A 124,753-nucleotide genomic window follows, 5' to 3' on the forward strand; every position below is an offset into this window, starting at 1 on the left:
ATTTTCTTTTTTTTTTCTGCTCAGATTTTTAAAAGGCATTCCACAAAGTTTCACATAGAAATAATTATTACTTAGTAGATGTTCTGAAAGTATATTTTTGTACTTTTCATATTTTCATATTTCTACTGAGTGGGCATTCTAATGGAGCTTTTGTTCTGCTAGGTAATTGTATCTGATTGGAAGCAGAGAACAGGATGATATGAAACATTTTATGTTTGGATACTCCCTTTTTTACATTTTTTTTCACTTTTTGTTACAGAGTCCTTGTTTTTGTTGTTGTTGTTGTTGTTACATAAATGAATTAAAAATAATTTGTCCATTTGTCAGTCTTTCAAATTATCATTTAGTTTTTATTTGTTGACCTATTTCGTTCTCATCACATTTTTGTAATGAAAAATAGGTTGTTAATAAATTATTTTGCGCCATAGTTTTCACTAACAAAACTGGTGTACATATTCCCAGCTCTTGTACTTTGGCAAATCTGACATCACTATGAAAAAAATGGTTATGCCCAACTTAAGTCGAACTGAAGAAAACAGAAGAAAAAGTCATTTCAAATCTCTCAACAGAAAAAACCCAACTACATTCTCCCTTTGCCAGTTCATTATGAAAAATTACAAAACTACATATAATAGAGAAATGAAAAAATCATGAAAACAAGTAGAGCATGGTTTTAAATGATATGCTTAAATTATAGCCTAGGTGCAGTGAGCTAAAAATGGCACAATTCAAGCACTGAACCCTTTGTTTTTTTTTTTATTTCGTTTATTAAGTTTTGTGAAGCTGCATTCTACAAAAAAAATTTTTAGTTTTCTGGACCAAGTAGTAAATTAACAATAATAATCTTTCTTACATTCTGTTCCAACTTATCCTTAACGATTTTTTGAATAAGTTCAATTAAAAAAACAGCTTTCTGACTTTTTTAAAGTTAAAACACCAAGGCTTTTTCTCTACAGTGTGTAGCGGGACAAGGCCATCAAAAGCACCTAATTTCCCACTTACCATAAGACACGGGTATTTTAATTAAATTCAAGTGAGGGCTTGACCATGGTCCAGGGAACAAAGCCGGATTGAAGTTTTTCATATGCACACCATGACAGAGATGACTGTAATAAAGGGTTATTTATTGATAGAGGTATATAAACACAAAGCAATCAATTACAAAGGTATATAGGCACTAAATATTGGATTACTAGTTATGGAAAGAAACCAGAGATTCAAAACTACTAAGATTAGCTGATTTTCCAAATTATGTGGCTTTTGTGCAGCAAGCACAACAACCCTAACACTAGTGTAAAGCTTGCCTAAGTGTCAATAAAGAAAAGCAAAATCACAGTGAGACTGAGACCACAAAAGGGCAGTGCGAGTGAATCTACGACCTGGATGCCTCAGAGCTGCGGTGATGCACGTGTCGCGTTGAGGGGAAGAGAGGTCACTGCTGGCATGGGCTGGAGCAGGGTCCGCAGGTCAAAGGTCAAAGCTGCTGGACGCCTCAGAGCTGTGTTGATGCGCGTGCCATGTCGAGGAAGAGGAGCCGCTGGTCACACAGGCTAGGAAGGGTCTGCAAGTCAAAGGCAAGGCCTCTAGAAATGCAAGCCCTCGGTCAATGCTTTTGACTGGACCCCACTGGCAAGGCAGGCTTCTTGCAATGCTTGGTGGCCTCTCCGGTGAGGAGCGCAGATCTTCTGCTTGTCGATGGAGGCAGGCAGTGATTGGAGCAGGCTCTTGATGTGGATATCTCGCTCCCTTCAGGGCCAACTTTCCCTGTCTTTCTGTTTGTTCTTCTCATTCTCCCCCCTGTTTCTCTTTCTTGCTGGCTTTAAAGAAAGAACTTTGAGGGGCAGAGCTAAGGCAGAGCTAAGGCGGGCAAAAGGTTTTGGTTGGTTTGTTAGGTTACATATAATGAATATGCAATTTCTTTGAATGCTGCTCAAGTGTCACATAATCCTTTGGAGATTCTGGGTGTGGTTACACTTAAGTAAAAGAAACTTAGAAGCATGCAATTTTACATATAAAACATTATTGTTTCCATAGTGGCTATTACAAATGACTATGGAGCTTATAGATCATTATCCCTTAATGTATACCAGGATATGGTTACATACAATAAGTTGAATCCTTAACCATTCTAGTCATATAAGAAGTAGGAACTACTTAGACAAAAGAATTAAATTGTTAAGACAGTTTCGAGGTTATATGTCACATTACTATTTCTAAACAATGCTTACATGAACGGTTACATAATAACTCAGAGTAAAATAAGTGAGTTCATAATCATCAATAATTCTGTAGATATGTTGGCAGAAACTCTATGATTAAAGTGTACATAGTCACACAAGCTACACACTTTAGAATCGTACTTCTAATAACACTACAAGAAGACTTGCAAGAAAAGCAGATATATAAGATTAACGGTGGTCACAAAACATGAGTTGTTTCTCAAACAAAAGAAAAAGAAAAATTGTATAATGGGTGAAATGAACATAGTTGTGAATGATCAAAGATCAATATAATAACCTAGATCAGTGAAGAAGGGTTACAATTCAAGAATCAAAATAACTACTAGAATATAAAAGAATATAGTGTAGAAAGTTTGGTATTAATTCCCTTCAGCAGGGATTAATCAATTCATGCCTGACAAGGCAACATGTTAACAGTAACAGAGGTGTTCTTTGCAGTTTGATAAAGGAAAGGCATTTGATTGATACTTGATTAAAGATCACATTGTGAATAATTTGCCAGAAAGCAGGGCTCTCAGGAGCCTAGCCTCTGCACAGACCCCAAATTTATGATACTGATGGAATACACTTAAGAGTATCTGGCCACACCGAGGGGTCTGCTCAGGGATTCGTGAGGTCTCAACAGTCCCCTCACCCAGAGTTAATTGGTGGGCCATCTTTGGCCTTTGTTTTAGGTTAGATGTCTCTCTTTGTGGGGGAAGGTGAGCTGTATGGGTGTGAGAGAGAGAGGGAAAGAAATTTTCAAAAGTCACAATTTATCAGTATTCCAAAATTTACTTCAGTCATGTCCAAAGGTCTCTTCAGGACGTTTATAAAGGGGTGGCATGACGTTCCACTACGTTGCCCTTAAACTGTTAGGCAAAAGAAAAAGAAAGTCTTCAGACCTCTGGGTCAAAGTAGGTCTGTTCTGAGGTGAGCCACCCCCCCTCCCCACTTCTGCACCAGGTTGCCAAAGTGGGGGGGGGGGGCAAATGGGGGTTGTGAGACATGTCTTTAGCAGTATAATTTTACTATTTGTCCTTCTAAACATCCTGCCGCATGCAGATGCAGATCTCACTTTCCTCAAAAAGTTCTGATCAGTTTATGAATTAAAAACAGCAAAGCACGCTACAAGTGTATGAAGGAAATATCACCCCAGTCTGATGGCTTCTTTATATGGTAGTTGTTTGTGATTTTATGGACGTGGATTATGCCAATAACATGTTAATTGTGAAGAGCAGTTGGCATTCATTAACATACATACTCTAATAAACAAATCTGGTGTTTCTGTAGTGTATGTGGTCCATTTTACTCAAGTACGCTTGTGAATTTCCATGGGTGTCATGAATGAGTCATTAGCCCAAAGCCCAAACCCTGTTAAGTGGCTATTCTGTCACACCCACCCACAGTGAGGTATCAAAACCAACCTTAAACCCTGCATAGAGCGGCTCACTGAATGTGGAGTGGAATGTGTGTATGTGGGTCAGTCGGTGTGGGTTATATGAGACGCTGTAGAAGGACAGGGTGCCAGCCGCCCAGTCCAGATACACTCCTACTCTGATGGACTTCATTGGGATTGGGAGCCCAAACACATTTACACACCTTCCTATTCTGCTGGAGATGTAGTAAAAGGGACGGACAGGTATGGTAATACTCTGATTATTGTGACTGACAGTGCATCCGTTACTAAAGCCGATCAGACTCCAAGACTGATTATTGTTTCCGAACCCACAGTCATCACTGTTTCCTTTTCTTTCTATTCCTCTGTATGTCACAGCTACTTCGCCATCCATCTCCTCACTTAACTCAGCCTCCCAGTAACAGCGTCCAGTCAGACTCTCCTTACACAGAACCTGAGCACAGGAAACAAATCTGTCTGGATGATCTGGATATGGCTGCTGCTCAATTTCCTCAAAGTACACCTCTCTGGTCTCTTCACACAGAATGAGACATGTGGCTGCCGTGTTTGGGTCCAGAGTGAGATCACGGGCATCTACACACAAAAACACAGATTAGAGGAGAGAACAAACTGTGTGTGTGTGTGTGTGTGTGTGTGTGTGTGTGTGTGTGTATGTGTGTGGATCTTACATTTTTTCAGCCCTGGTTTCATCCTGCTCTTCCCTCCATGTTCCACTCTAAAGAAGCAAACATACATACACACAATTTTTTCACATCTATTTCAATGCTATTACATTAAACATTAACACTAAAAGATACTAAGAGCAAGATTTACTAAACATTTATGCGGGTGCTACTGCATCTTGCATGTTGTAAAGAGAGAAATTAAAGCATTTTAGATAGTAACACTGTTGAGATGCAAAAATAGTGGGGAAAGCTGTGCAAGTTAAGCCAAGCTTCTGTCTTCATTTCTTGAGATACAAAGCGTAAAGTTCTATTCATTTCTTAGGATTACCTCCATTTTTCTCTGTTAAGCAGGTTTCTTTCATTGTTTCTTTCATTTTCATTCTGGGTCACGTGTCAGATTTTCCAAGGCATACATTTCAAAATCCTCTCCTCTTGGAAACTGAACAACTAAAAAATTAACTGTTCTATGCATTTTGTTAGAATGCATAGAACAGTACATCCAGAAGTGATCTTGACCCTGTTCCTACTTCATTTCTTAAGATGGTTTTTGATCGTGTTCACAATGATTTTTTAACTATTGTAAATTGTTCTCTGTCACTAGGTGGTTTTTTCAGATGCTTTAAAACAGCCCTGGTGAAGCCTCTGCTAAAAAAGAGTAGCATGGATCCTTCCATAATAATAATGAATAATTTTAGACCAATTTCAAACCTACTTTTTTAAGTAAAGTCCTAGAAAAGTTATTTTTAAAACAATTAAATGCGCATCCAATATCAAACAAGTTATATGAGAAGTCGGGTCAGTCAGGTTTTCTTTCTAACCATAGTACAGAGACAGCATTGATTCACATTATGAGTGACCTCAGGCACAGAGCTGATGCACAAAATCCTTCTATTTTGGTTTAATTATATCTTAGGTCCACAAGATTTTAATCCAGCATCTCAAATGCTGGGTCGGCCTCTCGGGCACAGTTCAGAATGGTTTAAATCATATTTAGGTAACAGGCAGTTCATGGTTTCAATGGGAATTCATTCATCAGAAAGATTTGCCATTTCTCGTGGAGTCCCTCAAGGTTCAGTCTTAGGGCCTTTGTTTTTTTCTTTGTACATGCTAGGCAATGTTATTAGGAAGTATAATATAAATTTCCATAGCTATGTTGATGACACACAATTATACATTTCTATTCCTTCTGATGATCAAGACTGTAGACAGACAGAACCAGCTGTATGTCAGATATTTCTCCTTGGATGTTGCAAAATTTTCTACAATTAAATCACGAAAAAAGGAAATATTGAGCATTGATAAAAAAAAAACTCAGAGAAAGCTGCTTAATGAGAAACTTGATTCTTTAGCTTTATTTACCAAATCTGCAGTAGAAATCTGGGTCTGATCTTAGACTCTGAGTTCTGTTTTATCCTGCATGTAAACACAGTCACTAAAGTAGCTTTCTATAATTTGAGAAATATTGCTAAAATTCAGCCTTTTCTCTATCAGAGTGATGCAGACAGACTTGTTCATACATTTGTTACAAGCAGAGTTAATCACTGTAATGATCTTCTTACTGGACTTCCTAAGAAAACAACACATGCTTTACAGCTCGTACAAAATACATCAGCATCCTAACAAAAACAACACAGAGAGATCAGATCACTCCCATTTAGAAAGAGCTGCACTGGCTGCCTGTATCATTTTAAAGTTCTGCTACTAGTGTGTAAAGCTTTAAATGACCTTAAAGCACTGCTTACATCACAAAGTGTCTGTTTGTTTATGTTCCAGCATATGATCTTAGGTCTGCAGATACTGACCTTCTACAAATACTCTCTGCAAAATACAGAAAACGTGGAGAGACTCTTTCTGTTATTCTGCTTCTAAATTGTGGAACTCAGTTCGCCTTTTATAAGACAGTCAAGCTCAGAGGTCACTTTTAATAAACATCTGAAAACGGAGCTCTTTAACTCCCTTTAACATTTAATTAAAACTTTAAATCTAGTGGTATTTATCATTGAATTTGATTTATCTTTAAATTTGATTTTCTATTGCAGATTTGAAGGAGATAAATTCACACCTCTCAGTCATTCCAGCTCAACTGCATCAGCCTCCATCACACTGTGAGCAAACCCCCTCCCTTCCCCCCATAGACACTCAGTCTGCACCAGATTTATGAAATGGATGTGAGCCTCTCTTTCAGAGGCAGGTCAGAGAAGCCCTGGTCCAGATGGTGTTTCCCTCTCCTGTCTTAAAGCCTGTGCTGACAAACTTGCTGTAGTCTTCACACAGATCTTCAACAGATCCCTCTGTTGTCATAAAGTCCTTTGAACAACTGATGTTGGCCGACCTGAAGGATGTCAAAGGACACCTGCTGGACCTCCTACAGTTTGCCTACCAGGCAAGGATCCTGTTTGCGGAATTCAGCTTAGCGTTCAACACTATCATCCCAGAAATCCTCTCCTCCAAGCTCTCCCAGCTCACTGTATCCATGGCAATCTGTCAGTGGATCAGCAGTTCCCTGACAGACAGAATATAGCAGTTGTCTCTAGCAGATCAAAGAGCCTTGTTCCCAGGCTTGAAGGCAGTATTACATGCTCTCAAAAAGGTATGTACCTCTCTGGTGAGCCAGGGCTTCTGTTGGCACGTGTGGTAATATTCTTGATAACGGTCACATCTTCCACAAACTTGGATATGAATCCCGTCACAAACTCAGCACTGATGTGTTGGTTGACAATGTTAACCTCTCTGAACACATTCCAGTCAGTGCATTCAAAACAGTCCTGAAGTGCTGAAACTGCTCCCTCTGGCCAGGTCCTTACCTGTTTCACAGATGGCTTGCTTCCCATTAACAGTGGACTGTATGTTGGAATTAGCATAACATACAGATGGTCCGAATTTCCAAGGTGGGTTGGAAATTATTTTTAGATGTATGTGTAAACCCGATCTAGTGTGTCTTCTCATGTGGTTGCTAAGTCCACATGTTAGTAGTAACTTGGTAGTATTGACCTTAGGTTGGCCTGATTAAAGTCTTCAGTGATGATATAAACACAGTCTGGATTGGCATTTTGCATCATGCTGACAGACTGGTATAGTGTGGATGGTGCATCTTTTGTGCTACCCCAGGGGGTAATGTAAACAGATGTGATGCTAATGGCTGTGAACTCCCTTGGCAAATACAATGGCCAATATTTTAGCATCAAGAACTCTATATCTTCTGAACAGTGACTCAGGACAATATTAGCGTTATTGCACTGGTTGTTGTTGATGTAAATACATACACCCCCTCCCCAAGATCCAAAGTTTACTACTGAGGGTGTGACTTCTGTCTGCATTTTAATTATGTTAGCCCATCCAAGCTAATGGTGCTGTCGGGAATAATGAAATTAAACCATGTCTTGGTAAAGATAAGGGCACAATAGTCTCTCACCTTGCGTTGGGTGGCTAAATCCAGTCTCAAACTGTCCATTTTGTTTTCCAGTGAGCGGATATTTGACAGTAGAATAGATGGAGATGCAGGTGTGTGGGGGTTAGCTTTTAGCCTAACGCTAATACCTGCTCAAGTACTGCATCGAGTCTCTTGCACCACTTATGTCACTACAGGCAGCCATCAGTGATGATAGATAAGACCGATGCTGTGCAGGCCTCTGGGGTTTGCCAGTGTAGGATTTCCAGTTTGTGGAGTGTTTTGGGTTCCAAAGCCAGTAAACCACAAGGTAAGTTGCTAGATGTGTCGGATGCACAGTCCGAGCAGAGAGTACTGCGACTACAGACTAATCTCATATTTGACTGTGTCGGAATAAAGAGTACATTCAACCTAAAATGCACATCGCTAATGGTAGCTGGAGTAGCCATTGCCACACAAGGTGCCACCATCTTAGAAGTGTAGATGGAAGTCTAGAAGGCCCCTTAGTTCCAGTGGAGGGTGATGTTAAAGCTACAGCTTACAAAGACATTTTAAACAGGTTTATTCTTTCAACTTTTGAGGCAGCAGTTTGGGGAAGAGTCTGTCCTGTTCCAGCATGACTGAGCCCCTGGGCACCTTCAAGATGTACTGCAATGTCATATATGAGCCAGGCCTTCCTGTTCAATATCAGTGCCTGACCCCATAAATGCTCTTTTGACTGAATGGGCACAAATTCCCACAGAGAATTTGTTCTCAGAAAGCCTTCTCAGAATAGTGGAGGCTATTATAACCTTAAAGGTCCAAGACCACATATTAGTGCCCATGGTTTTGGAATGGGTTGTCCAGCAAGCATGTACTTAATAACAATTAGCAACTCTATTTCTTTATACTTTATTTCACTCCTCTGCTTAGGCCACTGTGCACAGTACTGCACATTTACAGCAATGGAGAATGAGTCAAAGGACAACAGAGACATGGAAAACTGTTACAATGGAAAAGGAGGCATTCATTCAAGTAGTTGATCAGCTCTGCTGAGACAACAAGCTGAAAGACATATGCACAGATGCACATTGGCAGATTGCACTGATGGGTAAAGGGTCTACTGTTTTTTTTCTGTGTAGTGATGGCCTAACTCCAGTCCATACCAGTTTTCAGCACAGTTAAGTCATTTTCAGTCTTCCACAGACCACTTGGTAATTCAGTTGAATCAGGAGTGTTTCAGCAGCGAAATCAGCCAACTGTGTTGGACATCGATCTTCAAAAAGAGTTGTGCATCCCTGCTCTAACCCATGTGAAGATAAACATGATTATCTTTATAAACAATCTTGAGTCTTGGTTCCTCTCAAGGCTTCTTTTTCCTGCTTTTAAGGAGTCTTTCCTTGCCACTATTGCCATTGGCTTGCTCCTAGGGGCTTGGACCCATATTTTTTCTGTAAATCTGCCTTATGACAATGCCTGTTGAAAAAAGCATTACATATATTTAACTAATGGCCAGGCCCAATGAGAGACAGGTACAAGTATCATGGAATATTCAACTCCTTTGATATGTGGCATGGGGCCAAGAATCTAGAGACTCCATGCTGTAAGTGACCACTACATGTCTCATATTTAAACTTTAATTTCTGTACAAATGTGTTGTGATTATAGGAGTTAGGGTTAAGGTTTGAGTTTATGGGATCCTGAAAGTATCCACATCTATGTGTGCTGCAGACATTTTCCATCAGGTAGGTTGAAAAGTTAAGTAATTCTCTATATCAGCTTTTGCAAAGTTTTGTGTGTTTATTCCAAGTTCTGAACCATAGGTTTCTGGTGTTCTATCTTTTTGAGCTGCTTGTTTCCTGGTTTTTGTGGCATGAAACTTTCTGTTCCTGCCTGCCTGTGTACTGTACATACAGTGCAACATCACACTGCAGCATCACAGCACAATGTCACAGCTGAACCTTACACTACAACATTGCAGGGGGAAATTCAGCACACCTTTATAAAACAATATCGTAGCACATCATTAATAAGGTTTCCAATATTTAAATTAATCAGTTTAAGCATTTTCTGTTCTTAAAATCTTAGGGTCATAGGGTCAGTGACCTTTGAGACTGAAATAGGCTCAGACAACAAAACCTGTGAGAGCAAGTTAGACCTTATAGTACAAAACAAGCTAAAACAATTAAAAGTTCCAAAGTCATTAAATTTTGACAATAATCTTGGAGAGGTGCATCATTACAGCACAACATTACTCTGCAACATTAGACGGCAACATTATAGTGCAAAATTACATTGTAACATTTAAGTACAATATTACAGCACAATAATCCAGTACTACAGATCCTCAATGCAACATTAGAGTGCAATATTACAGAATAGTGTTGCATTACAGTATACTCTCTTATTGGAAATACACATGGAGCAAATGAATTTGGTAATAATCATGGTAACATACAAGTGTGTGTGTGTATGTGTGTGTGTGTGTGTGTGTGTGTGTGTGTGTGTGTGTGCGCATGTGTGTGTGTGTGTGTGTGTGTGTAGAGATGGTAAGTTAATAACTCACTGTAATGTCTCCAGTCTACAGTGTGGATCTTCCAGTAGATCAGACAGCAATTTCACCCCAGACTCTCCTGGGTGATTATAGTTCAGATCCAGTTCCCTCAGATGGGAGGGGTTTGATTTCAGAGCTGAAGCCAGAGAAGAACAGCCTTCATCTGTAACCATGCAACCAGACAATCTGCAGAAAGGAGGGAAAAAGAGGGACAGCTAGTATTTATACAGTGTATTTATACATATATATATATACACACACACACACACACACACATGCTATATTTCTAAAAGTGTTCAGTCACCCATCTAAATCATTGAATTCAAGTGTTCCAATCACTTCCATGGCCACAGGTGTATAAAACCAAGCACCTAGGCATGCAGAATGCTTCTACAAACTTTCTTTTTCTTATTTAAAGTCAGAGGTTTACAGGTACAACATTTCAAACATAAAACTCAACAACAATCTCCGTTTACATATAAAAGGCAGAATGATCAGAGCCAAAGGTCTCAGTTCACCTCGCTTACTCGGGTGTAGTAATTCCATTTCATCCAGTTTTTTTTCCCTCTCTCCTTTTGAAGACGTACAGAGTAAGTCAACATTTTGATGGAGCGAATATAAGTAACAATTTCAACAAAAAGGTCCACAGTTGGGGGGTTTCTTCTGAGCCAGCACTTAGTAATAGCTTTCTTACAAGTGACCAGAAATATATTCAAAAGGTAGCCATCACTCTTACTTAAGCCTTCAGGGGTTACACCAAGATACATAGAGTTAAATGACACCTTCACATTAAAACCCAAGATCTCAGAAATAATTCTCCCCATATTAATCCAAAAGGGTTGAATTTTTGGGCAACACCATAGTACATGTGCATGGTCTACATCCATTGCCCCACACTCCCTCCAGCAGGGGAAGTGGGCCCCAGTTAACCTTAATTTGAGTTTGAGTGTTATAAAAAAATCTGATCAGACTCCTCCAGCAAAAATCCCTCCAAAACAATGAATTAGTGGAAGTACAATGGTTTTCCCATACTCGTGACCATACTTCCTCTGTGATCTTTTGCTGTGTATCTTGTTCCCAGTGAAGTCTCACATAATTAGTAGAATTTTTATTCATTAAACAGATGGCTTTGTACAGTTTGCCAATAACCCCTTCATTTCCTTCACCCTCATATGCATCCATAAAAAACTGAGTCAGTCATGAGAAAGGAACCGGGTTGGGGCCTTTAATCTCTTTCATATAGAAGTGACAGATCTGTAAATATCTAAAAAAAATCCTGTTTACCAAGGTCAAGTGAGTCGCATAATTTCTGGAAACTGTCAAATTCCCCATTTGACACCATTTTACAGAGGGCAGTATTACCACCTATAGACCACTGTCTGTACCTATAATCATACAATGCTGGAGTACAATATGGGTTATAAGCTGGCCAAATCAGTACTTTAATTTCTCTATGAAGCTGGAATCTTTTAATCACCTCAAGCCAGATTTAAAAGGAAAAACCAACCCATTGATTCTGTATTTGCAGTAATTCCTTAGTCCTGTCAAGACAGCCTAAAACTGACTGTATTGGAATATCCATTAGTGAAATTCTATATCCTTCCATTTCGCTTCATAGGTTGGATTGCACCAAAGTACAAGTGGTCTTAGTTGAGCAGCAACATAATAATCCCTTAAGCATGGAAGCACCATGCCTCCCTTCTCTCTTGGCAGCATCAAGGTCCATATATGTATACATGTTATTTTTTTTTATATATATATTTTTCTTTATTAAGCTGATTGTTAAACGAACACCAAGATATTACATGTATGAAGAGTGCCAATTAAAGTTATACCTATTTACCAATTCTTTAGAGGGGCTAAAATTAAATGTCAAAGCTTGTGTTTTTTGAATATTGAGTACATATCCAGAGTAATTACCATATATTTTCAAAATATTCATCAATGATGGTACACCTGATCCTGGGTTTAGTAATGTCACCAGCACATCATCGGCATACAAAGCAATTTTATATTCTGCGCCCCCAATGTTTATATCTTCTAAACCTCTGTCCTGCCTGATGATTTGGGCCAAGGGCTCAATGTACAAGTTGAAGAGAGTCAGACTAATCGGACATCCTTGTCTACAGCCTCTCTGTAGGGCTATAGAGTTAGAAAGAGACCCATTAATTTTAATCATAGCAGACAACGATGAGCATAGTGTTCTGATACATTGTATAAATGTTTTATTAAATCCAAATCTATCCATCACTTGGTATAAGAATTCCCAGCCAACCGAGTCGAAGGCCTTTTCCGCATCCAAACTAAGAATAATTGCACTACATTCCCTCCTGTTAATAACATCAATAATATGAAGGGCTCTCCTTATATTATCGTGAGTTTGTCTGTTTTTTATAAACCTGGTTTGATCCTCTTCTTCTTCTATCAAAAAAGGCATCAACTTCTCCATCCTTTTGTCCAGAATTGATGCATACAATTTATAATCTACATTGAGAACACTTATTGGTCTATAAGACCTACAGTCCATCCTCCAGGCTAGTAATTTTGCTGCTTTTGGTCCCGCCTCATAAAGTTTTTGTTTCATATATATTATTTTATTTTCAATCTCTTCGCTATGAATTTAAGATATTTCTCATTTAATTGGTCTCATTTGTTGGAGGACAGATGGGTCTAGAGTTGAACTATGAAGTCTTCCAGGTCTCTAAGTTTATCTTCCAAATTCTGCAGTTTTTGAGTTTTTAACTTCTTAATAAAAGCCATTTAAGACTTTGGCTGCATCCAACAATATAGCTAGATTGACCTCTCCATTATTATTATGAATTAAAAAGGACTTCAATTCATCTGCCATTGTGGCCTTTTTGTATGTATTTTGGAATTTTGTGCCATTTAGCATTCCCATGTTTAACCTCCACAGGGTTTTCTTAGGAGTACTACCAAGATCTAATTTTAAATATAAACTAGAGTGATCTGATAGGTCTAGGGACTAGCCTTTCCCCAGTGTCACTTATAGTTGGATCCCGTCAATTGTCACGGGTGGGAGGGGATTAGTCCTCCTCATTCTCTTGCTCTCAATTTATCCTTTCAAAACTGCAAAGTTTCTTCCTTATACCTTCTTGGAACTTTAATTTATTCCCCACTTGACTCACTTCTACTGTGCTCCAAGGAAGAAGCCTAGCCAGGGACTCCATCGTGATGTCTTCCTCTTTTTTCACCCGAATATATCCCACTGGAATTCTTCTCCTCACCAAATCCTCAGCTGCTTCCAAAGCACTGTTATAGGTAACCATGCTTAAGTCAAGGTGCACCTGCAACTTGGTCACTGGAGTTTGGAAGCGGATTTTGTTTTCCTTGAGTACTTTCTTGATCGTGACGTACTCTTTTCTCCTCCATTGCCCCTCCTCCGCATAGTCATGATCAAAGAACACCCTTTTGTCTTGCACAAAAATTTTCCTCTTCCTCTTGCAGCCTGTATGACTTTCTCCTTGATAGTGAACTGCAAGAACCGAACCACAATCAAACGTGGTTGTATGCCAGCTAGATGCTTAGGGGCCAGCGCGCAGTGGGCTCTTTTTATGCTGAGCTCCAAGTCTGAAAGGTCACCCAATTCTGTTTTGATTAAATCAACTGTGCATGGAGGTGCCCTCGACATCTTCCGGTACACCGTATATTCAAATGTTATTCCGCCGGGAGTTATTCCACAGTTTAGCCTGCAATGTTCGTTTGTTTTTGATGAGCTAGATTAAGGAGTCTTTAACTCCAATATCTCACCTCTTTGTCTCTGCCATACTTCTCTCTACTTCTCCAAGACGCTGCATAGTCTCCCCAATCTGGCCCATAGCATTTGATATTTTCTGGTTAAATTCGGTAGACAGTTCATCCAGTTGCACCTTCATATCATGTCTAAAACTTACCTGAAATTTGGATAGCTCTTTTCTCATGTCCAATTTCAGGTCAGACACAGCTTCACATACAACTTTGCGAATTGCGAAGTGTCGCAATTTTCCCCTGATAGATATTCTGCCGCGAAGGCTTCGACTTCTTTCTCCGTTTCTTGCTCTGTGACGCTTCTTAACCGCAACCTCGTTTTTCTATTTTTATCCCCACTCATTTTCCTTTCAGTTTAAATTCAGTTTAAAGATCAAAGTTTCTTGAATTTCAGGGATTTCATTGGCCAATACCGGAGCTGTAACTTATGCTGCCATACGGTTTCTTGAGCCACCGGAAGTCCCTGCTTCTACAAACATTTGTAAAAGAATGGGTCACTCTCAGGAGCTCAGTGAATTCCAGCATAGTACCGTGATAGGATGCCACCAGTGCCACAAGTCCAGTCATGAAATTTCCTCGCTGCTAAATATTCCACAGTCAACTGTCAGTGGTATTATAACAAAGTGGAAGCAATTGGGAATAACAGCAACTCAGCCACAAAGTGGTAGGCTACATAAAATGACAGAGTGGGGTCAACGGATGCTGGGGCACATAGTGAACAGAGATGGCCAACTTTCTGCCGACTCAATCACTACAGACCTCCAAACTTCATGTGGCTTTCAGATTAGCTCAAGAACAGCGTAGAGAGCTTCATGGAATGGGTTTCCATGGCCGAGCAGCTGCATCCAAGCCTTACATCACCAAACGCAATGTAAAGCATTAAATGCAGTGGTGTACAGCACACTACCACTGGACTCTAGAGCAGTGGAGACGTGTTCTCAGGAGTGATGAATCGCGCTTCTCCGTCTGGCAATCTAAGGGGCGAGTCTGGGTTTGGCAGTTGCCAGGAGAATGGTACTTTTCTGACTACATTGTGCCAAATGTAAAGTTTGGTGGAGGGGGATTATGGTGTGGGGTTGTTTTTCAGGAGTTGGGTTCGGCCCCTTAGTTCCAGTGAAAGGAACTCTTAATGCTTCAGCAGATCAAGAGATTTTGGACAATTTCGTGCTCCCAACTTTGTGGGAAGAGTTTGGGGATGGCTCCTTCCTCCCTCCCCAGCCTAAAGCCTACTGTGATCTGATACTCTTTATTAAAGGACTCAGATCAGATGATGGGGCTAACAGGTCATGTTGTACCAATAAACTAATTCAGAACAGCCTGCCACCCAAAACTGTCCTGCCGACAGCAGTCCTATGGTCAGAAACTAATCACTTAAAGGAATAGAGGACAGCAAAACTGATAAAGTCAAACAAAGTAGCCACATAAACATGCAGCCTGATAATCTGTTAATAATCCAACTAATAGCTCAATCAAAAAGGAATATGACTATGTGTACACCTCAATCAAAACAGACAAGCCGGATTAAGGGCATTCTGAACACAATTTCTGTCTGATTGAATGAGGTGGGTAATATTGTAAATAATCCACCATGTAAATGATTACATTCCCAATAAGAAAAACTTGGGTAAAAACATCATTCCAGATCCGACAACAAGAACATGAAGCTGGTTCTTTAGCAATGTACATTGTTTATTTAAGGTAGAGAAAGGCAGGAGAACACTCTATACTTGTTTTGTTGTATAATACGTTTTGCCTTTTTGTGTTTGGACTGTTTCTGGATTTCTGGTTTTTCCCTTTTGTCTTTGCCCTCTGGTTATGGTTGCCATTTTGTACCTTTTTGCTGTTTTGGATTTGACCCACACCTGTTTACTGACCATGATTCTTGTCAAACCCTTGGATGTTAAAGCCTCATCTCTTGGTTTTTACTGCAAACGTCTGGCCCTTTCTGTCTCGTTACATCAGGTCTTTCAAAGTTTCAGGTTCAAATTGACGCAAAGTAATGATGGATTTCTCAAGCTTTTGACTCACCATAAGACATTATTTCCACAAAGTAAAATACATAATATGTTAATTTTTGGCTGGTGTGAAGAGCTAAATTTGAAATTTGTGCAGATCGCATTTGGAAACCATGTGATCTTGTACAAAACTTGTTTCCAAAAAAGTTGGGAAACTTGTTAGCAGTGATGAGAAAGTTCTATTTGACCAAAAAGTATAAATATAGCCACAAGAGGCAATTATAGGGGTCCAAGCACTATCAGCCTTCTTTAGCACTATAAGCCTCTTAAATTTATTTGTTCTTGATAATTAGTAATAATCAGCATCTTACAAGGCTCTCAAGATACAAACTTCACATTGATGCAAGTTGTCCTTTACTTTCAAGACACAAACTTCACATTACTGCAAGTAGTCCTCTGCCTGGGCAAAAACAGCTTAAGCAGGATTTGAACCCAGAACCTTCTGATTGGAAGGGGGGAGTTTTCATGGTGAGACACTAGCATCATGTGGCAACAATATGTTTTTGAGACAATTTATTGATAGAGAGCAATAAGGAACCAAGCAGCATTTTAGGAACTAGTTCCCAGCTTTTCAACTATTGTTTTTTTGAATAATATAATTAAAACTAATTCAAATACATCCTTAGTTTGTAATTTTGTATTTTTTGTTGTCTCTCATAATCAATCATTGATGTATTTGTAGATCATTAAGAAAAAATAAGCCAGATGGAAGCTTGGTAGAAAGCATGACTTTCAGAAATATCTGCAGCGCAGCAGCAATTTTTGAAACAGTTTATTGGAAGAGAGCAGCAAGGAACTACTCACCATTTTAAGACAAAGTAGTAGCATAAACAAATTTCATGTCACTGGTTTTTTAAGAAGACACTTTCTTGAGATTAAAATAAATAAGCACATATCCACTTATACAAGTTTCCACTTAATTTCTACTTAAATAAGTACATATAACTTGTAGAGCACGGTCTAACACCTATTATGAGGAGTCAAACCCGCAACCTTAATCTTCAAAAGCAGAAGTCTTCAGGGTGAGCTACAAGAGGCCCACTGCAGAGCTGTTTTTTGAGACAATTTATTGGTACAAAGCAATAAGGAACCAAACACCATTTTAGGAAATAGTTCCCACCTTGCAATTATTGTTATTATTGAGTACTTTAATTGAAAAATAAATCATTGTTTACCCTCAGTTTACCATTTTGTATGCTTGTATGAAATTGGTTGATATCCCATTCTTGATCCATAGGGTCTAATATGAAGTCGGCCCATCCTTTGCAGCTATATCAGCTTCAACACTTCTGGAAAGGCTTTCCACAAGGTTTAGGAGTGTATTTATGGGAATTTGTGACCATTCGTCCTGAATCGCATTTGTGAGATCAGACACTGATGTTGGACGAGAAGGCCTGGCTCGCAGTCTCCGCTCTAATTCATCCCAAAGGTGTTCTGTCGGGTTGAGGTCAGGACTCTGTGCAGGGCAGTCAAGTTGTTCCACACCAAACTCACTCATCCATATCTTTATGGACCTTGCTTTGTGCACTGGTGCTCAGTCATGTTGGAACAGGAAGGGGCTGTCCCCAAACTGTTCTCACAAAGTTGGGAGCATGAAATTGTCCAAAATCTCTTGGTCTTCTGAAGCATAAAGAGTTCCTTTCACCCCACACCATAATCCCCCTCCACCAAACTGTACACTTCGCACAGTGCAGTCAGGCAAGTACCGTTCTCCTGGCAACCACCAAACCCAGACTCGTCTGTCAGATTGCTGGACGGAGAAGCGTGATTCATCACTTCATAGAACACGTCTCCACTGCTCTAGAGTCCAGTGGCAGCTGAGTTGCTGTTGTTCCCATCGCTTCCACTTTGTTATAATACCACTGAAAGTTGATTGTGGAATATTTAGTAGTGAGGAAATTTCATGACTGGACTTGTTGCACAGGTGGCATCCTATCACGGTACCACGCTGGAATTAACTGAGCTCCTGAGAGCCCCATTTTTTCACAAATGTTTGTAGAAGCAGTCTGCATGCCTAGGTACTTTGTTTTATACATCTGTGGCCATGGAAGTGACTGGAACACCTGAATTCAATGATTTGGATGGGTGGGTGAATACTTTATAGTGTATATAGTAAGTGGAGCTGATAAAATGGATAGTTAGCATAGAAATAAGGAGGTGGTCATAATGTTATGTCTGATCAGTGTATATTTGCAATCAATAAATATGTATTATTTCAAACAACTCATGTTTTTATTCAATCTTAGATAAGAATAATTACATTTTAGATTGTAAGGCAGTACAGTGAGAATTGTAAGAGCCAATTTAAGCTGATTCAAGCCAAATGTTATACATTTTCTCAGCTAATAATTGTCAGTGTACATTTTAATTTTGTACAATATCAAGACATACCTGACAAATTTGTGGTTCCTTGTTTCAGAATAGGCTAGACCAAACTGATTCATCCACAACTTGTAATAACACTGTGCTTAAAAGGCAGGATTTTTAAAAATAATTATTGACCTCGAGACTTCCACGGTTGTTTGGAGACCATGTTTGAGAAAATGCAAACACATTTAAGGAAGACATAGCAAAATACCAGTTTTCAAACTCTGATGATTTATAGAAAAACAATAGAGTTTTTTAAAGGACTTATATTAGCAAAATTGCCACATTCGGTGGAATAAATAAATTGAGAAACTTTCTTTGCCATAAGGTAGATAATGCCAAGCCTATGACCATAAGTATGTTTGAAGTCTTAATTTGCATTAATGCAAAGATATTACCCTTACTGATTCTGTGGTCAACATGGGTCGAATTTCAAAAGATTAAACGATTAAAATGAAGGAAGATCCTAGCAAAAGCAATAGGGTTCCATGCTGTGTTACATCACCTTTCCTTTTGACAACACCATCTGCGGACTGAAGACACCAGTTGACCCAGTTTTAAAACAGAATCATAATAATATAAAAAATCATACTGTGCAACCCTTTGGGGAAATTCACCACACATTTTACACATAGGCAGGCAGGCCAGTTTACAGGGACACTCTGTAATTCATGTATGTTCAGTTTTTAGTTTAGCAAGACAGGCACAACATTTAATACCAGCTCACAGCCATTAATCGTCCAACACACAGATAAAATACTTAATATTTATTGACCAATCAAAACTAAGATAATTATACAAAGAGGTGAAAAGTGCTACCTTTCTTGAGTGATGAAGTTTAGTTTTTGTATATTTGGATTTCTTTCTACAATATCTTTTTAAAAGTAGGTGAAAAAAGGTTAACATGTAAATAGTTATTGTTGGCAAACAAGACTTCAATTTCTGGCCAGAAATTGGTGTAGACTTGTTTAGTGTTATTGACTGTCATAACTGCTATAAGAGCTAAACGACTGTCTATATAGGAAGTGACCAAGCACTATGGTCAATGTTATGGAGCTATGTTTGTTTGGCCTTTATAAGGCCTTGATTTGTATTAGATGTGGGGTCTCAAAAGGGGATTTCGTACTCAATTACTTTTTGATTTAGCTATAGTAACAACAGATTTTTAACAAATAAATCAAAAATACCTAGGAAACTTTAAAATACTTGGACAGTTATCATCCTAGAATGGGAACTCAAGAGAATGGTGTAATCCTTAATGACAGGGTTGGTGTTGTCTTTAAAGCAACTAGATGCTTAAAAAAAGTACAAGAGAAAATATAGTGCTTGTGACTAATTTTTTTTTGTCTGTGGAGCTTTTCTTTCAGTGTCAATGGCGCCTTCGCAGATGTGGAAGTTACCCATGGCACAGGAACTAATACATCCGTATATCCTGACATCCCCTGGCTTCTGGACTGCGCTTGTAACAATCTGGGTCACACTTTATTTTGAGAAGTCCTTTGTAGATGATTAATAAAACCCTTAACAGAGTATCAGTAACACATCAACAACATACCTGTGAAGTAGCAGTAGCGTATATATGTCTTGAAGATGCAACAATGATTCAGTACTTACATTAACTAATATCTATAACAGCTTGTTGAGGATATTGAGATTGTTTATATTAGACATGTTACATGTTCAATGAGGTCTCCAGTTAACATCTACAAATATGAATTTGGACACTCCAAGTAAAGTGAAAAACAACTGAATTCGGCAGATTATAATTATTTACACAGTTAATTAAAAATCTCTTCATAATCTACTGAATGTATTGACTGCTGCTACGTCATTGGTATGTTGATATGTTTAGTGCTTACTTGGTTCTTTAGCTTCATATACCAAACCTGAAGTACGAAACCTGGATGTGATCTTAGACTCTGAGCTCTGTTTTATCCCGCATGTAAACACAGTCACTAAAGTAGCTTTTTATCATTCTAGAACAATTGCTAAAGTTTGGCTTTTTCTCTCTCAGAGGGACAAAGAGAAACTTGTTCACGCATTTGGTACAAGCAGACGTGATCACTGTAATGCTCTCCTTACTGGACTTCCTAAAAAACTATATATCCCTTACAACTCGTACAATATACAGCAGCGTGCATCGTAACAAAAACAAAAAGAGAGATCACATCACTCCCATTATGAAAGAACTGCACTGGCTTCCTGTATCATTCAGGATAGATTTTAAAGTTCTGCTACTAGTCTTTAAAGCTCAAAACGACCTAGTATCTGCTTACATCACAGAGTGTCTGTCTTTTTATATCCCGGCATGTAATCTAAGATCTGCAGATAGTGGTGTTCTACAAATACTCTCTGTAAATTACAGACAACAAAGAGACACTTTCAGTTATTCTGCTTCTAAACTGTGGAACTCAATTCTACCTTTTATTAGACAGTCGAGCTCAGTGCTTACTTTTAAGAAGCATCTAAAAACACATCTCTTTAACTTAGCATTTAATTAAAACTGTATGTCTCGGTATTTATTTTCTAATTTGATCTTTTTCCATTTTCTTCTGATTCTAAATAAATAATAATGATTTCTTGTGTAATGTATGACGGTGTTACTCTTGGAGGGAGGCAAGCCAATGAAGAAGTTCCAGGGAGATGTGAGACCATGGTGCACAGGGATAGGCAGCATGTGGAGGAGGGCATGGGGCCAGGACCTTGTTGTGTGAGTGCATGTGTTGCAAGATGCAATAAAGGCACGGAGGTCTGTCTCCCTGTCTGCCTGCGCAGAAAGTCCAGAGTCCTAGTTACCCTTGGATGCCCCAAAAATGGGGAGGCATGCCCCCATAAATCACTGCTGCACTGCCGTGGGCACATACACCTTTCCAGGACGGCTGCCTTTGGGATCCAGTGCCAGGAAATGTTAGACCAGACAGAGGGAGGTAGAGTGGGCCAATTCCACCAAAGCTTTGATTTTGGCTGGTTTCATGTGTGAGAACACATGGAACACCAACTTTTCCAGCTTAACATAGACTTAACATACAAGCAGGGATCTGCCTGAGATGCCTGATATGTTCCTTGAGGGACCAGCTATAAATGAGTATGTTGTTGAATTAGACATATGCATACTGAACCACAGTCTCCCTCACTGTTCACAAGCCTGAAGGGCACTAATACCCAGTAGGAATGATGAAAGTTGCCTTCCATTCATTCATTGTAGGCACTGCACAAGATCAGCTTGGTGAATAGGGTGGCTTGCTGTAGTGCCTCAAGCACTGTCAACATGAGAGGCAGGGAGTAAGGATCTTTGACAATGATGTCATTAAGACCCCAGTGATCAATGCAGGGAAGTCAGAAGTGTGGGATAAGGGCCATGGTCCATGCTAGGCTAAAAGCTTACCCTAGCTGACCAGCTCTACCATCCCTCTTACTCTCCAGTGTCTGCTCATTGGACAATAAACTGGACTACATCAGACTCCAGCAGAATACCCAGCAAGAGTTCAGCGACTGTCTTTGTTTTGTGCCGACAGTAGCGCAGCTCTGGTGGGAAAAACACACAGAGGAGGCAACACGGAATGCGGTAATAACTCTGTGCTTGTTGCAAAGTACTGCTCTCCACTGGTGGAGTTTGTGATTGTCAGATGCAGACAATTTTATTTGCCACATAAATTCTTTTCTGCGTTTCTAACAGTGGTCTATATTCCTCCCAGCATGAATGCCAGGGAGGCAGTCTGTGAACTGTATGGAGCCATCAGCGGACCGCAGAACATGCATCCAGACGGGCTGTTTATTTTCACTGGATATTTTAATCATGCAGATCTCAGGTCAGTGCTCCCAAAATTCTACCAACATGTGGACTTCAAGAAAGGGGCGTCAAGAAACGTGGTGTCAAGAAAGGGGCGAATGTGCTGGACCTTGGTTACACAAACATTTTCAACACATACTGGGCAGAGCCCTCCCCCCACCTCGCTTACTCAGGTCATATTTTTGTAATGCTGATGCCCAAATACAGATTAATCATCAGACACTCCAAACCAGACCAGAAATTAGGTGAAAACCTGGCAAGCAGGTGCCATCTCTGCTTTTCAAGGTTGTTTTGAGGAGTCTGCATGGGGCGTGTTTAGGGAGGCTGCCACTGACAGTGATTCTGTTAACTTTGAGGAGTGTACAGCGTCAGGGATTGGCAATATTGATGATGTTACTGTTTCCAGGACCATCACTACATGCAAAACTCAGAAGCCGTGGATGACTGCTGAGGTGCAGACGCTGCTGAAGGCCCATGACTCAGCCTTTAGGGCAGGTGACAAAGCGGCCCTAAGGACACAAAGGGCCAAACTGTCACAAGGTATCAGAGAGGTGAAGCACGCGCACACTCAGAGAATCCATGGACACTTCCAAGATACTGATGACACGCATGTGGCAGGGCAATCAGGCCCTCAGCAACTACAGGAAAAAATCTCCCACCACACGCTGCATCCAAAAAGCTACTAGCATTGTAACTGACCCCACACACCCCTCACATGAACTGTTCTCTCATCTGCCATTTGGAAGAATGTACCGTATCTCCAGCTCACTTTGAGCTTATTCTTACATTCTGTAGTTTTCTCCATTTCTTTTTTAAGTATTTATACTTTTTGATTGTTAACTCAGGACACGGTTGTCACTTTGGACAGCTTTCAAGTCATAGGGGCGGACAGGACATCAGAGAGTGGTAAGAGAAAAGGAGGGGTGCTGGCAGTATTTGTGAACAATAGATGGTGTAACTCTGGGCACATCACTATTAAGGAGCAAATCTGCTGTAAGGACATTGAACTGTTCGTCGTTAGCATGATGTCATTCTACCTACCAAGGGAATTCCCGCATGTCATCGCAATAGCTGCATATGTTCCCCCCTCTTCTAATGCTGATGCTACAGTACAGAGAATTGACCCTGGACTTTGTGGACTGGTGTCTAAGGAACCACCTCCTTATCAATGCTGGGAAAACCAAAGAGATGGTGGTGGATTTTCACAGACACAGTCACCTCCTCCACCAGTGAACATCGAGGGAATGGACATTGAGAAAGTGGGCTCTTATAAGTACTTGGGTTTTCACCTTATCAATAAACTGGACTGGTCAGAAAATACTAGTACACTTTATAGGAAAGGCCAGAGCAGACTCTACTGCTCAGAAGACTGAGGTCATTTGGAGTGGAGGGGGCACTCCTGAGGACCTTCTTTGACACTGTTGTGGCATCAGCCATCTTTAATGGAGTGGTCTGCTGGGGTAGCAGCATCTCAACTTCGGACAGGAAGAGACTTGACAGACTAATTAAGAGGGCCAGCTCTGTCCTAGGAAGCTCCCTAGACCCAGTGCAGGCGGTGGGAGACAGGAGGATGTAAGCCAGACTCCAGCTCCCACCCCATCACTGAGACTGACAGCACTGGGAAGCTTCACCTCAAGTGTGTGAAGGAGGCTATCACAGGTCCTTCCTTCCTGCTGCTGTTAGACTGTACAACCAGCAGTGCTCCCAGTAGAACCCTCCTCCACCTCCCATTAGACCTCACACACCTACAATACAGAAACTGTGGAATTCATCACCATTTACTGTGTGCAAAATAATCAACACTCCATGTGGAATAAAATATCTCTATAGTATAAAGAATTTTTGTTTTTCTATTTTTTGTGCAATACGAATGCAATGTGAAATTCGGGTAAAATATCTTTAAAGTGTAAAGATTTTGGCTTTTATTTATTTCTCATTCTTTATATTGTTAATTTTTGTGAAGGAAAAAGTATATATTTATCTTTTTTACTTTTAGTGTCATTTATATTGTCTGTATAATTACCAGTAACAAACTGTAAAAACCTTGTTAAGTAATTAACAAGGTTAATTACTTGCTTGTTAATTCTTTTCTTGTTACTTCTTTTCCTGAGTGCCTTGCTATCCCTTTGCTGCTGTAGCACTGAGAATTTCCCCATTGTGGGACTAATCAAGGATTCTCTTCTCGTCTCTTATCTTAGCCTGTGGGCTTCTGGGAACTGGAGTTCCTTGAGCTAATAGAACCTTGCTGTCATCACCCTCTGCTCGCAGCCAGTGGCATGGGCTGGACCATTGTCTTTGTACTGTTCAATATTCAAATGCAGGCCAAAGTAGATGTATAAATCACTGTTTTCTGTTTTTGTTAGCATTTTATCTACTTTACCAACTTTTTTTGAAATTGAGTTTGTACTTACAGGCCTCCCCAGGTGGCTCAGAGGCCCTAAACAACTGCTTATATTATTTATAGCAAGAACAGTTTTTACTCTCAGGACATCAAAATCTTTTCGACATTCTCAGTAACCTAACTGTGCATCATCTCTTCTGAATATCACTGAATATCAAACCTTATGATTTAAGATCAAATTGACAGAACAATCACCTGAGTTTTTGCAGTTTACAGTGTAAACTCTTCAGTCCATCAGACAGCAGCTTCACTCCTGAATCCTGTATGTCATTGTTACTGAGCTCCAGCTCTTTCAGGGAGGAGTTTGCTGATTGTAGGGCAGATCCCAGATTTTCACAAGCTTTTTCTCCGAGATTACAGATCGCTAATCTGCAAAGAGATTACAATATCCTCACAATGGATTTTTGAATGGACTAATAGAAAAAATCCTTTGTCTTGTTTGAGACTAAATACTAGAAACATGTATTAGTATATTTAATATTACTGGGATTGGAGTGAGAGATACCATAGAACTCAAAAACCACAGGAAATAAATAATACAGTTAGTATCTCAAAGAGCAGTTTATTGTTTCATGTCATCTTAACTTTGTCAGTCAAGAATAAATTCACAGAAAACTGACCTGAGTGTCTCCAGTTTACAGTGTGAACTCTTTAGCCCATCAGAGAGTAGCTCCACTCCAGAATCTTGCAGATCATTGTTACTGAGGTCCAGCTCTTTCAGGGTGGAATTTGCTGATTGTAGAGCTGATGCTAGTTTCCTACATGAAATTGTTGTGAGATGACAGCCAGCTAGTCTGTGAAGGCAAGGTCAATACAATACATGGTACAGCTTACTCAGGGAAACCTGAATGTGATGATTACTCATCAATTTATCTTTGCATCTAAAACAGGTATACAGAATATTCAGCCTGATACCTCATCCTCATGATCCTGTTTAAAACAGTAAACCTGGGCATTGTTTTTTTCTCTAACTATATGCTACCTTTATATAGACATACACTATATTGCCAAAAGTATTCGCTCGTCTACCTTCACATGCATATGAACTTAAGTGACATCCCATTCTTAATCCATAGTGTTTAATATAATGTCGGCCCACCCTTTGCAGCTATAATGGCTTAAATGGCTCATCCATGTCTTTATGGACCTTGCTTTGTGCACTGGTGCGCAGTCATGTTGGAACAGGAAGGGGCCATCCCCAAACTGTTCCCACAAAGTTGGGAGCATGAAATTGTCCAAAATCTCTTGGTCTGCTGAAGCATTAAAAGTTCCTTTCACTGGAACTAAGGGGCTGAGCCCAACTCCTGAAAAACAACCCCATACCATAGTCCCCCCTCCACCAAACTTTACACTTCGCACAATGTAGTCAGACAAATACCGTTCTCCTGGCCACTGCGAAACCCAGACTTGTCCCTTGGATTCCCAGACAGAGAAGCATGATTCGTCACTCCAGAGAACACCTCTCCACTGCTCTACAGTCCAGTGGCGGCACTTTACACCACTGCATTCGACGCTTTGCATCTCACTTGGTGATGAAAGGCTTGGATGCAGCTGCTCGGCCATGGAAACCCATTCCATGAAGCTCTCTACACTGTTCTTGAGCTAATCAGAAGGCCACATGAAGTTTAGAGGTCTGTAGCGATCGACCCTGCAGAAAGTTGGTGACCTCTGTGCACTTTGCACCTCAGCCTCCACTGACCCCACACTGTCATTTTATGTGGCTTACCACTTTGAGGCTGAGTTGCTATCGTTCTCAATCACTTCCATTTTGTTATAATACCACTGACAGTTGATTGTGGAATATTTAGTAGCAAGGAAATTTCACATACTGGACTTGCACACGTGGCATCCTATCACAGTACCATGCTGGAATTCACTGAGCTCCTGAGAGCGACCCATTCTGTCACAAATGTTTGTAGATGCAGTCTGCATGCCTAGGTGATTGGTTTTATACATCTATGGCCATGGAAGTCATCGCAACACCTGAATTCAATGATCTGGATGGGTGAGTGAATACTTTTGGCAATATAGTGTATATATATATATATATATATATATATATATATATATATATACATATATATATATATACATATATATATATATATGGAGATTCACTCAAAAGAGGCCCCAAATATTCTGTAATAACTCTCACTAGGACGAAGCAATCTGAAGGAAACAAAAAGCAATGTGCTCCTCAGTTCATGGAGCTTCGAACAAGCTGGGATGCCCCTGCATCAGAGCGGTAGGGTAAGCGCTGGACAGCCGTCGCAATGTTTAAGGGAAATCACCTCCAGCATTGCATGTAATGCAATCAATTAGACATAGGTCAAGGTATGTAGCGTATTTTTTAGGTCCAGATTGCTTTATCCGAACAGGAGTTACAACAGAATATTTGGGGCCTCTTTTGAGTAAATCTCCTTGTACATGTACATATAATATTTATTTATTTATTTATTTAAGACACAAAGATAAAGTTTAGAACAGAACTATATACTGAAAGAAAAATTTGTGAATTTGTGAAAGAAGTATATTATATTTTTCAGACAGCATATCATGCTGTTCCAGTGTACTGAAACAAGCATTAATGAATGGAGTAAGAAAAAAATGTTATCAGTGGCTTCTAGAATTAAATTACAAAAATATTACCTGAGTATCTCCAATGTACAATGCAAATTATTGAGACCAGCAGAGAGCAACTCCACTCCTGAATCCTGTAGGTTATTGTTGCTGACATTCAGCTGTTTCAGGGGGCAGTTGGCTGATTGTAAAGCAAAGCAGAGCACTTCACAGGAGTTCTTAGTGACATAACAGCCATCTAGTCTGCAAAGGAATAATAAACTCAGTACAGTTAAAACAGTTGATGTGAAATCAAATATCACAGAAATTGAGTTTTTACTTGTTTAATTTTTTATGCATATAAAACATTTTTTTTCCTAATTTAAACTGCTATACAGACAAATGTACAACTTTTCTTAAATAATGAAAAGTTTTGTGAGAATTTTGTCTACTTATGAGTTTGTCAACACTGTTGTTTAATTAACTTATTGCTAGTCTGTCTGAAAATACAATTGAAATTATTTGTCATATAGTGTTGAACAATGAAACTGTAAGACTGCACCTATTTCAAATGAGTTTGCTGCAATGTTTTGGTTTTTGGTTGTTAAAGCAATTTAAACCATGGTTGGTGTCTGAGTACTTAGTCAGAGCATCCCATCCTCATGCCCAATCAGAATATGCATATGCAGGCAATGAGGTCATACCAAAGGACAGTCAGCAAACAGTATCAGCTTCATAAAATGCTGATTGACATAAATGAATATATTATTGCAGTATTTCTTTCTTGATGATTGCAGTTAATGGAATGATACTGTGAAATGATGAAAGTTTATAAAATTGTTAAAGTGGTTTAATATCAAAGTATGCTCATGTGAGAAATCTGTTTATAGTAGAATGTAAATATTTAATATTGGCAGATCCAGTAAACCCAGTAATAGGTGTGTGATATGCTGGTGGGTTAAGTGAGAAATGTGAACGATGGAGGCAGGAGTAGAGATGCAGAGGCAGTATTTTATTCATACATACATACATACATCATCTAAACCGCTTATCCTTCTGGGTCGCGGTGGGGTGCTGGAGCCCATCCCAATTTAGCATGTCCAATTAGCTTAACTGCATGTTTTTGGACTGTGGGAGGAAACCCACGCAGACACGGGGAGAACATGCAAACTCCACACAGAAACGACCCTGGTCGCCCGGCCGGGAATCGAACCCAGGCCATTCTCGCTGTGAGGCAACAGCGCTACCCACCGCGCCACTGTGCTGCCCTTTATTAAAACAAAAATCATATATTTTGAGCTTCCTACTCTCAAAGCACAAAATAAAGCCTGTCAAGCTTTCAGTTTTCTCTCTGGCTTGTCTTTTCCTCTGTGGTTTTATGCTTCCTTTCTCTCAGGTCTCTCTCTACTGAGAAAAATAGAGACATATTAGTAGGTTGAGAAAGAAATACACACAGATAAGCACTGCAACTAACCAGTCTGCTGTCTCACTGGCCAGCTCCTCAGCCCACAGACAGCAACCCAGCCAAGCCCTTGCTGCCACAAGGTGCGAAAATCAATGACTTAGGATGGCCCTCCTTCTCACCCACCACCCAAGTGTGATGTTAGCCAGTGTGGGTGTCTGTTAGCCAATGTGTCCATAAGCATTCTCCTCTAAGTGCACTGGGCTGTTCAGTGACAATGTTTTAGCAGCAGTTGATGAAGTGGTGCTTCATGTAGCTTAGAGGAAGCATGTGCTATGATTCACCGTTCTACTGATGGTAGCATTGTGTGATTGTGGGAGACCTAGTTAGTAGTTGGAATTTGATATGGCTAAATTGGGGAGACAATTGAGGAAACAATGCCAAAATAAAAGAAACTGACAACAGAGTTAGAGACATGGAATATTGAGAGAATATACAGAGACTTTTTAGCAAAGCTTCTCTGCATCTTTTAGAGTCCCAGTGCTGTAGTCTATGGAAAGAAATGTATGTGAATGCACATCTGAATAAAGTGGTTCATGTCCTACCCTGGTTTATGAGCACACTTACTGGGTAAACATTGTACAGCCTACTTATTAGACTGCAGTGTACACAGATCAAAGTTCAGCAGCCATTTTTTATGAATTTTTGTTATATCCTCTGGCCTTACTCTGAGTTTTTACAGGAATTTACTGACCTGTTATCTAGTTTAATAACAATCTCGAATAAAGTAATAATTGTTGGAGAGTTTAATATCCACATAGACAAACCACAGGATCTGCTAAGTAAGGCATTTGTGTCTATTTTAGACTGTTTTGGCTTCACTCAAAATATTATGGGGCATACTCATTACTGTAACCACACTCTAGACTTAATATTGACCTTAGGTATAGACATTAAGCATTTGGCCATCCATCCTTAGACCACAGCAGTGTCAGATCACCACTTAATCTCATATGAAATCAGTTTTAGTCATAATATATGTCCATTACATTTACATTTACATCATTTAGCAGACGCTCTTATCCAGAGTGACTTACAAAAAGTGCTTTGTCTATCCAGAGAAAGTATCTTCGCTAGTAACCAATAGGTTAGTTACCATCCACACGCTATAGTGCTATGCGTACTATAACATCGTCTACACCTAAAAGCTTTATTGAAAACCTTCCAGATTTTCATCCTTAATTAGTTGTCCGTCTGAACATAATGAATTAGATATGCTGACTAAATGTTTGGAAGACACTTTTTGCTCTACTTTAGATAGTGTGGCTCCACTAAAAAGTAAAAGAATAAGGCAGAAAAGGCTCGCTCCATGGTACAATGATCAAACTCGAGCTATGAAACAGACTGTTAGGCGATTAGAGCGTAAATAGTTTTCCAATCTGCCTGGAAGGAGAGTCTTACAGACTATAGGAAAGCACTAAAGTCAGCACATTCAGCTTATCTCTCGTCAATGATGGAAAATAATAAGAATAATCCCAGACTACTATTCAGTACAATCTCTAAATTAACTAATAATCAAAGGAAAACATTATTAAAGGAAACATATCCCTACTGGTTTTACTTGATCTTAGTGCAGCTTTTGACACAATAGACAATTCCATTCTATTAGACAGGCTTGAAAAACTAGTAGGAGTGACAGGTAAAGCTCTTTCGTGGTTCAAATCTTACCTTAGTGATCGCTATGAGTTTGTTAATGTAAATAGTGAACCATCAGCTCCCACAAGAGTAAAGTATGGTGTTCCACAGGGCTCTGTCTTAGGATCTATATTTACCTTATATATGCTACCACTAGGTTCATCATTAGAAAACATGGCATCAGTTCATCATTAGAAAACATGGCATCAGTTTCCACTGCTACACTGATGATACACATTTATATATTTCAGCTAAACCAGAGGACAAAATTGAACTTAATAAGATAGAGGACTGTGTAAAAGACATTAAAGAATGGATATCAGGTCATTTCCTTTTACAAAACTCTGACAAAACAAAAGTTCTTCTTCTGGGTCCAAAAGCTGCTAGGGATAATCTGCCTACTTTTAATCTCAATAGTTTCTCAATTGCACCAGGCACATCTGTAAAAAGCCTTGGTGTCACGATTGATCGCGATCTGGCCTTCGGTGAGCATATTACCAATATTACCAGAATCGCTTTCCTCTACCTGCGTAACATCGCTAAATTAAGAAATGCACTGTCACTACAGGATGCAGAAACGTTAGTTTACGCCTTTAACATGTCCAGATTAGATTACTATAACACTCTGCTTTCTGGTTGTTCCAGCCAAAACCTTAACAAGCTTCAGTTAGTCCAGAACGCTGCAGCCAGAGTTCTCACCAAAACCAGGAAATTTGACCACATTAGCCCAATTTTATGTACCTTACATTGGTTGCCAGTCAAATTCCACATTGAGTACGAAATTCTTCTGCTGACGTATAAAGCTCTGAATGGTTACGTCAGGGGAAAGAGCCTTTTCATACAAAGCCCCACAGCTTTGGAATAGCCTACAGTCAGTGTTCAGGACTCAGACACAGCCTCCATCGTTAAGTCTAGGCTAAAAACTTACCTGTTTAGCCTTTGGTTAATTAGTTTTTCTGTTAGAAAAGGTGCAGATCTGGGGGTTCACGGACAGAGAGTCTCATGGTAATCTGGGAATGTTGGTGCTGTCGTCCCACTGCTCTTATGCATTTCACTCAAGTTTGTTGATGATGGAGCAGAGGGGCGCTGACTTTTCAGGGAGCCCTCATGTCCTTGTTACCTTCTGGCTCTCCCTCTTAGTTATGCTGCCATAGCCAGGCCTACCGCTGCACTCTGTCAACTCTCTGCTCTGTTCGGTCACCCATAACAGAACTAACTATCTGTCCCCCTTATCCCCCCCTCCCCGCTCCCCCTCTCTTTTATTGAGATGAGCAGCTGCTCGTCCCAAGAGGGTCTGATGTGAACACCACTCAATCCCATCCCAGGGGGGTCTGATGCGGCCGGCCCTCCGTCCTGTGTGGTCCTGTTGCTTCGTCTGCCAGGATTGGATGGCCTGCTCGTGTGCATCGTAGAGCCTTGTGCTGTGTGGATCCTTCCTTGCAGTGTGGTCTTCACTGTACAAAGGACTCTTAACTCCATACCCAACACTGTACAGAACTGTAAAATTGTATCCATTTATACTGTTTTGTGTCTGTGCTGTTATCCGGTGTCGACCAGAGGAGGATGGGTTCCCCTTTTGAGTCTGTTTCCTCTCGAGGTTTCTTCCTCCTGTTCAGGGAGTTTTCCTTGATACTGTCACCATGACTTGCTCACTGGGGGCGTGGACCCGGATTCTCTGTGAAGCTGCTTTGTGACAACAGCTGTTGTAAAAGATGCTATATAAATAAATTTGACTTGACTTATATAATAAGGAGATTAAATATACCATTCAGCGGAAACCTTCAAAGCAGGGATTTAGCTTTAAAGATAACCCCCAAAACTGCTGACTGCAGACACAAAGGTAGCACATTGAACTATGTCTAGCAAATTACAGTGTGACTTTTTTTTTCCAAGATGTGTGCAGAAATTCTACAATTGCTTTTCAACAGCAGCGATGAGGAGGCTGGAGTGTGTTGTGGCCTGCTAGATAGCAGTATATAAGCTCCCCGAACAAAAATTTGTCACCTAGCATGTTTAAGCATGTCAACGCTCAGACCGACAACCCAGTGCTATCTTCTTGCTATCGTCCTGCTAAGTTCCTAAATCAACCAAAAGCAGTAAGTTCCTGCAATATCATGGCTACTGCTGGTTTCTTTGCCTGCTCAGAGTGTGGCATGTTTAGTTTAATTCCCTTTTCCACCTCTAGCGATAATGATAGTGGCTGTGTTTATGCTAAGTGCCAGCTAGTTAGCTTCCTGGTGGATAAGGTGGACCAGCTAGAGGTGCACATCCAGGATTTATTAAGGGACAGACAGTGTGATTCACCACTAGCAGCCCCGGGTGCCTTAGCGAGAGTCAGCACCCCCTCGACTCTGGCGTTAGAGCCCTCACAGCAGGGTGAATGGGTGACGTCTCGGCGACATAGCCAGAAAGCTAGGGCTAATGCTAACGCTGAGGCCAAAGCTAGCCCACCAGAACACCACACTCCTCCGATTCACGTGTCAAACAGGTATGCCCCGCTCAGCAAAACACCTGCTGAGGAGCCTGATAAAAGTGCTCTGGTTATAGGAGACTCCATAGTTTGACACATGAAATTAGCTACTCCTTTAGGGGCGCCAGCAGTAACAGTTAGCTGTTTACCGGGAGCCAGAGCGCTGGACATTAGACTGTTAGCTAATAAGAGATATTCGAGGATAGTCATTCATGTAGGGGCCAATGATATTCGTCTGCAGCAGTCTGAGGTAACTTAGGGTAATATTAGAGAGGTGATTAAACAGGCCCAGACGATGTCCGATGCCGTAATCTGCTCTGGTCCCATCCCAATGCGGCGCGGTGCTGAAGCCTACAGCAGACTTTCAGCGTTAAACTGCTGGATGTCCAAGTGGTGTTGGGAAAATGAAGTGGGCTTTATAGATAATTGGTTACATTTCGAGGGCAAGCCTGGTCTTATAGGTAGGGATGGTGTCCACCCCACGCGGGAGGGTGCTGCTTTACTTTCTTGCAGCATAGCACATAGTCTTTTAGTTAGTCGGCAGAGTAGTGTAAACGGCTGCTGACAATCCAGAGCCGGGACCAGGCTGCAAACAGACAGGCTAAACCGACCATCTGTGAACCGCCTTGAGGCGTCACCTAAGTTCCACTGTATTGAGACTGTGTCTTTGCCCCAAATTAAATCTAAATCTAAACGTAGAATAACTCAATCAGCCCGTTTCAACAACCTAATCAATATTAAATCGTATTCAGATGATAGCAGCAACACCTCAATTCTAAAATTTGGGTTATTCAATATAAGACTGGATCAGTACAGGTAAGTATAAATAGTCTCAGGCCGCAAGGCCACAGGACTATACTCCTTTTAGCTTAGCTCTTACTCCCCTTTTCCCTCAGTCTCCTCGCAATCTGAGGTGAGTATCCTTGAGCTAGCCCCCTTCTAAACCCTTCCCCTGCCTCTTATAGGGTTAGCCCCACCCCTGCATCACCTGAGCTGAACCATTCCACTCTGCAGGGGTGTTGCTGTCCTATAAGAGTGGATTAAGAACAAGGATGAATAAAATCATAATTAAATCTCACAAGGCCTTAATGCGTGAAATTACCGGTGGGACATTTCATACAGTGCGCACATTTACTAGCCTGTCTCACTCTGTCTTCTGTGCCCTAGGTAGAGACATCACCCCTCTCATGAGCTAGCCGTGGGCCCTCCGGCACGCTCATGAGTGAGCTCCGTCTGCTCTGCCTCCCTTTTGCTGCTGGTGTTAGGAAACAGACAACAGGTGAGTATTACAGGTAGGTGTTCAGGTAAGTATCACACACACAGTCCTCTGGTGATGGGCAACACGTTTGCCTCATCACAGTAACAAGACTCGCTTTATCAATTCATTTTAGGTGAAAATACTCCGGTGTCACAGTAAACCGATCTTTTAATAGAATGACATTTAATTAGTGACACTGATGTCTATTAAAATTATAATAAGCACAAAACACTGAAGGCAAACAATTTTCATCAGGTAGAACTGAGTGGCTCTGAAATCACTTTTTACAAACAAGCAAAGTTTCAGTTTAAGATTTATTTGCAACTTAGTTACAAGTTTAAGTTTAATAAAAACTTGCATTAATTTCAGGTTCACAAATGAGTTTTCCTTAACTATATTGCATCTGTAGGTTTCTGTTCATAACTATAAACTAGCCAAAACAAATTTACTATAAAATGAAAGTGTTTGTATAAATTCAGAAAAAAGACACGTCAGTCACAACTGCATATGTGTACATATTTCTATATTTCTATATTGTGGTTTATTGGACTCTCCTGGAATTTTGTGCTGCTGTTTGTATAAATTCAGAAAAAAGACACGTCAGTCACAACTGCATATGTGTACATATTTCTATATTTCTATATTGTGGTCTATTGGACTCTCCTGGAATTTTGTGCTGCTGCACTGATGTTGAACCGTGTGCTGCACTGAGTCGGTATGACCAACAGGTCAAAACAAGCTCAAAACTAAGTTCCCCTGTGCCCTGATTGGTGTACTTACTTCACGCTTCTTTCATTTTGACATGTTATGTTTTTATGCACACATAAACCAAAAGGAACGACAGATTTCTCATAATGCAGTCGAGTAAAAAGTAAGATATTTGACTCTGAAATGTAGTGGAGTTAAAGCAAAAAGACACCCAAAATGGAAATACTTCAGTAAAGTACAGATACACAAAAAAAACTACTTAAGTACAGTAATGAATTATAATACACCTTGTTACTGTCCACAACTGTACACTACACAGTTATCACCTTAAGTGCACGTAATTGTTATGCATGTTCCACAGCTAAATCATTTCTGACAACAGCATCATTTCCACCTCTGTTAAATGATTTCAATTGTACTTTGTGCCTTCTGTCCTTACTTCCTAGTAGGGCAGTTCCAAATGACTCAGTCTGTGTTAATATGCACTGGAAATTCCCACCATTTAGGAAAACAGGACACGTGCCACCCATTTTTGAGCCTGCTAAAAGCAACTACATATTTCACCCAACAGAACGATGCAGGGCGTGATGTGGGTAACTTCCCACATTGTGCAGTGATGTACAATATGACTGACTTTCCACCATTGAACTTTTCAACCATGACAGTTTCCAGAGCTGACCTTTGGTGGTATTGTAAAGTAACCACCTTAAGACCAACCTTACCCAAGAATCGGAAGGGCACATGCGCCCTTACAATTCTTACTATGCCAGTAGCTATAATTACTTTACATGACAACGCAACTCACTATAGGACCAAGAGATCAATGACTGTTCCTGGCAGCTTCGATAACATCATTTACACCGATGCCATAGGGGTCCCCAGAGGGCTCCCTGAAGAATTCAAGGCAAGAAATCAAATAGCAGCAGGCTTGGAATCAGTCTTATTTTGGTGGTCAACCATTAACAAGAACATAGACTGGATTAATTACATCTATTACAATCAACAGCGTTTCATCAACTACACTAGAGACGCGGTGAAAGGATTGGCTGAACAACTGGATGCCACTAGCCTGATGGCATGGCAAAATAGAATAGCACTGAACATGCTCTTAGCAGAAAAAGGAGGAGTATGTGCCATGTTCGGCGCTACCTGCTGCACGTTCATTCCAAACAACAAGATGGTTCAGTTACAAAGGCCTTACATGGCCTTACTGCCTTGGCCAATGAACTCACAGAGAATTCAGGCATCAACGATCCATTTTCCAAAATGCCTGACTCCTGGTTTGGGAAATGGTCAGGATTGGCCAAATCCCTGCTAGTGGCCGTGACCACAGCTGCAGGACTTTTGGTAACTTTGGTTGCTGCATCATTCCATGTGCGTGAGGCCTTCTGAAGAGGCTCATCGAAACGGCCCTAATGAGAAAGGACGCAGGAAACGTATACAAGATGATGACGTCTGTTGAGCAAGACGACGATGACGACAACACATATGAAGCCCCATCAGATCTGCCCCTAGAAACCTATGATGTCTGATTGCTCTGTTACATGATTGGGCAGAGCTGATGTACTGGTTGACCTCTCGCTCTGCCCACTACCTGTCCCCTCAACTGACGTAAAGTCACTGGGGCAGAAGAGCAAGATCCTGTATCGTCTACAACTGTTTGTGTTTTCTGCAACTATGTAACCTCATTAATCATTCTTATTAATTGTCTTCATTTGATCATTAGTTGCTCAACCATTTAGTTATTCAAAAATGTATTCTGCATCTATTCTTCAGTTATTACATTCTTATACTGTGTGTACCTTTATTTTTTTTAATCCTCATTTAATCTCCCCTTGGGTGCCACTTCCTTGTGTCTGAGGACCCTAAGCCATTGGCAGTCATTTCCTTGTTACATCTCCTTGAGTCTGGCTTGTTTTAATACCGGTTGCCCAGTCGCAAGGAGTTGGGGCTTGGACACTGGTAAAAGCTATTAAGGCTGAGATGGGACCGGAAGGGTCCACCTTGGGACCGGAAGGGTCCTACTTGGACAAAATGGCTTCTCTGGGACACCTGATCTATTGTGGTCATTTAAAGCTCATATAATGGGGTCATAAGGCTTCATGAGATAGGACGGACCAATTAAGCTGTGCCCCTTATTACTGAAACTTGCCCATTCCTTTCAAGTTCGCCAGACTCCTAATCTGGACTACGAATTTATTTAACGTATGTCAGTTTTGTTTATTGTTATTATATGAGGTCTGGGGACACAGGGTGTGGTCACCCTTGAGGAGGGAATATGGATGTGGATAATCTTAGAAATGGGATGATTTAGTCTTAGAAATGGGATGATTTAGTTTGACATATACTCACAAGTAAGCCTTATACTCACAAGTAATCCTTAAGTCTTATATATCAGTATACTTATGATACTCACCATATATTATTCATGAGAAACCAACAAAATTTTGTGGAGCTCATGGTTAGGGAACCATGAAACGGGGGAATGTGGAGTTTTAATAAAAATTTTCCTTAAAATTACTACGTTAAGCATTAAGAGAAGTATAATCATACAAAGCTGATTAACAAAAAAGCATACTCATCCTCGCACAAAGGATAGGCCTTGAATTGGGTTTGCTAGGGTTTTTTTTGCGTTGGAAAGTCCTTGAAACAGACCACCAAGAAAGCCGGTAAGGACCTGTAGAAACCGGTTTTTGGAAGCCGTTAATGAAGCAAGGGTTAAAGGGCCTTGGGAACCGCAAGTGATTACATCAGATTATATTTAGAACAAAATCTCAGTACAGAATATTTTAGATTATTTTAGAATTTAAACCTCATTATGTCGGGGCTTTGGGCAAGGAGAAAATAGCTCTTGGTCCCGACAGTACAGTGCAGTGAAAGTCTTGTTCGATGCGTGGAAAATGGCAAAAAGGAGTGACTGCATTTGGCCATGCCGAAGGCCATAGTGTGAAGGAAATAGCTGAATTTGCAGGTGAATCGAGTGTATTGTCATACCGGTTGATCAGCAATGGCAAAAATCCTAGTCTACAGGAAATTCTCGTCAGAATTGTGGCTGAATGACAAAGTTGATGGACAGGGACGTCGACTTATTTCATGGGTTGTGAATAAAAATTGCTTCACTTCCAGGCAAGGATTGCTTCTAGAAATCAATGCAGGTTCTTTACAACCACTCCTTAAAGAATGGTCCGCAGGGAACTGCATAAAATGAACATACGGAGCAGAGAGGCATGCAAGGGGCCTTTGCTCACTTCTGCTCACAAAGTTGCCGGTTACAGTGGGCAAAGAGACACAAACACTGGACTGTGTTATGTGAATGTGTTATCTGGTCAGATTAATCTGGTTTCTGCCTGTATGTGAATGATGCTCGGCGTCATGTTCATCGTGGACCTCAGGAAGCCTTCAGTGAGGACTGCACACAAGGTATGGTTCAAGTCGGAGGCTGTGTGATGTTCTGGGGGTGTTTTAATTACATGGAAATGGGTCCTTTGGTTGAGGTGACAATAAATTTGACCCACAGTGCCAACACTGAGCTGATGGATAAGCAGCCTTTTGCTCATCATCATACGAGGAACATAACATTCCTATCCCTGTATTCCAAGATGACAATTCTCACGTTCACAGGGCTGCAATTGTAGCTGATTGGCATGATAAACATTGAAGAGCGTTCACACATCTGGACTGTACATAAACTAAAAACTCTTACAGTGCTAAGAAAAACGGTCAAACATGATTTTTTTTATTTATGTGTTTACAGATTTTTTGTCTTGAATATTGAAACTTTGTGTAAATAATCAGGGCTGTCATTATTTTTAGGTAATCATTTTTATAAAATCATTTCCTTGACATTTCCAGTCCATTTTCCATGACTTCCACACATGCTTACATGCTTCTCATGTAATGTCATGTTAGAATTAGACTTGTCTTGCTTGTGTTCAACCAGTCAGTAAAGGGTCATTAAGAGTTGTGTTGAAAACTTTAATGTTAAGGATGTTGGAAGATGCAAGTATACTTCTTGTATGACCTTCTCAATATAACTGCATCACACACCCAATTCATATGTTTTGTTTATTGTGACATAAGGGTATGATTGTGAAAGTTAATAATAGTGGAAAACTGTTTTGCTTAGCTTACATCAGTGATGCACAACTCCAGTCCGGGAGGGCTGATGTCCAGCAGAGTTTGGTGATTTACCTGTTCAAACACATCTGATTACACTCATCTGTTAAGTGCCAGGTTTAGTGGATGTTTTTGAGAAGGGCAATTACCAGACTGTGCTGGACACCGGCCCCCAAGGACTGGAACTGTGATCAGTTTACAAAATTGCTATCAGGCAATTATTTAATAACTGTGATAGGCAACAGAGTAGACTAGTTTAGTTATCAAAGAAAACTGCCAAGTTCAGAATCGCAACAAGGTAATTTAATATCCTTATTTGCATTCCTGGAATGAAATATAGTGCTAGGAAAGAAAAGTGACATAAAGAAAGCAAGAAACCAAGTGAGAAAAATAAAAAAGAGAGAAAGGAAGGAAGAAGGAGAAAAAAGAATGAAGGAAAAAGGAAGGGTGGAAGAAAAAGATAAGAAATAAGTAGAGAGAAAACAACAAAGAAACAGAGAGAGACCCTTTAAACAAGCAGTCATTCAGCTTCAAAGACTTTTTTATATTATCAGCTGTAACAATTGGAATTCAAATTGTCACAGGATTCCACTATACAAGTCCATGGGAAAATGAACTTTTATTTAAAATGTTTTAGTATCATAAGTTGTGCTAAAGTAGCATAAGTAGTGTTATAAAAATAAAAAAGAGAGTACACATCACACTGACAATAGCTACTAAATATAAAATAAACTGGACTGTAGGAAAAATATTTTCTCCTTAAGGAAATACAGTGGTTGCTGTAAAAGAGGAGTGCACATAAGCAATGTTGTAAAGAATGGGTCATAAAATTCAAATGTAATAAAATGGGAGAAAACTAAAGGAAAGAAAAGAGGAGGCATAAGTTTGACTGATTTGCAGAGTTAAAATATGTCTGAGACAACTTAATTAATTCACTCATTGAGCCTATAACATCACTGAAAATGTTAGTGTCTGGCAATCAGCTGGGTCATTTGGAGGAAGGAAGAATCAGCAATCAGCATTCTATTCTAGAATAGAATTTGCACATGCCATTCTGCAGGTTAAGCTACATTAAGTAGATAGTGATTTAAGTAGATACATTATCTATATTGTAGGTGACCGTAAATGCAGTCAGTAAAACCTAAAGGAGATAATACAGACAGGAAATCCAGGGTTCCAGCCATATTTAGTGACAGATAGGTAACTCAGGCACCAAGTTGGGGCACCACAGTGAATACTTGCTTAAGTTTCAACTAACTATGAAAAGAATGTTAGTCCTCTGACTGTACATTCACTGGCCACTTTGTTAGAAACCAATGACTTGTGCTTCCAATCACTGGCCACTTTATTAGAAACCCCGACATTGTGCTTCCACTTACTGGTCCTTGTAGTTCCACTGTACAGGTGTATAATTACAGACTGTATTCCATCTGTTGCTGCTCAATTCTTCTCCTAAACGTACACCAAAGAGATCCTAACAGAATTCTGATATGTGCAATAATTATGGATTTTAATCTGTTCTTTTAAAATAATTTGAAGCACTCAGAGAATGCTGTCCACTGCAGTTTGTTGTCAGGTCCTGACACCTATAGAATTAAAAAGCTAAAAACAAACTTCTTGGCAACACGGACATCACTGCATTATGAATATTACATTGTGGGTATTTGCCTATTGTCTATATTATCTGATGAATCAAATTGCTAAAAAATATTGCTAAAAACATCACAGTACTAATCAACAGATGAGTTACATTCTCTAACTATACACCAAGGTTACTAGATGAGTGACTAGGCAGTAGCTAAACTTTATTTGTAATGTTTTAACTGATCAATTGTAAATGTTTAAATATTAATGTATGCCATATTAATATAGATATAATACTCACCGAGCTTTCCTGCAGGCAGTCACAGCTGGGATCAGTCTCCTATAACCCTCCTCTGATATGTTGTATTTCTTCAGGTCCAGCTCATCCAGAACCTCCTCTGAGCTCAGGATCATATAGGCTAGAGCTGAACACTGTCCAGGAGAGAGATTCACCCCTGAGTGTCTCTCTGAGTTTAGATACTCCTGAAGCTCTCTGGAGAGAGACTGGTCATTCATTTCAGACAGACAGAGGAACAGATTGATGGATCTCTCAGTGGAGATGGGATTTTTTTTATTTCCTTTGATTAGCCCCTGGATGTGCTCTCTGGTTGTCTCTGAGCTGCGCTGTCTTGGTGTCAGTAGACCCTGTAGGAGTCTCTGATTGGACTCCAGTGAAATGCCCAGCAGGAAACGGAGGAAAAGATCCAGGTGTCCATTCTGACTCTTTACTGCTTTATCCACTGCTCCCTTCAGCACCTCATTCAGTGAAATATCCTCAGACCTCTCTCTGTACCATGAGTTTAAAAACTCCAGTGGATCATTCTCAAATCTCTCACTGTCCAATGGGTTTAACATCTGCAGTACTGTCATCTTCTTGCTCTCATAGCAGTGAAACACGTAAACAGCAGCCAGGAACTCCTGAAAGCTCAGATGAACAAAGCAGTAGACCTTCCTCTGGTAAAGCACACATTCCTCCCTAAAGATCTCAGTGAAAATCCCAGAATACACTGAGGCCTCAGTGACATCAATGCTGCTCTCTCTCAGGTCCTCTTCATAGAACATCACATTACCCTTCATCAGCTGTTTGAAAGCCAGTTCAGCCAGTTTCAGTATTATGGTTCTGTTGGACTCCAGCAGGTTCTTTGGGTCTCTCTCATCTTTCTCCTCATACTTCTCATTCTTCATGTTGGTCTGAGTGATCAGGAAGTGTGAGTACATTTCAGTCAGAGTTTTAGGGATTTCTGTATTACGCTGTTTCATGAACCTCTGAAGAACAGTGGCTGAGATCCAGCAGAAGACTGGAATGTGGCACATGATGTGGAGGCTCCTCGCTGTCTTAATGTGGGAGATGATTCTCTGGGCTTGTTCTTCATCACTGATCCTCTTCCTGAAGTACTCCTCCTTCTGTGGGTCACTGAATCCCTGAATTTCTGTCACACGGTTCATGTATTTAGGAGGGATCTGATTGGCTGCTGCTGGTCGGGAGGTTATCCAGATTAGAGCAGAGGGAAGCAGCTCTCCTTTGATGAGGTTTGTCATCAACACACCCACTGATGATGTCATGGTGATGTCAGATACTTTCTCACACTGTTCAAAGTTCAGTGGAATTCTGCTTTCATCCAGACCATCAAATATAAACACAGCTTTGATCTGATCATAAATCTCTGGGTCCAGATCTTTGAGCTCAGGATGGAAGTCACACAGAAGTCCAAGAAGACTGTATTGATCATCTTTAATCAGGTTCAGCTCCCGGAACGGAAGCACAAACATGAACTCTACCTCCTGATTGGCTTTTCCTTCAGCCCAGTCCAGAATGAACTTCTGCATAGAGACAGTTTTTCCAATTCCAGCGATGCCTTTAGTCAGAACAGCTCTGAGCGTCTGCACTTTTCGTCCTTCATCATTACTTTCTTTGTGTCTGAGAGTGTTAGTCACCCCATCACCCACCCCAATGTTCTCTTCCTCTATTTTGCCTTCAGGACCTTGTAGACGTTTAAAGATGTCTAAGCAGTTGATTGGAGAGTCTTGTAAGTGTCTCCTGGGTGTTTTCTCCATCTGTAGAACCTCATGTTCTTCATTCACTCCTTCACTCTCTCCCTCTATGATGTAGAGCTTTGTGTAAATCCTGTTCAGGAGAGTTTTATTCTCTTCTGTTTTGATTCCCTCAAAGAAGATCTCATACTTATTCTTCATGCTGGTTTTGTGTGCCTGTAAGACTCTGTATAGAACATTATCTGCTGGTTGATATGAATTCTTTTCTATGGATGCTTTGTGTGGATGGAGAACTGGATGTGTTCTAGATCGCTTCCTACACTGAGGACAGATGAAGGTCTCCGATAAAGCAGAATGGTCCCAGAAACTGCTGATACACTGCCTGCAGAAACTGTGTCCACATGTGATTGAGACTGGATCTTTCAGAAGGTGGTCACCTAGTCCACATGTGGACTCCTGGAGCTGCCTATCAGTCCTCCAGCTAAGAGAGACAAAGTAGAAGAGTGAATATAAGTTTCAGAGAGACAGAAGAAATGTCACACAAACACAACTAATAATGAGAATTTCATTAAAATGTTACCATGTTAAATTTGCAAACAGAAACTACAGAAACTGCACAAGTATATTAATAAGAATAAACATATAGAACTAAGGGTGACTTTCAGTGAAACACACTGTGACAATACATGTCTGTTTTTCAGGCTGCATTGCTCTCCAGTGTTTAGCACACATAGAACACTGAACACATAGATCCACTGTTAGTAGACTTATTGAAAGAGGAACCACCACAGAAGGTAGGAACCCAGTCTAACTCTGTAAATTGCTAAATGTACTGTGCTGTGGAATAGGACTGGCTCTGTTTCTTGTTCCATCATTTATGTACTTAATTCCTCTTTTTTCCTAACAGAAATTTCTTGGAGATTAGGAATTAAGCTGAATTCCTGACCTAAAAGCAAACCTCTCAAAAGCTAACCTTCTCAGCTAATTAAAACAGTTTTACTGTTTATTAGAGGTCCAAGCACTGTACTGATTGTGGAGAAGACACCCTAAGTCATCCAAACACCAAAGATGGAGGGTATGTGTAGTGTTCCCCCACTACTGAGGCACGTAAAATGACTCCAATTGGCCTCATGGTGGTACTATATAGCAAAATTTAACTTTTTTGGCTGATGTGTCCTGAACCATGTGGCCTACAGTGAAAATCCTTGCTTCTACATAATCCTTGGTTTATTCCCCATAAACTCCTCATTGGGTCTTTTAAGCTCCACCCTGAAATTGTGACACAACTACATACAATCCTCTCGATGCAAGTGGTTTGCTTTGTAGATTACATTTATTCTTTTAAAAAGGCTACAATCTACAATAGTCTATCCAAGTGCTTATTGGGAGGACACAGGCCGCCAGTCCATTGTTACATATTTTATGTATTTATATGTATTTTATATATTTATATATATTTCATGATTCAGGTTTAACAAAATGTATATTCTAAGATTGCTGCTGTTCCAACTGTTTTAGAATGGGCTATTGTATTTTAGAATGTGTATTTACAAAAACGATAACGTTTATGAGACAATACATTAAATATTTTGTCTTACTGTTTTCACTCAAGTACAGGTCAAAGTAAATTTATACATCACTGTTTTCTGTTTTTGTTTGCAATTACTACTGTCACAACTTGTTTTTGTATTTGGAACTGTATGTTACATAATCTATGCATATTTCAAACCATTTTAATGATGCAATGTTTAAGTAGTAACAATGTCCAATTTGTAGATGTATTAAAAAAGAAGACCTGTTTGAAAATAATCTTAAAGCAACGTATGTTGACATCAATGCTATTTAAACACTGGATTGGATTTACATAGTACAGATACTTTTATAATGCATGTGTGCATTATAAAAGCATAACTATAACTATACAGCAACTTCAGTTAGCCTGTTAGAGACAACTATAACTGTACAGCAGCTGCAATTAGCTTGTTAGAGCTGACTATAACTGTACAGCAGCTTCAGTTAGCCTGTTAGAGCCCAATATAACTGTACAGCATCTTAATTTAGCCTGTGACAGCTGACTATAACTATACAACGTCTTCAGTTACACTGTTAGAGCTCACGAAAACTGTACAGCAACTTCAGTTAGCCTGCTAGAGCTGACTATACCTGTAGAACAGCTTCAGTTAGCCAGTTAGAGCTCACTATAACTGTACAGCAGCTTCATTTAGCCTGTTAGAGCTCACTAAAACTGTACAGCAGCTTCATTTAGCCTGTTAGAGCTCACTATAACTGTACAGCAGCTTCAGTTTAGCCTGTTAGAGCTCACTATAACTGTACAAAATCTTCAGTTAGTCTGTCAGAGATCACTATAACTGTACATCTTCTGTTAGCCTGTTAGAGCTCACTATAACTATATAGCATCTTAAGTTAGCCTTTTAGAGCTCACTGTAACTGTACAGCAGCTTCAGTTAGCCTGCTAGAGCTCACTATAACTGTACAGCATCCTCAGTTAACTTGTTAGAGCTCACTATAACTACAACATCTTCACTTAGCCTTTTAGAGCTCACTATAACTGTACAGCATCTTCACTTAGCCTTTTATAGCTCACTATAACTGTACAGCATCTTCAATTAGTCTGTTAGAGCTCACTATAACTGTACAGCATCTTCAGTTAGTCTGTCAGAGATCACTATAACTGTACAACATCTTCTGTTAGCCTGTTAGAGCTCACTATAACTATATGGCATCTTTAGTTAGCCTTTTAGAGCACACTATAACTGTACAGTAGCTTCAGTTAGCCTGCTAGAGCTCACTATAACTGTACAGCATCCTCAGTTAACTTGTTAGAGCTCACTATAACTTTACAACATCTTCACTTAGCCTTTTAGAGCACACTATAACTGTACAGCATCTTCACTTACCCTTTTACAGCTCACTATAACTGTACAGCATCTTCAATTAGTCTGTTAGAGCTCACTATAACTGTACAGCATCTTCAGTTAGCCTGTTAGAGCTCACTAAAACTGTACAGCAGCTTCAGTAAGTCTGTTAGAGTTCACTATAACTGTATAGCATCTTCAGTTAGCCTGTTAGAGCTCACTATAACTGTACAACAGCTTCAATTAGTCTGTTAGAGCTCACTATAACTGTACAGGATCTTCAGTTAGCCTGTTAGAGCTCACTAAAACTGTACAGCAGCTTCAGTAAGTCTGTTAGAGTTCACTATAACTGTACAGCGTCTTAGCCTGTTAGAGCTCACTATAACTGTACAGCAGCTTCAGGTAGCCTGTTAGAGCTCACTATAACTGTACAGCGTCTTCAGTTGGCCTGTAAGAGCTCACTGTAACTGTACAGCAGCTTCAGTTAGCCTGTTAGAGCGCACTATAACTGTACAACAACTTCAGTTAGCCTGTTAGAGCTCACTATAACTGTATAGCAGCTTCATTTAGCCTCTTAGAGCTCACTATCACTGTACAGCAGCTTCAGGTAGCCTGTTAGAGCCCACTATAACTGTACAGCATCTTCAGTTAGCCTGTTAGAGCTCACTATAACTGTATAGCAGCTTCATTTAGCCTCTTAGAGCTCACTATCACTGTACAGCAGCTTCAGGTAGCCTGTTAGAGCTCACTATTACTGTACAGTATCTTCAGTTAGCCTGCTAGAGATCACTATAACTGTACAGCGTCTTCAGTTGGCCTGTAAGAGCTCACTGTAACTGTACAGCAGCTTCAGTTAGCCTGTTAGAGCGCACTATAACTGTAAAGCAGCTTCACTTAGCCTGTTAGAGCACAATAGAACTGTAAAGCAGCTTCAGGTAGCCTGTTAGAGCTCACTATAACTGTATAGCAGCTTCATTTAGCCTCTTAGAGCTCACTATCACTGTACAGCAGCTTCAGGTAGCCTGTTAGAGCTCAATATAACTGTCAGCATCTTCAGGTAGCCTGTTAGAGCTCACTATAACTGTACAGTATCTTCAGTTAGCCTGATAGAGATCACTATAACTGTACAGCGTCTTTAGTTGGCCTGTAAGAGCTCACTATCACTGTACAGCATGTTCAGTTAGTCTGTTAGAGCTCACTATAACTGTACAGCAGCTTCAGGTAGCCTGTTAGAGCTCACTACAACTGTAAAGCAGCTTCAGCTAGCCTGTTGGAGCTTACTATAACTGTACAACAGCTGCAATTAGCCTGTTAGAGCTCACTATAACTGTACAGCAGCTTCAGTTAGCCTGTTAGAGCTCACTATAACTGTAAAGCAGCTTCAGGTAGCCTTTTAGAGCTCACTGTAACTGTACAACAGCTTCAGTAAGCCTGTTAGAGCTCACTATAACTGTACAGCATCTTGAGTTAGCCTGATAGAGCTCACTATAACTGTCAACATCTTCAATTAGCCTGTTAGAGCTCACAATAAATGTATAGCAGCTTCAGTTAGCCTGTTAGAGCTCACTATAACTGTACAGCAGCTTCAGTTAAACTGTTAGAGCTCACTATTACTGTACAGTATCTTCAATTAGCCTGCTAGAGATCACTAAAACTGTACAGCGTCTTCAGTGGGCCTGGTAGAGCTCACTGTAACTGTACAGCATGTTCACTTAGCCTGTTAGAGCTCACTGTAACTGTACAGCAGCTTCAGTTAGCCTGTTAGAGCGCACTATAACTGTAAAGCAGCTTCACTTAGCCTGTTAGAGCACAATAGAACTGTAAAGCAGCTTCAGGTAGCCTGTTAGAGCTCACTATAACTGTATAGCAGCTTCATTTAGCCTCTTAGAGCTCACTATCACTGTACAGCAGCTTCAGGTAGCCTGTTAGAGCTCAATATAACTGTCAGCATCTTCAGGTAGCCTGTTAGAGCTCACTATAACTGTACAGTATCTTCAGTTAGCCTGATAGAGATCACTATAACTGTACAGCGTCTTTAGTTGGCCTGTAAGAGCTCACTATCACTGTACAGCATGTTCAGTTAGTCTGTTAGAGCTCACTATAACTGTACAGCAGCTTCAGGTAGCCTGTTAGAGCTCACTACAACTGTAAAGCAGCTTCAGCTAGCCTGTTGGAGCTTACTATAACTGTACAACAGCTGCAATTAGCCTGTTAGAGCTCACTATAACTGTACAGCAGCTTCAGTTAGCCTGTTAGAGCTCACTATAACTGTAAAGCAGCTTCAGGTAGCCTTTTAGAGCTCACTGTAACTGTACAACAGCTTCAGTAAGCCTGTTAGAGCTCACTATAACTGTACAGCATCTTGAGTTAGCCTGATAGAGCTCACTATAACTGTCAACATCTTCACTTAGCCTGTTAGAGCTCACAATAAATGTATAGCAGCTTCAGTTAGCCTGTTAGAGCTCACTATAACTGTACAGCAGCTTCAGTTAAACTGTTAGAGCTCACTATTACTGTACAGTATCTTCAATTAGCCTGCTAGAGATCACTAAAACTGTACAGCGTCTTCAGTGGGCCTGGTAGAGCTCACTGTAACTGTACAGCATGTTCACTTAGCCTGTTAGAGCTCACTTTAACTGTACAGCAGCTTCAGTTAGCCTGTTAGAGCTCACTATAACTGTACAGCAGCTTCAGGTAGCCTGTTAGAGCTCACTATTACTGTACAGTATCTTCAGTTAGCCTGCCTGAGATCACTATAACTGTACAGCGTCTTCAGTTGGCCTGTAAGAGCTCACTGTAACTGTACAGCATGTTCACTTAGCCTGTTAGAGGTCACTTTAACTGTACAGCAGCTTCAGTTAGCCTGTTAGAGCTCACTATAACTGTAAATCAGCTTCACTTAGCCTGCTAGAGTTCACTATAACTGTACAGCAGCTTCAGTTAGCCTGTTAGAGCTCACTATAACTTTACAACATCTTCACTTAGCCTGTTAGAGCTCATTATAACTGTAGAGCATCTTCAATTAGTCTGTTAGAGCTCACTTTAACTGTACAGCAGCTTCAGTTAGCCTGTTAGAGCTCACTATAACTGTATAACAGCTTCAGTTAGCCTGCTAGAGCTCACTATAACTGTACAGCAGCTGCAGTTAGCCTGTTAGAGCTCACTATAACTGTCAGCATCTTCAGTTAGCCTGTTAGAGCTCACTATAACTGTACAGTATCTTCAGTTAGCCTGCTAGAGATCACTATAACTGTACAGCGTCTTCAGTTGGCCTGTAAGAGCTCACTGTAACTGTACAACAGGTTCACTTAGCCTGTTAGAGCTCACTTTAACTGTACAGCATCTTCAGTTAGCCTGTTAGAGCTCACTATAACTGTAAAGCAGCTTCAGGTAGCCTGTTGGAGCTTACTATAACTGTACAACAGCTGCAATTAGCCTGTTAGAGCTCACTATAACTGTACAGCAGCTTCACTTAGCCTGTTAGAGCTCACTATAACTGTACAGCAGCTTCACTTAGCCTGTTAGAGCTCACTATAACTGTAGAGCATCTTCAGTTAGCCTGTTAGAGCTCACTATAACTGTACAGCAGCTTCACTTAGCCTGATAGAGCTCACTATAACTGTCAACATCTTCAGTTAGCCTGTTAGAGCTCACTATAAATGTATAGCAGCTTCAGTTAGCCTGTTAGAGCTCACTATAACTGTACAGCAGCTTCAGGTAGCCTGTTAGAGCTCACTATTACTGTACAGTATCTTCAGTTAGCCTGCTAGAGATCACTATAACTGTACAGCGTCTTCAGTTGGCCAGTTAGAGCTCACTATAACTGTACAGCAGCTTCACTTAGCCTGTTAGAGCTCACTATAACTGTAGAGCATCTTCAGTTAGCCTGTTAGAGCTCACTATAACTGTACAGCAGCTTCACTTAGCCTGTTAGAGCTCACTATAACTGTCAGCATCTTCAGTTAGCCTGTTAGAGCTCACTATAACTGTATAGCAGCTTCAGTTAGCCTGTTAGAGCTCACTATAACTGTAGAGCATCTTCAGTTAGTCTGTTAGAGCTCACTTTAACTGTACAGCAGCTTCAGTTAGCCTGTTAGAGCTCACTATAACTGTAAAGCAGCTTCACTTAGCCTGTTAGAGCCCAATATAACTGTAAAGCAGCTTCAAGTAGCCTGTTAGAGCTCACTATAACTGTATAGCAGCTTCAGTTAGCCTGTTAGAGCTCACTATCACTGTACAGCAGCTTCAGGTAGCCTGTTACAGCTGAACATAACTGTACAGCAGTTTCAGTTAGCATGTTAGAGCTCACTTGACAGTACAGCAGCTTCATTTAGTCTGTTAGAGCTCACTATAACTGTACAGCGCCTTAAATTAGCCTGTGAGAGCTTACTATAATTTTCATCGTCTTAAATTAGCCTGGTACAGATCACTATAACTGTACAGCGTCTTCAGTTAGCCTGCTAGAGATCACTATAACTGTACAGCAGCTTCAATTAGCCTGGTACAGATCACTATAACTGTACAGCGTCTTCAGTTAGCCAGTTGGAGCTCACTATGACTGTACAGCAGGTTCAGTTAGCCTGTTAGAGCTCACTATAACTGTACAGCAGCCTTCAAATTAGCCTGTGAGAGCTTACTATAACTTTTCATCGTCTTAAATTAGCCTGCTACGAGTTCACTATAACTGTACAGCAGTCTTCATTTAGCCTGCTAGAGATCACTATAACTGTACAGCAGCTTCAGTTAGCCTGGTACAGCTCACTATAACTGTACAGCGTCTTCAGTTAGCCAGTTAGAGCTCACTATAACTGTACAGCAACTTCAGTTAGCCTGTTAGAGCCCACTATAACTGTACAGCAGCTTCAGTTAGCCTGTTAGAGCCCAATATAACTGTAAAGCAGCTTCATTTAGCCTGCTAGAGTTCACTATAACTGTACAGCAGCTTCATTTAGCCTGCTAGAGCCCACTATAACTGTACAACAGCTGCAGTTAGCCTGTTAGAGCTCACTATAACTGTACAGCAGCTTCATTTAGCCTGCTAGAGTTCACTATAGCTGTACAGCATCTGCAGTTAGCCTGTTAGATCACACTATGATTTTCAGCGTCTACAATTAGCCTGGTACAGATCACTATAACTGTAAAGCGTCTTCAGTTAGCCAGTTAGAGCTCACTATAACTGTACAGCAACTTCAGTTAGCCTGTTAGAGCCCAATATAACTGTAAAGCAGCTTCAGTTAGCCTGTTGGAGCTCACTATAACTGTCAGCATCTTCAGTTAGCCTGTTGGAGCTCACTATAACTGTACAGCAACTTCAGTTAGCCTGTTAGAGCTCACTATAACTATAAAACAGCTTCAGTTAACCTGTTAGAGCTCACTATAACTGTACAGCATCTTGAGTTAGCCTGTTAGAGCTCACTATCACTTTACAACGTCTTCACTTAGCCTGTTAGAGCTCACTATAACTGTACAGCATCTTCAGTTAGCCTGTTAGAGCTCACTATCACTTTACAACGTCTTCACTTAGCCTGTTAGACCTCACTATAACTGTAGAGCATCTTCAGTTAGCTTGTTAGATCTCACTATAACTGTACAACAGCTTCAGGTAGCCTGTTAGAGCTCACTATAACTGTAGAGCATCTTCAGTTAGCTTGTTAGAGCCCACTATAACTGTACAGCGTCTTCACTTAGCCTGTTAGAGCTCACTATAACTGTATAGCAGCTTCAGGTAGCCTGTTAGAGCTCACTATAACTGTACAGTAGCTTCAGATAGCCTGTTAGAGCTCACTATAACTGTCAGCATCTTCAGTTAGCCTGTTAGAGCTCACTTTAACTGTACAGCGTCTTCAATTAGCCTGCTAGAGATCACTATAACTGTACAGCGCCTTCAGTTGGCCTGTAAGAGCTCACTGTAACTGTACAGCAGGTTCAGTTAGTCTGTTAGAGCTCACTATAACTGTAAAGCAGCTTCAGGTAGCCTGTTAGAGCTCACTATAACTGTCAGCATCTTCACTTAGCCTGTTAGAGCTCACTATAACTGTCAGCATCTGCAGTTAGCCTTTTAGAGCTCACTATCACAGTACAACAGCTTCAATTAGTCTGTTAGAGCTCACTATAACTGTACAGTATCTTCAGTTAGCCTGCTAGAGATCACTATAACTGTACAGCACCTTCAGTTGGCGTGTAAGAGCTCACTATAACTGTACAGCAGGTTCATTTAGTCTGTTAGAGCTCACTTTAACTGTACAGCAGCTTCACTTAGCCTGTTAGAGCTCACTATAACTGTAGAGCATATTCAGTTAGCCTGTTAGAGCTCACTATAACTGTACAGCAGCTTCAGTTAGCCTATCAGAGCTCACTATAATTTTCAGCATCCACAATTAGCCTGTTACAGATCACTATAACTGTAAAGCAGCTTCAGTTAGCCTGATTGAGCTCACTATAACTGTACAGCAGCTTCAGTTAGCCTGTTGGAGCTTACTATAACTGTACATCAGCTGCAATCAGCATGTTAGAGCTCACTATAACTGTACAGCAGCTTCATTTAGCCTGCTAGACTTCACTATCACTTTACAACGTCTTCACTTAGCCTGCTAGAGCTCACTATAACTGTCAGCATCTTCAGTTAGCCTGTTAGAGCTCACTATAAGTGTACAGAAGCTTCAGTTAGCCTGTTAGAGCTCACTATAACTGTACAGCATCTTCACTTAGCCTGTTAGAGCTCACTATAACTCTACAGCAGCTTCACTTAGCCTGTTAGAGCTCACTATTACTGTACAGCATCTTCACTTAGCCTGTTAGAGCTCACTATAACGGTTAGCATCTTCAGTTAGCCTGTTAGAGCTCACTATAACTGTACAGCATTTTCACGTAGCCTTTTAGAGCACACTATCACTGTACAACAGCTTCACTTAGTCTGTTAGAGCTCACTTTAACTGTACAGTATCTTCAGTTAGCCTGATAGAGCTCACTGTAACTGTAAAGCATGTTCAGTTGGCCTGTAAGAGCTCACTGTAACTGTACAGCAGGTACATTTAGTCTGTTAGAGCTCACTTTAACTGTACAGCAGGTTCAATTAGCCTGTTAGAGCTCACTATAACTGTCAGCATCTTCAGTTAGCCTGTTAGAGCTCACTATTACTGTACAACATCTTCAGTTAGCCTTTTAGAGCTCACTATAACTGTACAGCATTTTCACTTAGCCTTTTAGAGCTCACTATCACTGTACAACAGCTTCACTTAGTCTGTTAGAGGTCACTATAACTGTAAGCATCTTCAGTTAGCCTTTTAGAGCTCACTATAACTGTCAGCATCTGCAGTTAACCTGTTAGAGCTCATTATAAGTGTACAGCATCTTCAGTTAGCCTTTTAGAGCTCACTATAACTGTACAGTATTTTCACGTAGCCTTTTAGGGTTCACTATCACTGTACAACAGCTTCACTTAGTCTGTCAGAGCTCACTATAACTGTACAGTATCTTCAGTTAGCCTGCTAGAGATCACTATCACTGTACAGCGTCTTCAGTTAGCCTGATTGAGCTCACTCTAACTGTACAGCAACTTCAGTTAGCCTGTTAGAGCCCACTATAACTGTAAAGCAGCTTCAGTTAGCCTGTTAGAGCTCACTTTAACTGTACCGCAGCTTCAGTTAGCCTGTTAGAGCTCACTGTAACTGTACAGCAGCTTCAGTTAGTCTGATAGAGCTCACTATGTCTGTACAACAGCTTCACTTAGCCTGCTAGAGCTTACTATAACTGTACAGCAGCTTTAGGCAGCGTGTTAGAGCTCACTGTAACTGTACAGCAGCTTCAGTTAGCCTGTTACAGCTGATTATAACTGTACAGCAGCTTCAGTTAGTCTGTTGGAGCTCACTGTAACTGTACAGCAGCTTCAATTAGCCTGTTAGAGCTCACTGTAAGTGTACAGCAGCTTCATTTAGCCTGTTAGAGCTCACTGTAACTGTACAGCAGCTGCAGTTAGCCTGTTAGAGCTCACTATAACTGTACAGCAGCTTCAATTAGCCTGTTACAGCTGAACATAACTGTACAGCAGTTTCAGTTAGTCTATTTGAGTTGACTATAACTGTACAGCAGCTTCAGTTAGCCTGTTAGAGCTCACTTTAACAGTACAGCAGCTTCATTTAGTCTGTTAGAGCTCACTATAACTGTACAGCAGCTTCATTTAGTCTGTTAGAATTCACTATAACTGTACAGCATCTTCAGTTAGCCTGTTAGAGTTCACTATAACTGTACAGCAGCTTCAGTTAGCCTGTTACAGCTGATTATAACTGTACAGCATCTTCAGTTAGCCTGGTAGAGCTCACTATAACTCTACAGCAGCTTCAGTTAGACTTTTAGAGCTCACTATAACTGTACAGCGCCTTAAATTAGCCTGTGAGAGCTTACTATAACTGTACAGCGCCTTAAATTAGCCTGGTACAGATCATTATAACTGTACAGCGTCTTCAGTTAGCCTGATTGAGCTCACTATAACTGTACAGCAGCTTCAATTAGCCTGGTACAGATCACTATAACTGTACAGCGTCTTCAGTTAGCCAGTTAGAGCTCACTATAACTGTACAGCAGCTTCAGTTAGCCAGTTAGAGCTCACTATAAATGTACAGCAACTTCAGTTAGCCTGTTAGAGCCCACTATAACTGTACAGCAGCTTCAGTTAGCCTGTTAGAGCCCAATATAACTGTAAAGCAGCTTCATTTAGCCTGCTAGAGTTCACTATAACTGTACAGCAGCTTCAGTTAGCCTGTTAGAGCTCACTATAACTGTACAGCAGCTTCATTTAGCCTGCTAGAGTTGACTATAACTGTACAGCAGCTTCATTTTGCTTGCTAGAGTTCAGTATAACTGTACAGCAGCTTCATTTAGCCTGCTAGAGTTCACTATAGCTGTACAGCAGCTTCAGTTAGCCTGTTAGATCTCACTATGATTTTCAGCGTCTACAATTAGCCTGGTACAGATCACTATAACTGTAAAGCGTCTTCAGTTAGCCAGTTAGAGCTCACTATAGCTGTACAGCAACTTCAGTTAGCCTGTTAGAGCCCAATATAACTGTAAAGCAGCTTCAGGTAGCCTGTTGGAGCTCACTATAACTGTCAGCATCTTCAGTTAGCCTGTTAGAGCTCACTATAACTGTCAGCATCTGCAGTTAGCCTGTTAGAGCTCACTATAACTATAAAACAGCTTCAGTTAACCTTTTAGACCTCACTATAACTGTACAGCATCTTGAGTTAGCCTGTTAGAGCTCACTATCACTTTACAACGTCTTCACTTAGCCTGTTAGAGCTCACTATAACTGTAGAGCATCTTCAGTTAGCCTGTTAGATCTCACTATAACTGTACAGCAGCTTCAGGTAGCCTGTTAGAGCCCACTATAACTGTACAGCATCTTCACTTAGCCTGTTAGAGCTCACTATAACTGTATAGCAGCTTCAGTTAGCCTGTTAGAGCTCACTATAACTGTACAGTAGCTTCAGGTAGCCTGTTAGAGCTCACTATAACTGTCAGCATCTTCAGTTAGCCTGTTAGAGCTCACTTTAACTGTACAGTATCTTCAGTTAGCCTGCTAGAGATCACTATAACTGTACAGCGCCTTCAGTTGGCTTGTAAGAGCTCACTGTAACTGTACAGCAGGTTCAGTTAGTCTGTTACATCTGACTTTAACTGTACAGCAGCTTCATTTAGCCTGTTAGAGTTCACTATAACTGTACAGCAGCTTCACTTAGCCTGTTAGAGCTCACTATAACTGTACAGCAGCTTCATTTAGCCTGCTAGAGTTGACTATAACTGTACAGCAGCTTCATTTTGCCTGCTAGAGTTCACTATAGCTGTACAGCAGCTTCAGTTAGCCTGCTAGAGTTCACTATAGCTGTACAGCAGCTTCAGTTAGCCTGTTAGATCTCACTATGATTTTCAGCGTCTACAATTAGCCTGGTACAGATCACTATAACTGTAAAGCGTCTTCAGTTAGCCAGTTAGAGCTCACTATAACTGTACAGCTACTTCAGTTAGCCTGTCAGAGCCCAATATAACTGTAAAGCAGCTTCTGGTAGCCTGTTGGAGCTCACTATAACTGTCAGCATCTTCAGTTAGCCTGTTAGAGCTCACTATAACTGTCAGCATCTGCAGTTAGCCTGTTAGAGCTCACTATAACTATAAAACAGCTTCAGTTAACCTTTTAGACCTCACTATAACTGTACAGCATCTTGAGTTAGCCTGTTAGAGCTCACTATCACTTTACAACGTCTTCACTTAGCCTGTTAGAGCTCACTGTAACTGTAGAGCATCTTCAGTTAGCCTGTTAGATCTCACTATAACTGTACAGCAGCTTCAGGTAGCCTGTTAGAGCCCACTATAACTGTACAGCATCTTCACTTAGCCTGTTAGAGCTCACTATAACTGTATAGCAGCTTCAGTTAGCCTGTTAGAGCTCACTATAACTGTACAGTAGCTTCAGGTAGCCTGTTAGAGCTCACTATAACTGTCAGCATCTTCAGTTAGCCTGTTAGAGCTCACTTTAACTGTACAGTATCTTCAGTTAGCCTGCTAGAGATCACTATAACTGTACAGCGCCTTCAGTTGGCTTGTAAGAGCTCACTGTAACTATACAGCAGGTTCAGTTAGTCTGTTACATCTCACTTTAACTGTACAGCAGCTTCATTTAGCCTGTTAGAGCTCACTATAACTGTAAAGCAGCTTCAGGTAGCCTGTTGGAGCTTACCATAACTGTACAACAGCTACAACAGCTGCAATTAGCCTGTTAGAGCTCACTATAAGTGTACAGCAGCTTCGGTTAGCCTTTTCGAGCTCACTATAACTGTACAGCATTTTCACGTAGCCTTTTAGAGCTCACTATCACAGTACAACAGCTTCACTTAGTCTGTTAGAGCTCACTTTAACTGTACAGCAGCTTCACTTAGCCTGTTAGAGCTCACTATAACTGTATAGCAGCTTCAGTTAGCCTGTTAGAGCTCACTATAACTGTACAACATCTTCAGTTAGCCTTTTAGAGCTCACTATAAGTGTACAGCATTTTCACGTAGCCTTTTAGAGCTCAATATAACTGTACAACAGCTTCACTTAGTCTGTTAGAGCTCACTATAACTGTCAGCATCTTCAGTTAGCCTGTTAGAGCTCACTATAACTGTCAGCATCTGCAGTTAACCTGTTAGAGTTCACTATCACTGTACAACAGCTTCACTTAGTCTGTTAGAACTCACTATAACTGTCCAGTATCTTCAGTTAGCCTGTTAGAGCTCACTATAACTGTACAGCAGCTTCAGTTAGTCTGTTAGAGCTCACTGTAACTGTACAGCAGCTTCAGTTAGCCTGTTAGAGCTCACTATAACTGTACAGCAGCTTCAATTAGCCTGTTACAGCTGAACATCACTGTACAGCAGCTTCAGTTAGTCTGTTAGAGTTGACTATAACTGTAAAGCAGCTTCAGTTAGCCTGTTAGAGTTTACTATAACTGTACAGCATCTTCACTTAGCCTGTTAGTGCTTACTATAACTGTACAGCATCTTCAGTTAGCCTGTTTGAGCTCCCTACACAAGACTGTGTGTTAATTTGTTACTGAGGTCTGAGATTTTGTCTAGATAACTTGATTTCCTAGGATTGCCTATATTTCAGGGTTTATCATGGACCTGTCTCTGCATGGTTCAACATGCTTTTCGTGAAGCTATTAAACTCAACTTCAGTGTCTTTGTAAGTCAGCGTTTGATGTTCTTTTTAAAAACTTCACTCATTTTTAAAAACATTTTTCATAAAACAATTTAAAAATTCTTTGACACAAACAATAATCATATTTCAGATGAATTAAAATAATTGACGTATCTAATTAAGTAGATACTATTTTTTTTCTTGGTTCAGAAACTTACTTGCCGTCTTGTCCTTGTACAAAGGGGCACATTGTGCATATTGTGTGAGAAATAACTGGATTTAAAAAAGGCAATTATGATTGATAAGAAAACTAAATAGAAAATGAGCCTCAATTTAGACTTTTTTAAAGATATTCTAGATATTAAGACTAGTCACTCTTCATAGACACAGCTGTGAGCTGGAGATGCTGCATTTTTTATCATTCATTCTAACTGACAGAAAGTTTCTACTATAATCAATATAATCTTCTACTCCATATAATCAATATAATCGGTACTCCATGTGCAATATGTGTAAAATATCTCTACAGTGTAAAGATTTATTGCTTTTCTATTTAAAGTGTTTTTATTGTTAATTCATCACCATTGCCACATGTAATATAATCAATAATTCATGTGCAATTTTGGTAAAATATTTAAAATATTTTGCTTTTTTATTTATAAATGTTTATATTGGTCATTTTTGTGAATAGAGTTTATGTGAAAGATAGAATTAACATTTTTTAATCTTATACTTTTTGTCCTTAGTATTACAAAACAGATAATTCTGGTTAAAATCTGACTGGCTGAGCCACATTCAACGCCATTGTAAAATCCACAATATACCATGGCTTTAACCACCTCACAGCGACTGAACTCTGTCATGGAAAACCCTTCTGTTCTTAATAGATTAATCTTTGACCCTAATGCTAATCTCACAGAGCACCGAGTGTCCTGATGAAGTAAGAACCTGATTCTGTTTAAACTGAGGGGCTGAAAACTTATTTTCTTATCTAGAACTAGGCTGGTCAGCTAGCTAATAGGCTAAAAAATAGCAAACATGCTAAACAGCTCCATCATTAATATGACAAGCTTGAATTAAAGTACTTACGATATGATTCACTGAAAAATGGCAACATAAAAGTCTAAAGAATGTCATCTGAATGTTTTACACACTTCAAATGTTCGTGTTTCAGTCAGAAGTTGCGTCAAACCCAGACTGAATCCCAAAAGGCTCCATAGCTAAATAGTGCACTGTGTAACATTAAGTTTAGAAATTCTAGCTTCTGCTGTCAAATAGCGACTGCCTGTCGAGTATGAAAGTGGATGAATCCCAAATGACCATTTTAGCGGTATTTTGCATTGGCATTTAAATTCCTACGTAGTGCACTATGTAGGGAGCAGGAAGCTGTTTGAGATTCAGCCCCAACGTGAGAAAAGTGGCGTCATAAGACAGGCAGACGACTTGCAGTGGAGATTTGGTGACCAAAAGTATTTGTATTAAACAGTGCTGTGTTATCATATGTTCACTGTTATATGAAAAAAGTTGTAAAATCATGGAATGTCTGCAGTTTACAGCGATAGGCAACCGAACATTCTTCTCCTCATGCAGCAGTCAATGGACGCTTAGCTATGATAACATACTCTACAGGATCTACACTTCTTGGCAAAATACTTGTTTATGTCAGTTGTTATTAAGAATAACTTAAATAATTATCTAAAACATTGTGCATTTTAATATATTTTTTGTTGGCCGCCGTTTTATAAAAGCAGCAAGCCACCCGAGGCAGTGTGTTACTGAGATTTTATCACAGGGAAAGGAGTTTTACTACGCTTCACGTCGTGCCAAAGAACACCTTCCCCATGATAAAATCAGCATAACCCACCGCCTCGAGTGGCTTAGTGCTTTCATTATATATATAGTGTCTATATACTAACAAGCAGCAAACTGTAATCTTGTTAAGTGATTATCAAAGTTAATTACTTTGTTTATTCTCTTCTTGTTACTTCTTTTTTTGAGTGCCTTGTTGTCCCTTTGCTGCTGTACCACTGTGAATAACCCCACTGTGGCACTAATAAAGGATTATTTTACTCACTTTCGACTGGATGTTTGTCCTTCACTGCTGGAGTTATAAAGCTCCATTGTAGAGTTTTACTCTTCACACACACACACAGCCAAACTGCTCTCTGTGAACAATTCATCCATGAAGAGTTATGTGTAGGACACTGAAACACTGATTATAATCATATTAATGGCATGGTAAAAAAAACTGCAGTTAAAAACAAATTACACTTTACAGTAAACTTCACAACATTTGTCTTTGTGGTTTACATATATATGTTTTTACATATATATCACAATTAGAACTGCACATGGCCTTTTATACAGCAGAAATATACATAAAACACTCCCATTTACACTGTGCTGGTGCCACCACAAGGTGTGACACAATCTGACCCCCATTAAGAATGTAGGATGTAGGCATGAACTGATCAGTTTTATCGAAGTTAAGACAAAAACAAACACAGCAAACAAAACAAAAGGAACGACCGAAGACAAAGACAAACTGAACCACGAGAGCTGCTTATACCAAAGACAAGAATAGAAGAAGGGGTAGCAAAGCCCCAACAGGGATACACTAATTATCAGATGGGGCTACAGGAGAAGAGATAGGAGAGGGTGGAGCCAAGAACAGGACACTGTGACATCACACTAGGGGCTGCAAAATTAACTTGTATGTCATTTGTAAACCACAATTAAGTAATGACTTATATGTTTCTCACAAATAAAGATTTACATTAATTATGTTAACAGGGCAAACCTTTTTTTAATGGAACATTTAGTTACAGCATTTATTTATATCAGTGTATTTACAACAGCACTTCACTCTTTATTAAAAGGATTGCTGTGGGCAAAATCTCATTATATCATCATTATTATCATTATTTTCTGTTTACTCCTAGACTTGGGTTTGGGTATAGAGCCAATACATGTAGCACGAAAGCCCTGTTTCAGTACTTTTTTAATCAACTTTGACACACCACTTGGAAGTGTGCCTCCCTATGTTACGTTATGTAGTCCCTCACGGCACAAGGGTAGCAAGGGTAAGCCCTTGGTTAGCCACAGTGGTAACTGATTATATAGCCATGCAAATGTTGTAATGCAAAAATGCTGAACCTCTAGATGTGATGGCACTTCTGAGATGTTTCCAAGCCATGCTACTCGCTCAGGCTATGTGAATGCTCTAACTCAGGACCCATCAGTTCTGGCCCTGGAGGGTTAGTGTCCAGCACAGTTTGGTGATTTTTCTGCTTTAACCCACCAACTAAATCTGGTCACTGGCTGCTAAGCTGAAACAGATGTGTTTCGAGCGGAAAAATATCCAAACAGAGGCCTCTGGTCGTCTAGGACTGAAATTAATTGCTTGGACCAGATTATCACAAGCAATGAAACAAAGCGAGGCATTTAATGTTACACCCTACAGGGTGTCTGTATGTTTCCTAAAAATGGTTTGTCAACATTAGCTAGCAGCTAGCTTTGTTTGAACATGGAGAAACAGCCCGAAGAAGTGGAGATAAAACTGCAGCATGCTTTAAATTCTGACAAATATTTATTTCGCAAAATAAAATGTAACTCAGTTTGCTTTTCCTACTAAAACTAGTTTTACAGTGTTTTCTACAGTTACTCCTGTTCATACACACATTTTGCCTCCATGTGTCTGAGCCATTTTCTGCCTTAAATAAGCCTGAAATAAAGAACAGTTCTGTAACTATCACTGTGAGAAAAGCATGTTCTTGGTTTAAGCTCCACACCAGTGTAGCATATCTCTGTTAACTATGAACTTACAGTGTTAAATCCAATCCAATCCAAATCTCTGGTCGCTGTAATCTTCTTTCTTTCTCTGTTAAAGTTACTCTCAGTCCTCTTCCTGCATTCACAAGAGGTGTGTCCCAAACAGCCACATAAGCTTCCTCATATGACGTCAACAATGTGCACACCAATTGGCAAGCCTCGAGGGTCTAGGGTTAAACGTGTGGCTTTGGACTGATTGTGTACATGACTGTAAGCTACATGGGGCAAAAAAGAAAAATAGAGGCCAGTTCATCAGGCATGCAAAACTTTGGGCCCCTTGTTGAAGGTGAACTGATCTGTAAAAGCCAAAAAGCAAGTGAAAGATGAAACATTCTTTTCAACATTTTAGCAAGATTAGTGTTAGGAGAAGGGATTGATAGAGAGTAACAACATTCTAACCAGAATTTCATTGACCCAATTAAACAGCTCAGTGAGGAGTGACTGGGGGGGTGTGGGGCCTGTGAAGTGCCGACGCCCACTTGAACATGATAGTGGGGTATTCAATAGCCGACCAGAACTTGACTGCCTGCTGCTTCCCGAGTGCTACAGTCACAGATATCAAAGACAAACTCCCTGAAACTCTAGCTGATCACCGATTGGTTAACCACATTGTTACACACATAGAGAAGAAAGATATTCAAAGAGAAGCCTCTGAAATTCTGAAAAGGAACTTCTGTGACGTCATGGACTCTATCAGCAAACTTAACATTGATGTATTCATCATGGCCCGGTGCCAGCTCGTGGAAATGTTTTCATGTCTGCTGGCACTAAATACCTGGATTCAAAGAACCTGTAGCTTAAAGGGGTTGACCTACATTGACAACTTTAATCTATTTTGGGGACACAAGAATTTTTTTTCTCTCATGGTGGCACCTAGAAACAAAAACAGCCAGACAGTCCTTCTTTTCGGACATTATATACAAGAATATAAACGACTCTTGCACTCTGTTTGCCACTGTTGATAAACTGACAAAGCCCCTATAGTTCTAGATCCAGAGTTTCTCTCAGTGTCTAAGTGCGATGAATTTGCTGCCTTTTTTAGAGACAAGATAACAAGCATCAGACAGGCCATAGTGACGTCAATGCCAGTAAATGAAGCTGCTCCTCACATAATGCAGCGCAGGAAGAATCTAGTTAAAATGTCTGACTTTTGTATTAACAGAGACAAAATTCTCGAGGAAAACGTGTTAAACTTAAAGCCGCCCATCTGCTTCGATGTCTTACTTGCAAAGTTCCTCAAAGATGTTTTTAACTGTTTGAAAACAGACCTACCGCAAATAGTAAACAGCTTATTAATCTAAGGTATTTTCCCAGAATCCCTGAAGATTGCAGCTGTTAAACCACTTTTAAAAAAGAAGGATCTAGATCTTGCTGTCCTTACCAATTACAGGCCCATTTCTAATCTCCCTTTTTGGACAAAATCATAGAAAAAGTTGTTCTTTCACAGCTTAACCACTTCTTATGCTCAAATAGCTGCTCTGATAAATTCCAATCTGGCTTACACACATATTACAGTAAGGAACCTGCTTTAGTTAAGGTCCTAAATGACTCTGAATGAATCTGTTTAAACTCCGCCTCTGCAAAAATCAGAACAAAATTCCCCTGAACTTGTGGAGTCCCTCAAGGATCGATTCTTGCACCGCTTCTCTTTAAATTATACATGCTACCAAATTCTGCAGGACCATTAAATCGCCAACCATAGCCATGCAGATGACATCCAGTGTCACGACTCCCTTTGACTCTGAACTCTTTGTGGATTCTGTTTTCACTAGTAAAGCCGCTTATTCACTTTTACCCGCGAGCATCAGTCATTCTATCGCGTTACACCCAGATTTACATCACCTGATGACAGTCCTGTAGACTGCTTGCGTAAATGCATTGAACTTATTGACAACTGGATGCATCTTAATTTCCTTCAGCTAAATAAAGACAAAACAGACGTAATAATATTTGGCCCAAATGAAGAAAAATGTAAGGTGATAGCTCATCTAAGTTCTAAGGCTTTAAAAATGTTCTGATAATCTGCTACATTTTACCACCAATTTTGACCAAATTTCTTGCGCTGCTGTAGTACAAACCTTCCCACCCAGCAAAACAAAGAATCACCTCCGTGCTTAATGCCAATGATGATGTGTTTCTCTTGAATCCTCTGTAAAAATAGCATTTACAGCTGTGATGTTACATTTTTGTCTCATTAAGTTGCTTTTATTCCAGAAAACTTGAGGTTTCTCTACATACTGTTTGGCGCACGGTGAACAGGCTGCTTTGTGGTCTGGTAGCAGTAGCAGCGGTCTGTTCTGAAACAGCCACTGTTTGAACATCTCAGTTTTTCCTGGTAGATGTCAGTCAAACTTCATCCAATTTGTTTACATCAGGTGATGTCACAAAGCAGGTTTACAGCAAAATCCAGGTGTGAGCCCCCATAAGCGTCGCCATTAGCGACAGTTGTTAAAGTTGTGTATATGTGTTATTTGTGTTATTCTGTGCGTGTGTGTGTGTGTGTGTGTGTGTGTGTGTGTGTGTGTGTGTGTGTGTTTGACGGGGAATCACCATGAGGGTGAAGCCTGGGGCTAATGGTCACCTCCCTGTGAGTTCAGTGCTCTGTCTGCCTTTTCTGCTGGTCTTTCAATAAAAGAGCACTTCTCACAGCAGAATCACGGCCTCCTCCTGTAGATAAATATAGTTTATGTTGTCATTTATTGTTGAACATATTCCAGTCGTCCTTGTTCCATTATGTTATGTCATATCTGTGTAAACTCATAACCGTTGCTGTAGATAAACAGGCATTGATGAGTCAGTGTGAATCAGAGTGAATCTGAATCTGACTCTCTGAACTGATGGAGAGTTTAAACCTGAAGGCCGTTTTTAGCCGTTAACTGTTGGATTTTTACAGATTTAGACGAGTTTCTGACAGCAGTGCAGTGTTGAAGTGTCCCGCTGTGCTGAACTGGGATAAAACCCTCCCGTTAGATCTTCTCTTTCTAACCGCTCTAGATCCTCTGGTTCTGGTTGCTCCGGTAACGAAAACCGCTTCTTAACCAGCCAATCAGCGGACTGCTCTCATGAACTTCTAGGCAATCGTAGCGCAGGAGGCGGGGTTTGTCGGAATACGGGTTGGTTTAGAAAAATAACACCCATACTGTCACAGTGACAACGCGGTTCCGGTGTGAGTTTCCCTGCAGACCAGGTGGGGGCGCTAGTTCTAAGACTGTGGTTCTCCAAATTCAACAAAGCAGAGACGAAGAAGAGCAAAAAACGACAGGTAAAGATAAAGGTAAAGACGGTGAAGGTAAAGAGCTGTTTATCACTTTTTCACTCTGTTTACACTGTTTATAACTCACTCTTACAGAAACAGAGAGACGTACATACATAAAGAAACTCTGTTGTAACCATGAATTATTAAGTATGACTTTTCTAAGAATTAACATTAATAAATTAATTAAAATGAAGTTTGAAGTCTAGGCCTGATTGTGGTGATTATTAAAAAATAAATAACCTGTGATAATTAAAAAATAGGTTAAAAGCTAAGTTCACTATATGTAGTTGATGTGATTCCATAGTTAATCCCACTCCGCTGTGCTGGTTCTCTCTCTGTAAGCACTCAGGTTTTGTCTCAGGGTGCTGCAAACTGTATTGCTGAGTTTCAGCCAGGTCTGGGAAACACTGACTCCGTCTCATTTGAACATTGTCTAAGAACCTGCACACACTGAGAGACCCAGTTTTGACCATAACTTGATGTTTCACTCATTTCATAGACAAAGCATATATTTAACACTTTCTTGTTTAGTCACAGTTGGGGACGATCAATAGATTCCAACTTATTTTGAACTTTCTTGATCAATGAAAGATGGATAAGGGGAAATGTTAATTGATGTAGTCAAGAGCATAGCCAAGTGTGTTTTAACAGATAATGGTATAATCAAATGCAGTAGCTTAAGGCAGGTGATTATTATTACTTATTATGTAAGGAAATATGAATGAATAGAACTGAAATGTCTGATGAAGGTTTAGGACGCGTCAATAGTTGTTCTAGCGAGCTAGTTAGCCAATGTTAATGTGAAAAGTCTTCCTACTTAATGTTGTGATCTTAAGAGAACATTTCCAAACAGTTTTCTGTTCTCTGCAAACATTTTCCACCACTTGCAGTCAGTTTCAGGAGGTACGGTTTTAAAAGTGTTTACACAAAATCATTCAAATCTAACTGTTCATAGAGAACAACTTTACCACAACTGTTTGCCACTTTCCCTTCCACTCCATCAGCACATCTGCTCTGCAGCGGAATATCTGCTCTCAGAGAGATGCTGACCTTCTTCTGTTTCACGAAAGACTGTGATTGTAGAATTTAGTTTCAGCAGAATGTAGACAGACAGCAGAGCACAGACTGCAGTTTAAATTTAACATTTAAATTTAGATTGATTTGTTTTACTTGATTAAAGGAAAACTGATTTAATTTTGTTATATTTTGTTGCTGCTACTTTAAAACCACGTCCTTGGTTTTAGATTTTGACAGGAAAATGATATTGGAGTTTTATTTATGTTTTGTATTAGTAGGAAAGTTAATTAATTTATTCATCTTTATTTTCTTCATTGTAAGTTAGCAAATGCATAAAAGAACCTCAAGCTCAATTTAAAAGCTAATAGGTACATAAGAGTGATTTGGTAATGTAATAATTCATAATCTGAATAATAGATTATTTGTTTTAGTAACCGATATATTAACTATCACATTAGTCATTTGTTTCAGCCCTACTAGGTACAAGTAGTGAGCAGCACCTTGTGATCTAAGTAGGTGTGATGGTTCATAGTGAGAGAGAGGTTCACTCAGGTACTGAGTGGCGAGTCCGTTTAGAGCTTTATCGGTCAGTAAGAGAATTTTATAATGCGAAATTTAACTGGTAACCAGTGTAGGGTTGATAAAACTGGGCTGATATGGTCAAACCTTCTGGGTTCTAGTTGCAGCGTTCTGGACCAACTGAAGCTTGTTAAGGCTTTTGCTGGGACATCCAGCCAGCAGGGCATTACAGTAATCTAGCCTTGAAGTAATAAATGCATGAACTAGCTTTTCTGCATCCTGTAGAGATAATGCATTTCTCAATTTAGCAATATTGCGGAGATGCAGGAAGGCTGTTCTAGTAATATTAGTTATATGTGCTTCGAAGGACAGATCAGGGTCTATAATGACACCAAGATTTTTTACAGATGAACCTGATACAACTGAGAAATTGTTAAGTTTAAGTGTTAAATTAGACAGTTTGTTTCTGGCTGCTTTTGGACCAAGAAGCAGAACCTCTGTTTTATCCGAGTTAAGTAGGAGAAAGTTATTCGACATCCAGTCTTTTATGTCTTTTATACAGTCTTCAACCTTGCTAAGTTGAATTTTGTCATCAGGTTTGGTTGATATATTTAACTGTGTGTCATCAGCATAGCAGAAGAAATTGATGCTGTGTTTACTGAGAATGGTACCCAGTGGTAGCATATCTAATGTGAATAATACAGGTCCTAAAACAGAGCCTTGTGGAACACCATACTTTACTTTTGCAAAAAGAGATGATTCACTGTTTACATTAACAAACTGATAGCGATCAGTTAGGTAGGATCTGAACCAGGAAAGAGCTATTCCTGTTACCCCTACAAGGTTTCTAGTCTATCATATGAAATATGATGGGGTCTAAATATGTTTATGTATGTGATTCCTATGCAAATTGATTTTCTCTGCTTATCAAAGATAGATAGATAGATCACTTTATTAATCCCTGAAGGAAAGTTCTATTGCAGCAGTACAATGCACAATAAAGAGGAAAACAAGAGCAAAATGAACAGGAGCAAAGTATTGTCATACACTGTTTACTGATACATAAATAGAAAGTAAAGATAAATAATAAAATTAAATATACTAAAACAATGAAAATAATGTGCAGTAAAAAAATAAGAAGTAAATTGCATAAATTCTATGCAGTTGATGATGCAGTGGTGCATGTCCCCTCCAGTGAATGAACTAGCGACTATGTACAGTTGTGCAATATGACATTTATAGATACATAAACAAAGGGGCAGTGCAATATGGAATATGTATAAATATATAATCAAAATGGCAGTGCATAGTAATATGAGTGGAGAGATGTAGTAACGTCCAGTTGGTGCCCAGTGAGCATGTCCTGTCAGTGGCTCAGTATACAGTGTGATCGCCATGGGTACAAAGGACCTCCTGTACCATTCATCACTACAGTGGAACTGAATTAGTCTTTTGCTGAAGGTGCTCCACTGTCTGACCAGTAGGTCATGGAAGGGCTGTGATGTGTTGTTCAGGATAGCAGTGAGTTTATTGAGTGACCTCCTTTCAACCACCATCTCAAAACCATCCAGTGAGCAGCCCAAGACTGACCCAGCCTTCTTGATCAGTTTGTTGAGATTATTTGCATCTCCCCCTTTGATGCTGCCTCACCAGCAGACTGTTGCACAGAACACAGCACCCCCAACAACAGACTGGTAGAAGATCGCCTTCTCAGACTGGTAGAGGACCTGAGCCTTCTCAGAAAGTAGAGTCTGCTCATCCCCTTCCTGTACACAGCTTCCGTGTTGGCTCTCCAGTCCATTTTGTTGTCAAACAGGACACCCAGATATTTGTAAGTGTCTACCAGCTCAACGTTCTGACCCATGATGGTAACGGGACTGATCATGGTCCTCTTCCTCCTGAAGTCCACCACCATCTCCTTGGTCTTGGTCACATTGAGGATCAGGTGGTTCCTCATACAGCACTCAACAAAGCTTTCCACAAGGTTCCTATACTCTCCTTCCTGCCCATCCCTAATGCACCCAACCACCACAGAGTCATTAGAAAATTTCTGAAGGTGGCAGATGTCCGACCTGTATTGGAAGTCTGTTGTGTGCAGGGTGAAGAGGAAGGGGGAGAGCACAGTTCCCTGAGGTGCTCCAATGCTGCTGACCAGATGATCTGACAGGCAGGTTCTCAACAACACATACTGGGGTCTTCCAGACAGGTAGTCCAAGATCCATGCAATCAGGGACTTGTCCACCTGGATTTTCTCCATCTTCTCCCCCAGCATGAGAGGTTGGATGGTATGAAATGCACTTGAGAAGTCAAAGAAAGTGATTCTCACTATGCTTTGTTCTGGTCCCAATGGGAATGTGCCTACTGCAGCAGGGGGGCAGAAGATCTTTGTTTCTTCACACATTCTGCAAAACGGATACCACTATTTCAACCTTCTCCAATATTTCAACCATAATTCTTGCAAAAATAGGCCTTCTGAACACTCGCTCCATAACTAATAAGGCATCAATTATAAATGACTTGATCGCTCAGAAAAATCTGGATTTGCTCCTGCTGACTGAAACTTGGCAACAGCCTGGGGACTGTCTGCGCTTAAATATGTTAGCACCATCAGGATATTCATTTATGTCTAAGCTTTGTCTCACAAGCAAACAGGGAGGTCTAGCTGCAGTTTTACCCAGCAGTTTGAAGGTTAAAGAAGTGCCTTTTCACAATGTTTCTTCCTACGAATATATGGCTTTGAAAGTTTCCTCCCCCACTCCATTGCTTCTGTTGACCTTCATCTGTTGTCCAAATCTGTTTAGACTTCTCTTCTTTCTGACTTTTCTGATCTCTCCTCTTCTGATGTCATGGTTTCACTTTATAATGAGACTACTTCTAGCATATTTAACTTTCATGCTCCTCTCAAAACTAAACTGGTTCCTGTTTCTCGTACCCCCCCATGGTTCACCCCTGAGCTCAGAGCTATGAAAGCTAATGGAAAGTGTCTTGTGCATCTGTACAAGAAAACTGTGCTTACTGTTTATCACTTGCTTTTTAGGCAGCATATCTGTAGGTACAGGGATGCCCTAAATGCTGCCCGCTCTGCCTACTATTCAAATATTATAAATGGTGGCAGCTCTAGACCCAAAACTCTGTTTAGGACTGTACATAAACCTCTCCAACCCCCCTCGTCATCTGCTCCCTGTTTCCCTGCTTAGTTGTCATGCTTTTCAGGATTTCTTTAAGAATAAAATTAACAGCATCTACCAGTAGTTCCCCACTGTAGAGCAGTCCTCTTTCTCTGAAATTAATTCAAAGTGTTGACAGTCTATCTGCTTTCATTCCTGTTAATTCATGTACAGTCATAGAGATAATTTCTAGGTCTTCTTCCTCCTCTTGTCAGCTTGACCCTGTCCCTACTGCTCTTCTCAAGTCCTGTCTTTCTGCTATTTCTTCTCCTATAGCTCAACTTATTAGTCAGTGTTTTTTTCCTCAGGTTCTGTCCCAACTTCTCCCAAAATAGCTGCTGTGTTTCCCATTCTTAAGAAACCTGGGTTAGATACTTCAATACTTTCCAATTATAGACCCATTTCAAATCTCCCTTTTTGGCTAAAGTGATGAAAGGGGTGTGGCCTCTCAGCTTTAGAATTTTCTCAGCAGAAATAATCAATATGAGCCTTTCCAATCTGGTTTTCGCAACTTGCACTGTACTGAGACTGCCTTGTTAAGAGTGGAAGATGATCTTTTAACCAGAACTCTGCTTCCACTCCTGAGATCAACAATCAACTTCTTGGTTTTGCCAACATTGAGGAGGAGGCACCACTCTGTAAGGAGCCTATATGATCTCTCATCATTGTTAATGTTGCCAATTGTTCTGTTGTCGGCAAGCTTGATGATGGTGTTGGAACTGTGTTTTGTGAGGCAGTTATGGGTGTACAGTGTGTAGAGCATGGGTGCAAGGACACAGCTATGTGGGCATCCTATCTGGAGGGGATGATGCTGTTGTCAATAAACAATATTGAAGTCAATAAACAGCATTCTGACATAGGTGTTAACTCCATCCTGGTGGCTGAGCACACTGTGCATTGCTAGGGAGACCACGTCATCAGTAGATCCGTTTGCATGGTAGGCAAACTGATGGGGATCCATAGTGCTAGTAAGACTGCTCTTTATGTGAGCTAAGGTCAGTTTCTCGAAGCACCTCATCACTATGGGAGTGAGAATGATGGAGCAGTAGTCATTCATGCATGAGATGGTGGGTTTCTTTGGGACTTGGATGATGGTTGTGGGTTTTAAGCAGGCAGGAATGGTAAACTGTGCCAGGGAAATGCTGAAGATGTCCATGGAGGAGGCAATCAGCTGATTGGCACACGCTACCCATCTGGCCACCTGGACCAGCTGTTTTTTGAGTTGAGACCTTCATCAGTGCACTCCTGACCTCATCTGTAGCCAGCATGAGTGCTGGCTCCTCTGTGGAAGGGAGCAGGGCAGTGGTGGTTAGCTGAGCCTGAGCAGTGGTCTCAAAGTGGGCAGAGGAAGTGTGAAATAAAAAAACAGGACAATTTTCCAATTCTTCTCAGTCGATCTTAAATTAGCTTGGGCCCAGAGAAGGAGGCAGCGTCATCTTGGATTTGTGGATGCAGCGACAAACTGTGTTCAGGCAGTGATTTTCAGAAGTGTTCCTGAGCCCATGCAGTGACAGAATCATGTCTGTTTTAGTGCAGTGCTCTCTGAGGGCCCAAAGATCACAGCCAGCCAATGTTGATTTTCATCCTTGTCCCTTACATAGAGACTTCTCTGGATTCTGTGAATCTTTTAATGATATTATGTACTGTAGCTGATGAAATCCCCAAGTTCTTTGGTATTTTATGTTGAGGAATTTTATTTTTGAATTGTTGCACTATTGACCCAGGTAGTCTTTCAGAGAGAGGTGAACCCCTCACCCTATTTACTTCTGAAAGACTCAGCAATTCTGGGATGCTCTGTTTATACCCAGTCAGGTTACTGACCGAGTCTAAAAGTATGACCTGCTCCCTCAACCCTTCCCCACTCCATTAGTCAAAGCCTTTATGTCTGCTTTGGTCCCCCATCTCACTTCTTTCATTAACTGTTCATTGTCCTCTGGCCATGTTCCCTCGGTGTACAAAATAGCTGCTGTTACTCCAGTCCTTAAAAAAAACTGGCCTTGACAATTTTAACTTTAATAATTGTTGTCTCATCTCAAATCTTCCATTCTTATCTAAAGTTGTTGAGTGTGTTGCTGTCCAGCTCAAAGCTTATTTGGAATCAAATAATCTTCTAGATTCCTTCCAGTCTGGTTTTCGGCCTCATCATAGCACTGAAACAGCTCTGGTTAAGGTTGTTAATGATCTGCTGGTGACAGCTGATGCCGGTGCTATTAGCATTTTCGTGCTACTCGATTTAACCGCTGCATTCGACACAGTCAACCATTCCATCCTCCTCTCTAGACTGAGTGAGCTGGGTATTGTAGGTTCTGCTCTTGACTGGTTCGCTTCCTATCTCACAGATCATAAACAATTTGTTACTCTCTCTGGGCATCATTTCTCCACTTCCACTGTCAGCCCTAGGGGTCCCGCAAGGTTCAGTACTTGGTCCATTATTATTCATTATTTACATGCAAGAACAATCTTGGCAAGATTATTCACCATTTTAATCTTGATTTTCATTGCTATGCGGAAGACACTCAGATTTATCTTCAGACCAATTCGGCTGTTAACCCCCCTCTTGGTAATCTGGAATTGTGCCTCTTAAAAATTAGGAACTGGATGAAGCACAACTCTATAATGCTTAACAGTGATGAGACTGGACTCTCATTGGTTCTAAATCTGCTCTCAATAAAACTGACCTCCCTCCTCTGTGGTCCATAATCTGGGTGTCATCCTTGACTCTTCACTTAAACTAAACTCTCATGTCAGCTCCCTTGTTAAAACCTCTTTCTTTCACTTATGTAATATAGCTGACCATCTCTCTCCCAGTCAGCTGCTGAAACTTTCATTTCAAAGAATAAAAAAAATCTTAGTTTCAACATTTGATATGTTGTCTGTGTACAATTTTCAATTAAATATAGTTTAGGGGGCGTGTTTGACCAGACAAAACTACCAAACTGTGCTGGACTGGTGATGTGTACCCATGTTAAGATAATGAAAAGGAAATGGTAAACAGACATTAATAAGAATAAGATATGTTATGCATTGCACATTTAAAAAGCAGTTAGTGGTGAGTTGTTGAATTCATTACTATTTTGTTGCATTTGGCATTTACTTTTTCCCCTTTTTCTCTTCCAGAAAGGACTGACCTCCTGTAGCAAGTTTTCATCTGCTACTGGTGTCCACTTTGCTGCTAAGTTGTGAATTACCTGCACAAATACATACAAAAATGCCAGCAAAAAGAATACATAATATTGCTAACATTAGAAAAGATGAAATGTGAGGACATAATGTCCAGAAGATCCAGTACTAAGAAGACATCCTCTGCTGCTCTCAGCACAAACACACCTCCCAGACAAACACAAAAGACTAAAGATAAAGAAAGAACACACCACTGTTCAGAGTGTGGGAAGAGTTTTACTGTACAGAGTCATCTCCGAATACACCACCGCATTCACACAGGAGAGAAACCGTATCACTGCTCAGAGTGTGGGAAGAGTTTTAATACACAGAATAATCTTCAAACACACCAGCGCATTCACACAGGAGAGAAACCGTATCACTGCTCAGAGTGTGGACAGCGTTTTACTGTACAAAGTCATCTCAGAACACACCAGCGCATTCACACAGGAGAGAAACCGTATCACTGCTCAGAGTGTGGAAAGAGTTTTACTCAACAGAGTAATCTCCAAACACACCAGCGCATTCACACAGGAGAGAAACCGTATCACTGCTCAGAGTGTGGACAGAGTTTTAGTAAGCAGAGTTCTCTCCAACGACACCAGCGCATTCACACAGGAGAGAAACCGTATTACTGCTCAGACTGTGGAAAGAGATTCAGTAGACAAAGTTATCTCCAAACACACCAGCGCATTCACACAGGAGAGAAACCGTATTACTGCATCGAGTGTGGAAAGAGTTTTAATGCACAGAGTAATCTTCAAACACACCAGCGCATTCACACAGGAGAGAAACCGTACCTCTGCTCAGAGTGTGGAAAGGGTTTTAATCGACAGAGTAATCTTCAAACACACCAGCGCATTCACACAGGAGAGAGACCCTATCACTGCTCAGAGTGTGGACAGAGTTTTACAAACAGTCGTTCCCTCAAGATGCACCAGCGCATTCATACAGGAGAGGAACTGTAGCCCTGCTTGGAGAGGAAAGCTTCAGAAATTCTAATTTAAAGATAAACAAATGCATTAAGAGGTAAAAAAGATTTGCATGTCAAATTAAAAAAAAATGTCAGTACATTTTCCTTTCATATCTTTTAATGTAATGTTAATATGTAGTTTCAATAATTTAAAATATTTTAAGTGCATTGTTTTTTGAGGTGCAAAACAAGTAAGTAGGCTGTTCCCTAGTGTTGTAAAACCTAAGGAAGTAGGGCATATCAACAGCCAATAGCATCCATAAACTATTAAATAAAAAAAGATTAAATAAAATACAAGTGCTTTCCAAAATACCTCAATTGTGTTCAGTTGTTTATTTTCTGCTGTTTAATAATTGTCTCTTGAATGTCCACTTGATAATTGTGAAGAATCAGTTTTGGCTGACTAAAGAGGGAAAAAAATCTTCATGATTTGTATGTTTTTCCCTGTCCTATATAGAGAGGAGATTTGAGAACTGAAGAGACCTGTTCGACCTGTTACCAGCTCTGTAAGAAGGCGTCTTGATCCATCCAAGCCTCTTACCAGGCACACAGTGTCAAGTGATTCAACTCAGGAAAAATAAAATGCATCCACCAATCAGCAAGCTGTTCAAGCCCAAGCAGACAAACAGAAGCTGCAGTTTCATCTTCTGAGTATAAAAAGATATAAAAAGCCACAACCAGCTCTGCAGTACTGAGGGAGAAGAAAATGGTCCTGACTGAACCTCCATCTGAACTTCACAGTGGTGAGTTGAACTATGCTGTTCTTACTGAATAACAATCACTGAATAAAAGAAGGAAACACAGGTTATCCTACAGTTTTCACTGTTGAAGTTGAATGTTCCTTAATGGTTTATTGTAAGTATTTAAAGTCTATTCCTGAAGGTTACATGAGTTGAACAAGTAGTCTGAAGTGGTATTTAAGTGTATTTTAAAGAAGAATTGCTGTACACCCTTACACTTTGGTTTAAATATTACATTTTCGTTAATAAATCCCTGAGCAGTGTGTAGCGCTGTCGCCTCACAGTAAGAAATGCCTGGGTCGACCAGAGTCCTTTCTGTGCGGAGTTTCCTCCATGTATTGCCAGTTAATTGCCCTAGGTGTGAGTGCATGAATGTTTACCCTGTTATGGACTGCTGACCTGGGTGTTTCCTGCCTTCCCGCCCAGTGTGTGCAATCCCCCAGACCCAAGAGGATAAGCAGAAAAATAAAAGAATCCTTTTACTGCACAAAGTTTCTTAAGTAGTCGTTCCAAGGCCAACTTGAGAAAGTGAGGGTGGCTTGCTGGAGTTTTTTTAAGTTGTTGGAAGAAAAAAATATATCTGGGCATTTTTTAGATAGATACAGTCTTGAACAATCTGAGCAATTAAAAAAAGATTTATAGAGTACAGATTGGAACATTGTGGAATGTATGAAATTGTTAGGCAGATGTAAAATGACCTCAATCATGTCCCGAAGAGTGCTATTAAATAACATTGTCATACATTTTCATGACTCCACTCCTTCAGTTGTGCAATGTCTGATGGACATGCCTTGTGATGTGAAAGTCTGCCATCTCTAGCGTCGCAAATCCACGCAATTAAAAATAGTCTGGTGGAATTCATAAAGTACAAACTTAAGTATTTTTCTTCTTTATAAAATGTCAAAACCTTTTGCGTGCTGCAATGATGTTGGTCCTGGAGATCTACCACCCTGCCATAGAGGTGTAAAAGCAACCACCTGTGGGTTCAGAGACCTGGCAGGCCAGTGCAGAGAATAAGCAGGTCAGCAACAGGTAGCCTCCCCAGACAGTCCAACAGTCCAGTGGGTTCAGAGCGTTGGCAAGCAGGAGCAAAGAAGAAGCAGGTCAAGATCAGGTAGCCTCCCCAGATAATCCAGATAGTCCAATGGGTTCAAAGACCAGTTAGACCATTGCAGAGAAGAAGCAGGTCAACAACAGGTAGCCTCCCAAGACAGTACAACTGTCCAGTGGGTTCAAAGACCAGGCAGGCCAGTGCAGAGAAGAAGCAGGGCAGCAACAGGTAGCCTTCACAGATAGTCAAACAGGCCAGTGGGTTCAAAGACCAGGCAGGCCAAGGCAGAGAAGCAGCAGGTGAGCCACAGGTAGCCTCCCCAGAAAGTCAAACAGTCCAGTGGGTTCAGAAACTTGGCAAGCTGGTGCAGAGAAGACGCAGGTCAAGATCAGGTAGCTTCCCCAGATAGTCCAACAGTCCAGTGAGTTACTGTAAAGTGGAAATGCCATTAAGCATCAACAGCTCAGTGGTGGAGCAGCGGACAAAACAAGCTTATAGAAGGAGAACGCCAAGCAATAAAGCATGTACTGTGAGAACATAGGAAGTTATAGCAACAAAATTGGGACCATCTCCATATAATACTAAAATTAATGGTGTTAGCATGAGATCTTCAGATTCAGAACCACTTTATTTCACCAAGTATGTTTACCATACACAGAATTAGTCTTGGTGAGTGCACACGTGTGTGACATGTAACATACTAAACAGACCAGACAAGCATGCAGACTGTTAATAAATAAATAAAATAAAATACAATAAATAGATTAAAGAATAATAAAGAGCCATGGAGAGGGCCTAAAGTGATAAGAAAATATCTATAAATATGCATAAATCAATGTATGTACATATGGAAGTCTAAATAGACATATACTATAAAAAAATTATATACAAAATATTACAGAATTATATCAACATTAGCAAAAACAACATCTGTACAGTTGTTCTTCCAACAGTCCAAAGTCATGAAGTCATGCTAAATTGCTCCTAGGTGTGAGTGTGTGTGTGACTGTATATGTCAGTCTGTCTGCCCTGCGATGGACTGGCGACCTGTCCAGGGTGTTTCCTGCCTTCCGCCCAATCCCAGTGACTGCTGGAATAGGTCTCAGCACCCCCCGCAACCCAGAAGGATAAGCGGCGAGAGAGAGTGTGTGTGTGTGTGTGTGTGTGTGTGTGTGTGTGTGTGTATACTGTTATGCAAATAACCCTAACCCTAACTCTTTGAAGAATTCTTTGTGGATCTGAAGCTTGGATTTGCATTCTGCCTTCTCTCTGTCAGAGTTGAACTGCTGTAGCATTCCTCCAAGGTGCTTTCTGTTGGCATGACACAGTTTTAGCTGTAACTAGTGCAATCTCATCCATAACACTGACATTTTTTGAGTTGAAAGTATCCAGTAAAGCATCAACAGAGTCAGATGGTTCGCATAGTGCAGAGCAATTTCTTATGAAAAGTGTAGCTGTTCTGTCATTTATGAACCTTCTTGTAAAGCAGATGTGTCTGGTCTTGATGTTTAGCAAGGTCCAGATTTCAAAGAAAACACAGTAATGATCTGACAAAGCGACATCCTTAACAGTGGCTGATACGTTGAGACCCTTTGAGATAACCACATCCAGAGTGTGGCCATGACAGTGTGTGCTCCTGGTCACATGCTGGCAAAGTCCAAAAGAGTCCAATATAGCACAGAGTTCTTTGGCATAACTGTCATTGGGATTGTCAATATATATGTTAAAATCGCCAGCAATAACAACATGATCAAAATCAGTGGAAATAAATGCTAACATATCTGTAAATTCATCAATAAAATTAGCATTGTACTTTGGAGGCCTGTAGACAATTACTAGTAATATTTTTTGTGCCCCTTTCAGAACCACACAAAGAGACTCAAAGGATGTTAAGTCACCCAATGATAACTGCTTGCATTGGAAAGAATCCTCAAAAGAGCAGCTACACATTCACTTTTCCTGACAGCAAGTGAGACATTTATAAAACTAAAGTTTGGTGCAGCCAACTCGATTAATACGGTTTCAGCACTACATTCAGGTAACCATGTTTCTGTTAAAAGCATAAAATCAAGCCCATGAGGTGTAATAAAGTCATTAATCAAATAAGACTTGTTTGTGAGAGATCTTATGTTAAGAAGAGCTAATGTAATAACCGGTGCACTTTGCTCCAGAAGCTGTGACCCACACTTTATATACTGCAGATTGGATAAATTCACATTATCTGGCATGTACTGCCAGTTCTTTCTGTTTTAATAAATACTGCAATGGGAAGTGTACTCTCATTCCCCTATTTATCAAATAAATGGCAAATGGGGGATGTACTGCGGACCTCATCACTAGCAGCACAGACCCAAAAAATATCAGTTTGTCGGATTACTTGAAAATGATGTGATCTCTTTCCTTTAAGTGAATGAGGGTGGGTGGAATGCCTGTTGATGATGAAGAAGAGAGCAAAGCTGTCTTGCTGTTGATTGAGCAGCTTGTCTCTTTCTTTGAGGTGCTGCAGATGCTGGAATAGCTTAATAGTTCATCAATTTGGCTGAGCTTCAGTGAGGCAGGTTTAACTAGGTTTAACTATTGGTGATTGTGATGGGGGAGGAGAGTTGTTGGGCCCCTGAGGCAGTAATTGAGGGTGGAGGAGAAACTAGGATTATTTTTCTCTGAAACTGAGGGCTGGTGGACAGGGAAAGCAACAGCCTTACCCCCCTAAAACCAGCTTCTCCATAATTTATCGGAGGTTCAGCTGGCGGAGTGATGATTTGTCTCCCATCTTGCTGGTGTGCAGTCCATTTTACACCTAGGACAGCACAGCACCGATGGTGGCGAGAAATGTGGAAAGGTCAATCACTTTCACCTCCCATGCTCTCAGTCCCATGGAACGGATACACCATGGGGAGCAGAAGGCTCTGGCATGTGAATGCTGGCACATGTCCTTATAAGCATACTTTACCCTACAGATTGACCACCAGGCACTCACCACTCCTCTGGCCACGTCAGGCACTGGTCAAAAACCACTCCGTTCTCATCACTGGGCCGACCGCATACAGTAGTATAACTACCGCCTTTGGGTCACACAGGGCAGTGACAAAGTGGTCCTATCGCACTCGATTCCCAGCTCGCCTTACTTGAACAGGACCGAGATCAGGTGGAAAATGACTTCGTTCAGCTTCTTCACACACCGCTTCAGGAGACTACAGGTGCTCCAAGACGCTTCCGTGGCTGACCCCATCCTCTATTAGCTTTCCATATACATCAGGCAGCCTGGCCCCAAAAGGTGCCTGATAAACTGTCTCCTTACATCAGGTTGAGAGATGAGCTGTCTTGCTGGAATGACACCTGTGACGCATGGGGGCTCTGCACTGTGGTTCAAAGTGTCATCTGTGTGTATATTCTTGCCATGGTTCACGAGGGTCACTTGGGCATAGTCAGGCTTAAATGACACTGCTGCGATTTCATGTGGTGGCCGGGCATTGGCTGGGAAATCAAGTCCTTGGTCAGGACCTGCACTGCCTGTCTCCTCAGCGGTAAGACTAGGGCACCCGCCTTGTTGTACAAAAGAAATCTGCATGACCGAGTTAGGTTCATAAGATGAGCCGAGAACAATAACTGGCCATCCAGAATCACACCAAGACTTCTTGCCTCTACAGATGGAACAATCAGAGAGTTCTCAAATGAGATGGCGAGATCATGATGAGGACCTGATGTTGCAGGGATAAATAGCAGCTCAGTCCTGCAAGGATTGAGCTTCAGGTGGTGAGCTGCCATCCATGAAGAGATGTCAAGACAGACATGCCGAGATGTGACTGGAAACCTGTGTGTCAGAGGGTGAGAAAGAAAGCATTAGTTGAGTGTCATCAGCATAACAGTGATGAGAAAAGCCATGAAAGGATATCACCAAGAGAGCTAGTGTAAAGAGAAAAGAGAAGAAGACCCAGCACCGAGCCTTGTGGGAAACCAGTGGAGAGCCTGCATGGAGAGGATGTGGACACTCTTGGGTCCCAACCCACCCACTCTGCGCCACACTCATAGTTATTTTTTGAAAAGTAGTGCACTACTTTTTAGTTACTTTTTAAAAAAAAAGTAGAGCACTACTTTTTAGCTACTTTCAAAGAATGATTGTCAGAATGTTTGTGAATCTCCACCTGACACACCAAACAAGCCCAACTGAAAGTGTCAACAAGACCCTGCTTTTAATCATGAGCCAGAAACACACAATCAAAAAGCTGCAAATATACAAAAAGATCACCAAAAAGTGAGTTTAAATGTAACCAACAATCAAACTTACACAACCAAAGGTGTGATATACAACAAAAATTTAGACTAAGTAACAGACATCATTCCAGGTTTTTCCTAACAAAAATCAACAAAAATACAAATACAAACCAAACAATTTTGTGCAAAGCACTGTCAACTGTTGAAATAAAACTGCTCCAATTTAAACATTTCAGCAGAGTCCTTTAAACGTCAGCAACACTTTAGCCTCAAAATTGTCATCAGTGACCCTGGCTCTGCTTGGGGTGCTTCTCTTTCGAATTTTACCGTTCCACATTAAATGGCACAGCAGTACAATCTGGCGCCTCAGGCACCATTTAAAGTGGAACGGGAAAATTTGAACTAGAAGCTGGTGAATGAGCCTCATAACTTCAGCCTCATAAAAAGTCTAATGTTGAGAGACATTTTACAAGGAACTTGTGGAATACTTTCCTGAGATGGGAGAGAAGTGGGTATGGTTGACCTAAAGCTTAAAGCAGAGAACGTAAGTTGCCTTTTTGTTTATATTATATTATTAGCCTGTACTAGCACATCAGCACATTCTCAGACATACTTACAGCCAAAATGGTAAAACAGACATAAATGTTGTGGATTGATTTTTGTTGAAAGGACAAAATGGCTCTTCTTAACATTTCAGTTGAGAAACCTGAGCTAAGCCTGCTAGTAAGGGGTGATGAGTGCGTGATCGTTTGCTCGAACTGTCCGCGGCTCAGTCAGGATTGCACAGTCGTCACCAGCCCAGTTAACGACTGCATTCTCTGGTTCAGATTTTGCGTGGATTGCCTGAAGTCTGTAGCGAAATTGTAGCGAAAATTTTCACTATAGCTACACAAAAATTTGTAGGCGCTACAGCTACTAGCTACATTTAATAAAACTGTAGTGGCTACAGCTATTAGCTACTTAGCTCCTCCCCCATCCCTCTTTATAAAACAATCCCAAACATTGTAGCTTAAAAAAAAATAACAAACTTCTGAAAATAAAGAGGAGAAATGAAAGATAGCAGAGAAGTGACCGAGCTGTGAGGTGTCCACTGTGATTAAAGAGTGCTACAGCTCTGGCGAAAAAAACAAGCATATAGGTAATTTTTGGGTGTCCATATGATTTTGGCCTAGGATTGTGGGTGGATACATTCAAAACTAGTACATCCACCTTCCTACTGGGGAAAGTGAAGGACAGAGTCAGGATGCAGCCGTTTCTCACATGGTCGGTGGCTGCTCAAGGATGAAGACACGTCATGCACACTCCAGTAGCGAAGGCTGCCCTATTGTTAAAGTATGTAAACCTGGGCTAAAAAAAAGCATCTTATTAGATTTTATTTTTATAGCATTACTTTGGCTTGTACTTATTGATGCTATGACCACTTTTACTTTTCCAATACTGTTACTGAAACATTAACATAGGCTGATACAGTATATTATTTTATTTTATTCTTTGAGGCAGTTCCCTTAAAATTATCATTTGAAAGTACTGCACTCAAACTGATCAAAAGGAATATTGTTACTCTTATTCTACATTATGAGACATGTTTCAGCTTTTGGAATTAAAGACCTAGACAGCTCTGCTTTGGGAATTAGTAAAACTGAACTGTGCTCTCACAGAGCCAGACATGATCTCATAATGATTAAGGTAGTGGATGTTGATAAAATCCCCTGCTAATGAGGCTCCACCCACAGGCGTTCCTTCTAAACTCCACGAAGTATAAATGTTAAAAATCTTACTAGTGAAACAGTGGGTGTCTCTCATATCCTTCACTGTGTGTTCTCATTTCCTTTTCTTGCATTCTTTTCTCACATCTTAGCTCCTCCCTCCAAGGACACGAGGACAACATGGGAGGACGGAGCAATCAACACCAAACATGCTTTCCAAATGAGATGGCCTTCACTCAGTCTTCACTTTTATCACCTGTTACTGGGCTTAAATGATGTCAAGAACAAAACACTTATCTTATTATTAACTAACTTTTCACATTAGCATGCTTTACTGAAATTCACACATACCAACAATTTTATTTTTATAAACATTTACAGTACCCCTCCTTTACAGTGCCACGCAGAAATACATGCACATGGGCTATAAAAAATCTTTATTGCTTATATGTTTGAGTTTTGATCCAAAACATTACCAAAATTCTAATCTTATTTAAAGTACAGTGATTGAAAGAAAAAAAACTAAATCTTACCACAAAATAAATATTTTTTCAATCTATCTGTGTAACAATTTTTGGCAACCCCTGAAATTCTTATGTGTGAAACCTAACTGAAGTATATTCTGATTCTTATGTTATGCTTTAAAGTTTGCCTGAACAATTAGGAACACTTAAAAGGTCAGCCATGACTTCTTGTTTCACTGGGGTTTAAACACGACACACAGGGCAAATGTCCTTAGTCATCCTCCGCAATCTAACCCATCCATGCAGTGAAACACCACATACACTAGTGAACACACACTAGGGGGCAGTGAGCACACTTACCTGGAGCGGTGGGCAGCCCAATCTGCAGCACCCGGGAGCAGTTAGGGGTTAAGGGCTTTGCTCAAGGGCACCTCAGTCATGTACTGTCAGCTCAGAGAATCAAACCAGCAACCCTCTGGTCACAAGGCTGGTGTCCCAACCTCCAGCCCACCACTCTCATATTTAATTATAAGCTTTAGTTTTTAATTTCAATCATTGTACTTTAGATTTTTGCCAATATTTGAGTGAAAAACAAAAGCATAAGCAATGCATAATGTTTTTTAAAGGCTGTTTTGGTCATGTTTACCAGGGGTGCGAATATTTGTGTGCACTGTAACTATATTCTTCAAGAGAACATTGTACCACAGACCTGTGTCAAAGGCTAACACAAAAACATCTGCATTAGAAATGCAGAAATTAGAAATGTCCTTGTTCTGAAAGCCTTCTCTCCCCTCGATTCCTCTGAGTGTAATTAAAGAATTTATACGTCCTCAAAAATGGTGGATTTTACAGCTTCCAGCTCACCGGCTGAAGAACAGAGGAGAAAGGGCTCCAGGAGGCATCAGTGTGAAAGCAGATGTTACTGAAAAGGTCTTGTCTGTTCATTATGGCAGGGAATTCCCATCTCCCATATCATACTGAAAAGAACTTAATATACCAAGAAGTTATTTTAAAGGTCTCCGACTGCACTCAGCCAGCCATAAAGCAAACCCCCTGCACAGTGAACCATGTAGGAGGGACCCTTTCCCCACAGTGTGACTTTCTTGACCTGTGCTAAAGTACAGACTGGTTTATGACCAAACCAACAGTTGGAATGCAAAGACACACAGTATTTAATGGGGAAACACAAAACACACTTTTCTGTTAAGAACATTGAAGGGATTTCATGGGACATTCATGATGTCATTTTGTATGAATCTTTTTGTATAACTTTTTTTTTTGTTTGTTTATAATTCTTTTTCCTGAATTTTATATTTGCCAGATACAAAACATGCTGTTTTATTAATCAGCACATTAAATGTAAAATTAAGCTTGAAACGTTTGGGTTATTTTCAAAGTAGTAATGTACGATGTAGATATGATATGAAGTTATTGTGCTTGTTTGTTGTTGTTTGTTTTATTTGAGTTGCAATTTGGGAGTTTACTGATTTCCAAACAGCAGCTTCTGAGTCTGATTTTTATTAGCAACACTCTGGCTGATGCCACTTTCAACTCTCACTCATCAGAAGATGATATGTTGCATGCAGATGTCTGGAATTGCAACTGAATGTGAATATAAAGCCTCCCTGCTTTTTGTCTCCAATGCTGGCATCGTGGTTTGTCTTGAGATTCTGTAACCCTGTAGAATCCTGTTTGGTGTGACTATAGAGCAGATAGTTTTATTGTTAATGTGTATTTTGTTCCATTGTGTTAATAGAAATGATGTGTGGCTTTCTACTTGCATAATAGAGGTTCAGTGGAGGACTGTGTTAAGAGACAACGGTTTTCCAAAGTACTCCTGAGCCTGTGTGGCCCATTCTACAGTGGTTTCCGGCCTTGCTCTGCAAGGATTGAGATTCCTCTGGATTCTCTGAGGCTTTTGACAATATTATATGTGGTAGATGGTGAAAGACCTAAATTCTGTGCAATATTGCACAGAGAAATGTTCTATTTGAACTGTTTGACGATTCTCTCATGATGTTTGGCACAAAGCGGCCGCAACCTATCTTTGCTTGTAACGACTGAGCTTTTGCTGAATACTCCTTTTATACCCAGTCATCATGCCCTCCCCAGTTACCGGTTCACCTGCATGTTGAATTTTTCAAAATAGTGTAATTTGAATGCTGCATAAACTTTTTACTCTTATTTTGAACATTTCCTATTTTTTCAGTGTGCTTCAGGCATTGAATTAAAAATTTGTTTATTTTTATAAAATTAAATTGGTCAGCCAAAACATTAAAAAACATTTCCTTGTACTTTTATCAGTTAAATAAAGATTCAAGAGAAATACCAAATCACAGATGCCTGTTTTTGTTGCATTGTACAAAATATCACAGCATTTGTGTGTGTATGTATATGTATATATTTACAGGCACACAAACAGTGAGGTCTGAGACCACTAGAGGAATTTTTTTTTTTAAAACACTTTTTTTAAACACTGTATCCACTCACTGATAATGACCCACAACCCAAATAACACCTGCTCTGTGGAGGTCCTGTGGGGGTCCTGATCATTGAAGAACAGGGTAACAAAGTAGAAAAAAGAAACAGATAGACTACAGTCTATAACTGTAGAACGACAGAGTGAAATTATATGGTCAGTGGAGCTGATACAGTGGACAGTGAGTGTAGATACAAGGAGGGGGACTTAATGAAGTGGCCGGTCAGTGTTTATATTTTCATTACTTTTTCCTTTTTACAGATTGCTTTATTTTTAAACTTTGTACATTTTAATTGGGTGTATATCTCTTTTGAATTCAGATTAGAATAAGAACTTCACTAAATATGATTCATCAAGTTTCTATCAGATGTTAACAAAATGTGATGCTTTTATTGTTGCTCTGTCCTTAGTGTTCACCGTCAAGTCTACTTCATCCTAAGCCTAAAACATTCTAATTCTAAAACTAAGGTCTACCCTGCTTTAACTGAATGTGTTTTGTTAGGTTTTCCAGCTTTCCAGTGATTTGCTTTAAATAAACACCTTTCTTTAATGTGGTGAGTGGTTTCAGATCGCTAGCAAAACTACTAAGATACGCAGTGGAAAGAGTAAAAACTACCTAACCATTCTGACTGTGCCACATAAGGGGCAGAGGGACGTCCAGGCATTCTAGGCCTGCATTATCTGTTAGCATAAAAACTACAGAATCAGATAGCTTCTCTCTGAAGGCACAAAGGGTGGACCTGACACACAGACCACCTCAATGAGACACAAAGCCCAGCAGCATGTACTGAACCCTTAGATAAAATAACAATATAATATAATTAAAAACACAAGCGCTGCTCACTGCTGCTCATCTCACTCTGACTGGACTCACGTGATGATGGTTGTCATGGTAACATCCACACTAAGTGGTTCTCTACACATGAGCGTCATTATGGATCGTATTACTCATAGTGAGCATGTAAACAGAGATGTTCATCAGATTGTTGAGTAGAGTGAGAATATAAACAAATAAGATTCATATTTGTGTGTGCGCGCTATCGCTACACATTTAAACATGGGATGCTTTAAAATGATGTCAGACTCAGGAAAACGTGCTGCAGCTTTAGTGTACGGCTGATTATCGTGGACAATCACTTATATCCGTTTATCTGTGCTTAGAGAAAGATTTGCAATATTTTTATTGTTTTTAGAAAATGTGACTGATGTAGATTAGATAATAGTCCTCAATAATAAAGATATTTATATTTTATTATCATGTTTTTCGTCCTTTAGCGCCAATGACAGCTCAAAGCTCTCTGTGATAGCTGTGAATGAGGGTCAGTGTTTTCTCAGGGGGTGAAGCTGGTGGTCTGCTCTTTCTATAGAATCTTTCTGTTCTGGTTGCTCCGGTAACGAGAACCGCTTATCAACCAGCCAATCAATGGACTGCTCTTGTGAACTTCTAGCCAATCGTAGTGCAGGAGGCGGGGTTTGTCGGAAAACGGTGGGATGACGTCATTTTAATGTGAGTTCCTCTGCAATCCAGGTGGGGGTGCTAGTTCCGTAACTGTGGCATTCCAAACACAGTAAAGAGGAGAAGAAGAAGAGTAAAAACAGCAGCTCTGTGGTATTAGAGAGAAACAGGAGCTGATCTGCTGTAGGTAAAGAGCTGTTTATCACTTTTTCACTCTGTTTACACTGTTTATAACTCACTCTTACAGAAATAGAACTAAAAGGGAGGAGAAATATTCTCTTTTGAGAATTTGAGAGATAAGCTAACTCAGAAGCAGCCTTCACCCAGGCTGCGCTGAGCTGAGGAGGCTGATGTTAGCGCTTAGCTCTGTGATTTTGGGTGATAATAATGTTTTTCTAGTTGAGTTTAAAAGGTCAGAAATGAGTGGAAACCGCTCACCTTTATTCAGTTACTTGTAGGATAAACACTGAAGGATTTATATTGACCTCAGTGTTTTCAAATGTGAATATACTGGAGTATATGAGTGACCACAGCACTCCACTTCCTCTACTTTCCTCAGTCCCTCTTTAATCATCAACATTTAGTCCCTAATTCCTTTTTTTGGGTTTAATTTCATTCTGCAGTCCTGATTCAGCTCCTGTTCTGTTTTACTGTTGATTCTCTCACTTTGGAGCTTTAGTGTTTTATTTTTTACCAAAAGAGAAGAATAGAGCCGTACGAGTTCCTGTTCTGATAGATTTTATCTAAGTTACACAGTAGTTAAGTAGTTTTGAGTTGATTCTTTTGTGTTTTTTTCTACGCTGGTTAAGGTAGGGTGTGGAGGGTCGCTGGTTAAGGTAGGGTGTGGAGGGTCGCTGGTTAAGGTAGGGTGTGGAGGGTCGCTGGTTAAGGTAGTGTGTGGGAGGAGGCTGGTTAAGTTAGGGTGTAGGACGTTGCTGGTTACGTTGGGGTGTGGGACGTCACTAGTTGCGTTTCGGTGTGGGCGTTGCTGGTTACGTTGGGGTGTGGGACGCTGCCGGTTAAGTTAGGGTGTGGGACGTCGCTGGTTACGTTAGGGTGTGGGACGTCGCTGGTTACGTTGGGGTGTGGGAAGTCGCTGGTTAAGTTAGGGTGTAGGACGTCGCTGGTTACGTTCGGGTGTGGGACATCGCTGGTTACGTTCGGGTGTGGGACGTCGCTGGTTACGTTCGGGTGTGGGACATCGCTGGTTACGTTCGGGTGTGGGACATGGCTGGTTAAGTTCATAAGTTAATAAGCCAACAGCTGAATTACACAGCTGACATTGAACAGTACCAGCAACATTCGGGTTCGGGTGTGGGACGTCACAGCTGATGTTGAACAGTACCAGAAGTCAGGGCATCATTCATTTCAGTGGGAGATTAAGTCCTTATTTTATTGCTTTTGCCAGGTTCAAGTTTTTCAAATGTTTGAGCCCTTATGACGGCATGGCAGTTATCGCCTTTTATGCATTTTCACTGGGTTACTTGTCAATCATCAACGATATCCCATTTCATCGTCCAGGACTATCACAACCCAGTTTTAGCTTTATTTGCAGTGTCAGCCCTATTTTCATTTAAAATCTCCTGTTACATCATGTACCCCATAATGCCATGTATCTTAACAAGTTTCTCAGGAAAAACAGGCCAAAACATGATAAATCCCATACCATACTTAACCATGAGGATGAGGTTATTCTCTGTAACAACCATTCTTTTTTAAAGCCAAATTCACCTCGAGTGTTTATTGCCAAAATGATTTTTTTTTTTTGTTTCATCTGACCAACCAAGTTCCAGTAATAACTAGCAAGCTCCTAGCTCTTTGGCGCACCTTCAGTATTCCATTGAAATGGAGGTAGCATCAAATTGTAGTTTTTACATCCCAGTAAAACAGGAAATCATGGATGACTGCTTAACCCCAACATTTACGCTGAAATGTAAATGAGATCAACCTTCAGTTACATTTTTAATAATAATTTCTAGAGGTGCCATTAATGTAGGTCTGATAGAGTATTTTGTATTAGGCTAAATCCACTTAAATTAAGGGTTAGATTTTTCTGATGTGACTATGACTTAAAGCTATTTAACCACAAAGACACATTTTAATGACCTCTCCAGATTTTTTTATTTGTTCCAATCCAGGTTATTAGCTCCAGACAGTTACCCAGAGACAGGGACGGGGGAGTAGCTAAGTAGTGCGGTACTATTTGTAGCTAGCTAAAAATATTTGTAGCTAGTAGCTGTAGCCACTACAGTTTTACGAAATGTAGCTAGTAGCTGTAGCGGCTACCAATCTTTGTGTAGCTACAGCGAAAATTTTCGCTACAATTTTGGCTGTAAATAAGTCTCAGTGTGTGCTGATGTCCTAGTATAGGATAAAAATATAAATTAAAACTCAGACTCACTTTGCTCTGCTTTAACCTTTAGCTCAGCTGTAGCCGCTTTTCTTGCACCTCAGGAAACTTTTCCGTGAGTTTCTTGTAAAAGGTCTCTCAATGTTCGACTTTTTACGAGGCTGAAGTTCCTCATTCACCAGCTTCTTGTTTGAATTATCTCGTTCCACCTTAAAAGGTGCCTGAGGCACCAGATGGAACTGCTGCGGCATTTAAGGTGGAATGGGAGAATTCGAATGAGAAGCAGGAGAATGAGAAGCGACTTCAGCCTCGCAAGTTGTTGCAGATTAAATGTATCAGGAAACGAGCTGAGTGATTATAACTGCAAATAAGTCCATTAATCTCCAAATTATTGATGTTCTCCTGAAATCTTCCTCTTTGCCTTTTCGTTATTTGCGTTGCTGTGTGTCCAGCAGTCTGCACGTCAGTCTTCAGCGTTAAAGGGTGAATTAGCAGTTCTACATTAACTCCAGCATTTAAGACCATTTATTGTGAAAACTGGGTTAGAACTGTGTGTTATAACAATTTTACAGCAAAGGAGGATTATTTTGTTGTTTTACCTAACAATCTAGTTCTGCAGTGGAGGCGCAGCAGCTCTGCAGCAGTGGAGAGATTATTCAGGCCTGATTCTCACTCCAAACAGAGCCAGGGTCACTGATGAGAATTTTGAGGCTAAAGTGTTGCTGAAGTTTAACGAAGGACTCTGAATCTCTGTCTGTATCTTTCAAAAATGTGTAAATTGGAGCAGTTTTATTTCAACAGTTGACAATGCTTTGCACAATTTGTTTAATTTGTATAATTATTTTTGTTGATTTTTGTTAGGAAAAGCCTGGAATGATTGATTTTGCCTTTACTTAGTCTAAATTCTTGTTGGATATCACGCCTTTGGTTGTGTAAGTCTGATTGTTTGTTACACTTAAAAGCTTTTCAATCGTATGTTTCTTTCTGGCACATGATTACATGCAGAAATCAAACACACTGGTGTCATCTGCAAACTCAATCAGTTTTACAGAGTCACTGTTAGAAATGCATTCATTGGTGTAGAGCAGGGGTCATCAACCCTAGTCCTGGAGATCTGTCTTCCTGCAGATTCTAGTTCCAGCTCCAGTCTACAACACCTGCTCCATCTAATCAACTTCTTCAAAAGTCCTTCATTGGATGGATCTGCTTCCTTATTGTGAGGTAAGACATGCTAGATGCAGGTTGGAGCTGAAGTCCGAAGGAAAGTTGATCTCCAGGGATATGGTTGGTGACCATTGGTGTGGAGCAGTGATTCCTAACCCTGGTGTTGGAGTACTCCTGGTCTGTACATCTTAGTGTTTTCTGTGCTCCCAACACATGATCCAACCTTCCAGCTCATTAAAAAGCCCTTCCTGAGTTGAAATGGGTGCGTTAGAGCAGGAAAACTCTAAAATGTGCAGGACAGGGGGTACTACAGGACCAGGGCTGATGACCTGTGGTATAGAGGCAATAGAGTAGGGGAGAGATCACACACATGTATGGAGTGCCAATGCTAAGGCAGACAGGTGTCCTAAATGTAGTCACTGGCTCTGGCATACTCTTTTATTTTTGGATATGAAGTTATGGAGGTTGAGAATGAATGCAGAGCTAAAATCTACAAACAACACACATGTAAATTCCAGATCTGAATCCAGGTGCTGCGTGATGTGATGTATAGCCAAATTAATGGCACCATCTCTGTACCTGTTAACTCTGTCCACAAACTGCAGAGGGTTGTGCCAGTCAAAGTTTTAAGGAACTGTAGTATGAGTGTCTTAAACACTTCATGACTACAGAGTTTAAGATAACTAGTCTGTAGTCATTCAGGCAAGAGATCATCTGCTTTTTTAGGTACAATGCTTAGGTAGCTTTTTTTTTAGCTCAAGGCTCAACGTTACAAAGTTATTGGTGACACAGTAAGAATGAAAGAATCTATTGCACATTTAAAAGCTACTACAGTTGCTGACACAGCTTAATGTTCCCAAACCATGTGACTAGTTTAACAGTGTGTTTTTTCCATAATTTTTGTTGGGCTTGGTATTGATTTTTCTTTTTTTCCTTTTTCTTCTCCAGAATGATCTTGTGCTGCAAATCTTCTGCTCCTCATGTCCACTTTCTTGTATAAATCTAACTGACTTTTGCAAGCATATCACGCAACACCAACAAAAGGAATTTGTCACCTTTGAAATTTGGAAAGATGAAATCTGAGGACATGGTGTCTGGAAACTCCAGCACTCCAAAAACATCCTCTGCTGCTATCCACACAAACGCATCTCCCAGAGAAACACAGAAGATTACAGGAAAAGAAAAAAATCACCACTGTTCAGACTGTGGGAAGAGTTTTACTAGACTGTGTAATCTCCAAAGGCACCAGCGCATTCACACAGGAGAGAAACCGTATCACTGCTCAGAATGCAGACAGAGTTTTAGAGACAGTGGTTCCCTCAAGACACACCAGCATGTTCACACAGGAGAGAAACCGTATCACTGCTCAGAGTGTGGAAAGAGTTTTAGTGTACAAAGTCATCTCCAAACACACCAGCGCATTCACACAGGAGAAAAACCATATTACTGCTCAGAGTGTGGGCAGAGTTTTAGTAGACAAAATCATCTCCAAATACACCAGCGCATTCACACCGGAGAGAGACCGTATCACTGTTCAGAGTGTGGACAGAGTTTTAGTAGACAGAGTCATCTCAGAAGACACCAGCGCATTCACACAGGAGAGAAACCGTATCACTGCTCAGAGTGTGGACAGCGTTTTAGTGTACAAAGTTATCTCCAAACACACCAGCGCATTCACACAGGAGAGAAACCGTATTACTGTTTTGAGTGTGGACAGAGTTTTAGAGAAAGTGGTGCCCTCAAGAGACACCAACGCATTCACACAGGCGAGAAACCGTATCACTGCTCAGAGTGTGGAAAGTATTTTAATCAGCTGATTCATCTCCAAATACACCAGCGCATTCACACAGGACAGAGACCGTATCACTGCTCAGAGTGTGGACAGAGTTTTACTAGACAAGGTCATCTCCAGTCACACCAGCGCATTCACACAGGACAGAAACCATATCACTGCTCAGACTGTGGGCAGAGTTTTAGTGAAAGTGGTGCCCTCAAGAAACACCAACGCATTCACACAAGACAGAAACCATATCACTGCTCAGAGTGTGGAAAGTATTTTAGTCAGCTGAGTAATCTCCGAAAACACCAGCGTATTCATACAAGGTAGAAACCGTATCACTGCATTGAAGAATATCATGCATTCAAATTTAAAGACACTTAAATGAAATACAAACTGCATGTCGCATCAAAAACAATAATGATTTTGATGATTTGGGGCTGCAACCTGGGCCCAGAAATTGGTGTTTCTGGTGTTCAGAGAGCATGATGGTGATTCAGGGCTAGATTGATGTTGTGACACCAAACAGACAGATCATGTACACTATATTGCCAAAAGTATTCACTCACCCATCCAAATCATTGAATTCAGGTGTTCCAATCACTTCCATGGCCACAGGTGTATAAAACCAAGCACCGAGGCCTGCAGACTGCTTCTACAAACATTAGTGAAAGAATGGGTCACTCTCAGGAGCTCAGTGAATTCCAGTGTGGTACCGTGATCGGATGCCACCTGTGCAACAAATACAGTCGTGAAATTTCATCCCTACTAAATATTCCACAGTCAACTGTCAGTGGTATAATAACAAAGTGGAAGCGATTGGGAACGACAGCAACTCAGCCACGAAGTGGTCGGCCACGTAAAATGAGTGGGGTCAGCGGATGCTGAGGCGCATATTGCGCAGAGGTCGCCAACTTTCTGCAGAGTCAATCACTACAGGCCTTCAAACGTCATGTGGCCTTCAGATTAGCTCAAGAACGGCGTAGAGAGCTTCATGGAATGGATTTCCATGGCCGAGCAGCTGCATCCAAGCCTTACATTACCAAGCGCAATGCAAAGCGTCGAATGCAGTGGTGTAAAGTGCCGCCACTGGACTCTAGAGCAGTGGAGACGTGTTCTCTGGAGCGACGCTTCTCCATCTGCCAATCCAATGGACGAGTCTGGGTTTGGCAGTTGCCAGGAGAACGTTACTTGTCTGACTTCATTGTGCCAAGTGTAAAGTTTGTTGGAAGGAGGATTATGGTGTGGGGTTGTTTTTCAGGAGTTGGGCTCGGCCCCTTAGTTCCAGTGAAAGGAACTCTTAATGCTTCATCAGACAAAGAGATTTTGGACAACTGATGAGCGAGTTTGGTGTAGAAGAACTTGACTGGCCTGCACAGTCAACCCGACAGAATACCTTTGGGATGAATTAGAGTGTAGACAGAGAGCCAGGCCTTCTCGTCCAACATCAGTGTCTGATCTCACACATGCGCTTCTGGAAGAATGGTCAAAAATTCCCATAAATGCACACCTAAACCTTGTGGAAAGCCTTCCCAGAAAAGTTGAAGCTGTTATAGCTGCAAAGGGTGGGCCAACATCATATTAAACCCTATGGATTAAGAATGGGATGTCACTCAAGTTCATATGCACGTGAAGGCAGATGACCAAATACTTTTGGCAATATAGTGTATCTCCCTCCTGTAGGCAGACTCATCATTGTTGCTTATAAGTCCAATCACAGTGGTGTCACCTGCACACTTAATTAGTTGTTTATGTTGAGCTTGACTACAGAGTCATGGGTGAACAAGCTATATAACCGGGAAACCGGTCACATCCTCAATGTATAGGATTTTGCACCAACATTTAAACCAAACTAATAATTAATAAAGTTAATTTTCTGTTTTGGGGGGTGGAACAGTAGGTTAGTTTTTGTGATTAGCTAGCTTAGCTGGTAATGGACATGGTGTCACACATTGTCACATAGCCAAGGATTCAAAGGAAATTTGTAATATTCTCTGTTTCGAATATCTTATTATTTTCGTCTGAGGGATTTCAGGGAAGGGAGAAGAGTGAGCAAAGCTTAAAAGTGACAACATGGAGATGGAAAGTCTAGTTAATGTTCTTTTAAGCGTGTATTCCTGAATAAGCCCAACCCCTCCACTCTGTTGATGCCTGGAGAGTCTGATGATCACAGTTGAAGAAGTGACAATGCTAGAGGCTGACCAACACATTGAAGAGTCATCATGTTCACTTAAACCAATGAACCAAAATATTATGACCAACTGCCTAATATCTTGTTGGTCTTAAATGTGCTTGTTTGATCTCAAAATAAATGTAAAATCATGCCTGAAACATTGGGATGGTTTTCAGTGTTGAAAGATATGCCATTTGCACGATTTGGACATGATATAAACTTTATCTCCAACTATCACAGGAGAAACCTCTGGTAGTGCTGAGATTGGAATGACGGAAATTTTGGATAAATATTCCCTTAATCAGTAATCAAATAGATTAGATATAATCAATAACCAAATAGGAAGTCTTGCCTAACAGAGAATGTTAATTCTCTCACAGAGGGTCGGCCTTAGACTGTCTGCACAGGAGATTATAGACACTGGAAAGCAGCTGGGTTCACAGAGAGGCCTGTGTGTACCTACCGACCCAGTGAAGAAAGGGGCAAGTTGACCTTGAAAGGTAGAGCAGGCTGGTAAAAACCTGCTGAAGCCAGTTTTGAGGAGTGAGCTCATCATGCGATGGCCAAACTGATGGACGAAGAGATGCACCTATTAGAGAATGAGCTAATATCAAAATTTGAGAAATAAGGCGGGGGGATATCAAACCACCCCAGATAAATGGTATCTAAACTGTAGTTTGGAACTCTGTATTTGAGCAGTTGGGTCTCTCTGAGCCGCCTGATGCTGAAATAAAGAAGCCTTTTTCCCTTTTCCACAAACTCAGCGTCTGAAGACTCTTTCCTTTTTTACATCTTTTGAGAACTTAGAACAGTTATTAGTAAAAGTGTTTCGCTGGTATTAAAAGATTTTATTCATAATATTATGGTGGAGGCCTGGGGGTGAAGGGGACAGCCCTTGGTCCCGACAGGAACATGACCCCATGACTTTTGTTTTTACCAGTCAACATTGCTGAATTGCTGCACATTTTGTTGATGTGTAAATCCTCACATTAAAGAAAACTTTTACAGGTCATTTAACACTTGGGTGACGATAGACCAGCATCTTTACAGGTGCAGCCAATGGCCCTGATTTCTTCTAAAGCTAAAGTGAATCCCTGGATGAGAAAGTGAGTAAATGCTTGTCGTAGTGGTGTTTTCCAAAGCTGGAGTATGTTCTTCTTTAAATTAAAGCTGTTCTTTAACTTACACCACCTGTCCAGTAAGGTCTTCTACAGCAAATCAAATCACGTTTGTCACATCACCTTTACACAGGTGTGAAAGCAAGTGAAAATCTTAGGTGCCCCCTTCTAGTACTTAAACACAACAAAGTATATGTAACAAATAAATATGTATATATATATATATATATATATATATATATATATATATATATATATATAGCAACCCCATTTCCAAAAAAGTTGCAATGATGTGCAAATCATTTAAACCCTATATTTCATTGAAAATAGTACAAAGACAACATGTTGAAACTGAGAAATTTTACTGTTTTTTGAAAAATATTTGCCCATTTTGAATTTAATGCCAACAACATGTTCCAAAAAAGTTGGGATGGGGCAACAAAAGGCTGGGAAAGTTGTGTAATGCTAATTAAAAACACTTGGTGGTAAATTGTCAACAGGTCAGTAACATGATTGTGTATAAAGAGCATCTCAGAGAGCGGAGTCTTTCAGAAGTAAAGATGTGGAGAGGTTCGCCACTCTGTGAAAGACTAAACAGGCAAATAATGCAACAATTCAAGAATAACATTTCTCAACATTATAACTTAAGTGTATGCTTAAGTGTTAACTTACTGACGTCACCAGCTCTGAATACGGCTCTGTGTTTTTAAACACACTCCTCCTGAAGGTTCTACTGTTTCCAGTGTTCATTACAGTCATCTAACCACATCAAATTAATAATAAACTTTTAATGTAAATTAACGGAAGAAGATTATTCTCTTATTTCTTTTAGTCCATTCATCAGGGAGTTTTGACATCAACTGGGATTTACAATCTCTGTGCAAAAGTATTAATTAAGAACAATAAAAAATGAAGATATGAGGTTTTGGTCAGACAGCAACTATTTGTGTGACAGTTCATTCATTTATATTATTCTCTTATTGGATTATTGGTAAATAGTCCAAGATAAAAAAGGTTGAGGGATGCTGGGGAGTAGAGTCTAACTGGAGGAGTTAGAGGGAAGGAAATGATGTCATTAGTATATATTTAAGACTCATTGTGCTTATATGTTCACTGCCGGACAACATTGCACTCATTAGGTTGGTTAGATTAGTCCTGAAACTGTGCTAATAAAGTTCGACTGTGGTGTTTCAGGACTTTCTGATGTTCTTCCTGAAGGCGGTGAGATACTGGGGGATGGTGAAAAGGGTCACAAGCTTGGCAACCATGCTTTCCATGCAGAAGGTCCATCCTGGAATCATCTCACATCTCAAGTCCAACCACACCAAACACTTCTGAACCAGCACCACGTTCAGCAGCACATTAACAATGAAGTCCATATCTAGGCTTGAATCAAATCCCCCAGAAACCACACTAGCAGCTATATTAGAGATTAACAGCTTTACACAGTGTGAGGTTTAGACACGCGGTTAGCTCTGCGCTAACTGACAGAGTCAGTGCTTCAAATAAAAAAAAACGCTGGTACTCCTTCGTATGTACATGATAGTGTTGAATTAACCAACACTGGAGTTGAATTAACACCTACAGTACTGAAATATTTTAGTCCAGACCACAATGACCACTGTAAGAGTTGATTCAACACTGGGGATTCTGCTGTGTATGATGCCTCCCTTCCACAGTTCCCTGAGATAAGCATCCCTTGAAATATAGCAAATTAAAAAAATAGCTTTTATATTTATGATAATATGCTAATAATTATTACTGATTGTAATTATAATTCAGTGCCATTAGGAGTGTGTCGCTGCCCTGCACTCCTTCATTCCTAAACTGCTTTGAGGACTTCGAAGCCTGCAAACCTGCACAACTTCACACAAAGGCGTTTACCTTAACTAGTGCGATCTACATTAAGGTAACAATAAACATTAATGATGCACAGACTGAAAGGACATTTAGAGACACACTGCCCTCATCAGCGCTAACGCTATGGAGCTGCTTTAGACCACACAGCAGAAAGCTGAGGTGCTCGTGTGCTTAATCAGTCGGCTCTGCTGTTTAAAATGGAGAAGAAGTCTGCAGTTGTGGACACGCCCCTCACTGGAGTGTGTGTGCATATGACATGTGGCTGAAGTCTGATATCAAGTGAGAGTGTCACAGCAACTTGTGAACCACAGAGTGCACAACAACAACTATGGTGCAGAAAACAACTCGCTGAACAGCACAAAGGAGGGAACAAAGAGAAAACTTCTCACAGAATCTCCACAGAACACTGGCAGCTTGTGAGAAGAAGCTCTACACAATAAAAACTCACGGTGCTCCAAAAAGGACAACATGGACGTGCAGGTGCTGCGTACCGGCGAGTACCGGCCACTTCAAGCACTGCATAGAGTATCAACTTCCTGTACCTGTTACTTATGCTTGCCTTGTAGCTCCAGTGCTAAAACAGAGTGAACTTTAGGAGCATATCTGAGCTGATTGATCACGTTTCTCACTGAAACACTAATGAACACACTGTATGATCAATAACGTTCTTACAGCGCTCTCACAATGTTACACATATACAGTATAAATCAGCTCACCTTTTAATCTGTCTCTGATTTAACATCGAGCTCCTAAATCAGTCATAACTCAGTCATAACTCAGTTCTAACTCAGTTCTAATTCAGTTCTAACACAGATCTAATTCAGTTCTAACACAGTTCTAACACAGATCTAACTCAGTTCTAACACAGTTCTAACACAGATCTAACTCAGTTCTAACAAAGTTCTAACTCAGTTCTAACACAGTTCTAATTCAGTTCTACACAGATCTAACTCAGTTCTAACACAGTTCTAACTCAGTTCTAATACAGTTCTAATTCAGTTCTAACTCAGTTCTAATACAGTTCTAACTCAGTCCTAATACAGCTCTAACTCAGTTCTAACTCAGTTCTAATACAGTTCTAACTCAGTTCTAACAAAGTTCTAACTCAGTTTTAACTCAGTTCTAACACAGTCCTAACTCAGTCCTAATACAGTTCTAACTCAGTTCTAATACAGTTCTAACTCAGTTTTAACTCAGTTCTAACACAGTCCTAACTCAGTCCTAATACAGTTCTAACTCAGTCCTAATACAGCTCTAACTCAGTTCTAACTCAGTTCTAATACAGTTCTAACTCAGTTCTAATACAGTTCTAACTCAGTTTTAACTCGTTCTAACACAGTCCTAACTCGGTTCTAACACAGTTCTAACTCAGTTCTAACTCAGTTCTAATTCAGTTCTAAATCAATTTTAACGGTTCTGAGTCAGTTAGTTAACTGTAGAAAAGCTGTAGAATTGTAAGGTGTGCAGGTTCTGTGAGTGGTACAGTGTACAGTGTATTAACCTGGAGGAAATAACTAAACTTAATCGTTGTGTCATCTGTCTCATAATCTACTGGGTTCTTCTGATATTCATAGTGTGGCGTCCACCATGGGCTATGTGCTGCCGTGGGGAGCTTGGGGGACGGTGTGGCCATGCAAAGTGGCTCTCGGCATGCGCCACATGCCCAGTAAAAAAGGACATTGTTGCTGTTGTTGTTGTACAACAAACAGGTATTTGGGCATTTGCTACCAGAACATGACAACCTAGCGGTGTTGACCACAGCCCTACAGTGCCATTTCAGGCAGGCACCCGCGGCATGGTCGGTCAGGCGGCTGCTTCCGGAGAGGCAGGGGCTAAAGGCAGAGTGGGCAAGCGTGCTGGCAGTGGAATTTAACATAGAAGAAGAGTTGGCTTCCTGAACACGCTGCTGCCAGAGGAGCTGAGCTGGCACATGCAGCTTGTTGCAGCCTTCAAGCAGTTGCCACCAAGATAGAGAGGGCAGGACTCATACTCGGCATAAAGACAATGTGGCAAGCAACACACTGCTACACAGCAGAGGAGCTTGTGGAGGAGATGACATGCCGAGTGCCCCCCGAGTGGGTCAATGCCACAAACCTGAGAGGGGGCTGCCCAGTAAGGGGGCGGGCAGTCCCTGGAGAGAATAACCCTCAGTGCTGATGCCACAGACAGAAACATCGTCTGCCGCCGCAGACTTTGGGTCAAGTGAAACATAGACAGGATACAGCTGACTGTCCTCACTGACTTCAGCTCATCAGTGTCGCTGCTAAATCCAGGTGTGCTTTCTCTGAGTCTGGCACACCTGCCAACTGGAAAGCGACAACCATCCAATTTAAGTCTGTTTCTGGCAGCTGAGTCAACGCGAGAGGGAGGAAGTGGCTCCTGATCATGGTGGGGGAACCTGAGCTGAGCACACGAGTTCTGGCTCGCATTTACACAGAATGCGTTAATACTCGGGTCCCCAGGAAGGAAACGATGGCTTAGAGAGGAGACGGGTGAGAATGTGTGCAGTGGTTAGCAGCAGAACCCAGGCAGAGGTGGGGCTTCCTGGCAGTGTGGATTCCGTTCCCCATGGGGGAGCCACTGGCCCTCGAGGAGATGAACACGCAGCATCAGAGCTGGTTGGAGGATCTCCAGGGGAGAGACTGCTGGCGGGTCGAGGGCACCATGACTTTTGGTGGGTGAAGCTGTTTAAAAGGACATTCGTTGTAGTTGTTGCTGTTGTTATAGTTGAGTTTGTGTGAATTGTGTCCAAGGAGGGAGGATTTGTTGTGTGTGCTTGTGTTAAGGACAGCAGAGAGAATTATTGGGACTTCACTTCCTCCTATACAGGACATTGCAACAAGGCGCTGTCTGACCAGAGCTCAGAACATAAACAGAGACCCCTCCCACCCCCACCATGGACTGTTCTCCCTGTTAGCCTCTGGAAAGAGGTTCTGAAGTCTTCGAAGCAGAACAGCCAGGTTCAAAAACAGCTTCTTCCCACATGCAGTAAGACTGCTGAACTCTAAATAAATGCTGCTTCAATTCTTTTTTTTGATTACTCCATACGTGGGAGCTACAGTGCAATACACCCTCTTGTATATATACTTATTTAAATTTATTTATCTGTTGACATAAATATGTTTATATATGCACCACACTCTGCACTACATTGCACTTTGCGCTATATTGTATTACTTATAATTCTCCTGATCTACTCTGAGCCTATGCAACGTAATTTCATTCTAATGTGCACTGTACGGTGTAAATTTGAATGACAATAAAGTCTGTCTAAGTCTAAGTCTAAGTCTAAGTTATTGTTTGCTATCAGGTGTGGTCCAGATGAGGATGGGTTCCCCTTTTGAGTCTTGGTTCCTCCCTGTGCCAGGGGCCTGACTTGGCCCGCGGGCCTTGTGTTTGACACATGGGCTCTAAACTATACTTATAATTTTAAATTATTTTAATTTTCTAATAATATTAGCCCGTTTCACCATGACATGCACTACACTCCCCAGCATGCACTGCAACACAATGTGCACACCGACCCCTCCCCCAGTTACACAAAAGGAAAGTTGCCAAGTGTCCAGTTCAAGCAAATAGGCCAGTGTAAAAGACTGTCCTCCTGGAGACTTTAGTCATCAGTGCTGTAGATACTGTAGCTCACTGTTTTATGTAAAACAAGTTGTTTAGTTTTAAAACTAATATTATACTGAATTGTTATGTTGAGTATTCAGTGCCTGTTTTGCTGTTACAGTTTTGACGTATGTTGGATAAACAGTGTCCAAAGTGTGAAACAGAATAAAACACAGCTGCTTTGTTGAGATTTTTAATATGGCCCTTCAGTGGTTGGGTTGGACACACTTGACACAGAGTGACAGATCTTATCATTTCAGATGAATAACTGAAATATTAATCTTAGTCAGTGGTTTATTATATTTATTCTGTGTAGTTGTGTGTAAAACATACAGCCCTGTCAAATTCCATCCCACATCAATCTGTACGTGTGTTCTCTGTGGCGGGTGTGTAAACTTATTCACACCGAGAACATTAACACAAAATTGAGTCGGGGGTGTGTAAACTTTTGCGCGTGTGAGATCACATTAATGCTCTGCTGATTATCTGCAGTTTGCAGATCAAACGCAGCGAAACTGAAGGTGCTGCTGCACGAGCAGCACGAGCGCTGACGTAGGCGTGCGCGCGATGAGGAAGTTTCCGCAGTTCCTGTGTGTGAGTGAGAGAGAGTGACGCGCGTGCGCTGAACTTTCCGGGAGTCTTTAGTTCTGAGAGGTTTAACTCGGTCCGAGTTCGGTTCTGGGATTAAAGACCGAGACTAAACCCGCTGGACCAGGGGAAGGGCGACTGTGCGCGCGCGAGAGAGAGCGGAGTCCGGCGGCGGCGCGAGGCTGAGAGAGAGAGAGAGAGATGGACGCGTCTCACCTGAGCGAAGACGAAATGGCCGAAGTGAAAAAGGAAGTAAGAAACCCGGAGAGTCTGAATACAAAACCGCGCTAGACTGAGCGTTAAATTAACACTGAAAGGAGAGAGAGAGAGAGACACAGAGTGGGGGAGGGAGAGAGAGAGAGACAGAGACAGAGAGGGGGGGGGAGAGACAGGGAGAGGGTGGAGAGGGAGAGAGAGATGAGAGAGGGGGGGAGAGAGAAAGACAGAGAGAGGGGGAGGGAGAGAGAGACAGAGAGAGGGGGGGGGAGAGGGAGAGAGACAGGGAGAGGGAGAGAGAGATGAGAGAGGGGGGGAGGGAGAGGGAGGGAGAGAGAGACAGAGAGAGGGGAGGGAGAGAGAGAGAGACAGAGAGAGAGAGAGAGGGGGGAGGAGAGAGAGGGAGAGAGAGAGAGAGAGAGAGAGGGGGGAGGAGAGAGAGGGAGAGAGAGAGAGACAGAGAGAGAGAGAGGGGAGGGAGAGAGAAAGACAGAGAGAGGGGGAGGGAGAGAGAGACAGAGAGAGAGAGACAGAGAGAGGGGAGGGAGAGAGAGAGACAGAGGGGGGGATGAGAGGGGGGAGGAGAGAGAGAGAGAGAGAGAGAGAGAGAGGGCGGGGCGGCCACGCGTGGAGAGAGAGATTTCCGTTATTCACTGCAGATCAGAGAGAGCAGATTAATTCACAGATCAGACTGTATTGAGATCGTAATAAACGCAGGAGGGGTCGCAGTGACGTCACTGAGGGTCCTGCAGAGCTGCAGGTATAAAGTAGGCCGAGCAGAGCTGGAACTTTAGTGTGTCCTGCAGTACCGCGCACTGACTGCAGGGGGAGCTGCTCTTAACCGTCTGAGAACAACTCCCGAATCTAGATCTAGTCCTGCTCCAAACCGCAGTCCCACCTGAGCCAGGTGACGATTGGCTGCTCTGCATTGTATCTCATTCAAAAAACAAACCAGGCTGAAACATTCCTTAGAACTAAAGCGTGAGTAGGCGGGGCTAAACTGCTGCGGACTGAATGGGTGGGGCTAAACTGCTGTAGGCTGTATGGGCGGGGCTAAACGGCTGTGGGCTGAATGGGTGGGGCTAAACTGCTGTAGGCTGTATGGGCGGGGCTAAACTGCTGTAGGCTGTATGGGCGGGGCTAAACGGCTGTGGGCTGAATGGGTGGGGCTAAACTGCTGTAGGCTGTATGGGTGGGGCTAAACTGCTGTAGGCTGTATGGGGGGGGCTAAACGGCTGCAGGCTGATGTTTTTCATGCGCAGAGGGGGGGCTGGGTTCCAGCCGATTGGCTCTTCATACTGAAGGGCGGGACTTTCTCTGTAAACAGATGCCATGTCCAGCGCTCTGAGTGCCTCATTCCTGTTCCAGCCAGTGACTGTCTCCTCCTTTGTAACGTCTCTGGCCATGAAGGCCGCTAGTCACGGTTGTGATGTCACAGCACACAGGCGTTCAGTTTCCTCTGATTGGTCTAATTCATCTCCAGGCACAACATCAGTGTTACTGGGTTAAATATCTCCTTGTTTTGGCGACGTTGTTGATCATTTAGACGGTAATTAAAGATGCAGCTCTTTCAAACTGTAATGTCAGCATTAAACTGATGAACCGCTCAGCTCTGTGAGAGATTATTTTAGTATGTGTATGTTTTTAACCAGGTCTGTGATGTTTCTGCTGCTTTCTTATAAAACATTTTGCTCATATTTTAGATGTTCTGTAATCTTCATATCAGCGTTAATGAGTGTGGAAATGAGGCAGGTTGTTCTGACACTGTGGCTAATTTTGCCTTTTGTAAAGTTAGAAAATAGGAATATCTTTATTTTTAGATAAATTTCCTTAAATATTCCAGATCAGATATCAACACACAGGTGCCTCGTTTCCTGAGCAGTTGTACTTTGTGCCGTTAGCTCACAGTTTCAGTGGCGAACAGGCCGAAATGCGGCTGGTCTAACTGTCTGGCCTCTCACGGCTGATGTGACGCGGTGTTTCAGGTGCTGGAGAGGCTGCGGCCGTACCTGGTGGATAAGCTGATCGCAGAGCGGCATTTCGATTACCTGCGCTCCAAGAAGATCCTGACGCGCGAGGACACCGAGGAGATCAGCTGCAGGAGCACACGGGGCAAACGCGCCGGGAAGCTGCTGGACCTGCTGGCCGAAAACCCCCGAGGCCTGGACACCCTCATCGAGTCCATCCAGCGCTGCAGGACCCTCAACTTCATCATCATCAAGATCACAGACGAGGTGCAGCGCGTGAAGAACGAGAAGCTGGAGGCTCTGAAAGGTAGCTTTACTAAACACTCTTCTCTCACGGAACCGATCAGCAGAACGTCTGATCCACACAGCGTTCCCCTTATTTCAGACAAGGTCCATCAGACGAGGCTGGAGTCTGAGTCACATTGTTCTTCTTTAATTTAGTGCTGGAACTACGAGGCTAACAAAGCTAATGTAATATTTTCTGTAAATACATCCACAAAACGTCTCTCCAACCACATCCAGGTCTTCAGTGGAGGGGAATTCCAACGATTCTCCAAAATTCCCCCATAATTCAGTGTGTGAGATGTAAACAGAGCGATTCAGAGTGGTTTGGTGTGAAATGGTTCAGAGGTCTTTACAGTGGTGGTGATAGGAACCAGGGGTCGCCATGACTACAACACAGATATAGACATTTTATTTACTATGCAGAACCACCAGTGAACCTACACGAGTCTTCTGAGTTTATATGGAATGTTGATGATGGAAAATAGTGGAAAATCTGAAATAATAAGTTTTCTTTGGGGACTATTTTGCCTCACAGCGCCCTGCATGTATCCCTCCACCATGAATGGAGTTTAAGTTCTCTAAACTATCATAAAACAGTGTCTCAGTCATCAGGCAGTGAATTCATAACCATTTACTGTAGTAACTTTCTGTGAGGGAGCTTTTAGAGGTGGACGTCTGGTTCCTATCACCACCACTGTGAACAGTTCTGACTCGGTAAGTTTCTCTAGAACAGAGCGTTTCACACCAAACCACTCTGAACCACTTAATTATGCAGGAATACAGTGGAATTTCCCATTAAGGTGGAGCAGAGTTGTAGTAGTTGTATCTTAGGACAGGATTTCTCAACCTGTGGGCCACAGACCACCAGTGGGCTGTGAAGCACCCTGTAGTGGTCCTAAGGCTTGAGCTACTCAGGGGAGGCAGTAGTTCGTACTGGGCCAGTAAAGTCACTTTAAGCAATAAAAGTGGAAAAAAGAATCTCCTTCCTTGTTTGGTGAGGACCGTCACACCGTTTCTTTAGTTTGTGTCGTTTTGACGTGTGTGAACATTCCACCATATTCGGGTCTGCGACAAACAGCTGAACCACAAACAGGCAAAACCCGCGGGTCTCGGTCCACTTCGGTTCAGTTCAGCGCTGATGGAATCGTGTTCTGTGATTAAACGAGGGAGTTCTTTAACAGATCTGGCTCTCCTTCTGTTCTAGCAGCACTTTCCAAGCTGTACAGTCAGTGTAATCAGCTTGTTTACTGTTGGACTCTTTAAGACTCTCATCTGCTCTCCTATGGTTTCTGCAGCTCGAGCTGCTGCTGTTAAAATGGCAAACGAGCCTTAAAATATTAGTGAAGATCCGCGTTTGATTTCAGTTCACTGTAATTCAAATGAATCACAGAAACCCTCTGAACTAAAGAGACGTCCTGAGACGAGAGTATTAACGTCACTGTCAGTTTGGTTTTTGTGACTGAACCGGTCGGATCTTTTTCAGGCCCTGATTCTCCTGTTTTCATTGTCAGCACCTTAGAAAAGGAAGGAAAACTGCATTTAAAAAGCTTCTCCTAGTTTTCCTGTGGGCTGATATGCTTTGTTTGTATAAACAGGGTGGAAAAGGTTGAGAACCCCTGGCTTTGGAAACCGTATGACTCACTGTGAGCCTTAAACATGAACTGAACTTCTCTGTGTAGCTGAGTGTTGAGGGCAGATACTTTAGACTGCAGGTGTTTTGCTGAATTCTGACTCCCTGCAGAATCACGTCCACACACGTCTTTCAGGCATGTGGACACTATGAAGTACAGTCACGATATCTGTTATTTATGTCATTAAAGAACTGTAAATCCTCAGTTTGAATGAGTTTATAAATAAAAATAACAAAAGTGCTGAATCAGACGTGTCTGTATGTCTGTGTGACGAACGTGAACGGGAGTCAGAATTCAGCACAACACCTGTTTGTCTTCAGTCTCTGCAGTTTGGTTCATGTTTGTATCTCATAGTAAGACATACTCTTTTCTAAACCACACCTACAGTCTGCTGCACCTTAAAGAACACCTGGACTGGCTGAGAGGGGTTTTGCTTTGATGTGTTTATGGAAAAGATGTGGGCGACTACAGAGTTTTGGTGTTTATTAGCTATATTAGCCTCATGGCTCCAGCGCTAAAACTAAAGAAGCAGAATTTGGACACCAAACATGTCTTGACTGATCAACCATGTCTGGGTGAGTGGAACATTGTGTACGTCTGATTTTTCACCGAATTCAGTATCAGAGTTCAGACTGTAGACAAACGGAGAGACACTGAAGTGTCTGTGGTTATGAACGTGGTTGAATCTGCTCTCTGCACCAGAACCGTTGCGTTTCTAAGGAACGTCTGGCGAGAGGAGATTTTACCTTAGAATTGAACGCAACATCAGCGTCCAGACAGATTCAACTCTGAAGACGTCCTACCTACACATCCATACGTCCACTCCGGAAGTCCAGCCCTCGCAGCCAGCAGCATTAGGTTTAGCTAAAATGGATGTGGATGAGTTTTCATTCAGAGCATCACTGGATACATTAGACTGCCCAGAAGAGATCCTTGCTTGATGCCACAGAGGAACCACTTTTGGTTCCGTTAAGGAGCTTTCAAAGAATTTCTCTGTGGAGAACCATTTTTGTAAATAAGTTGTGAAAACCTTTTTCTTTTTTTATTCAAAGGAACCTCCAAAATGATATAATGGTTCTTTTACACGAGACACCTTGTAAGAACCCTTTATATTGGTATTGATATATTGAATCTTTATATAATGTGAATGTTCTTTAAACCTTTAAAGGTTCCTCACTCTGACAGTTCTCACACATCACGCTTTTTGAATACATGCATCAAAATGTGTTCCATCAACGCTGTTGAAGAAAAAAAAATCATAGTTTGAAAGCAGAGACAGAGTTTGATGGCCACTGTGAAAAAGGGTTAGTGGCCGATATTGTGATGACAGTTGACCTGTTAAATCAGGGTGTCTGTCTGTGTGTTTGAAATGAAGAATCTCAGACAGGTTTGTTTTTCCAGCAGCAGGTGTGTCCAGCTCAGGTTACTCGACCTCGAAGTGCACGTCTGGAGCCTCTAATGACCTTTCGAAGACTGACCTCTACGACTACGACAAGTGTTCGACCATGTGCCTCCACCCTGATGGGGAGGGAAGCCCCGCCTCCTCCGTGACGAGCAGCTCGTTGAACCTGCGCTGCATTCCCAGTCACGGTAGGGGACGCAGCCCGCTGTCGGTCGGCACCACTGCAGCCAGTCTGAACGTCTCCTCCACGTCATCCTGCCTTCCTAAACCTGGTGACCCTGGAGCCCCGCCCCTTCCTGATGAGCTTGAGGCGGAGGGTCAGGATATGGACGCTGGGGCCTGCGGGAGCACAGGAAGTAGTGGGGATGCCAACTTCCAGCCACTACGCTCCCGTTCCCTGACCCCTTCGGTCGGTAACACGCTTTAAGGGTTCAGAACGTCAGGACGCCTTGCAAATATAAACGTGACTGTGATTAACCAGTGTGGTTACAGTGGGACATAAAATTAGGTAAGAATAGCTCCTTAAGAAAGCTGTAATTAATAATCAACTCCAGTTATTGAGCTGTTAGTGTTGAGGGTAAAGGTGGTGGTGTTCCTCAGGGCTCAATGTGAGGACCGTCTCCTGTTTTGAGAAAAAAAAAGCACCAAATTGACTCCATGTGGAATATTTCAGCTATCATGCTCCTTAAGTTAAGTCATATGTATGATATGCCAAGAATGTCTACACACTGACATATTTACTGTGAGCATCAGGAAATTATTCAGTTACTGCTGTAGAAAATACAACTATACAGAAAGTTGCACATACAGACCAGTACTGAACGTCCGGAAAGGTAATTAAAATATATTAGCAGTTTCAGTATGTCATATGAATAAGAATGCATATTGACAAATGTATAGGACTGGAGTCAGAAACAGAGTTTGTCACACTGGCGGATCTTCTGAGGCGTTTTCAGTCTTGAGGGTACACTAGTTAGGATTTTCTTATGAATATACATTTGAATACTGTATAAAGGAAAAGTTAGTGTATAAGGTTTGTGATATTGTAGCATCTGTTGTTGGGTCTGTAACGGCTTGTCAAACATTGCGAACTGGTGCTTCTCATAGAATTTATCCAAATGTGTTGCCGTCAACTGTTTTTTATTTTTTAGTGTTCTTCGTATGCGGGTGGCTTGTTGCTGTATTTGACTGAAGATGTTTATTTTGATGATGCTGTAGAAATTGGTTCATCAGTTCATCGTAAAAATGCAAAATCACACTTCAGATTAGCAAAAGTGAGATTTTACAATAATTCAAACCCCGAACGTCTGTTCAGCTTTTCACAGTCCAGGGCAGGTGACAGTAAAATACTCAGTGTTCAGATCACAGATTTGAACACAGGGGGCGCCACTGGTTCTGTCAGCGCTGTAATTCCTGGAAGGTGGTGGAACAGGATGCCTTACAGTCATTATCTACAGTAATCAGGGTATTTATCAGTACAGGGCTTTTGCAGAGCTCACTGCTCACACGCCCTGTTTACACCTGAGTCACCGGAAACACTGAGCTCATTAGTAATACTGAAATACAAAGATCATATCGTCACATTATTGAGAGGAAGATAAATAACCTCTTGGTAAAGGGGGGGTTGGGGCAGGGTTATACTCTCCTGTCTGTAATGCCTGTCCTGTATCTCCTGCTTTACTGTGTGTCTTGTGGGGGTTTACCTGAGTATGAGTATCTGAGTATCTCTAAACTCCGAGGAACTGACGGCTGAAAACTGAAATATTGCTGATAAACACACAGACCACACAAATAAACACACAGACCACACAAATACACAGCTATTCATCATTTATTTTTATTATCGTTTATATTCATACATGTGGATATGCTGGTCTATGTTATTTTTAAATGTATGTATATGTAATGATTATGTAATGTTTTCATTAATTGATGTTGATAAACCATAAAGTTTCATAAATTGATTTCAGTGTCACTGTCCTATGTTGTGAGTACATTTTAAAAGTGGCTTTATATAATTTCAAGTTAAAATATTTGTATAAATACACAAAGTGACTGGCGTTACTATCAAAATCCTACAGGGACAGTAGCCGTATTATTGGACTTATATTGTGTGATTTTATGTCCCAAAACCAGCCATAATTCATTCATACATGTCTATTTTACAAACTCTGTTTATCCCTGAATGGGTGGAGCTAAACTGCTGTTCAGCTCCACCCATTTAACTACTAAATGGTGTTTTGGCTGTAACTCGTCACTCCTTCTGGAGGTGAGTGTCGCCCGCAGTGGTGCTGGTTATGATGGACAGATATGCAGTGAATGTGAACAGACTGGATGAAGATGAAGATACAGATGAGGAATGGAGCTTCTCTGTAGATGAAACATGGCTTTGAGCAGATCTGATCTGTAAGGTCACTGCCGGTCAGTCAGACACTGGTTCGGCCGGTTTGAGCGGACAGTAGTGACAGTAGCTACATGATCTCAGATCCTCACCAGCACTTGTTCACACTGTAAGTGTTCTGAGGCTGCACTGATGTCTGAGCAGGCTTTAGTGGGCAGCAGCTCCAATGAGAACATTTCGGTCCTCAGCAGAGTGACCAAAGCCGACCTGGAGGCTCTAGAGGAGCTCAGGAGGAAGCTCAAATACTTCTTCATGAGCCCGTGTGAGAAGTATCGGGCCAGAGGACGCAAGCCATGGAAGCTAATGCTCCAGATCCTGAAAATCGCCATCATCACCGTTCAGGTAAGAGGAACACGGTGCACTAATAACAGCATTTCAGTTATTCTGATTAGGACTGTCACGGTTATTACATCATCGCCTCCTTGCAGTCATTTTCACAGCTGTTAGTTTTCACAGTTATGTTTATGTTGTAAAAAATCAGGATGTGAAATGGCTGCATTTTTATCAGAGTCAAGTACATGTAAACTAAATAACGTTACGTGTCTTACAAAACAACAAAATGACTGATTTCTAACTGTAGCTGTAAAGACTTCAGAGGGCGCCAGTCTTTGTTTGGCCACTTTAGGCTTTTAAATTGTTACTTGCAATTATTTACATGGTAGTTAATTGTCATCTACACTCCTGGGTAAAAATGGGCCAAGACCAAAATATAATGCTGTTACTGCTGGTTCTGGCTGGTCAGAGTCCAGATTTAAACCCTATAGTGAATATTTGGTCTCACATTAAACTCAAACCAGCTCAGCAGTGTTTTTCACCTGATTGAAGCCATCAATGCTGAGTGGATCAATACTGACTCTTCTTTCTGTAAAAGACTATCTGAACATTCACACACTAAACTACAGCATTTAAAGACAAGAAAAACTCTCCGCACTGACTGACTGTAGCTGTTTGTTTAATGATCTGTTGTTAAGACCATTAAAAGCTTTGCCCAGGAGTGTATGTATTTCATAATGGTGACAGGCCTCATTCTGAACTATGTCCAATTATGTATTTCCATTGCACGAGGAAACATGCTCATTTGTGAAATTAAAATCTTTCTAAGCATCACATTTTGGATACATTTCAGTAATTTCATCTGTGCTCTGACCAGGCTCGGCTCGGCTCGGCTCGGCATTTGTTTCTAATTCCCTAATGAGCATAACGTCTTTTATTGAAGCAAACAGTCACAACTTTGGCTCAGATTTCAGCAACACATTCATACTTTTTTATTATGAAAGGCTGTTTTGTCTTTTAAAGGTTTTTTCATGTCTTTCATGTCTTTAATTGTTTTTGTAGTTGATTTCTTTTGGGCTGAGTAATGAGATGATGGTGACGTTCACAGAAGAAAACCTCATCTCTTTCAAGCATCTTTTCCTCAAAGACTATCAGGACAGAGACAGTGTTCATACCATCTACACAAAGAGCCAAGTGCACGACCATATCAACTACGTCATTATGAGGGTAACAGAAAAGACACACCTGAGTCTTTAGCTAACTTTGTGTGTTTAGCTTCATATCTGAAAGTCATTTAATGCTGGTTTAATATATTTGTGAGAAAAAGTAAAGATGAATCTTTAAGTTGATTCTGAATTTCATGTGAAGAATGTCTCCTTCAGAAAGCTGTAATCAGTAACTTACAGTATCTTGGTATCTTATTAGTATCTCCAGCTTCTAAGCTCTTAATATTAAGGCTAGTGGTGGCATTCCTCAGGGCTCCATATCAGGACCCTCTCCTGTTTTCAGAAAATATCAGCATTGAAATGACTTCAGTGTGGAAAAATGCAGCTGTTTGGCTTCTTTAAGTCTGAGGAGTCCAAGGGTTACATTAGCAATGATGAAAGATGCACCTTTGGAGACATTTCACTCTTTTAACACTAGTTTATACTTTCGTACGTTCAAATTGTGCAGAAAGCTAATTGCAGATTGTGATGGTGTAGCTACCCATGAAATGTGGCAGTGCAGTATTAATGACAGTGTTTGGTAATGCAGTGAACTGAATTCCCTTTTCTGGCTTTCAGTCAGATTTCCAGTTAGTTATTGCATTTATTGAATGTCTTCATTTCTCTCTCTTTCAAAATGGAGTGTTTCCATCCATTGAAAGGTTCTTTATGGAATGTAAAGTGCTTCTTTAGAACCTGTTTTAGCACTTTTATTTTTAGGAGTACTGGTTTAGTATCTAACATCGCTGGGTTTGTATTTATGGTGAAGTGAGCGGATCTCTGCGGGTGAAGATGCTTGGCTGGTTTGGTGGGATGTTTCAGTGTTTATCTGATTGTTTATCTGATGTGTTGTTGTGTTTCGATGGTCAGTACCTGACGCTGCAGAATGTGACAGTGGGGAACCACGCGTTTGAGAGGACCCACGGAGTCTTCACTCCACTCTCTCTCTGCCAAGAGTTCTATCGCCATAGCAGCATCTCCCCCAGCAACGAGACCTTTGACATCGACCCACACGTGGAGAAAGGTGCAGCGTTTCATTCACTTTAACACCAACAGAAACACGACCTCTAACATTAACACTGACACTATTACTAACATTAATATTATCAGAGCGTGACCATCTTAGCAGCTCTGATTATATTTCAAATTACATTAACTTCAGTTAAACTCATAGAAAAGTAATGACTGATCTTCTTCTGGCAGAGTGTGTTTACATTTACCCGATGAAACCCTTCCAGAATGAAGCTTTTCCAAACGTCACCAACTTCACTCTGGACTTCAAAAGGTAACCGTTTTCTGCAATGGCAGTAAATTGTGAATCTATTTAGTTTAAATGGTGAATCTTTTCTCACTCAGAGTCATTAGATTCTGTAGAATTGCTGACTGTGCAGTCGGACTGGAAGCTCCTCCAGTCTGAACGTTTTTAACTTTGGCTATGGATGTTGGTGGTTTACAGGATATTTATCAGGAATGTACAATGAATACTTAACTCAGTGCTCATTAAGAGCTGTATAAAGAGACGGTCTTCAGTCTGCATTTGAAGGCCGCGAGAGACTCTGCTGTTCGGACATCCAGTGGGAGTTCGTTCCACCACCTGGGTGCCAGCACAGAGAAAAATCTTGATGCTTGTCTTCCACGCGTCTTGAAGGATGGCGGGTCGAGCTGAGCTGTACTTGAAGCTCAAAGGGCTCGAGGTACAGTTCGAGTTTTGACCATTGCCATCAGGGAGGGAGGGGCTGGTCCATTTTTGGCATTGTAGGCATCAGGGTTTTAAATCTGATGCAACTACAGGAAGCCAGTGAAGGGAGTGCAGCAGTGGGGTGACGTGACTGAACTTAGGAAGATTGAAGACGAGCCGAGCTGCTACATTCTGGATGAGTTGCAGAGGCTTGATGGCCACATAGGAAGACCAGCCAAGAGCGAGTTGCAGTAGTCGAGCCTTGAGATGACAAGAGACTGAAAAACCTGCATGACCGAGTCAGGTTCTCAGTATGAGCTGAGAACGATAATTGGCCGTCCAGAATCACACCAACTTGACCGACTTCATGTCTCTACATACGGAACAATCAGAGAGTTCTCAAATGAGATGGCAAGATCATGATGAGGACCTGTAGTTGCAGGGATGAACAGCAGCTCAGTCTTGAGTGTTGAGTGTTGAGCTGTCATCCATGTAGAGACGTCAGTCAGACATGCCGAGATCCGACTGGAAACCTGTGTGTCAGAGGGTGAGAAAGAAAGCATTAGTTGAGTGTCATCAGCATAACAGTGATAAGAGAAGCCATGAGAGGAAGTTACATCACCAAGAGAACGAGTGCAAAGAGAAAAGAGAAGAGGACCCAGCACCAAGCCTTGTGGGACACCAGTGGAGAGCCTGTATGGAGAGGATGTGGTCCCTCTCCCTGTTACCTGATAAGAGCGAGCCTCCAGATAGGACTTGAACCACTTCCATGCAGAGCCAGTGATTCCAAGTTTAGAGAGGACAGACAGATGAATAAAGTGGTTGACTGTATATGTTTTGGTGTATTGTTGCTATTGTCTATGTTCCACTGCTGTGTAAACAGCTCCTCCAGATACGTCTGATTATTCAGTGTATTTCAGACTGAAATATTCTAATAGAATTAAATCCTGATGAAGTTTGAGACTCACTAAAGTACTGAATCAATTTCTAAAGAATTGTAATTAAATTGAATCGTTCTGAGCTCAGAGATTTATAACGACTATATAAACTCTGATTGAAGTGTTGAACTGTAGGTGCTTACAGTGCGACTGTGTTTATATTGATTAGAAATACATTGATTATAAACAGACTGATTATAAGTCTTTAGATTACAGAAGCAGCTGACAGGCTCTGATGTTCGTTCTCTGTTTCAGGCTGTTAGCTGTCAACATCTTCCTGAAGGTGAAGGCCATTAACCTGCAGACCGTCCGGCACGATGAGCTGCCTGACTGCTACAACTTCAGCATCATGGTCAGTGAATACTGACTAATAATATCTAATATTTAATTATTATTCACTGAGTTTGAGTTTAATGAACCGAATGAATGATTTATTACTGCAGTCTGTAAATCAGTAAGCTCAGTAAATTCGGTCTGATCGAGTCGTAATGCTGTGTAAAGATCATTTCCTGAATGATAATAAATCCTCCTCTCTTTAACTCTGACGGTCAGTATAGATCTGATTGGCTTACACAGGTGTCAACAGCTCATCAATCATCTCTCAGAGTTTCATTCAGAATTCATTCTAATCAGCCAAGTAAAGTATCAATACTAAAGATCAAATACATTTACACATAAACACAGTTATTTTTTATTTTTTCAAATTCTTCCAGTTTAGCTGAGTTCTATGAAGCTTCACCGTATCTTTTCAGACTGCCGCTAACGCAGCGCCACCGTACAGCCGAACGTGCTGAGTGATGTGGGGAGACGGGGGGACATCCTGCCGCCCCAGAGAGAGAGAGGACAATTGTGCTCTCTTAGACTCTTAGACGGACGGCTGTAGCATTACCAGGGATCGAACTTGCGATCTCCTGATGAGACAACGCATAGACGGTTGCGTCATATATATATATATGTGTGTGTCCATCAGCAGCCCCTAATTTAATGAAGTATTGATTAGAGAAAGCAGGTATTGATGAATAACACCAGTTAATTCTGGTCTTCCTATACAGAGAAACAGATGGACTACAGTCTGTAACTGCAGAAACACAGAGTGAAACTATGTGGTCAGTGGAGCTGATAAAGTGGACAGTGAGCGTAGAAACTTCATGAAGCGGCCGTTCAGTGTGTATTTATAGTACACTGTGATGTCAGTTCGGTAGATTTAGAGCAGAGTTACAGTTTCAGAGTAAAAACAGAAACACACACTCCTCTGTTTACATCACACACACACACTGCTAAGGCCTCAGTAAAAGACACGCCTCCTCCGCTGGTGACTGACCTGCCATTGGGAGTCCGTCTACCTGCCCAGGCTCTGTTGTGGTTTGCTGTGCTGAGCTGTTTTCAGCGAGATTAGCTGGTCTGTTTGTGTTGCAGATCGACTTTGATAATCGAGCTCAGAGTGGACAGATCAAAGTGTCTCTGAACAGCGAGGTGGAGATCAGTGTGTGTAAAGACTGGAACGTCTCCGGATCCAGTGAGTTCACTTACTGCATCACAGCCACAGCAATCAAACACAATGCTCTCATTAATAAACTCATACTGACATTTACATCTGTATTATTACACAGTTATAACATTACAATCATTATACAATCATAGTCCGACTTTCAGTCAGTGTTTCAGTAATGCTTATTTTCTCCAGTAGGGGGTGCCCACCCATTCAGCCTACAGCAGTTTAGCCCCACCCATTCAGCCTACAGTGGTTTAGCTCCACCCATTCAGCATACAGCAGTTTAGCCCCACCCATTCAGCCTACAGCAGTTTAGCCCCACCCATTCAGCATACAGCAGTTTAGCCCCACCCATTCAGCCTACAGCAGTTTAGCCCTGCCCATTTAGCCTACAGCAGTTTAGCCCCGCCCTGTTTAGATGTGAGGGTTAATAAGAGGTTGATTGTCCTTCCTGCAGATGCGGTCAGTCACTTCCTGATGATGGTTCTGTTTGACTCCCTGGTCATTCTGTCCTGCCTGCTCTCTTTGATGCTGTGCATTCGTTCTGTCATTTCCGGAGTCCAGCTGCTGTCTGTGAGTGACCACCGGTGCCCTCTGCAGGAGTGCAATACCTTTACCTTTACTTAATCAGACAAAACAGTATCTCAGTATAAAAGTGACCCCTCAGTCTGTCCTGCACTTTCCAAAAGGCTTCAAATATAAATGAACATGTTTTCAGTAATTCAGGGTGTCATGATTATACAGCACAGATCATCAGTGTAAGTGTAGTCTGCTCTGTTCTGTAGAGAAAGTCTTCACCTTAGAACAAAAACACATGAAACCTGATACATGTGGATCGTTACAGCCCTCTAACCCTGCTGTCCAGCCGTATCCATAAAGAGCCGGTGTGGCTGCAGGATTTTATCCCAGCAAAGCCGGAGATCACCTGATTCTACTGTCCTAAAACCTGCAGTTGCACCGGCCCTTTATGGATAGAGCAGACACCTAAAATGTCTGATCATATTAAAGCCTCATCAGATTATTTAGAGGAAAACAATATCATGTGTGACTGTTACAGCCTGGAAATCCAGAACTAGAAACATAAATAAACAGCACCTTTTCTCCCCACCTGCACTCAGACAAACAAAACAACAAAACACAAAATTACAAGCCAAATATCATAGTTTAGTTCTTCATGGCACCTTTATCTTCAGGGATGAGAGAGCCTGAAAATAACAAACAAAACCTCAAATACCAACTCATTATGAATAATCAATAAACCAAAAAAAAACTAAGAAAATACAATTTCTGCCTCTCTGTGTAAATAATAAACAGCCCAACCCACAAACAGACAGGCCTCATCTCCTACAGAGCTAACTTGGTTTGCAACTACAGTGAAGCTGTGATTAAAGAGAAACAATAAAGTAAAATAATCCATAATAGTAATTAAACATCTCACACACACACAGAAAAGAGAGGGAGCCATTCCCAAATCCCAAACCCGCCATCCTTTTATAACCGGGCACAAGCCACCGTAGGCAGAGCACACAGAGAGCCGGCTAGTCTCCATGCTAGGCTAATACATAACGGCTAACCCCAAGAGGATCCTCTGATAGTAAACTGGACTAACTTAGCTTCCGCTCGGTGGTTAGCATTCCAAAAGTGTCCACCTGTAGAGAGCCGTATGCCCAGATGAACGTGTTTGGAGTGATGTTGTGGTAACAGATGAAGGTTTTGGTGTGTAATAGTAAACTGTGTGTGTGTGTGTGTGTGTGTGTGTGTGTGTGTGTGTGTGTTAGGAATACTCCCGGTTTGTCTCCGCCCACCGCAGGCGGTCAGTGTCATGGTCAGAGAGAATGGAGTTTATTAACGGCTGGTACATCCTCATCATCATCAGCGACACCCTCACTGTTTCTGGATCAGCACTCAAGATATTAATACACAGCAAGGTACACACACACACACACACACACACACACACACACACACTATACACGCACACTACACACGCGCACACACACTACACACACACACTACACACACACACACACACACACACACACACACGCGCACACACACTATACACACACACACACACACTATACACACACTATACACACACACACACACTATACACACACTACACACGCGCACACACACTACACACACACACTACACACTATACACACACACACCCTATACATACACACACATACTATACACACACAAACTACACACGCGCACACACTGCACACTATACACGCACACACACTATACACACACACACACTATACATACACACACATACTATACACAGACACTATACACGCACACACACTATACACACACACACTACACACACACACACTCACCCATACACTATACACACACACACTACACACACACACACACTCACCCATACACTATACACACACACACACTACACACGCACACACTATACATACACACACACGCTATACACACACACCACACACACACTGCACACTATACACACACACACTACACACACACACACACACACACACGCTATACACACACACTACACACACACACTACACACTGTACACGCACACACACTATACATACACACACACGCTATACACACACACACCACAAACTATAGATACACACACATACTATACTCACACACACACTACACACTACACACACACACGCTATACACACACACCACACACACACACACACTGCACACTATACACACACACACCACACACACACACACACACACACACTATACACACACACTACACACACACACACTACACACGCACACACGTTATACATACACACACACACACTATATACACACACACACACACACACACTCTACATACTACACACACACACACTATATACTACACACGCACACACACTATACATACACACACACACTATACATACACACACACACTATACACACACACACACACTCTACATACTACACACGCACACACATTATACATACACACACACACACATATATGTGGACTATTCTACTGAATTAGTTGAAACTGGTTCCCACAGTGAACAGAACTGTTTATAAATCTATAAAGTAATCAGACTTTAGATGTTTACAGGGTTCTGATCTGATCCATATGAAGTGTTGTGTACATTATTAACTGTGAGTCACTGTATGAATGTGTGTATTGTGTTGCAGGAGCTGACGAACTACAATGTGTGCAGTATTTTGCTGGGCACTGCTACCATCCTGGTGTGGATGGGAGTGATGCGTTACCTGGGATTCTTCCAGAAATATAATGTAAGAGATCCCACAGCACTTCCTGGAACAGCACTTCCCGGAACAACTGGGTGGTTTATAAGATCAAAACATCCATATTAGTTTGAAAAGAGAGCAGGCAGGAGGGCAGAGAGCAGGCAGGTGATCAGAGAGCAGGCAGGAGGGCAGAGAGCAGGCAGGTGATCAGAGAGCAGGCAGGAGGGCAGAGAGCAGGCAGGTGATCAGAGAGCAGGCAGGAGGGCAGAGAGCAGGCAGGTGATCAGAGAGCAGGCAGGTGATCAGAGAGCAGGCAGGTGGACAGAGAGCAGACAGGAGGACAGAGAGCAGGCAGGTGGGTAGAGAACAGGCAGGAGGGCAGAGAGCAGACAGGTGATCAGAGAGCAGGCAGGTGGACAGAGAGCAGACAGGAGGACAGAGAGCAGGCAGGAAGGCAGAGAGCAGGCAGGTGGGTAGAGAACAGGCAGGAGGGCAGAGAGCAGGCAGGCGGGCAGAGAACAGGCAGGAGGGCGGAGAACAGGCAGGAGGGCGGAGAACAGGTGGGTGGGCAGAGAGCAGGTGGGTGGGCAGAGAGCAGGCAGGCACGTGGGCAGACACGCACCAGGGAAACCCATTAACACAAATCCAGGAAACGAGAGTCAAACATGGAAAGATATCAGACACAGAAACCAGCTCACAGCTCACAGCTCAGCTATGAAACACAGAGACTCAGGGCTCTTGGCCAAATAAAGGTGTGTAAGGAGGGGTCACCGTTAAGGTGAAGCCTGTGGCTGGAGGTGACCCCTCCTCACACACAAAACCCACACAGCTAAACCTCCCAACAAAGAACATCACAATAAACACACACACCTTAAACTAACAAACAACAAAAATAAACAACATTTAGTCCCTTTGTTGGCGGGCCAGCTGCATTGCCACACCTCCAGAGTCTCTCAGTGCCAATGAGCAGTGGGTCACTACAATATTAATTAATTATATGAATTAAATCACTGGATGGTTGAACAGCTACATCAGCCCCGTAGCTCCAGCTAAAGCTAAAGAAGTGAACTTCAGATACTCATTGAGTGTTGAGGGGGTAAACTTGGGGAATTACAGTGTCACTGAACTCAGTAACTCAGTAACTCTGTAACTTTAAACCCAGTGAGGTGATGAGTGTGTCTGAGTGTGATTTTTATGGCGTGTGCAGATACTGATCCTGACCCTGCGGGCGGCGCTGCCCAGTGTAATCCGCTTCTCTCTCTGCGCTGTACTGATCTACCTCAGCTACTGCTTCTGCGGCTGGATCGTCCTCGGACCTCACCACGAAAACGTGAGACACGCAGCAACAATATACACATACGATCATCTCGTTCTGGTCTAGACGCCCACATGTGAGCGGGTGAGAATTGCTCATAAGACAATAAATTTCTCAAAATCAACATTCAAATGAAAAACAGCCTGTAAGCAGTGTTAGCCTGTGAGGATATTCTACAGTCCTGATGGAGAACCGTCTCAGGTGTCTCCCTGTCAAGAGAACACCTAAGCTCCTTTCACAGGTGCAGTTTTACCTGGAATTCACTGGTAATTAAACATTAAATCAATCCTGGTTACCTTTACGAGACCTAGTATACACCTGGGGAACTGTGTGAGCAGAAGCTGGTACATTATCTGGAAACACAAAGACATCCAGATTACAGCTCAATGTTTCTGTGAGGTTTTCTATGTTGTTTTGTGGAATTTCCATTTTATGTAAATGAAATGGGCAATGCACTGTCCAGTTCTACTGTATTTTAGACGTTTAATAATACACAGCAGAGCAGAGATAAGAACACAAACACCCCATAACTAGGTGTTATTTTAAAATAGTGAAAACAAAGAAAAACCCTTCTTCAGTGAGTGTCTAGTTCTGTAGGACACTGTATATGTGGACAAAGATGGACATTGTGGTTGTTCTGAGCTTAATTTCATTAAAGATTTCATTAAAAATCTGAATTTAAACACAAAATCTGAATGTGATAAATTTGAATCTGTATCTTGCCTGATTTCTGAAACTGAATTCTGAACTGAAATTGAACGTTAAGGTCTGTAAGAGAGCATGATAAAATCTGTTTTATGGTTTTATGATACAAGAACGTCTGAAATTCATCATCATCATCTTAACCTGCTTGATCCAGATAGGATTGCGGTAGCAGTAGGTAGAGCAGAGAATCCCAGACGACCCTGTCCCCCGCAACTTCCTCCAGCTCATGCCAGGCGATCCAGAGCCGCTCCCAGGCCAACTTGGAAATGTAATCCCTCAAGCGGGTACTTGGCGTCTCGTCCATGCCTGGTAAAACCCCACAGGGAGGCGTCCAGGGGGCATCCTGATCAGATGCCCGGACCACCTCAACTCCTCTCGCTCCTCTCAGTGTGGTGGAGTAGCGGCTCTACTCTGAGCTCCTCCCGGATGACCGAGCTCCCCACCCTGTCAGTGGATTGTAGCCCCCCACCCTGCGGAGAAGCTAATTTACGCTGGTCGTATCCATGGTCTCATTCTTTCGGTCATTACCCAAAGTTAATGACCACAGGTGAGGGTTGGGATGTAGACCGACCAGTAAACAGAGATCTTTGTCTTATGGCTCAGCTCCCTCCTCACCACTACAGTGCGGTACAGTGACCGCATTATTGCTGCCGCCTGTCCCAGCCTGCGGTCGATCTCACGATCCCTCTTCACATCACTCATCAACAAAACCTAAGATACTTAAACTCCTCCACCTGGGTGCAGGACCTCTCCCCTCATCTGGAATTCAGTTTCTAGAAAGAATTCAGTTTTCTCTAAGAAAGCAGGAGCGCTTCTTCCCCGGAACGGATGACTCAGAGAAAGAGGAGGACTCGCCAGGCTGCATCGGCCTCTGCAGCGGCGCAGACCACTGCACGCCAACTACACGCCAACTACATACCACCTTAACACACCACTACGCGCCAAACTACACACCACTACACGCCAACTGCACGCCAATTACATACCACCTTAACACACCACTACACGCCAAACTACACACCACTACATGCCAACTGCACGCCAACGACATACCACCTTAACACACCACTACGCGCCAAACTACCCACCACTACACGCCAACTGCACGCCAACTACACACCAACTACATATCACCTTAACACACCACTACACGCCAAACTACACACCATCTTAACACACCACTACACGCCAACTACACAGCAACGACATACCACCTTAACACACCACTACACGCCAAACTACACACCATCATAACACACTACTACATGCCAAACTACACACCAATGACATACCACCTTAACACACCACTACATGCCAACTACATACCAACTACACGCCAACGACATACCATCTTAACACACCACTACACGCCAACTACATACCACCTTAACACACCACTAGATGCCAAACTACACACCATCTTAACACACCACTACATGCCAACTACTTACCACCCTAACACGCCAACTACACACCGCCTTAACACGCCAACCACATACCACCCTAACACACCAACTACACACCGCCTTAACACGCCAACTACACACCGCCTTAACACGCCAACCACATACCACCCTAACACACCAACTACACACCGCCTTAACACGCCAACTACACACCGCCTAACCACCCTGTCAGTGGATTGTAGCCCCCCACCCTGTGGAGAAGCTAATTTCCGCTGGTCGTATCCATGGTCTCATTCTTTTGGTCATTACCCAAAGTTAATGACCATAGGTGAGGGTTGGGATGTAGACCGACCGGTAAACAGAGATCTTTGCCTTATGGCTCAGCTCCCTCTTCACCACTACAGTGCGGTACAGTGACCGCATTATTGCTGCCGCCTGTCCCAGCCTGCGGTCGATCTCACGATCCCTCTTCACATCACTCATCAACAAAACCTAAGATACTTAAACTCCTCCACCTGGGGCAGGACCTCTCCCCTCATCTGGAATTCAGTTTCTAGAAAGAATTCAGTTTTTCTACTAATTCAGACTCACTTTCAAAATGACATCTGGGTGTCTAGCAGGCAGAAACAGTTGAACACCGAATCTCTGCAGGTAATACGGCTTGTTTTATAACAGACATGGTGTGAAATAGCAAAGTGTGTGAAACAGAGCATGAATGTACTGTAGCATGTAGAAGTTTCTAGAGGCCTGTTAAACCCAACAGATCTGTGGTGGTCCTCTGGTGGTCCTGTGTTGGTCCTATGGTGTTCTTATGGTGGTCCTCTGGTGGTCCTGTGGTGTTCCTATGGTAGTCCTGTGGTGGTCCTCTGGTAGTCCTGTGGTGGTCCTATGGTACTCCTGTGGTGGTCCTCTGGTAGTTCTGTGGCGGTCCTATGGTAGTCCTGTGATAGGACCTAGGGGGTTGGGGGTGGGGGGGTGATAAACTGCTGGGGGCTGCAGTCTATGCGTGTACCTGTATGGTAGGTGTTTCTGATAAAATGTGAGTATAGGTGCAAGGTGGTGGGGGAAGGCAGGGGACAGGAAGATATTCTGTGTTGGATTGCTTTTGCCTGTTAGACACCCAGATGTCATTTTGAAAGTGAATCTGAAAATATGAATTAATAGAAAATAAAGTGAATTTCAGCTCAGAGTTCGGTTTCAGATGGTACAATTCAGATTCAAAACATTCAAATTCAGATTCACACATTTAAATTCAGGTTCTAGCTAAGCTCCTCTCTCTCCTCTCCGCAGTTCCGCACCTTCAACATGGTGGCGTACTGCCTGTTCTCCATGATTAACGGAGATGCCATCTACTCCACCTTCACTAAGCTGCGCGAGCGGAGCTGGGTGGTGTGGCTCTTCAGCAGGATCTACATCTACAGCTTCATCTCCATCTTCACCTACATGGTCCTCAGCCTCTTCATCGCCATCATCACCAACACCTACGAGACTATCAAGGTGAGACTCCGGAGTTCAATGTTCGGTCCAGCTCCTGTCACATCCACAGTGATGGGCAGGTCTGAGATCCCATCAGTGCTTACTGTGTGAACAAGACCTTCCAGTTCTGTTTTTAGGATGATCTCGTCAACCTGCCATCACCGATTCTTCTGGGAAAAGTTCTCCCATTTGAGGCTGTTTGTCCTGACCACCCATTCACCCCCCCATGTGAAATAACAGTGGGAGTAAAACACAAAAGAACAGACCCAAAAAAACATTCGCTATTTCAGCTGTTTCTGCTCATAAATGTGTCTGAAAAATTCAGCTGAAAAATTCAGCAGTTATTAATAAACAGAAACTACAGAAGTTGCGTGACGTGTATCCGTGAGATACTGATCCAGAGTGCAGGGTGGAGTTTAGGGTGAAGAGCACTGCACTGCGCCCCCTACAGGCCACAGCTGGAGTTATATTTTTATATTAGTCCAGAAGAAGAGAAGCTTCAACATAAACTGTACAAACTAGTGTGAGTTTAGATCAGCATCAATGTGTGTGTGTTAATGCAGTGACTGTGTGTGTGTGTGTGTGTGTGTGTGTGTGTGTGTGTGTGCAGCATCAGCAGCAGGACGGCGCGGTGTTCTCAGAGCTGCAGGCGTTTATAGCGGAGAGCAGGAACGCTTCATCCTCTGGAACGGACGACTCAGAGAAAGAGGAGGACTCGCCGGGCTGCCTCTGCCTCTGCGGCGGCGCAGACTGACTCACACCACTGCACGCCAACTACATGCCAACTACATACCACCTTAACACACCACTACGCGCCAAACTACACACCACTACACGCCAACTGCACACTAATGACATACCACCTTAACACACCACTACATGCCAAACTACACACCACTACACGCCAACTGCACGCCGAATACATACCACCTTAACACACCACTACATGCCAAACTACACACCACTACACGCCAACTGCATGCCAACTACATACCACGTTAACACACCACTACATGCCAAACTACACACCACTACACGCCAACTGCACGCCAACTACATACCACCTTAACACACCACTACACACCAAACTACACACCACTGCACGCCAACTACACGCCAACTACATACCACCTTAACACACCACTACGCACCAAACTACACACCACTACACACCAACTACACGCCAACTACATACCACCTTAACACACCACTAGACGCGAAACTACACACCAATGACATACCATCTTAACACACCACTACAGGCCAACTACACGCCAACTACATACCACCTTAACACACCACTACATGCCAACTACATACCAACTACACACCAACGACATACCACCTTAACACACCACTACATGCCAACTACATACCAACCACACACCAACGACATACCATCTTAACACACCACTACAGGCCAACTACACGCCAACTACATACCACCTTAACACACCACTACATGCGAACTACATACCAACTACACACCAACGACATACCACCTTAACACACCACTACATGCCAACTACATACCAACTACACACCAACGACATACCATCTTAACACACCACTACAGGCCAACTACACGCCAATGACATACCACCTTAACACACCACTACATGCCAACTACATACCAACTACACACCAACGACATACCATCTTAACACACCACTACAGGCCAACTACACGCCAACTACATACCACCTTAACACACCACTACATGCCAACTACATACCAACTACACACCAACGACATACCACCTTAACACACCACTACATGCCAACTACATACCAACTACACACCAACGACATACCATCTTAACACACCACTACAGACCAACTACACGCCAACTACATACCACCTTAACACACCACTAGACGCCAAACTACACACCATCTTAACACACCACTACATGCCAACTACACACCAACTACATACCACCTTAACACACCACTACACGCCAACTACATACCACCCTAACACGCCAACTACACACCGCCTTAACACGCCAACCACATACCACCCTAACACGCCAACTACACACCGCCTTAACACCAGCTCCCTACGCCTGTCAGATAATGTACCACTGTGCAGTGCAGGTCTTTCTGATCTGTACCAGTTTCTGGGTAACAGAACGTTTTAGACCTTTATAAATACACACTGATAAACTGGCCAGGAGCCCAAGGTATGTGTTTCTAATAAAGTGGCCAATTGGTGGAAATACAAGATGGTTGTTTCTAATAAAGTGGCCAGTTAGTGGAAGCAGAAGCTGGGTGTTTCTAATAAAGTGGCCAGTGGGTTTATTGAAAACATTACAATGAGATTATACAGCATTTAAGACCATATTATGTAAAATACTGCACTTTCCCGCTTCTGAACCGTGTGTTATTGATACAGTGAATAATTTACTGTTTTATTGTTTATATCTGTGTCCATTTTGTATTTATTAATCAATATAAATAAAGATTATGACTGGATTTTACACTCTGGAGCACCTTTTTTTACCCCCAGTCATTCATATTTAACTACCCCAGCAGCCAATCAGGGGTCGCCTCCCGCTCTGCTCATTTTCATATCAGCTGACCACCTGTTAAGGTAAACCGGCCGGCCTAGTGAGCCAATGGGAGAGTTGGACAGTAGTTGCTCGGCAACAGGTTGAACCAATCAGCGTGGAGGTTGGTGTTCTATGTGAGAGAGAGGAGCGTTTCAAAGCCGGAGAGGAGAGAGGGGTAAGCAGAGCTACAGCGGTGATGGCGCTAATTTTAGAGTTATTTTAGAGTTAAACCTGTTTATATTTGTAGCTGCAGCTCCTTAAATCGCCGCCGGAGGCTTTAAAGGTAAACGTGAGCAGAACATCTCTTAAATTACACCTCAACGGAGCTGGAGTTGGCGAACTTCCCGTTCCACCTTAAATGGTGCAGCAGTTGCATTGGGGCGCCTCGGGCGCCCCAATGCAACTGCTGCACCATTTAAGGTGGAACGGGTAGTTCGAATGAGAAGCCAGCTCACGGGGTTATAGTATCGCTGATGTTTGTTTATAAACATTTAATCGGTGGTAGTTTGTAGTTTTGGATCATAAATATGTTATTATATCCTCTAAATCAGCGTTCTGAAGATCTGCCGTTAGCTCGGCGGCTAAAGCTAACCGCAGGTGCCTGACAGGTCCCAGCTCTGGCGTTAGCTTTAGCTTTAGCCGCTAACTGAGATCAGAGCGTGAAAACAGAGACATTCTGTGGTAAAACCGTGTTTAGTTTGGCTGTCTTTACCCGTTGGTGTGTAATCGAGGGTCGGTGTGTGGCTGTGTTGGGTTACGTTCCTGTAGAACCCCAAACAGGTGGTCGGAGATCTAGAACGCTGATGTAAACAGCAGCAGATTAGAGATTAGAGGTTCTGCTGACTGGATGTGGACCTCATTCATGTTCTGGTGACTCTTTAACCCGGAAGGTGTTTCAGGTTCTCTGACTGAGCTGCACATGATCATCAGGCAGGTTGGCTGGAGAACCTCAGCCTCCTCCCGAGTTCTGGGTCTGGAGATACAGGGGTTTGTGAGGAAGTGCGAAGGT

General features: G+C 41.6%; 6 protein-coding genes across 17 annotated transcripts in view; 5 read left to right on the forward strand and 1 right to left on the reverse strand.

The window, feature by feature from the left end:
• Window positions 1-1,024: 1,024 nt before the first annotated feature.
• Window positions 1,025-60,824, reverse strand: LOC118826306 (NACHT, LRR and PYD domains-containing protein 12-like). 4 transcript variants are annotated; one of them, XM_036597234.1, is made up of 9 exons: window positions 60,719-60,824; window positions 58,968-59,058; window positions 40,657-42,828; window positions 27,213-27,386; window positions 25,184-25,357; window positions 24,759-24,932; window positions 10,238-10,411; window positions 4,308-4,354; window positions 1,027-4,212 (listed from the first exon to the last, which is right to left on the reverse strand). In XM_036597234.1, the coding sequence occupies exons 2-9, from the start codon at window positions 59,012-59,014 to the stop codon at window positions 3,605-3,607; spliced, it is 3,570 nt and encodes a 1,189-aa protein (XP_036453127.1). In that variant the 5' UTR covers window positions 59,015-59,058; window positions 60,719-60,824; the 3' UTR covers window positions 1,027-3,604. The 4 variants fall into 4 exon arrangements, with proteins under 4 accessions (XP_036453129.1, XP_036453127.1, XP_036453128.1 ...); XM_036597236.1 differs by lacking the exon at window positions 58,968-59,058 and having other exon boundaries at window positions 1,025-4,212; window positions 60,719-60,812; XM_036597237.1 differs by lacking the exons at window positions 1,027-4,212; window positions 4,308-4,354 and adding an exon at window positions 9,064-9,147.
• A 3,137-nt stretch (window positions 60,825-63,961) lies between these two features.
• LOC118826359 (gastrula zinc finger protein XlCGF7.1-like) lies at window positions 63,962-85,086 on the forward strand. Of its 4 annotated transcripts, none has more exons than XM_036597315.1 (5): window positions 63,962-64,013; window positions 71,801-72,797; window positions 72,834-72,871; window positions 73,273-73,558; window positions 84,996-85,086. In XM_036597315.1, the coding sequence occupies exons 2-3, from the start codon at window positions 71,935-71,937 to the stop codon at window positions 72,847-72,849; spliced, it is 879 nt and encodes a 292-aa protein (XP_036453208.1). In that variant the 5' UTR covers window positions 63,962-64,013; window positions 71,801-71,934; the 3' UTR covers window positions 72,850-72,871; window positions 73,273-73,558; window positions 84,996-85,086. The 4 variants fall into 4 exon arrangements, with proteins under 4 accessions (XP_036453208.1, XP_036453206.1, XP_036453210.1 ...); XM_036597313.1 differs by lacking the exon at window positions 84,996-85,086 and adding an exon at window positions 80,677-81,857; XM_036597317.1 differs by lacking the exon at window positions 84,996-85,086 and adding an exon at window positions 79,991-81,857 and having other exon boundaries at window positions 71,801-72,871.
• Window positions 85,087-88,135: 3,049 nt separating this feature from the next.
• LOC118826343 (zinc finger protein 239-like) lies at window positions 88,136-90,847 on the forward strand. The gene is made up of 2 exons (XM_036597291.1): window positions 88,136-88,494; window positions 89,386-90,847. Exon 2 carries the CDS (start codon window positions 89,510-89,512, stop codon window positions 90,542-90,544), a length of 1,035 nt encoding a protein of 344 aa, XP_036453184.1. The 5' UTR covers window positions 88,136-88,494; window positions 89,386-89,509; the 3' UTR covers window positions 90,545-90,847.
• Window positions 90,848-99,580: 8,733 nt separating this feature from the next.
• Window positions 99,581-107,030, forward strand: bcl10 (BCL10 immune signaling adaptor). 2 transcript variants are annotated; one of them, XM_036597325.1, is made up of 3 exons: window positions 99,581-99,817; window positions 101,767-102,055; window positions 105,066-107,030. In XM_036597325.1, exons 1-3 carry the CDS (start codon window positions 99,767-99,769, stop codon window positions 105,491-105,493), a joined length of 768 nt encoding a protein of 255 aa, XP_036453218.1. In that variant the 5' UTR covers window positions 99,581-99,766; the 3' UTR covers window positions 105,494-107,030. The 2 variants fall into 2 exon arrangements, with proteins under 2 accessions (XP_036453218.1, XP_036453219.1); XM_036597326.1 differs by having other exon boundaries at window positions 105,069-107,030.
• Window positions 107,031-107,340: 310 nt separating this feature from the next.
• mcoln3a (mucolipin 3a) lies at window positions 107,341-122,101 on the forward strand. Of its 2 annotated transcripts, XM_036597260.1 has the most exons (12): window positions 107,341-107,809; window positions 108,803-108,967; window positions 109,816-109,969; window positions 110,149-110,230; window positions 111,817-111,913; window positions 112,978-113,077; window positions 113,511-113,626; window positions 114,832-114,981; window positions 116,232-116,333; window positions 117,496-117,618; window positions 121,005-121,211; window positions 121,801-122,101. In XM_036597260.1, exons 1-12 carry the CDS (start codon window positions 107,600-107,602, stop codon window positions 121,942-121,944), a joined length of 1,650 nt encoding a protein of 549 aa, XP_036453153.1. In that variant the 5' UTR covers window positions 107,341-107,599; the 3' UTR covers window positions 121,945-122,101. The 2 variants fall into 2 exon arrangements, with proteins under 2 accessions (XP_036453153.1, XP_036453154.1); XM_036597261.1 differs by lacking the exon at window positions 121,801-122,101 and having other exon boundaries at window positions 117,496-117,687; window positions 121,005-121,080.
• A 1,720-nt stretch (window positions 122,102-123,821) lies between these two features.
• Window positions 123,822-124,753, forward strand: part of ssx2ipa (synovial sarcoma, X breakpoint 2 interacting protein a) — a 15,966-nt gene continuing 15,034 nt past the window's right edge. For 2 of the 4 annotated variants that reach the window (XM_036597253.1, XM_036597250.1), the window contains exon 1: window positions 123,868-124,027. The gene's annotated coding sequence lies outside the window, so the exon portion shown is untranslated. Of the gene's footprint in view, window positions 124,028-124,753 lie in introns of all 4 variants that reach the window. The other 2 variants (XM_036597251.1, XM_036597254.1) reach the window with 2 other exon arrangements.

Source organism: Colossoma macropomum, unplaced genomic scaffold, assembly GCF_904425465.1.
Source record: "Colossoma macropomum unplaced genomic scaffold, Colossoma_macropomum, whole genome shotgun sequence".
Taxonomy (NCBI): Eukaryota; Metazoa; Chordata; class Actinopteri; order Characiformes; family Serrasalmidae; genus Colossoma; species Colossoma macropomum.

Excerpts from the sequence above, each read along its gene's own strand:
- LOC118826306 (XM_036597234.1), bottom strand. The coding sequence starts at position 59,014 with ATGGAGCTTTATAACTCCAGCAGTGAAGGACAAACATCCAGTCGAAA. Across the intron at positions 25,358-27,212 it reads TGTACATTGGAGATACTCAG|ACTAGCTGGCTGTCATCTCA; the intron begins GTAATATTTTTG and ends TTGCCTTCACAG. Across the intron at positions 4,355-10,237 it reads TGTAGACTGGAGACATTACA|AGTGGAACATGGAGGGAAGA; the intron begins GTGAGTTATTAA and ends TTGCTTCTTTAG.
- LOC118826359 (XM_036597315.1), top strand. The coding sequence starts at position 71,935 with ATGAAATGTGAGGACATAATGTCCAGAAGATCCAGTACTAAGAAGACA.
- LOC118826343 (XM_036597291.1), top strand. The coding sequence starts at position 89,510 with ATGAAATCTGAGGACATGGTGTCTGGAAACTCCAGCACTCCAAAAACA.
- bcl10 (XM_036597325.1), top strand. The coding sequence starts at position 99,767 with ATGGACGCGTCTCACCTGAGCGAAGACGAAATGGCCGAAGTGAAAAAG. Across the intron at positions 99,818-101,766 it reads TGGCCGAAGTGAAAAAGGAA|GTGCTGGAGAGGCTGCGGCC; the intron begins GTAAGAAACCCG and ends GCGGTGTTTCAG. Across the intron at positions 102,056-105,065 it reads GAAGCTGGAGGCTCTGAAAG|CAGCAGGTGTGTCCAGCTCA; the intron begins GTAGCTTTACTA and ends TTGTTTTTCCAG.
- mcoln3a (XM_036597260.1), top strand. The coding sequence starts at position 107,600 with ATGTCTGAGCAGGCTTTAGTGGGCAGCAGCTCCAATGAGAACATTTCG. Across the intron at positions 110,231-111,816 it reads TTCACTCTGGACTTCAAAAG|GCTGTTAGCTGTCAACATCT; the intron begins GTAACCGTTTTC and ends TCTCTGTTTCAG. Across the intron at positions 121,212-121,800 it reads ACACCTACGAGACTATCAAG|CATCAGCAGCAGGACGGCGC; the intron begins GTGAGACTCCGG and ends GTGTGTGTGCAG.